This window comes from Phyllostomus discolor, chromosome 13 (assembly GCF_004126475.2).
Source record: "Phyllostomus discolor isolate MPI-MPIP mPhyDis1 chromosome 13, mPhyDis1.pri.v3, whole genome shotgun sequence".
Classification (NCBI taxonomy): Eukaryota; Metazoa; Chordata; class Mammalia; order Chiroptera; family Phyllostomidae; genus Phyllostomus; species Phyllostomus discolor.
The window spans coordinates 8028957-8158558 of NC_040915.2; the positions used below are offsets into that span (position 1 = coordinate 8028957).

General features: G+C 46.5%; 3 protein-coding genes and 1 pseudogene across 7 annotated transcripts; 2 read left to right on the top strand and 2 right to left on the bottom strand.

Annotated features, from left to right (window-relative positions):
• The first annotated feature begins 1167 nt into the window (after window positions 1-1167).
• TCF7 (transcription factor 7) lies at window positions 1168-34531 on the top strand. Of its 5 annotated transcripts, none has more exons than XM_028528536.2 (12): window positions 1168-1614; window positions 1729-1795; window positions 2307-2431; window positions 23954-24065; window positions 24831-24918; window positions 26356-26448; window positions 27676-27795; window positions 28279-28441; window positions 28552-28659; window positions 29213-29261; window positions 30419-30491; window positions 31839-32000. In XM_028528536.2, exons 1-12 carry the CDS (start codon window positions 1363-1365, stop codon window positions 31840-31842), a joined length of 1254 nt encoding a protein of 417 aa, XP_028384337.1. In that variant the 5' UTR covers window positions 1168-1362; the 3' UTR covers window positions 31843-32000. The 5 variants fall into 5 exon arrangements, with proteins under 5 accessions (XP_028384337.1, XP_028384333.1, XP_028384339.1 ...); XM_028528532.2 differs by having other exon boundaries at window positions 1170-1614; window positions 31862-34531; XM_028528538.2 differs by lacking the exon at window positions 30419-30491 and having other exon boundaries at window positions 1170-1614; window positions 31839-31864.
• A 4847-nt stretch (window positions 34532-39378) lies between these two features.
• On the bottom strand, window positions 39379-56711 carry SKP1 (S-phase kinase associated protein 1). The gene is made up of 6 exons (XM_028527916.2): window positions 56558-56711; window positions 53375-53471; window positions 47195-47268; window positions 43065-43208; window positions 41463-41603; window positions 39379-40269 (listed from the first exon to the last, which is right to left on the bottom strand). Exons 2-6 carry the CDS (start codon window positions 53469-53471, stop codon window positions 40234-40236), a joined length of 492 nt encoding a protein of 163 aa, XP_028383717.1. The 5' UTR covers window positions 56558-56711; the 3' UTR covers window positions 39379-40233.
• A 22371-nt stretch (window positions 56712-79082) lies between these two features.
• PPP2CA (protein phosphatase 2 catalytic subunit alpha) lies at window positions 79083-101347 on the bottom strand. The gene is made up of 7 exons (XM_028527337.2): window positions 100727-101347; window positions 86724-86933; window positions 83642-83815; window positions 82836-82925; window positions 82140-82301; window positions 80902-81020; window positions 79083-80203 (listed from the first exon to the last, which is right to left on the bottom strand). The coding sequence occupies exons 1-7, from the start codon at window positions 100826-100828 to the stop codon at window positions 80131-80133; spliced, it is 930 nt and encodes a 309-aa protein (XP_028383138.1). The 5' UTR covers window positions 100829-101347; the 3' UTR covers window positions 79083-80130.
• Window positions 92510-93137, top strand: LOC114509328 (annotated as a pseudogene).
• Window positions 101348-129602: the final 28255 nt, after the last annotated feature.

Here is a 129602-nt window from a genome sequence, read left to right on the forward strand (position 1 = left end):
AGGGGTCCTGAGACTCTGAGACAGAGAAGCGTCCAAGACACCCTCCCTTCCCAAATACCTTCTGCCCCAGTTGCTCTTGGGAGAGGTGGGATCGTCTACACTGAATCCAGCACAAAAACCTGCTGGGGCTGCGGTTCACTGCACTGTGATTCAAAGGGGCCTAGACGCAGTGGCTGAGCAGGGGCCAAGCTGCTGTGGAGGCCCACGCGGGCTTGACCCGGGGTGCCTTGTAGATGCGATGGGAACTGGCGGTCCCTGTACTCCTGGACTCTCAAGCCTGGATTGTGCGAGGGCCCGCTTGCCACAGACCCGCAGTCAACGGGCCCCACGGGAATGCGACTTCCCGAGTTAAGTTGCTTCGCACGACCCAAACCTCATCGGAATCCCGCGGCCCACGTAGCTAACCAAAGCCTGGCACCACCGGGCCGCAGGCTCTAGGTGTGGAAATGAGTTGGGACAGTCGTGGGAGGGAAAGGACGTGACTGAAAGATCCCTATGGTGGAGGGGGGGGCGGGGTCTGTCCTCCAAGTCCTCTAGGCTGTGTTCGCACCTCGGAGCCACCCCATGGCTGAGAGACCGTCACAAATGTGATGTATGAGCCCCACGTGCAACAAGCGCTCAATAAACGTGTGGCGGGTATATCCTTATGTTCGCGCTGTGAGTGGGCGACCTGACCGGCGTAGGTTTGGAGAATGGGGCATTGAGGAGGCCTAATACTGCCGGCTCCGGGGTGGCCTCTGAGCAGTCCCAAGCTCTAGGAAATCCCCAATTCCAAAGCCCAGCACGTTCTGGTGGCGGGGGGCTGGCGGGGGCACAGAGGCAGTTCACACCTTGGCTCCAGTTCCAGGACACCCAAAGAACCTAGGGGACTTCTAGGCGCGGGGCGGGAATCCCCAGGTGAGGAGGTAGGGTCGGAGTCTCCTTTAAAGTCCCCGCACTTTAGGAGATAGGTGATGCTTTTCAAAGTTGTCCAGAAAGTCGACCAGTCCAACGCCTCTAATTACAACAGGGAGAGCGAGCCCTTTAAGACTATACCCACTGGGCGTGTCCCCGCCGCTCCCTTGAGAGGCGGGGCGGGACGGCCTGGCTCCGCCCATCACTCTGACCCGCCCCTATCGCCCCGCCCCGCCCCCCGCACTCAGCCGGCGGCGCCTTTGATGTTCGGACCCGCCAGCTCCCCTAGCCGCTGAGTCCGGCGCCCGCGCCCAGCGCCCAGCGCCCGCAGCCCGCCCAGGCGGAGTCAGCCCGCGCTCCGCCCGCCGCGCTCCGAGCTCGGAGGTCCGGACTCCGGGCTCGCCGCCTCCCGGGCCGGCTTCGCGCCCCTCACTCCTGCGCCCCGCGCCCCAGCGGGCGGAGCGCACCATGCCGCAGCTGGACTCGGGCGGGGGCGGCGCAGGCGGTGGCGACGACCTCGGCGCGCCCGACGAGCTGCTGGCCTTCCAAGACGAGGGCGAGGAGCAGGACGACAAGAGCCGCGACAGCGCCGCGGGCCCCGAGCGCGACCTGGCCGAGCTCAAATCGTCGCTAGTCAATGAGTCCGAGGGCGCGGCGGGCGGCGCGGGGGTCCCAGGGGCTGGCGCCGGGGCCCGCGGCGAGGCTGAGGTCGGGGCCGAGGTGAGCGCCGGCCCGCACCCAGCTCCTTCCCCGGGGCCGCGGCCCTCGGGGTCCCTAGCCCCGAGTCCCCAGCTTTTCCTGCACCCCTTACGGCCCCTCTGAATCTCCCCGCAGGCTCTCGGGCGGGAACACACTTCGCAGAGACTTTTCCCTGACAAACTTACAGACTCTCTGGAGGACGGTGAGTTTCTGCACTGCCCGGCTCCCCTCTACCCGCTAAGGCCCAGTCCCCCATGGGAGGGAGAGAGCCCACGGGCTCCCTCCCCCCAGCTGCAGCTCGGGGAGGCGGTAAAACTGAGGGGGTGGGAGGAGTGGGGGCGGGTTTCCCGGGCGCCTCCGTGCTCGAGTCACTTCCGGTGCCCTGACCTTTATAGGAGTAAACAGACCCCCGCCATCTCCGCCTCCCCTCCTGCCCAGGTGACTGACTAATCCCCTGTCTTGGGGAGAAAGCATTGGCCAAGGTTCTTTGGCCGGCTGGTTGGGCGGGGGTCGAGTAGGGGTCGCCAAGAGGAGGCCTGGACTCGGTTCTTCATCAAAACTTGGCACTGCGGGCACCCCCATTCTGTTCTTTCTCAAGTCAGAAACTCGAAGGGGACCCCTTGGCAAGTCTTACTTTTCTCTAGAGAGCAGACAGCCAGCCTTCAGCCTGAGCCATCCGGCTGGCGAGTCTGACCCAGCTGTGGTTTTTCCAGGCCTGAAGGCCCCGGAGTGCGCCAGCGGCATGTACAAAGACACCGTCTACTCCGCCTTCAATCTGCTCATGCACTACCCACCCCCTTCGGGGGCCGGGCAGCACCCCCAGCCGCAACCCACGCTGGTAAGTGGCCCCAACAACCCATCCTGGTGCCTGCTACCTCTTTGCCCAGATATGTGAGGCAGGGGCAAGAAGTAACTTTTGCTTACTACAAAATAGGTACATGAGAACACTGTTCTGGTCTCTTTTCCCTGTGCCCGCCCTGTAGGATCTGAACCAGACAGAACTTTGCTGAAGTCGGGGGGGGGGGGTGACCCTGGGCACCCCACTTTCCACTAGCTGCTGGCTTTCATCTTCCCAGCATGTTCACGGCAGGTGCAGGCTCCATCCTGGTGCCAGGTGATGCTGGGGTGGAGTCTGCTGGGAAAACTTCTGAGCTGAGACCCACCCCCTGGCTCCCAAGGGCGGTGTGCATAGTGTGGTCCGAGCTGTGACCTTGGTAGTTAGCCTTCTCCCTAAAGCCCAGAGCCCCAGGCCTTGGTGCTGGGAGGAACCAGCCGGGAAGCTGCTTGGCGTGAGATCTCCCCGTTGTGGGTGTTGTGCTCATTCTGTGTGTGTGGGCATGAGTGCACCCTTAAAGGCCCCGGACACCATGTATGGAAAGTGGGTTTTTATGAAGTTGGCTCGGTCTCAAACACACCACGAAGGTTTCGAGGGTGGTTCCATAGTGTTGGTAAGGGGCCTGTTTAATGAATTTGCAAATTTGGTACCTTTAAGTATCCAGTGCTTTGAAAAGGTTTCATGATCATTACAAACCATGCTTTTCTGCCTATTGGAGCAGATGACCTCAAGTGTGAAGAGCCTAGTCTGAGTGCTTTGGAGCAGTTAAGCTGTACTAGTATTAAAAAAAAGTTCAGATTCATGTTTCACTTGCCCTCAGCTAGCCCAAGGTAGGGTGAGGTTAGAGCTTCTAGAGTACATGAAAAGTTGCTGGGGACTCCAGTGGATGGGTGTTGGGTGCAACCATAGGCCCAGTGTAGGTGGAGCCTGCCAGGGGGAGGCTCACATGGCTAGTGGTGGGATCACCCAGAGGCAGGAGGGTGACTGCCTGGCTGTTTCAGCCCCGGAATGGGGACAGTTGGTTCCGAGAGCTGTTTCATGCCGAAGGTAGTGGGAGCTGAGAAGACAGGTTGAGGCTTCACTCCAGAAACTAAAGGTGGAAAACCTTGTACACAGCTGACTCAGGACATGAGCTCCTTGCCCTTTGGACCCCCACTTCCTCACCTGTAGAAGGAGCGTGTTGGAGGAGTGTTCTCTCGGTCTGACTTTCTGTTCTGGGGTGGCTCTATCTAGATGTTTGCTTCCTTTCAAGCCTGGGGGGGAGGGGGCCTGCCCACTGACCTTGCCACCTGATGTGGCAGCCCTCCTGAGAGACCTCCACCCCACAGGAGCAGACGCTTAATAAAAATGTTTTTGGGGCCCCCCAGTAGGAGCAAACCCTTTGATTTTGGGCCACATTGACATAACCCACCACTGGCAGGTGAGTTGCTTGCTTGCTCCCTTGGTGGGGGCTGGAGTCACTGGTAGCAATGACTAGACCAAAGGTCTCAGCCCAGAACGGGTCTCGCAGGGCCTGCAGGCTCCCCTCCTACTGCTTGTGATTCCATAGAGGTGCAAGGAAAAGCGGTGTTTCCAAGCTCCTTTCATGGTCTGGAGAGTGGGGCGGGGGGTGCCTGGAGAGGGAGGTCTCGTCCTCTGTAGGGGCATGGTGATGAGACCATTTGGTGTCCTCTCCTTCACTCTGGTGGTACTAAGGGTGGTGGTGGGGTGGGGGAGCGGGTAGAGCGCAGTGCAGAGGGACAAGCACAACACCCGGGCCCAGACCATTTCTTTTCAACATAAGGACCTTTCCCAAGGCACAGCAGATGCATCTGTCTGCTTCTGTCTCTCCTATAAGGGCGAGTCCCCTGGTTCTCCGCCCCACTCAGCGCAGCCTCCCGCTGCTGGGCCTCTGGGAACACAGGGAGGGCAGGCTCTGGGGCTGACTTTTGGTGCCAGCTGTTCCAGGGGGTGGGGACAAGGACAGAGGCAAGTGCCTAAGGAGGGGTGACACTGGATGAGGAAGATACATGTGAATGTAGTGGAGCTTCTTTAAAGAAAACTTGATAGTAAGTAGCAAATACCAAATAAGAATAGTCGCTTGCGTTACTTGAGTTATGTAGACATTTAAACTACGGTTGGGTTTTAAAAAGCCAAGTTAATTGTCCCCATGTTTTGGGAGCACATTTATCATTGTGACTCAGGGTTCACTCGTCTGGAATCAGAAAAAGTTTCTCTTAAAGTGGGTCTGGAGCCTCTTGCAGGGCACAGAGGAAAAGCTGCCTTTGGAGGGTTTCTTCAAAGCGGGGCTTTCCTGAGCGCGTCTTTACTGCGCAGATGCCACGCTGCCCAGGCCTCGCCCGGCCCTCGCAGAGTGAGTCCAGGTGGCCAACAGTTGTGCTGAGGGGCTCACAACCAGTCCCTTGAGCCCCTAGACAGTGGGGAAGCCCATGCCGGGGACCCCTGCTGCCTGTGTGTGGGTGGACCGTCCATGTGGCTGCTACACTGGGCACCTGGAAACTGGCAGGCTTGCACCTTACCAGGAGCAACGGGCCAAGCGACCACCTCAAGCGCAGCTGCCACAGGGCAAAGAGAAAGGTTTCCCCAGAAAAGGTTTGTTTCTCTTCGGGGCTTGGCTTCTTGTAGATTCTGTTGGGGGAAGGGGAGTCAGGCCACAGTTCGTTTCGTCTGGTTGGGCCGGCATCTGCAGGCATCTCCTGTGCGCGTGCAGGCAACTGCTGGCCGAGGGCGGCAGCCACTCCTTCTGTCGGCTGTGTTCTCCCCGCTTGGAGACCTGGGGTGGGGGTAGTGAGTTGGTCCTGGCCAGACTTCGGACTTCGAGGGGCTCTGGGCTGAATGAGGCATCGTTCCTTAGGGGAACCCAGGCTCCTGAGTGTGGGGGCTGGCGGACTGGTGTGAACCCTCATCTGAGGAAGAACGTGGCGCCTCATTGCTCTCATGGTCCCCTTTCCACGGGCTCCACTGTGGCCTGGAAGGCTGCTGAGCCTCTCACCGTTTACTTTTAACTTTTTTTATTTTAAAAAATTGTTTTATTCTCACCTGAGGATAGGTTTCTGTTGATTTTTAGAGTGAGAGGAAGGGCGGGGGTGGGGAGAGAAGCATCGACGTGAGAGAGAAATACATCAGTTGGTTGCCTCCTGTATGCTCCCAGACCAGAGACGGAACCCACACCCTAGGCATGTGTCCTGGCTGGGACTCGAACCCGCAACCTTTCAGCTATGGGATGATGGCTATAACCAACTGAACCATCTGGCCTGGGTGAGCCTTTTGCCATTTAGATGAAAGGTCCAGAGCAGGTTAAAGCCGCAGGGACAGACAGTGAACAGTGGCCCTCAGGGCCTGGGAGAAGAGGGCTGTGGGAGTGACTCTTAAGGGGTTGCCCCTTGCAGGGATGTGTCTGTTCTGGAGTCAGTGGGGACAGTTGTACAACCTCGTGAATATACTAAAAGCCACTGATGTGGCCATTATAATGTGTAATTGTACACATTATAATGAAGAATTTTATGGTACATGAGTTACATTTCCACGCAGCAAAGAAAAAGTGAGGCTTTTGGTTCCGGTGGGGCCTTGGCGCTCTTCGCCGTGTCTGAGCTCCGCAGCTTTGCCGTGCCTGGGCGCGCCCTGAGCCGGGGCGGGCGGCAGCTCCAGGTGGAGGAGCCCCGTTGAGGCGGTGGGCTCCCGCTGGGGCTCCTGGCCGGTGGTTCGTTTCCCGACTCCAAGGTCTGAGGCTCAGGTGAGGGCTGTGCAGACAAGGCCTGGGGGTGTGGGGACAGGAGGTGAGGGTGTGAGCAAGACCCAGCAGAGGAAGGAAGTGCTGCCGACACATGGCCGCCTATCCAGGGGAGCTCTGCAGAGAGGCACCCACCCAGCCCTGCACACCCCTCAGAGAGAGCACGGGCCCTGGTTAAGCAGGGTTACTGGTGCTTGATCACCGGCTCTGGTTGGAGTGGAGCCTGTTAGAAGGGAGGCCGGTAGCAGGCTGGGCATCTAGGTGGACCAGAACCAGCATCTGCCTCCGGGAGTGCCTGGCCGAGGACCCCCTCCTGGCCGGAGGAATGTTGTCACAAAGGGCCCATCTGGGGGCATCCTGGCCAGAGCTGGCTCAGGAGGAGAGTCTGCTGAGCAGCTTCCCAAAAAGGCACAGTCATCCAACAGGTGAAGACGGGACTGGCAGGCAACTGGGCTCCCCTCCTAACACCCCAAAGTTTCTAGTTCTCTATTCAGCTGCCACCCTGAAGCCCAAGCATCGCTGTCCTGCATAAAGGGTGGAGTAACAGCCTCCCCCGGGGTCCCCCTGCCCCACCCTAGCACCTACTTTACCCCCCGTTCCAGGCTCCACATAGCGGCCAAAGGGGCCCTTTAAAAACAAATCAGATGCCATCTCTCACCTGATCAAACACTACAGTGACTTCCCGTGGCTCCTGGAGGGGAGTGCAAACCACCCCCGCAGCCGGAGTGCCTTGGGGGGCCAGCACCTCCTGACCGCCTGCCTCATCGGCACCATACTCTTCTCCCCGAATAGCAGCCACCTCAGTGTCATGATAGGACAGCCAGCAAGACTCTTTCCCACCTCAGGACCTTTGCATTTGTCCCCTCAGCTTGGAATTCTTTCCCTGCTCTTAATATAGCTGCCACCCTCTCATTCCTCATTCCGGGCTTAATTCAGAGCTCCTCGGAGAGACCCCTCTGACCATCCAGCTGGTGGCCTTGGTCACGGCCCTGGACCCTGGCTGCCCTGCCCACGCTCAGCTCCACCCTCAGGCCGAGGTGGCCGGCCCTGCCTCATGATGCACCTGCCACACTTAGACCAAAGAAAGCTCACATGTCCCAGGTGTCCCAGCTTTGGTGTCACTTGCACAGTGGGCGTGGTGAGCCCTCCTCCTGGCATTGGCATGAGGATGGGGCAGAAGTGCCAGGGAGGTGCCCAGGAAAGTGCTGGTGTGGCCTGGGGTGGCGGGAGTTGTGCATGATTAATGCTGTGTCCCCTGCTGTCCTGGCCCCTCTGTGGCAGTTGTGGCTCTGTGGCAGGCCCATGTGGACTCCTGTCTGGAGGGCTGTGTCTCTGCTCTGGGCCATAGAGACCTGGGGATCTGAACTCCGGTTCACAGGCCCCTCCTCACTGCCCTGCCTTACCCAGGGGTTCTTGGAAGTGCTACTCCTGGGGCCACTCAGTTTACCCTGAGAACCCTCTCCCACCACCCCAAAGATTTATCTAGTAGAGGCCCCCTTCCCCAGCCAGATAGAACCCCTGTACACAGGGCGATAGGGGCTTAAGCTATTGTGCAAGGAAAAAAACAAAGGAAAAGGTCCACATGGTCTTTAGCTTCTGCACCGTCCTTGGGCCTCTCCTCACATGGGCACCCACCTGCAGCCCTGCGTCTTGCCCTGACGCTTCCCTCAGGGTGGGAGTGCGCGTTGGCGGGCCCCCGACGGTGCTTGTGCACAGCGTCTTTGTTGATCTCTCGTGTTGAGTGTCCCTCATGGGCTGCCTTCTGTACCAGCGAGAACGGCACTCTGCACAGACCACTCCTTAACTGCCGTTTTGCATATTTTCCTGGAGCACAGTGTTCAAGGGGAATTATGGACCAAGAGGGCAGAGGAATCTGGCATTGGCTTCGCTGTGGCCCCAGCTGGCTTCAGGGTCCTCACAGGGTCTCAGTGCACACAGCTAACGTGGGTGTTTCTCTCTTGTCATTCATTTTGTAGGTTTGTGGTGAGCAACAGGGTTTAGACGTTACTTTGACTTGCGTTCTTTCCCGTGGTATTTGGAAAGCCTGTAGCCCCCCACCACTCGCCCCTCAGCCACTCCCAAGGGCGGACTTCCTTTTCGGGGTGCCCCTTGACGCCTTGCAGGGCCAGGAAAGCCCATCTTGCAGACCCTGCCCCACCCTGTCTTCAGGGGCCGCCACGTTAGGGCTGCCCTCTAGCTCGGTGAGGTGGGAGGGCTGTTGGAGGGCCCTGGGTTGGTGACCAGGACCCAGGTCTTCTTCCTGGAGCCCTATTCTTCCTTGGGTGCACCAAGCCAGTTTCCACGGCCAGTAGATGGGGACATTCATGACAGCTCTGCCCTCCTCCCCAGGTGCCCAGAGACTCAGGTGTGAGTGGCCTCGAAGGGAGGCCTCGGTGGTCCCCTCCCAGAGGCTGCAGGCAGCCCATGCCCTCCTGGGTCTCCTGACACCCCACCCCCGGCCCTGCCGGAAAGGAGGCTTAGCTGAGCTGTAAGAACGGGCTTCAGGGGCACTGGCTTCAAGTCATAGGGCCGCCAAGGTGAGACCGGGTCAGGGCGGGCACAGAGCCACCTGGAGGGGCGAGGGGAGCTTCCTCAGGCAGCTGCGGTCTCGAAGACGCACAGTCACACTCCCTCGTACCTTGTGACTGGCTGCTTCCTGCCGCTGTGTACAAACAGGCCTCCGTTGGAGGAAACAGGTGTTTTATCAGGTCACAGGGCCCCCGCCCCCAACTGTGCAGTGCCCGGATCCTTTGGTGACAACCTTCCTCCTGCAGGTGGGGACAGTGAGACCAGGTCAGGGGAGGGACTGGTCCAAGGCCCCTTAGGAAAGTGGAAGGGGAAGGCACTGAGTCTGGGAGACCCACCCTCAAGCACATCTGCCACGTCTTGGCTGAGTGGCCCTGGGTAAGTCACTTCACCCCTCTGGATCTTAGTTTCCTCATCTAAAGTCAAGGACAATGAGGGTTCTGCCTCCATGGGTTACTGTGGAAGGGATTGAGAGCAGGTACAAGGTCCCTAGCACACAGTAGGTGCTTCATGAGTGGAAGCCACAGTGGGAGGGCTTGTTAACACTGTGTTAATGGCCCTGAAGCCAAGACTGGACTGGAGCGAGTGATGCTGTCCCTCAGCTCAGCTCCCGCAGGCAGCACAAGGACAGCTGTTCTGCCCACCTGGCCCTTGGGCCCGCAGCTGGCCCCTGACACGGTGCCCACTGGACCTGGAATCCTGGGCCCAGACCCCTGTTGGCGTTTCCTGAGCCCCTCCCCCCATGTGTACACTTGGCCTTGGCTCGGCACCAAGAGGGCAGCTGCCTCCCCCCGCCCAGAGCTCAGTCCTGGCGAGGCAGAAAGCCTCCCTGGGGCTCAGAACCAGCTTTGAGGTTCTGCCTGCGCTGGATAAAGGGCACCGAGGAGGGACAGAGGCCAGTGGGGCAGCCAGGAAGGGTTCCAGCTGGCCAGGAACCCGCACTGGTGAGTGGGGGGATACTGTAAGGGGGAGAGACAGCTTGAGGAGAGGGGTGAGGTGAAAATCAGTACGTTCCTGGTCGTCGGAAGGATGACCCGCAGCCCAGGGCTGACAGGGCTGTGAGGTGCGGCTGGAGGAGAAGGGCCAGCACGGATGGCCTAGCCCACGGTGCCCTCGGGGCCCAGACCGTGCTGGTTCCAGAGCCTGGGAATAGCTGGTGGGCACATGTGGCACGTGGCAGCATGAAGGGCAGGGTGGTGGCCACCAGCAGATGGTGTGAGTTGCGTGGGGAGGGTGAGGCGCACAGAGCCTGCAGCTGGCACAGGGTGGGTACTGGTGGGCACAGGGGGACTGCAGGCACGAGCAGGGCCTGGGGCAGCCTGGGTGTGCTGGCACGTGCAAGGAAGTTTCCACTTTGTGTCATTGTAGCTGACTCTCAGTGTCTTCAGGGTCTCGAGCCCGGGGTTGTGGCCCCTGCTTACTTAGGGGAGCTGAACCCCAGAGGTCAGGCCCACCCGTTGGTAGTTCAGCCAGGATGTGAAGAGCACCTCTCTGGTCAGCATTGTCTCTAGCAGGACTCTGGGAAGGGCGGGGGGTCTCTGAGGAGCCAGGACGTGCCTGACTTCTTCCTTCAGGCAGTTCGTTGCCTCAGCTCACAGACCTGTGATGCTTGCTTGGCGTTGGGAACTGGGTCCCGCCTCCCTCCCTTGAAAGGTGTGGCCAGCATCCGCCTTTGTGTACATGACATCTCAGCTGCAGCTCGGTGGGTTTGTCCTGGTCAGAGGATTTGGCTCCTTCCGGCCCTGCTGGAACATGGGCTCCCCTGGGCCCAGTTCCCCAGTGGAGGAGGAGACTGTCCCTTGCTGGACAGGGGCCCTGGCCTGGGGTGTGGCCATGTTGGGTGTGAGCACGGCCCCCTGGGGAGGCTGCCTGTGGAGTTCGTCCCACCCTGGAAACTGCCTGCCTGGGCCATGTCAGCAGACATGGCTTTAAAGCCCAGAGGGGGACAGTGACACAGCCTGCATGCCGGCCGGGGCCGACGTCCACAGTCATAGCCCCCAGAGATCAGAGGGAGCAGATGCTGTACCAAATAAGCTCCCTCCTTCCCCCCTCATCTCTCTCATCAAAACAACCAACAGCCGTCTCCAAGCACAGGGGAGCTATCTGGGCCCCACTGTCTGCTTCCGAATGAATGACGGGCGTGCGGCTGTGGCTGCAGGTGAGGACGGGCAGGCCATGGCCCCAGGGAGCAGTGGGCCCTGGGGTTTGCACAGTTAGGGCTGCATGCTGGGGCTGGCATGTCCAAGGGTGGCAACTGCCCCCTTTTAGGAAGCCCCGTTTGCCTGTGGGCCAGGGGCCTGTGATGGGTAAGGAGGCCAGGGGACCAGGGCCACCTCCTGTCCTATCCTGGCTGTACGACCCCAAGCGCATCTGTTAACCTCTCTAGGTCTGTCTCCTTCTCTAAACTTGGGGCAGGGATCCCTGGCCCTGGAGGATGTCTGAGGTTCGGCGTGCTGGCTGGGGAGGCCTGCTGCTTGGGTGGGCCTCAGGTGGGGCTTGCTGGGCCTCGCAGGGGCTGTGCCAGGGCCAGCCTGGCCATCAGACAGGAAGGGATCCTGGGGAGGGAGGGACAGGTGACGGGAGCCCCGGCTCAGGGTGTTGTGACTAACTCTGACCTGGCTCTGGTGGCGGCAGGCCCAGCCTCCTGGTCTGTGGGCCGCCATCTGAAACGCATTACCGATGCTTTGTAAACTCCACATCACTCGGCCACATGAAAGCCTGGGATCTAAAAATAGCCACTCCCAGAAGACGCCCCGCATTGGTGAGGCTCAGCTGACCTCTGCACGAACACCCACCACCAGGCCGCCTCCCTTGCCAGGGAGCCCCGACTGGCAGGGCCACACCCACCCGTGCTCCCAGCGTGGGCAGCCGCTGCCCGGGGCCACTTTATCTGGGCACAGATCTCACCCGGCTGGTCAAAGCTTCAGGCCCCAAGGCCTCACCTAGGGCAGAACGTCTGGAGGAGCCAGGCGGATGCAGTGGAGGGTGTGTTGGTGGCCCTGGGAACCCTTCCCCAGCACCGTACGTGTCTGGGACGTCCACGGGGAAGCTCGTGGGAGAGCCATCGGAGCGCACCCACAGATGAGGACAGGGGCTTCTGTGGAGGGGAGCACAGAAAAGGGGCCCGGGCCCCTGTCGGATGGCAGACAGGAGGCCCCTGGCCGACGTGCTGGGGCCAGGGGGGCTGGGGCCCGCCCTGCGTCCCAAGGGGTTGCTGGAGGGCCCGCTGCAGCAGGAGGGGCGGGCCGACAGCTGTGGGTCTCTGGGCCGCTGGGCTTGACTCTTTGCCCTGCGTTCTGTGGGTTCCCTTTCCCAATGGTCTCCATGACCAACTGCAAACCGCTCTTTTCCCTAAAAATAAACACGCTTATGGGATTGGGGGAAGCTTTGTAGCTATCAGAGGAAATAATAGGGTGTTTAAGAAAATTACATTGCGTTTTAAATAACCAGCATGAAAGTCATTAAGTTTGAAGTTTCATTCAAATCAGATGGCTCTGTGGCTGGCCCAGTGGCCAGGCAGGCAGAGGGTGGGTGGGCCCTCCAGGACGCCGTGGGGCAGCCTGGGGAGGGCTTTGCCGCAGCGGCAGTGAGGTCTCTGGCGGGTGCAGCCGGGGGTCCAGGCGGCGTGGCCACTGAGTGGGTGCCAGGCTGTGGCCATCACCCCGGAGCTTGCTGGCAGGCTTTGAGTCAGCGTGCAGCCTGGGAGCCACCCAGCTGTGGTGGGCGACCCCATGGGTGGGGCTGGGGTGACCACAGTCCACAGGGTGTGGGGATAGATGAAGCTAGAATTGCTTTGGCCACAAACGTTGATGGCTTTGTCGAGTTGGGAGTTTCAGGGATGATGGTTTGGATCAAAAAGGGCCAGAGAGGACCAACAGGGCCAAGACCACATCTGTCGTCTTCACCGATGGAATCTCCATGCTGGGCATGAGGCATGGCACACAGTAGGTACTCAGTAAACAGCTGTTGAAAGAATAACAATAGCAATAATGCCAGGCCTGTGCCAGGAGCTTTTAATCCCAGTATCAAGATCTTTACAAGAAGCTAAGAAAGTGGGTACTGTTATTGCTCCCATTTTACAGATGGGGAAGCTGAGGCCCAGAGAGGTTAAGAATGTGCTAGTACCTGGCAGAGCCAGGACTCAGGCTCACGTCTGTTTTCTGTCAAAGCCCATGCTCCGCGCTGCCCTGCCCCTTTGCTCTTGAGTGTATGGAGATGGGGCATTGCAGGCTGAGAAGCCGAGTGTTTCCTCTGCTTCTGTTGGGTTCATGAGCTGGATCCCGCTGGATTCTTCTGGTCCCAAGGAAGGATCTGGCCTTCGCCACCCCTGCTGTGTGGGACCTCACAGCTCTGGGCCTGGGCCCAGGCTGGACCCTTCCCTCCCCGGATGGATGCCTGGCAAGGGCAGGACTCCCAGGGCCAGAGGGGCTGTGTCTCTTGGTTGGAGGCAGGAGGAGCCCAGGGGTTCCACAGTGATGCTCCCTGGAAGAGCGTTCACAGATGACACCGAAGAGTGGCTCAGGTTCAGTGCATGACACGAGGACAGGTCCTGGCTTAGCCTGGAGCTCGCTGTTGGGCCTCCGTGGGCCCAGGTGCCACCTCTGTGCTGTCCAGGGCTGGGCTAGAGGGTTTCCTGGACTCTGAGTCACTGAGCATTGTTGGATGAGGACGCTGAGGGTGTCCCTGAGTGCACCCCCACCCGCAGTGGGAAAGCTGCTTGGGAACTGGGGCCAACTGCCAGCCCTGCCGGGGCATTCAGAGAGCGGTTTCTTCTCTTGCCGTCCGCCTCTGCTGCCTTGTTCCTGGCCCTGGTGGCCAAAGGCCAGTCAGGAGCTCAGTAGTCTGGCCCGAGGACAATCCGGCCACAGCCCAAAGGAAATAGAGGGCCAGCAGCCCCGGCCCGCACAGAGGATGGCTTTCCTGAAAAGCCCTGGTCCAGGGACACGCTTGCCTTCGTCATTATTAGCTCAGCCCTGACATCAGCACAGTGAGGTGTGGACATGCTCCCTGAGGCCTGGGGGGACCTGCACTTTCCAAGTACTGGAGGAGGGGTTTGAACCTACCCCGTGCAGGTCCCCCAGGCCTCGAGGGGCACCTACCCCTGTAGTCACTGCCCTTAACCACCATGCTTCCTTGCCTCTTAGGCAACCTATCTCTCCACTCTGAAAAATTGGATTTTACAGATCCAGCCTCGTCCCCTTGGTGCCCCATCTCACCCCTCCCCACTCCTCACCCTGGGAATGTGGCCTTCCGCCCTCTCCCAGGTATTTTTATACTGCTCCACGCAGGTGTGTGTCTGTAAGCTGTTTGCTGTGGTTCGGGACCCCTAACTCAGCCTTGTGAGGGAGCTCCGCAGCGAGAGGCCCCTGTGGCAGCTGGCAGCCCTGGCCTCCTCCCCCACTGGCACTGCACACGGGGGGCCTGGGGGAGCACACGGAGGCCTGGGGCCTCCAGCAGGTCCTTCCACCACTTGTGTTCTTCCCTGTGGGATAAACCTCCAGACTGAGTCCAGACAGCGCCTCTCAGGCCTTGACTGGCAGGAGCTGCCAGGGGCAAGACTTGAGAGACCACTCTGCCTGCGGCCCCGAGGCAGGGCCGTCCCCCTGGGGCTGGCTCAGGGCGGGCAGTGCCTGACGCCCCGTCTTGTCCTTGCTCCTGAGGAGCTGGCTGGGGGTGAGATCTCCGCGTCCCTCCCTCCCTCCCACTCTCAAGCCACTGCTGACACCGGCCTCCATGGGTCCAGGCCCAGCTGTCCCTGCCAGGCAGCCCTCCCCCTGGACAAGTCCTGTAGAGAGCCACCCCAGCTGCCCGCGGCTGTCCCACCCTCCTCACATGTGGCAGGAGAGCACAGGCCGGACCCTGTGGGAGGGGAACCTCTGGTTTCCTTTAGTCGTTTATGACAACCAAAGTCATCTCAAGGACAGGGTTGGAGGGAGTCAGAGCCATGCTGCCAATCACTTTGTTCTAAAACAGGTCTTGGCAAGGTGTTGCTAGCAAGACTGGCGGTCCTAGCTCCCTGGTGGGCTGGAGAGCCAGCGTTGGGGAGAGGGGAATCTGGGAGCTACTGGCTCCTTGGTCCCGTGCTCGCACACCACCAGCCAGCTTGGGGGATCCATTGCCGGGTGATAAAGATCTTTGGCCAGGAGCCCCAAAAGGCTGGATTCAAACCCAGACCTGTCACTGCTGGCCGAGACCTTGGGCACGTCGTTGAACCTCTCTGGACCTCCCTTTCCTCGTCTGCAAAGGGGTGGGGAAGACTGGTGGGGTCCTGGGCAGGGGGGCAGAGCTCTGCATGCAGGTGGTAGGCCCGTCTCTACACCTGCACCTCTGCTGCTTTCCCCCTGCTTTTCCCACATAGCCTTAGGGCTTTGCTCCCAGGGGCACAAACCCTCTGAGCTCCTCCATCGCCTCCTTCCGCAGAGCCTCGCCTTCCCTACTGCGAAAGACAGGCTGAGGTCCAAGGCTGTGTCCTGGCCCAGGCTCTCCGACGGCTGGGCTCCGCATGAGCGGCCGCCTGGGGAGAGGGGGCCGCCTAGCCGCGGGGCTGCTGCAGAGTCCCCAGGTTGTGTGTCGGTAGCACCAATTAGCAGCTCTGCTGCAGCAGCTCCCGGAAGCTTGTATTTTCCTCTAAAAACATCCTGTCCTGAGGGGCGTTCACCTCAAAGAGGAGGAAGGAAAACACAAACGAATGCATAGAAACCACTGGAGGCCGTGGGCCAGGCCACTGGCTCGGCGAGGCTCAGCAGCTCCGAGGGTAACTCGGGGTGGGGCTGGGTTCAGAGCAGGCCTGTGGTTTGCCAGGGCTGCATGCAGGGACTCCCGCCCTTACCTCTGCCGTGGCAGAGCCGTTATCTGATGTCGGGGCCAGGCAGCTGGTGGACTGGCCACACGCACCTGGCAAGGCTCTGTGCAGCCACAGCAACAGCCCTGTGCTGGCAGGCAGGACCAAAGCCTCTGGTCCACGAGGGTGTGGCCCTGCCCAACCCCAGCCCTCTAGCACAGCCACGGCCCCATGTTCTGGGGTGGGTGTCTGGCACAAGGCGTCCAGCATGCTGTGGGAGGGAGCTCTCGGGCTGTCCTCTGAAGAGCACCATGTCCTGGGCATCAGGGCTCAGCACGGGTGTTGGGGGTGAAAGGGCATGAGCCCAGCTCAGGGTATATCTGCAAGGGTAGAGCCTGCAGGAGCCCACGCATTGAGGCCCACTGATATGTAAGCAAGTCCCCTCTGGAAGATTTTGGGGGGCCTGCTTCCCTCTTATGGAAGTTCACTTTTATGATCCCAGACCTTGAGGGAGCTTCCCACTGAGCAACTGGCCAGTATCCTTAGCACTTAAGCACCACTGGTGCTGAACAGTGGACGCCAGCTCCAGACACCAAGGCTGAGGGAGCTGTGGGGCTGCCTGGAGGGTCCTGGAACCGGGTGAGGAGCCTGGAGGAACTGACCAAGGCCAGAGTCGGTGTGCAGGGCCAGTGTGTGGATGGAGCCTGGCTCAGAGCTGACAGGCCTGGCTCCTGGCAACATGGGGAAGAGAAGTGAGGAGTGGAGGGGGCCTTGAGTAGGGTCGCTGTGTGGGTGGCATGGGGGAGCTGGGCCAAGGACCTGAAACCCAGCCTGCATTGTTCTCCCCTAAGCCATGCGTCCTGGTATGGGCCTGGCTACTTGTCCAGAGGAAGGGGTACTTTGTCTAATGCGCACAAATGTACCATTTGAATGAGCGGCGGCCCTGGCTTTGTCTGCTCATTCTGACTCCCAGAGGTAGGTACTACAGGAGGAAGGCAGAGTAGGAGGAGGCTCAGGGTCCTAAGTGCCAGGCAGGATGTCCCTGACTCTGAGCAGTGGCTTTAGCTCCCCCAACCTCCTGTGTGCTGCTGTGACCCGTGGCCAGCCCTGGCCAGGGTGCCCTGTCCGGTGCTGCCACATTTTCTCTAAATGCGGGCTCGGTCTGCACAGGCCCCACCTACCCACACTGTTAGAGACCCAGCTCTGAGGACCCAGCCCTCGTGGATGTAACAGAAACAGTGCAGGGTGCAGCCTCAGACCTCAGCGAGGGCAGGGAGACAGAAGGGGACACACAGCAACGTCGGGCCAGGGCTACAGGCGGCAGGCCTTCGGGGCGGGGCCGGGGGTGCGCTCCTGCTCAAACGGGCAGGGTAGGAAGGGCTTCCAGGAAGAAGTCTCATTTGTGATGACATCTGAAAGATGGATAGGAGTTGGGAGGGCTCTGCACGCAGAGGGGACAGCATGGCCCTCAGGGCTGGCGGCCCTCCGTGGCTGGTGCCCAGTGGGAGGCGGGGAGGCTGAGAGTGGCAGTCTGGCATCGTTGAGGAAGGAGAGCCCATGGAGGGGCCTCTGGCACTGACTTGCTGGGGGACTGTGTGGCTACAGGCAACTTTCTTGAGCAGGCAATGCCTGCCCAGATAGGTCGTCACATGTGACATTTATCATGCACTTTCACCTCTGTTCCTTGGTGGAGGGAACAGTGATTATCAATAGCCCACCTTTCTGTCTGGTCAGGCCCTGCCCCAGAAGTAACAGAGGCTCAAGGTGTGGATCTGCCACTCCTGGGGGCTCGTCCCCAAGAGCCTCTCCCTTGCTCCAGAGCAGGGCTGGAACCCCCCAGGGGCCAGGAGCTGGGAGACAGGTCAGCTTCTGACAGGTGAGTGCGGGTGGCGGGCAGTGGCGCTCCGGCACCGGGGGTTCCGCAGGCCTTCGTTGGACAAGGCCAGGGACTGTCTCAGGACCTGGACAGGCAGAGATGACCAACAAACCGATTCTGCTAGGCCGATGGAACCTAACCCAGGTCACAGTCCTTTCAAGGAACTGACCCTTAGACTGAGGTCAGCACGAGGAGCCAACCTGGCAAGATCGGGGGAAACTGTGGAAGGCTGTGAGAGGATGGAGGCGGGGTGGGAAAGGTGCTGAGACGGAGCTGGGCCGCTGGCCCGAGCAGCTGGGCCGTGGCCGGGCCGCTGCGAGCAGGGCATAGGGGGGCTAGGGTGCTGGGGGCCATGTCTGGTGGTCACTAGCAGGCAGGGGGTGTGGCCAGAACACCAGTAACGGGGGCCCCAGACCTGCTGGAACATTTTTAGGGTCAGGAAGCCCTGGCTCTGACCAACCAGGCTGGAGAGGGAGAGAGTGGCTTCAGGACTGGGATTCCCTCCCTGCTGCCCTTGTCCTGTCCTGGCCACAGCGACTGCAGAGCCTTTGCAGCAGGGGTGGAATCCCAGCTCTGCCTCTGACTAGCTGTGTGACCTTGACCTATAGATCCTCTCTGTGCCTGGCTTTCCTCATCTATCGAATGGGCGTGGTAGTTGTTCCCATGTCACAGGTTTGTTTTAGGAGTGTGAGTTGAACTCTGTAAGGTGCCCAGAGCTGTGCCTAGCACACTGTGCTGTCATTAACAGACGCTGTTCCCTCAGCCAGGCACATAGCAGGAGCTCAGTCAGGAAATGCATACTGACTGAATGTGTCTGCTAGTAGCAACCAACTGAGAATCCTGGTGTGTGTGTGTGTTGGGGGGAACCAGGGGGTGGGTGCCTCTCCGGGCACAGCCCCCTGCCCCAGGGAGGTCTTCTTGGGAGGGCCTGGTCAGGCCCCACATGCTCCCCCAACCCTAGACTTGAGGCCAGAGGAAGCGGCAACTTTCTTCTCTGGGAAAGTGTCGTGGGGCTCAGGCGCTTGGGGGTTTTCAGAGTCAACCGTCAGAGGCGAGGGAGTTTCTCCGCCAGCGGTGGCAAGGGCTCTCAGGGCGCAGTGAGCAGACCGCTGCGGTCTGCAGGGAAAATGCCGGTCTGCAGGGAAAATGCCGACACTGTTTATTTTTCACCTGAGCCTGCAGGAAGTTGTGGGGGGGCTCTGAGGAGGGGAAGGGGGGCAGCCCAGCCAGGCCCAAGCTCAACCTCAGGGCAGAGCAGACCTGCCTCAGGAGTCCCCCCGCCTGCCCGGCCCTGCCCTTGGGCCGCTGCCTGGCTGCAGCCTGCCCTGGAGGAGGCATGCCAGGGCACCGCAGTGAGGAGTTTCCAGCCATGGGCCAATGGGAATATCCCAAAAGGATGAGGAGCGCCTCTGGGACGGTAGATTTTGAGTGTGGCATGGGAAGAGCAGTAAGAGCCGTATAGCAGCTCCTGGCCCCTGGCCCCAGACCCTGAGTCCTGGACCCATCCTGGAGTGTGGGGTGGGGAGGAGGCAGAGGTTCTGGGGACCCTGCAGGCAAAGGCAAAGAGCAGGGGTCCTGGTCAAGGTGTACAGACTGCTGTTGAGTCTTTCATCCATTTACATGCCTCTGTGCTGTGAGCACTTAATGAGTATCTAGCTCTGCTCGACACTCTGCCTTCAGAGGTAAGAAAGGTGGGGTTGAGCCCTGGCTAGGGTGGCTCAGTGGGTTGGGACCAGCCTGCAAATGGAGGGGTTGCTGTTCAATTCCCAGTCAGAGCCTGTGCCTGGGTTGTGGGCCAGGTCCCCAGTAGGGGGCGCATGAGAGGCAACCACACATTGATGTTTTGCTCCTTTTCTTTTTCCCTCCCTTCCCCTCTCTCTAAAAATAAATAAAATTAAAAAAAAAAGAAAGATGCTCAGGGCCTGGTGGGAAGACTAGACCCAGGCCTCCTGCCTTTGGAGGCTGGGCAGTTACCGTTGGGGGAAGGAGAGGAGGGGCGCTGCCATCACTGGGCCCCCCATGCACACACAAGCCTCAGACAACCCCACCCTGTCGTCTGGGCAGCCTGGCCCTGGGAGAGCCTTGTGCTGAGGCTGTGGAGCGGGACGTTCCACTGGCGGACGGGGGTGTGGGGCACTGGGCCCTGTGCCAGCTAGTTCCCCCTGGCTACCACTGCCAGGCACGGAGGGGGCTGGAGAGTGAGGCTGAAGGGCAGCCGGCATGGATGTGGGAAAGACTGGCCAGGTCCTCAGTGCCCCACCCTGCCCTGCAGCCCTGGCCACCTCAGGGCCTCCAGCTGCCAGCAGGCTCTCTGCTCCCCCCTGCCCACCTGGCACCTCTCCTGTGCTTTGGCTGCAGACTCCTGTTTAATGAGGCTTTTCCCCAGTTCCCAGGGAAGGCTGGTAGACAGGGTGAACCCTTTGTCCACCAGGCAACGCCTCACGCCCCACCCCACTGGCCGTCACCCACATACCTGCTGGGCCGGAGGCTGTAGGCCGAGCTGAATCCTGCGGTTTCCCAGGCCTGGCCTGAGCTGTGCTGCAACCTGGAGCTTAACCAGCCTGGCCAAGGAGAGTCAGCTCTAGCCCTCCTGGGGGAGGGGAGGTCCTGCTGAGAAACCACTGAGGAGCCAACACCCGCCCCTGGCCCCACTACAGGCAGAGTGGGGCTCTGGGACTGTCTTCCTGTAGCTGGCACCGTCGACCCCAGGCTTTGCTGCTGAGGTTTCCCAGGGCCAGAGGCGCCCACCTGGCAGCCAGGCATACGGCCCCAAGGGCCACGGTGCCAGAGCTGGGCTGAGTGCCAGGGTCTTCTCCGAAGCAAGAGCTGAGACTCAACAGTCCCCTGTGGTTCAGACAGACCTATGGAGGCTGTTCCTGCCACCTGGTGGGCCAGGACTGCAGGTGTGTGGCCCCCAGGCAGTGAGGGCCCTCAGTCCCAGGTTCCTGAGGCAGTGGACCCTGAGGCTCAGTCACCCTGGCTGCCATGAAGCCTGCTCATGGCTGATGCTGTCTTAGGAACCTATCAATGAAAAGTCTCCAGAGGCTTCCAGGAAGCTTCCCACCTGCATGGGCCCTCAGCTCCTATTCCCCCAAATTCTAGGAGATAAAGCAGGATTATTGCATCTGTGACCAGTGAGGTAGCCAGGGATGGCATACTCATCCTCATTTAAAGAGAGGCAGACTGGCCCAGGGGCCCACAGTGGAAAGGTCAGTGAGCCTAGAGCTGGGCTTCCCAGCTCCTCATCATGGCCCGCTTAAAACCACCACTGGAGCCCTGGCTGGCGTAGCTCAGTGGATTGAGTGCGGGCTGGGAACCAAAGTGTCCCAGGTTCGATTCCCAGCCAGGGTACATCCCTGGGTTGCAGGCCATAACCCCCAGCAACCGCACATTGATGTTTCTCTCTCTCTCTCTCTCTCTCTCTCTCTCCCTCCTTTCCCTCCCTAAAAATAAATAAAATTTTTAAAAAATTAAAAAAAAAATCACCACTGGAGTAATGCAGAGGGAGGCTGGAGGCAGCAGAGCATGGGGAGTCCTGGGCACAGTGAGCAGGAGGAGAGGTTGAGGGAGTGGGGGCCGGGGCCTGTGGAGCTTTGGAGGCCCAGGTGAGGCCATTGGAGGCTGGAGGCAGGGGAGTGCAGGGACCTGGCTTGAGGGACTGGCTGGGGGCAGGAGGCGGCTGCAGTCATCCAGGAGAAACGTAGCTGTGGCTTCGACCGGGTGAGGGGCCAGGAGGGAGGAGGAAGTGGCTGGACCCGAGGTATATTCTGAAAGTAGAGCCACTAGGGCTTGCTGGTGGCGAAGATGTGTGTGGGGTGTGAGGAAAAAAGAAGAGTCAAGGATGACTCCAAGGTGTTTGGTCTGAGCAGCCAGGAGGAGGGAGCTGCTGTTTATTGAGGAAGATGGAGAGGACCGTTTGGCCAGAGACCAAAGGTTTTGCCTTGGCGTGCTGAGTCGGGGTAGCATTTTAGACCTCTGACTAGCATTCACGGGGAAGCCTCTGGAGGGGGGGGGGGGGCGTTCCTAGGAGAGGTGGGCACTGGAGACACGTGCGTGGAGCCATCAGGTGAAGGCCTGGGCGGGGGGGGGACACCCTGAGAGTGAGGGAGACAGAGAGCCGGGGGCCAGGTTCCAGGCAGGGCACGGGGAGGTCGAGGAGACTGAAGCAAGGCAGAGGAGGAGTAGCCTGTGAGGACAGAGGAACATGGGCGAGTGTGGTGTTCTGGAAGTCTAGCGAAGAAACCATTTCAAGGAGGAGAGAGAAATCAGCCGTGTCCACTGCTGCCGAGAGGTCAGGTCACATGAAGACTGCGAACTGACCAATGAGTTCAGCGACGTGGAAGTCATGGAGACCCTGACAAGAGTCTGGTGAAGGGATGGGGAGGAGCCTGGCTGGGTAGGAGGGAGGGCGCGCTGAGAACTGGAGGCAGGGAATGCAGACAGATCGGCCTCGGTGTGCAGTAAAGGGGAGTGGGACATGAGGTGGGAGCAGGAAGTGATGGTCAGTTGGTATGGGGGGGGTGGGGGACACAAGACTGGGCTGGCAAAGTGCTCCTCCCAGTGTCTGGCATGTGGCAGGCACTCAGCCTGTGAAGGATTTCCCAGGGTCCACATACCCCATGGCTGGCCGGCCCACTCCTTTCCAGCCACCTGCAGGCCTGAGGTGCCCACATCCCACCCTCCATTACCACACCTGCACCGGCGCCGTCACACTGGTGCCTGAGTTCCGTGCTGGAAACGAGAGAAAGCCTGCGAGTGGCACGAGGCTCCCCCAGCACATCCAGGAAGCCTGGCCTCGGAACAGCACCAAGGCCCGGGACGGCATGGTCCTGTTGTTGCCCTCCCGCACCAGGTGGTGCTGCCAGTGGGCCGCCCCGCGTGCCTGTGCCTCAGCCAGCCCCCCGCTCGGTGGCGTCAGGCTAAGTGTGTGGCCTGTGGGTGGGTGGCCCAGCAGCAGAGGGCAAGGGAAGTGTGGCGAGGGGCGCTGCCTTCGTTCCTGTGTGGGCTCTGGGTGGACAGAGGGCTTTCTGCACACCCCTTCCTCGTCACCTGACACTGAGTCGTTGAGCTCTTGGGTGTTGTCTGGCTTGATCCTCACAGCATTCTGAGCATCTCCGTTTTGTGAGGAAGCAGATGCTCAGATACTGCAGTAAGTTCTTGGAGAACACATGTGGCTGGCCCGCTACTCCCCAGGTTCACGGTGGAGAACCCTCCGAGGGGCTGCAAAGGTCAGCTCACCTGCCCAAGGAGGCCAGGCAGGCGCTAGCCAGAGGGGAGGTAGGCTCAGGGAGGGGCTGTGGTGCGGCATGCACTCCAGTTGCAGAGGGGGAGCCACCACTGCTGGGACATCAGCCCCTGTCTGTCAGAGGACAAAAGGAAGGCTGATCAGCCCTGTTGGTCAGGCTGCTCCCCCAAGCTCTGAGGGGAAGGGTGCAGTCGGTAGCCCAGCCTCAAGGTCCCCTGGGGCAGGTTGTGGGAGCCTGCGCCCATCTGGTAGCTTCACCCTTTGGCTACCTGCAGTTCATACTCTTCCTTCTCTGTAGCCTCATCCTGGACCCCCAACAGCCAATGTCAAGGGCCCTGTGCTGGGCCTCCTCACCATGAGCTTCCCTAACCTTTCTCCAGACCTGAGAACAAGAGACCATGGGCCCCAGCCATTACACAGAACAGAAAACTGAAGCCCAGAGATGTTGCGCAGTCTGGCTAAACCCAACTAGTGGGAAATTGCACCCACGGGGTGGGAAGGAGCCCAGGCAACAACCTCTCGTTACCGTCTTGCCCCAGAGAAGTCACTCATCTGTGCTCAGCCAGCGGCACCCGTGTCCCTGGACTTAGTGGGAGCCGAGCCTCAGTTGCGCACATCTCCAGGGCTGCACAGATGTGTCCTGAGGACAGGCAGAGTTGGGCCTCGGCCCTGAGCAGCACCCCATGCCTGGGTTGCATGGGGAGCCCCCTTCTCAGCCTGAGTCACCTCATGACACACCCATGTGACTGGTGTGAAAAGTAAGAGTCCTGTGGTGCTGAGGAAACAGGAAGTGTGGGGTTGGGTGGGTTGGCCCTGGAGGGAGCCTGGCCCCACCTGGCTCCTCTTCCGAGTTAGAGGGTGGAGGGGGGCTCTCTCCTGTGTCCCCAAATTCCTTCAAGTCTGAGATGGGACAGGGGCTCAGACTCAGGACCCCTAGTCTGGGGGCTGCAGGAGGAAAGCAAGCTCCTAGGGTAGGTGAGGTCCTCTGACCTTGTTCTGATGTGTATGAGGCTAGAGAGGCTCTGAGCAAGTCAGAGGGCCTCTGCGACACCGGCAGACCTCTGAAGCCCAGAGGCAGGAAGAAGCTCCTGGCCGGGGAGGTGTGCCTTCTGGGACTGAGTGCACAGAAAGACTGAGAGGCTCTTTGGGAGGTGCGGCTGCTGGGGCCAAGCCTGGGGCTGGACCACTGGACAGCCTGGTTTGAGTGGTGCCCCTCCTGTGAGCCTGTGGTTTTGACTGCCCCCATTTTACTTGACAGTTGGGCTGCCCACACACACAGCTAATCGGGGCTCTGCCCGCAAGGAGCCCAAGGCCCGTGCCTGCTTCCCTCAGGTCTCTCCCCACATTCACCCGTCCTTGTTTTTCAGCACAACAAGACCAGCCAGCCCACCCACGGTGTCCCCCAGCTCTCCCCTCTCTACGAACACTTCAGCAGCCCACACCCCACGCCTGCACCGGCCGACATCAACCAGAAGCAAGGTATAGACCTGGGATGGGGAGGGGCCCAATGAGACAGGTGATGGCCCTTTTTACAACTGGAGAACATGGGGCTCTGCAAAATCAGGAACCCCTGACCTCCTGCAGAGTTCCAGAAAGCTGGATCAGGGGGCCTGGGGATACCAGAGGGCTGGGGGAGATGGTGCCTGGTGGAAATCCGAAGGCTTCAGGTTGAGGTGGGAACCTCCCAGTGCAGTATGAGAGCAGGCATCTGTGTGAAGCTGATAACTATAAAACTTGCAGGCTTTCCCTCCCCCAGTGAGAAAATGGAAAGTGGTGGTTGTGATGGCTGATTCACCTCGGCCTCAGGCAAAGTCATTCTGAAATCAGCCACTGTCGACTGTGGGAAACCTGCTGACTCAAAGGGGGGTGAAGGGTGGTTTGGAACTCTGGCTCCATAGGCCAGGTTCCCCCAGACTAGGGGCCCCGGCAGAGAGGCTCCTGTTGCAGACTGGTGGTGGCGAGGCCTGGTGTCCATTTCTGGAATGGCTCCAACTCTGCCAAGGGCCAGCCAATGTCCTCAGGCACATCCCCCACCTCCTCTGCACTGGGCTCCCTAGCCTACAGGTGAAGCACTGCCGCCACACTGGGGCAGTCCTGAATGAAGCTGTATGTCTGGTACTCGTGCAGGGGGCGGGGGGGGGGGGGGGGGGATTGCAGAGGCCCCCACAGGAGGCTCTAGGATGCAGGAACTAGCTAAAGGGGCTTCTGAGTCAGGCTAGCTCACTTGGCCCCTCTCCACTGCAGTTCACAGGCCTCTGCAGACCTCTGACCTCTCTGGCTTCTACTCTCTGACCTCAGGCAGCATGGGACAGCTCCCCCACACTGTGAGCTGGTGAGTGTGGGCCCAATGGGAAAGGGGCACCTTCTGCTGACTGGACCCATACCTGCCCTTCTGTTTTCCTCCTCCATCCTGTGCTGAGCACCATTGCCATCTCTGTATAGGCACCAGGCTGGCCAGCAGTTCTAGCCATTCCCCTGGTAGCCTGACATACTCCCTTCAGGAAGACAGGAGACTAGGCTGTGGTTTCAGCCTGTTGCCTTGAACTCTGCTTCAGTGTCTGAGATGTGAATGAGAGAACCCTGGGCTGCTCGGGGCCATATGAGCGATGAAGAAAAGGGAGGCCTGAGCAGGGAGCTAATAGCAAGAATGGCCATAAGTGAGGCTGTTGCTTCTCGGCCACCTAGTGGGCAGGAGGATACTTCCCACTTGCCTCAATGCCTGCTGCTGACTGGTCACTTCCTTGGCTGAGCAGCTTGAGGGGCAGGGTCCCTTCCTTTCCCCTACAGTGGCTACTTGAGCCCAAGCTCCTAGCCATGAAAAGCTGGCTTGGATGGACCCTTAGTCAGCAGGCCCAACTGTGGTCCAAAGGGCCTGTCTTCAGTTGGAGCTGGTCTAGCAGGCTAACTGGCCCTTTGTCGGCACCGCTGTGTGAGACTTGCGCAGGTCTCAGCCTCTCTGGCCTGGGGCAGCCACTTCACAGCGGGACAGTCTGGCTTCCCCAGAGGGCAGGGTAGGCCAGAGGCCCAACCTCAGAGCCTGCCTATCCCTTTCCACTGGCCCTGTATCCGTGCATTTCTCTATGTCTAGATTCTCCTTGGACAAAGCTCCACTCTGAAAACCAACCAGGGCTACTCCCACAAGTACCCCCAGGTTTGAAGTGTGCCAGACAAGGATCTGGGCACCAGAGAAGCACTGCTGACGCTGGCTGATCCTAAGGCCCCCAACCCTCGCAGAACTTGGTCTGTGACACCCAGATAAGAGTCAAGCCAGTGGCAAGGCACTGTTAGCAGGGCTTTGACTAGGGACTGTAGGAACCCAGGGGGCACCTCATCTGGCTTGGGATCCCAAGGCCTTTGGGGAGAAAGGGTCATTTAGGATGGCCAGGGGCTGAAGCAGGCGAAGTGGGATGGGAGTACGAGCCTGATGGTGTCGGTAGAGGGGGCAGAGGCCCTAGGGCAGGTATCAACTCTGTACTGACAGGGACATTTCACTTCAGCAGGTAAGGCTGGAGGAGACCTGGGGGCCCACTGAACCCGCTCCTGGGAGAGAGTGGCCATTTCTACCCCTCAGGCCGCAGTACAAGCTTGTAGAGGGAAATAGGTGCAGCACAGGTTGCCCTCTGGTGGCAGATGCTTAAAACACACTGGAGTGGTCCAAGCACAAGCTGATTTGCCTCACCATCTAGGGTCAGGCTGGAGCATGGAGGGAAGTCCTTCCCCACATACAGCCAGTAGCAAGACTGCTAACAGCTGTCTCTCCCAACCACAGGCCCAGCCCTCCTCTCTACCCCCTGTCCCCTTCCTGCGGATATAGACAGCACTTCCCTGCCCCCACTGCAGCCCCTGGCGCCCCCTACCCCAGGTGAGTCCCCTACCCTGCAGCCAGGCTCCTGCTTCCTGTTGCCCAGGCTTCAGTGCCCATACAAGGCCATGCCCAGGTCACTGCTTGCCCTGTGCTAGTCGTTTGTCCATCCGTCTGTTTGTCATTCTGCAGCGTCTCGCTGCCCTGTGCCTGAGAAGGAAGCCAGTGGGACTGCAAGAGGTCTATAAGCCCAGGCCAAACTGCAACAGCACCCCAGAGCAGCCAGGGACAGTACATGCACACGGGTGCTCGTGCTCCTGCCTCCGTGCATGCGTGAGTCAGCCCGTGTGCAGGTGTGCATGCACTCACCGCTGTTCTGCATCCCTGCTGAGGGAAGGGCCGGTCCGGACTTTCCTGGACATTCCCTGAGCTCCGCCCAAGCTGAGGCAGCATTGTTACATGTGTCTCCAAGCTCTGGCCTGCTTAGGGACCCCACATCTGTTCAAGCAGAAAGGAGCAGCATGGTATCCATAGGACAGAAAATGAAGTGGGAGGTGGTACAGTGTTTGTTCCTTTACTTAGTATGTATCTTTCACTGAGGGAGTGAGCTAAGTTTGGAAGGAATTCAGCAGACTTCTCCAGCGCTATGCAGCTCACAGGGTAGGGGCATCAGCAGTTGAACACTATGTGGGTGTTGGGGGGCGGGGGGCCCAAGGAGACCCCAGCCAGACCTGCTGTGTCACAGAGCTTCTTGAAAAGGGTTAAGATCTCCTGAGTGAGGGGGACAAAGGGAACAGCAGTAGCTGGGGATGGCTGGGTCAGGAAGTGATGGGAAATGGGAAAAGATGGGGCTAAAATGTCAGCAGAGATGGTCAGCAGGGCTCTGGGCAGTGGGAGAATTTCAGCAAGAGTAGGTAAGAGCACTCAAGTACTGTTAAAAGGTTGTGTGGAGAGAGCCCTCGAGTCTTGTCAGAAGGGTGAGGAAGCCCACAAGGCAGTCACAGGCTCATGAGGCTGAGCTGGAGAATGCAGAAGGTGAGAGGGACGAGATTCAAAAGCTATTTTAGGCCTTAATTTAGTCATCACCTAAATGATGTAGAAGATTTTTGCAGTATTGTCTGTGTAACGTGTTGGGAGCAAGTACTTGTATGTGTCAGTGTTTATATGCAGACCAGTGGGGCTGGGACATCTGTTCACCTGTCCTTGTTTACTGTGCAGGGCCTCTGTGTGTCCCAAGATCTGGCCTGTGCACACCTGGCTCAGAGTTAACTCTCTTCCTGCTTCTAGGTTCACCCACCCATCCCTGATGCTAGGTTCTGGCGTACCTGGTCACCCAGCAGCCATTCCCCACCCAGCCATTGTGCCCGCCTCAGGGAAGCAGGAACTGCAGCCCTATGATCGCAGCCTGTGAGTGAAAAGGCACACAGTGGGGAGGAGGGAGGGAAGCAGGTGAGCAGACCCCAGGCTCCCATCTGTCTGTCAGCCAGGATGCATGTTTCTTCTACCAGGCTGAAGGCCTGCTGCCTGGAAGCTCCAGGGACTACCAGAGGTCTCCAGCCAAACTGTCTTGTGTCTTTTGCTACTGACCACTGTTTTTTCTGAGCTTCAGAAGGAGGGAGTAGGTGGAGTGGGAAACAAAGATTTAGTTTAAGCCAAGATGGGAGTGGCTGAGAAGTCCTTATGCATGCTTTTCTTACTTAGCTGCAATATACCTGTAAGGAACTAACTCTGCTCGTCAATTTTGGAGCAGCTTAAAAAAAAAAAAAGATTCCGTTTACAAAAGCCAAAGTATCCACACCCTTATCACGTGCACTGGATATAGTAGAGGAGGGTGGTAGCATTAGGTGGCATTGCAGGGGTTCCCAAGTGATCTGGACATGCACCCCTCAGGAAGACACAGGCAGAATCCAAGGCAGAGAAGGAAACCAAGAAGCCAACCATCAAGAAGCCACTCAACGCCTTTATGCTGTACATGAAGGAGATGAGAGCCAAGGTCATTGCAGAATGCACACTCAAGGAGAGTGCTGCCATCAACCAGATCCTGGGCCGCAGGGTGAGGCCACTGGCAGGTGGGCTGGCGGGGGTGGCCCCTGACCACCTTCACCCTGGTGCAGCCTGCTCACTCCCTGATGCACTCCCTCTGTGCCCCCTTCCCCTCTGCAGTGGCACGCACTGTCACGAGAAGAGCAGGCCAAGTATTACGAGTTGGCCCGCAAGGAGAGGCAGTTGCACATGCAGCTATATCCAGGCTGGTCAGCTCGGGACAACTACGTGAGTGGCCAACAACACACAGTAGGGATGGGTCGGGGAACCTTTCAGATTCCATGCCCCCACAGCACAGTCTCAGCAAGGAAAGCAGGACTACTGTCCCGAAGGCACAGAGGAGGGGAGGTGGTAGACTGGAGGTGTCCAAGGCCTCCCACAGCTAGCTCAGAAGAGGGTCAGGCAAGGGGAGCTGCCGATAAAGGCAGGCCGTGTCCTTTTTTCCACCCACGATCTACTCCCACTCCATGCAGGGCTATTGCCCTATATTTGATTTGGGCTCATAAGCAGAAGGGAGGAAGGGGCCTGGAAGTTACCTCTTCCATTCAAAATGGAGACCAGTGTGGGAAAGAGAGGAGACCCCCAATTGTCTCATGGTTTACCTAGCAAGAACTGCAGTCAAGAAATCCTAGGGTCCCCAGGTAGAGACTCTGTGCCTGGAATCCAGTGTGCCAGTGGCAGCCAGGCTCAGCAGCTGACTGCAGCTATCCCAGCCACTCTCTCACTGGGGTTAGTGTCCACCTCCTAAGATCTGATGATTCTCTCCCTTTGTTTCCTGCAGGGGAAGAAGAAGAGGCGGTCCAGGGAAAAGCATCAAGAATCCAACACAGGTGAGACCTTCCCTCGGCAGTAGTGAGGCTCCTCTCCAGGCCCCCATTTGACAAGCACCACTAGTCTGGTGCAGAGGGAGGGGCAGAGTGCTCAGCCACCAACCTTCAGTGCCTGGGCCCTGGGCTCTCTGGAAACATGGCCTGCACCTCACAAGTCAGATCCCTACTTGAGGAACAGCTATGCTAAGTCTCAGGGAGGACCAGTAGAAGCCAGTTCACATAGCCATGGTGTGTGGGCCCATCACGTTTGCTAGCCCTGCCATGCTCACAACTCACCTCTGCCAGGGGAAGTGAGTGAGGAACTGATTGTACGATCCACGCTAAACCCAACACTGCATCCTGGGGGTTCTGAGGTGGACAGCCTGCTGTCTGCATGGAGACTGAGCCAGAACCCATGCCTACGCCCATGGTCACACAGCCTGCTGGCTAGTGCCTAGCAATTTACCCCCGCCCACCATTTTTCATGGCAATGCTGTGTAGAGGACTGAGGGAGCCCACACTCTGCTGCAAGTGTCCTTCATGTGGGTGGATTCCTGTCCCAACTCTGATCCACATTCATGAATGACATCCATTCTCAGTTGTGCTGCTCCCCCACACTCCAAGTGGGGCAGGGCAGGCTTCAGCCCTTTTTCTGAGGTTGAAGAATGGGTTCTACTTTTCATCTGGAAAAGTGTGTAGAGTAGGTTTAAGCCACAGCATGGAGGGTATGGTGTAGACAGATAGGGCGTTGGCAAAAATGGTGCGGGAGGATAAATTGGCAGGGAATTCAGGGGTGGAGACATACCTAAAGCAGAGGAGGCTAAATCTGGATCCCCAAGAGCCTCCCTGGGTTCTTTCACAGCTCTAATGCTGCAGGGAGCCCCATAAGCCTGAGGAGCCAGCATGATAGGGTCCTCTCTCTTCCCCACCATTCTTCCCACTGCCTCTTCTGCCCCACTGGGTGCCATGCACACCTTTCCTAATACTTTGGCTCTGGGCCCTAGGGCTTCCCACTGGGGCTGGCTGTGCCTTGGAGAGGCCCTCTGCCTTTTGGGGCTGTGGGGTACCTGTGACTGGCTAACACTGATGTTACCTCTTCTCTCTGGGCCCTGCTCTGCCCTGCTGCCTGCCTGCTCGCCCTCTGCCCTGCTCTGCCCCTCTGGCATGGCTGTGAGCAGACCCTGGCTCGCCTAAGAAATGCCGTGCTCGCTTTGGCCTCAACCAGCAGACGGATTGGTGTGGTCCGTGCAGGTGGGTTTGTCCCCACCACCATCCTCCCTTTGCTTCAAGCTGCTTCCCTGACTCTGCATATGTTCTGCTGGGCCTATAGCCTTCCTTTCCCCACCCCCCAACCCCCTAAGATACCTGCAGATTGTGGAGCCCATGCCACCTAAGAATGGGAGTGAACACTGAGCACAATTCGTAGGGAAAATCACTTGGGTCTAAGTGGAAGGAGGGGAAGAGACAATGTTCGGGAAGGGAAGGGAAGCTCAAGAAGGTAGTTCTGATGCCTACAGTCCTCAGGTAATGATCGTTTGGTGCTAACCAGGCCTAGCTGGTCCTCAGTAGCCAAATAACACCATTCAGGTGGCCTCAGCCCCTGGTCTCAGGCCTGAAAGTCATATGGCCAACCAGTTTCATGACTTCGAGTTGGGATCCCTGCCTGAGCCCTTAAAGCTAAGGAAAAAAGGTGACTACAGTAGAAAATACCATGAATGACCTGGATGCCAAGTGGCAACGTAACTCATCATCTTTTACCTACTGGGACCAGAGGGCTAGAGAGGAAGGAAGAGAGAAACAGGGCTTGTAGAAACAGCTCTGTTCCACCACACAACAGAAAAAAATGCTTGTGTGTGTGAAAAGAATACCTACCAAGTGGCTAAAAGTTGCCTAATTCACGTTCACACCAGGCCTTGTAGAGCTGAGGCTGAGGCTAGCTCCAGACTTAGAGCTAGTTCACTGACTCTAAGTAATGTCTGTCCAGCCCCTCAGGCGGGCTGCCCGCGATGCTCCCTACCGAAGCGCAAAAAGGAATTGGGGAATATGTATATGTGTGTATGAGTACATGGTGGGAGGTAACCCTATCCTCATAGGAGGCCCTCATTCTACCCATCCTACACTACTCAGAGGCAGACTGTGTCCCAGAGAACTCAAGATGGTTAGAATGGATGAGGAGAATCACTGTCCGTTTCTTCTTCCCCTTCTCTGCCCCTAGCCCAGCTTTGAGCACTGGGATTGCTCAGCCCAAGAAGTGACAAGCATTGCTGCACCCTTGCCTTAATGCAGATGTGAACCCCACAAAAACACGTGAAACAGGCTCAAAGGCCCAGACCAGATATGGCTCCCCTGGAAAACAAAGACAACCCACAGGCCCCAGCTACAAAAGGTCCCTGTGCCACCATGTGGCTGTGCTGGGAACTGCACCTGTCCCAGGTCTGGCCAAGCCCAGCAGAGTAGCAGTGCTGATTCAGCTCTGAAGGCATAAACAAACACATCAGCCATGTCCTGGGGAGAGGGGACAAGAGGTCAGCTAGGCCTATGCAAGGACAGCATTTTTTGGTTGTGGTGTATGACTATGAATTCACCCTCTGTTTACAGATAACTCTCTTCACTATTCCTAGGAGGAAAAAGAAATGCATTCGGTACTTACCCGGAGAAGGCCGCTGCCCCAGCCCCGTTCCTTCCGATGACAGTACTCTAGGCTGCTCCGGGTCCCCAGCCCCCCAGGATTCACCCTCATACCTCCTGCTGCCCCACTTCCCCACAGCACTACTTGCTAGCCCTGCGGAGCCAGCGCCTGCATCACCAGGTCTCTCGGCGGCTCTCAGCCTCCCAGCCCCGTGGGCCCCCACAGGCCCCCAGCAGTGCCCTGCAGAGTACACAGGTACAGCAACAGGAATTTTGGAGACAGGCAGCCTAGCATGCACAGGACACCTGGTCTCCAGGGACCCAGTCTTTGAGAAGCAGCAACAGAGCCCCAAAGCATGTGGAAACCAGCCAGGGGCCCTGTTAACTCCTGAGGGTCCAGGTGCTGATTTCAGAGGCTGCACAACTTCTGCCTAAACCTGGGGCCATCAATTCAAACTGCTCCGAGTGGTGCATCACATCTGTGTTATCATTTGATTAAGGGCATCTCCTGTGCCTTGTGGCAGCTTGCATCTGTTCTTTTTCCATCCATCTTGCTAGCCAGATGCCCCAGCCGCTTTCCCTACCCTGCCTCCCTAGCCCACCTCCCTACTCCCTCCCCATGCCAGGCACTTCACTTCATGGACCAAGGATGAGCTGGTTTACCAAACGTGAGCCTGGCACAACCACAAAGCTCAAGATGACCATGCTTTCTCTTAAGGGCCTAGAAAAGCCATGTTTTACAGAAAACTAGCTGCCATTTGAATGCTGGACCAGAGAAATCCTGCCACATTCTCAGGAGCTTCAGTAGATGGGATGGAATAAGTTAAGTTTAGGCCTATCACCCTAGGCAGCGGAAAAACCTGATACTACCTTAATCAGGTGTGTGGGTGGTGGGGATTATCTGGCTCTCTAGTTCAAATTACTTGGAAATGATTCCTGAGAAACTCAATCACCTAAGAAGCCCCGATAGCAAAGCCCCAGACCTGTCACTAGTGACTGTAGTCAACAGTTCAAAGAAGTCATGGCCCAAAATCTGGTTTGCATCCCTCCCCATTCTGAGAGGCTTTTTCACAGATCCATTTCCAGCTTATCCACCTCAGTCTAGCCAGCTCTTGGGCAGCGGTGAGAAGCCAAACAAAACCAGGCCAGCTTCAGTTTCCCTATGGGGCACTGGGAAGGAGGACCATTGCAGCCAAAGCAAGGAGCCCAGAAAACCTCCAGTGGTAGACTGCGCTCTCACCATAGCCTAATTAACCCAATTCTGAGCCAAGCTTCAACCCTGAGCCTTAAAAACAAAAAACAAAAAAAACCCCACCTTTTTAATTTAACTTGGGTTTTTGGTGCCTCCTCACTGTACATAGCCTGAATCCAAAGAAAAAGGGCTGTCCCTGTACCCACACACACCCCTCAACAAAAGCCTTTAGTTCCTCCTTTAGCTACTGGCTTCTCTGATTCCAAAGATCATATATTCTACTGTAGTGTTGCAGGAAGTCTTAAGAAAAAAAGGCCATTGTAGTATTAAAAATATTTTTGTATTGTTAAAGCATCATCATAGAAAAACTTTTTAAACATGAGAATAAAGATACTTTTTACTGTTTTTTTTTTTTCCTCCCCTCCTCGAGGCTTGACCCTGAGAAAAGCTGTTTCAGGAACAGCACGATATCCTTTTCATCACAGCCATGAAACTTGAGGTTGATACGCTGCTATGGTACACGTTAGACTTTCAACCTGCAGAAGCCAGGGACAACTCTCACCTCCCCTTATAAAGGGCTTGGGCCCTGCTGAGCTCACGCTAGGCATAAGCTCCCACTCCAAGCCTTGCCCTTACCCACCAATCCTAACAACTGATATAGGCACAGACCAGCCTCTCCCTCCCCCCATCAGAATGGGTTGGGAACTGCTACCCACAGACCCTAAGACAATCCAACCAGAAACGGTTGCACCTAACCAACCACTAGGCTCCGTTTTGTCTGAGGGTTGAGATTAGATGAACCATTCCATAAGTACATATCCTATTATGAGGAAAGTAAGCAAGTCTTTGTATACTGGTACAAAATCCAAAAAGGTATTTAATAGAACCCTTTCCTCCCAGAGACTATTAAAGTGATTGGAGTATATTCATATTTTTACATAAAACCTCTGAATTTGATAAATCTCCAACCTACTTTCCATCGCATTAGAACCCACTGCTGAGGCCCATCATGAATGTAGAAGGTGGCACAGGGCCACCTCAACAGGCCCACTAGCCACTAGATGCACTTGAGAACTGTGTGCAACAAGCAGCCACTGGGCCGCCATCGTGCATTGTTAATTTTCACTGACTTATATTTTTTATGTTTAAAAATATTTATAAATAAAGTCATCTTGCAGAGGAGTGTCTATTTAAAGTAGGCCATTGGAAGTTGTAATCCTAGACTTTTTTTCTGGAAGGGTACTAGAGACCAGCCATTCTCTTGACATCTGTCCCATTTAAAGAATTCCGCTCTGGCTACTGGCCTAGATGTTTCAAAAAACTACATTCTAACCAAGGCTTATGCAAGACTGGGTTGCTGCATCTGATTAGGTGTCTTATTTAGAGTACACTGGGTACATGAACAATGTACTCTTTGTGTAAGTGAGGGTAGAAGAGGGGGGCTTTGGCAACATTGTTAAAATCCAGCCTTTAAAAAAATGACATCCAAGAAGAAACTCAAACCCTCCCAGGTCACACCAGTGCATTCCTATGAGGTCTTGGTGGCTTGAGAGTGCAGCCCCCAATTCAACTGAATACCACACCAGTCCCAGCTGACTGCCAAGAGCCAACCCTATTTTCTAAGATGTGACAAGATACCCTAACCTGCCTTACACATTCCCACACAACTGGCAGGTTTGCTTAAACTCTAGATCTTGAGCCCTCTCTTCCTGCAGCTGCTCCCACTGTGCTCAGGATATTGTGACGGCTCAGCCTGGCAAAGTAGCAGGGACTTACCGAGTCTTCCAATATGAAGGTGTTCTTGCGTGAGTTTCTAGAAAAACATCACATAAGGAACTTGCCACGCCTATACACCAAAGTTGAATGTTTGAGACCAAAGAGTAATTTGTAACATAAAAACAAATGGTTTTTGAGGTTGAACCTCAAAAAGCCATTGGAATGAGCATGGAATAGGTCAATGGCTTTAGCATGACCTTCTCAGGTCTCTTCAGAACTATTAGTTCACCTGAGTCCTTCTCATGCAAGAAGACTCTGGTTCTTAGGTTGGATCTACTCTCTTAATCACTTAGGGATTCTGTTTCACCATGGGACTCTACTCCAGGCTGCTGGACACCACTGGTCTTGTCCACAGTGGGCACATTGGTCTAAGAGGAGTCTTAACTTCATGTACTCAAACCACAGTTTAAAAACAACGTATGGGGATGTTCCCATAGTTTCCTAGAATAAAAACCGAGCTTAGGTCAGGGGAGATTTTGAAGTTAAGTATGGGACTTAACTATGTTACAGAATGACATGCTTATGATTTTGTAACAAAAAGGGGGGGGGGGGGGGCGTTATTTGTGCCAGACCCTGTAGATTTCTGAGATTGTAGCTCTATCCCCACCCTACCTGGAATTGAGACAAATCTCTGCAAACCATCTGAAGCCAAAAAAAAGGGAGGCTGAGGCTGTGAAATGGCACACTCAACACTGAAAGGACACATGAATTTGCCCCGTACGTGGGAGACGTTTGAGAGTGAGAGCCCTTTTATGGAATAGGCTGATCTTAGAGTGAAAGAAGAGGCTGGCATATAGCAGGTTAGGTGCTTGATAAATACTTCCTGAAAATGTTAGAAGTTCAGTGGTATCAGAAGGTCATGAGAACTAGAGAAGAGGAAGCAGATGATGTTGTGAGCAACTGTTTCTCCCACAAAATGCCCCTCAGTATTGCCAAACAGACCAGTTGTATCCAACAGTGCAAAATTCTGCAAGACAGAATTTTGAGTGAGTTAATCATACAAACGAAGTCTCATATTGGAAATCTGTCAAACAAAGGCACCTTCAATACCTTTATGCCACCAACAATGCTCATAACTACTGACAACCCAACAGGACAACTCAAGTGGAAGGACCAAGTGTCCAAATCCTGCTTAGGTGTCCAAATGGCTCAAACTTGGGTCAAGGTACATGTTCTAAACTACTTCTTACACCATCCTTTGTCTTGATATGCACATTGAATTCTTACTCATTTTTTAAGATAGTGATTTTTAACAACAGTAAACAAGGACTCTAGTTGTAAAATTTCCAACATTCAGATTACTTTAGTAATTTAAAAAAGTACTTTTAGTTCTGAGACTCAAAAATAGCAATGCCTAGCATGAATCCGATACTCTAGGAAGGGTCATAAAAACTCACCAATCTGGCCTTACTATCACTTTCCAGCCTATATTTGCCAGCAGCCTCACCAACACCCAACCTTCTGCTGCCAGTTTCAGACTGAACTGCTTTCCCCCTCACCTTGGCATCCCTTCATTCCCAATGAAATCCAGCTCCACTTTTGAAACAAGTTTTTCCTCATAGAACATTTTCTAGACCCTTCCAGCCCTGTTAACCCCCAATTTGCTCATCAATCTTGTTCTGTCCAGGAACATTTTTATTGAAGTTATTCATCCTTTCCCAGCTTTGCCTCCTTAACTATTCCAAAAGATGCCAAGAGGGCAACCATGTCTTATACTTCCTACGAAGGATAAGCCAGGAGCTACACTTTAGGTAGTTAGCCATTTCATACGCTTTCCCTTTACTTACATTATTGTCTTTTATTCTCTTCTTTCCTAGCTGGAAATCAGTTTTCACACAAATCCAGATCACTGAAGATTATCATCTTTTTAAAGCTCAGGCAAATTTGTAGAGAAAACATTTGATTCCTCCCTGCTTGAATATATACTGAGACTTAGAAAGAGAAAACTCAGATCTTCGAATGGAAGTGGTGGCAAGCAAGAGTTAAGTTTTGAAAGATGAGCGAGATTCTGATGGCTGTGGATAGGACAAAGGGCATTCAGAGCAAGAAATGTGCCGTTCTTAGTTCTCTCCTGGGGGAATGCCCCTTTCTATGTCTCCTCAAACTGCTATTAAGAACCTAGACAACCTACCTACAATTTGTTCTTAATTTACCAGTGGATCAGAAAACAAATTACAATATTGGCCAATTTTTAGGTAAATTAAGAGACCATGCTGTTTGGAATATCTGCCTGCCCTGAGTCACGTGCCCATAGTGGCTCACCATTACTCTCCTCCTCCAGCTAGTTCCAAGCTAAGCTCAGCACTACCATGACATCAGGTTTACAGGGCTGCAGTCCCAGGAGTCCACTAAGTTATAGTTCAGATTTAGTCCCAGCAGCTAGAATCAACAAATCACAGTTGTATCACTCAGGCATCTATAACTTAAAGGGATGCATTTGTGAACCTTTGAAAAAATATAAAAATTATAAAGCAATACCTACCTTGCATGTTGTTAAAGGTAGATTTATGAAGGCAAGCTAATGAAATATGGGCATTATTACAATAAATAATGTAAATATAAAAAAAATATGGGCATACTCTGGGATACTTCAGCTTTGGTTCCAGAGCACCACAATGAAGTGAGTGTTGCAATAAAGCAAGTGGTAATCTTTTTGTTGGTTGAGGTTCTTATCTTCAATTAGTAAAACACATATCTGTTAAGTGCCATAAAACGAAATACAAGGAAATGTTGTCTAGATAACCACTTCAAAAGAGGTAACTTACTTTTATAATTTAAAAATTATTAGAATCTATTTGAGGGGCCTCATCCTTAGTCCACAACAATGTCAGAGAGAAAGTAATAAGGGGTTTGGTTTATTTTTTGATCACAAGTGACGTAAGTCAATGAAAAGCTGTAAAGTGGAAGGACTGTCACAAAGGAGCCTTCGTCACCCACAGCACCACACTGCAGGTAGCTACTATTTCTGAGTTATCCAGGCCAGTGGGCACTAAGACAGAGGCAGACATGCCACAGTGTTAGTTTAGAAAAGCTGGGAAGTGAGCGGATAGGCAGGGGTGGGTGCATCTTTGAAGACAGGTTTGCCTTTTATGGGAAAGGGCCACTCACTTTGCCTGGATAAGATGAGAATGTGGGAAACTCTTGGTAGACATAGTAAAGGAACAGCATATAGCAAGGGAGACAGAAAAGAGAAGGAAAAGAGTGCACCCAACAGCCTGAAGGGTCTCTTAATACTATGCATGCCTACAGTTTAGTTGGGTATACAATGTCCACAAATGGCCTATTTACTCTTGGATAAGCTATATTAAACATGAAGAGTTTAAGATTATCAGGACCTATTTGTTTAAAAACCAGGGCCATAATCTATAGAAAGTCAGGAAGAGAACAAAACTTTGAATGACTGCATTGTCTGTCCACTCAATCTCAGCTATTCAGAAGGGACCCAGTATCCTTTACATATGGGTAGTGAGGTTCTTCAGTCCTGTGATTCTAACAGTTTGGGGGCATTCTATGGATCAAGAGCTAATAATAATAATAATAATAATAATAATAATAGGCTCTTGTTTCCTAGAACCTGTTATCTCACTTCCAAATTAAACACAGCATTTGCTAATAATCTTAGACTTTCGGTAAAGATTTGTGTTTGTCATAATATTGCTATACTTGGGTATACTTGGGGTGGTTAAGCTTTTGGTCAGAGCTGACCATTACAGCAAGAATTAGGAGATGAGACACTCCAGCCACAATGAAATTCTGCTACCTTCACCACTAAAACCAGGATAAATAAAAAACAAGCTTATTCCCTGAGAGTAAAAGGAATCAGGAATTCAGAAGTAGTCACAGGGGTTGGCAAACTTTCTGTGTAAAAGGCGAGAGAGGTTTTTGGTCAAGTCCAGTCTCTCTGTATACATTTTTTAACAATCCTTTAAAAATGTAAAATTCATTTTTAACTCACACACTGCACAAACAGGTTGTGGGCTGCATTTCACCCACACACAGGCTGTAGTCTGCTATCTCCAGTACAGCCAGCAAATGGGGATTCATGTGATACAGCAAGTGGGACTTTATTAAATAAGGTAGATTTGGGGCAAATAAAAGGTGAAGTATAGGCAAACTGCTGTCAATAATTGGAGCCAGAACAGCTCAGAGTAAATACAAAGAGAACACAACAATAGGGCTACATGTGAATAGAGATGACGCTAACTGGTAAAGGAAGAAAAAAGGAAACAGAGGAAAGGAAAAAAAATAAAAAATTTGCGAGCCATCTCAGGCCATCAAGAAAACATCTTTCTCCTGTAGGAGAGAGGGTGAAAACAACAGCAGCACAGTCTGGATGCACCATGTAAGAACTGAGACACGGGCTCCAGCCACCCCTCCAATGACATCAGAAGAGACAAAAGTCCATCAGAACACTAATTGTGAAGTCAGCAGTCTCCGGTGAGCTAGGCTGCAAGTCTTTTCCAGCTAAACCACCGTACATACATTTAACTCCTTTAATATTAAATGAAGAGACACATTTCAGTACACAAAAGCAAACTGTTGACTACCTACTATGTAACTTACATTTTATTTAAATTATGTTGCATTCATAATGGATGCTTTCTGGGGTTTTGCCACACGTTTTAATGTTAAAGGTTAAAACTGTTTTACATGCAAATACTATGAATAGTTTTCCCCATATGGGATCACTGATTATAAAAAGATGACATACCACTAGGGTTGTCTTTTCTAATTGAAAAATTAACAACTAATTATATTTCCTCCAAAACCACAAATTAAGTAGTAACTGAGTCTCTAGCCAACACATTCAAAGCTGAGAGGATTAAAAACACAAAAACAAGTCCTCAGATCCAATTAGGGGAACCCTGCCACATACAGGCTAATCTGTATCAGCGGTGCTCCTTGACTCCAGGAAGCTGGAAGACATCCTATTAACCCAAATTGTAACATTTACCTCAAGTAGCCTTTTTCCAGCCTCCAACTCATGAATAAAGATAATACATTGTTAATTCTATTTCAGAAAACTTTTGCAAGTTGTTTTATTTACAATGCCAACTTTTAAAAGGTCACTAAACTAAAGAAAACTGGACAATAAACTAGGAAGAAATTGCTTTACAAAAAGAGGAAAAGCCCAAAATGCCACTTACCATAGAGAACCCACAATTCAGTTTTATTTAGAGCAAAGAGAGAAACTTTTTGATCATACTGGAAAAAAGTCAGCCATAGGTTTGGAGTCTATACCCAAACTACACATGCAATGAGGACAGTACTCTGCTAATACAGTTGATTTGCTGCTGCATTTGTCTACTGTTTGTCTAATATTAACAATTATAAACAGAGCAGTGCAACTAGTATTTGGAACAATCCTTACAGTGTTACAGTGTCAGGCACAACGTTTCACTTCTCTTCGCACCACTGGTTCTCTTTGCGTACCTGAAGAGAAGAAGAGATGGATGTAAGAAGTACCTTAACTTTAGTCTTTCCTAATACTACTACCTAATTTCATCAATCATCTGTTAAGTGAGTCTACAAGAAACAGATGGAAAATTAGAAAAACACCAGGTTAATAATAAACTTCCCAGTCACTCTTCTTTTCCCCGCCAGGTTTTTATTCTGCCCTGTGAAAATTATCAAAAAAGCAAAGGCAGTGGGTAAATTACAGCTTCAGTCACCAGAGCCAATGGAGCAAATTCAAACAGTTCATTCACATCATTTCAGTTTGTAGCTGTGTCAACAAAGTCATTCTGATCTATTCATTCATGTCTTCCCCATTCACTAAGTTGCTATAGGTCTGCTTTTCTGAAGTCACTTATGGCTTGTATGTAAGGTCTCAGGTGCCAAAACTAGTAACTGCTAAGGAATGAGTATCAAAGAACACCTTTGGTTGAAATGTAAGTATTCTTATGTTCATAAAAACCAGTATCAGCCCTGGCTGGTGAGGCTCAGTGGACTGAGTGCCAGCCTGTGAACCACAGGGTCGCAGGTTTGATTCCCAGTCAGGGCACATGCCGGGGTCCTGGGCCAGGTCCTCAGTGGTGTGTGCACAAGAGGCAACCACACACTGATATTTCTCTCCCTCTTTCTCCCTCCCTTCCTCTAAAAGTAAATAAATAAAATCTTAAAAAAAAAAAAAAAAAAAAAAGCACAGTATGATTCCAGTATTTAGACTCATTCAAGTGTTTGGACTTATTTTAGGACACAGAAGGTACCTATTATATGTATTATATGTATTGTATATATTATATACATAATGTATTATATACACACACACACACATATACCTCAAACAAAGTCAAGACTCCTTGATATAGGCACTTCTTTTCCTGGAATGTTATGGGGTTTTTGCTCTTTTAAAAAGCATGTGATCAAGCCCTGGCTGGTGTGGCTCAGTGGATTTAGCGCCAGCCTGAGAACCAGAGGGTCACCGGTTTGATTCCCAGTCAGGGCACATGCCTGGGTTGCAGGCTGGGTCCCAGGTAGGGGGTGCATGAGAGACAACCATACATTGATGTTTCCCTCTCTTTCCCCCTTTCTTCCCCTCTAACAATAAAATCTTAAAAAATGAATGAATGAATGAATGAATGAATGAATAGCATGTGATCAAGAACAAGCTGTGGGTTACCTACCTGGGCTTCCTCTTCTTCGGTAAAGTCATTTTTGATGTTGAAGGTCTTACGAATCTCTTCAGGAGTTTTCCCCTTGATCATATTGGCAACAGTCTTGCATGTAACATCAAGCAAACCTTTGATGTCTAAATAGTTTGCAGCCTGTAAAGAGATTACTGTTTTCATTAAAATGCATTTGAAGTTTTAAACTAAATCCAGAGTTAGTGGATGACAATCCCTATGTAATTAAGCTTAAAATGCTAATTAATTTTAAGAAGTTAAATGGCAAAAAGTAAATCAGACAAGTTTTGTGAAAGATATTTGTGCGTCCCCTTCATTATATACCTCTGTAATACTGTGCTGCCTTAAGTAACCTACAAATGGCTACTATCTACGGTGTGCACATCTGAGTGTACAAGTACATGTCAAACCCTGACAAAACATTTAAAGAACTCAAACATAAGCAGTTATGGCATTACACTTTATTAATCTTCTGGAAAAATCAGCTTTTGGCTTCTTTGATTTTTCTTTACTGTTTTCCCATTTTCTATTGATTTGTGCTCTTTTAACATTCCCTTTTTCTTTGGGTTAATTTCATCTTTTCACTAGTTTCTTAAGGTAAAAGGTTAGATCACTGATTTGAGACTTTTCTTCTTTTCCAAACATAGGTGTTTAGTGCTACCAATTCTCTAATACTATAATAGCTGCATCTCACAGATTTTCAAGTATTGTGTTCAAAATACCTTCTAATTTTTCTTTTGGTTTCTTGACTCATGGGTTACTGAGAAGTATGTTAGTTTTCAAATATTTGAGATTTTCTAGATAGCTTTCTGTTACTGATTTCTAATTTAATTCCATTGTGATGAGAAGACACACACTTTGTGTGACTTAAATTCTTTTAAACTTGAGACTTGTTTTATGGCCCAGAACATATCTACCTCGATAACAGATACTTTAATAGGCACAGAATATGTATTCTGCAGTCTTTAGATGTAATACTCTGTAAATGTCAATTAAGACAAGTTGATCAACAGTGTTATTCAAGTTTTCTGTATCTTTACTGATTTCTGTACCTGTTTTAGAAATTGTTTAGAGATAGGCGTGGAAATATCTAACTACTGATCGCAGATCTGTTTGTCTACTATCCTTTGAGTTCTATTGGTTTTTAACTTTTGTTAAAGTTCTTCATTTAGGCAGATAAATGTTTAGAACTGTTATGCCCTCTAATAATGAATTGATTCCATTATCATTATGCAATGGCCCTCTTTAATCCTGGTAATATTCTATACCCTGAAATCTACTGTAATATAGTTATTCCGGTTTTCTTTTGATTAGTGTTAGCATAATATATCTTCCCGCCCTTTAAACTTAATTGTGTCTTTAAAGTGAGTTTTTGTAGACAGCATAGTTGAGTCTTCCTTCTTTTTAATTCACTGTGACAATCTCTACCCTTTAATTGTGGTGTATAGACCACTTACATTTAATGTAATTATTGATACGTGGATTCCTCTGAGTTCACAGAGTGTTATAATTCAGTAGCAAATAATTTAACAAATTTCACTCTATAAGAAGTGCTAAAGGCTCTGAGCTAGAGATATCTTATAGTATTCATTAAAAACATACCAGAATAAGTTCAAAAAGCGTTCCTTGGTCAACTTTCAGGAATTCTTGGTCCCACACAGGGATATCATCAGTTCGTTTTTCTTTGTTCTCATCATCCTCAGGAGGAGGAGGGTCATCTTTGTGGTGGGTGCACCACTGAATGACCTACAACAAAAATGAAAGTTCGTTCCTCTGTGGTATTTTGTCACAAGGTATTCGTTCCACTGCTGAGGCAGAGTTATTCCTATACTGGACTAAGAACTAGCTAGAAGTTGACTTGAATAATAAAGTTAGTAGCCAAGCTTGAAAGGCAAAAATGAAGCTTGAGAAATCTTCACAACTCTTAGGGAGGAAGACCTTAGATAACAGTAAATCCTTCAGTCAGATTACTGTAGTAATCTGACCTGTAATTAACCACATTAAAAAACTTCTGTGCAAAAAAATACACAGGACAAGGACTGGAAAATACCTACAACATGTATAACCAGCAATGGATTACCCTATAGTATATAAAGTATTAAAAATCACTACAAAGAAATAAGCTAAAGATATGCACAGGAAATCCACGAAAGAAATCTGAATAGTTAAACAAGAGAAAATACTTAGCTTCATTACATGCAAAATTAACATTAGATCCAACTAGTTTAGATTCCCCTTTGAAAAGGAATCTAGCACTACTTAGTAAAACTAAGTATGTGCATATATTACCACCAAGAAGTTCTAAATACCTAAACATATACATAAGACTATTTACTGTAATAACAAAGCAGGAAAAGCCCAAATGTTTCCTTACTAGGGGCATGAACACATTATAATTAAGTTTTCAGGAAGCTGATCAGCTATACTTATATGTATCCTGGTAAAGACCAAAATCAGCCCTGGCTGGTGTGGCTCAGTGGACTAAACATGGGCCTGTAAAGCAAAGAGTCGCTGGTTCGATTCCCAGTCAGGGCACATGCCTGGGTTGCTAGGCCAGGTCCTGTGTAAAAATAAATTTATTTCTTTTTAGAGACAGGAAAGGGAGGGAGAAAGAGAGAGAGAAACATCAATGCGTGGTTGTGTCTTACGTGGCCCCCACTGGGGACCTGGCCTAGCAACCCAGGCATGTGCCCTGACTGGGAATTGAACCTGCGATGCTTTGGCTCGCAGCCCGCACTCAATCCACTGAGCTATGCCAGCCAGGGCTAAGAGAATCTTTTTTTAAAAAAGAGTAAAATCAAAATTAAAAGTATTAAGTCAGAGAATCTAAGTGGAAGGCAAATGGGTATTTGCTACATAATTCAACTTTTCTGTATGATTAAAAATATTCCATACTTTAATACTGGTGGAAAAAATGTCAGAGCCAAGGAATTATACTACCAGGATGAAAAACTGGGAAAGAACTCTTTCTAGAAGGAAAAGCCAAGCAGGAAAGACTTGAATGAAATAATAGGTTTTTAAGAAGTATTCCAACTGTGTAAGAAAAACAGCAATTAGTATTTGTTTATATGGCCATTAAAAAACTCTTAAAAAGGATATGTAATTAATGTTGATTATTATTTATGGAGGTTTCAGATCAGAGACAAAAGAGTTTTATTGTATATTTTTCATTTTTCGATCATGTGATTATTCAATATACTTTAGGTTTACATATTAATAAGTAATAATGCAAATAGGTTAAAAAAACTTATTCTCAGAAATGGCCCTGTATCACCCAGCCCATCAGCTCTGACCTTCTCTACGCTATGTCTTTGCTTCTTCACTATGTTCTAGCAACCTCAAAAGGTGGGGCATGCTCTTGTCTTAAGGAGTCAAGGCACTTGCTCCCAGTGTTCAGAATTCTGCAACGGTCAGTCTTTGTTCGAAGATCATGTTCTCAGTAAGGCATTTCCTGACCATCTTCATTTTAAAAATAACTAACTATCCACCTACCAACCCACTTATAATCCATAGTTCTTCTACCTCACATATTTCTTTGGTTGTACATTTCCCTTAATACCTAAAAATTGTCTTGTATTTGAACGAATGCAAGCAAAATTCCTTTTAGAAGCCTTTTACATTAGTATAAAGGAGAATGTTAATTATGAAAACAATACTCAGAAACCAGAGAGATTTAACTAAATAAAAGCTTCTAACCCATACAATACTAAGAATTGACGTAAGACAAGCAAACTGGTATTAGACTACAAAATGGATGAAACTTGAAAACGTTATCCTAAGTAATGATATAAGCCAGACACAAAAGAACAAATACTGTGTGATCCCATTTTATATGAGGTATGTGGAACAGTGAAATTCAGAGATGGAAAATAAAATAGTGGTTACAAGGGGCTAGAGGGAGAGGGTAATGGGGAATTATCATTTAATGGGTAATGGGATATCATTTAATATCATTTAATTATCAGAGATGTTAATGGCTGATGATTTCACAACGATGTAAATGTACTTTATGCCACTGAATTGTTTACTTAAAAAGGTAAACTTTATGTTCTGTATTTTATTACATTTTTAAAAGATTTTATTTATTTTTAGAGAGGGGGAAGGGAGGGAGAAAAAGAGGGAGAGAAACATCAATGTGCGAGAGATAACATCAACAGGTTGCCTCTTGCACACCCCAAACTGGGGACCTGGCCTGCAACCCAGGCACGTGCCCTGACTAGGAATCAAACTGGTGACCTTTCAGTTTGCATGCCTGCACACAATCCACAGAGACACACCCACCAGGGCTTATCATATTTTTTTAAAAAGACCATTAGAAAGACAGGCAAAGGAAATCGGACAATGCAGAAAATATCAATGGCCAATAACACATAAAAAATGTTCAGGCTCAGAAAACAATAACTTCTCACCCAGTCTAGAGCAATTAAAAACACTGGTGATAGCTGACCGAGAGAGTATGTAAACATATGCAGTGCAGCTACATCTCATACCAGGGTCAAGAGAAAGCATAAGATGAAACCGCACCAGATCAATGACCTTTGAAAAATTCCTTAGAAAGGAGTCAAATGGAGTAAAGCTAAGCCTAGCCAGTTCTTCCCCCAAGTAGAAACTGGTTGCTGTTTTTTCAAGTAAGTATTCAATTTAAACAGCTTACTGTTAGGGAACTATGTGCCCTGAAACTCTAAAACCCTATTCAATGTGTCGAGCCATTTATGCTTGCACACAAAGTAAGGTGATCAACTGAGAAAAAAAGCACATCTCTTATTCTCAAGCTCCCTTTGAAGCATACCCATTCAGTGGACAAACAATACCAAAAATTTCCTTTCTACTAATCACATATTGTTATACTTAAGCAATTTAAGTGTGTTAATGAAAAGACTACACAACTCAGCCCTAGCCAGGCAGCTCAGTTGTCTGGAGCATTGTCCTAATCCACCAAGGTGCAGTGAGCTCAATCCTCGGTCAGGGCACATACATGAAGCAACTAGTGAATGCATCAATAAGTGGAACAACAAAATTGCTGTCTCTTAAAAAATCAATTCAAAAAAACAAACAAACAAAACAAAACTGATTAGACAACTCAAATATCCAAAGGGTTTGAGTAAACTACAACAAATATTTAGAATAAATCATACTACATAGGGTTTTGTTTCTTTTTTCTTTTTTAAAGATTTTATGCATTTATTACTAGAAAGGGGAAGCCCTGGCTGGTGTAGCTCAGTGGACTGAGTGTTGGCCTACGAACAAAAGGGTCACTGGTTCAATTCCCAGTCAGGGGATATGCCTGGCTTGCGGGCCAGGTCCCCAGTTAGGAGCACATGAGAGGCAACCACACACTGATGTCTCTCTCCCTCTTTCCCTCCCTAGTGTCTATAAATACCATCTTTTTTTTTTTTTTAAGATTTTATTTATTTATTTTTAGAGAGGGAAGGGAGGGAGATAGAGAGAGAAACATCAATGTGAGGTTGCTGGGGGTTCTGGCCTGCAACCCAGGAATGTACCCTGGCTGGGAATCGAACCTGCAACACTTTGGTTCCTAGCCCGCGCTCAATCCACTGAGCTACGCCAGCCAGGGCTTATAAATACCATCTTTAAAAAATAAACATTTAAAACAAGGAAGGAAGGAAGGAAAGGAAGGAAGGAAGGAGAGAGGATGCTATCTTAGTATCAATATAGAAAGGATATTGTGAAATGAAAAAATACATATACAAGTGTATAGTTTGCTAGCTTACCTTTTTTAATATTGCTGCATTAACATTTGGTAGAGGAACTGGGTCATCATCGCCTTCATCATCCATTCCCAAATCTAACAAAAGCAGAATAGAGTTGCCATTATTTCCTAACTCCATTACAACATTTATACCAAACAAGGCTATTTCTCAAACAAGTATTTTGCATGACATGTTGTCTGAAAGAGTATAAAAAGTACTTTACTAAGAATAGTTCTTTTAATAGCATTTAAAATTGGTGGTTCCTAACAAGAAGTCCACGAACCACCCAAAACTAAATAGTGAGTGAACAAATATAGGAGTATTATATCCAAAGAGTTCTAAAATAGGAGGAAAATGATTTAGTAAGTGTGGATTGAGATGACAAGGCAGCTGTCTGGAGGTGGGAGGGGGGAAAGCCAAACCCTTATCCTTACTCTTTCTCCAGATGACTGTATTTAGAAAAATAAAACCGTATCAAGTATCATAAGTAACAATCTCACACAACACATACAAAAGATCATGCAGGCACTGACAAAAACAAGGCAGGCAGTTTCATACATACTGAATAAGTTGTATAAGTTATATAAGTGGTATAAGTTGAAGCTTGAAGTTTTTAAAAATTAGGTATAAAAAGATACATGTATCGGAATAAAAAATGGGAATATACACTTACATATTTATATTTAAAATATCTCCATAAGGACACATAAGGAACTGTTAATACGTCTAGGGAAGCTGAGGAGAATGTAGGTTGAGTGATTCAGTTTCAGGATATACCTTGTTATTCCTCACGTACATATTACCTATAATTTCCAATCCATAAGCTTCTCTGTTAAAAAGGCCTAACTTTCAGATTTCCAAAATGGTTGGTAAACCCTAAAGAAATAATTTAACTTTCAAATCAAGTGGGTCCTTCAGTTTCTATAAGACTAAAAAAGCTGCCAAACAAAGTTACTGGGTTGGCCAAAAAGTTCATTTGTTTTTTTCCCGTAAGATGGCTCTAGTAGCCATCTTGAACTTCCCTCAAAATAATTTTGTTAGAATGTATTGTGACAGCTGTCATATCAGCTTGCATTAAAAAACTTACCAAAATTGGTGAATTTGTGTGTGGCCATTTTAATATTACAGATAGAAGAATACATGCATTTTCAGCATCTTATGCTTTATTATTTCAAGAAAGGTAAAAACACCACTGAACTCCCCCCCCCCCCAAAGATCTATGCAGTGTATGGAGATGGTGCTGTGACTGTGTCAGAAGTGGTTTGCAAAGTTTCATGCTAGAGATTTCTCACTGGACGATGCTACATCGTCAAGCAGACCAGTTGAAGTTGATAGCAATCAAATTGAGATATTAATTGAGAACAATGAATGTTATACCACATGGGAGATAGATGACACACTCAAAATATCCAAATCAATGAAGTTATTGGTGAAAACAAAAAATGTGTCTTTTACAGAAAAAACTAAATGGACTTTTTGGCTAACCCAATACTTACCCGTTAGCATGTGCCAAGATTAGAAGCCAAAACTTAACTACAATACTATACTGGTGTAGTTGAGCATCAGTTATGTTGACGTGGCCAGGGCTAAATCAAACATTTGAGTCCCTGATACACCCAGGTGCTGTGCTAGGTAGCTGAGACTCAGCAATGAATACAGGGTAGAATTACTGCCATTTTAGAGGAGATTAAGATGCCTCACTGAGAGGATAACATTTTAGTATAATTTTAAAGGAGGAAAGAACACCTAAGCAAAGGGAATGGCAAATGCAAAGTCCTTCTGACAGGAGTGTCTGACACGTTCTAAAAACACTAAGGAATCTGTGTTGCTAGAACAGGACTGGCAAGATGAAATAACAGGGGGGCTGATACTACAGGGCCTTCTGCATTTTGGCTACTGTATTGGGAAGCGATGAAAAAAGATCAGAGGGAGAAGTGGGAAACCAATTATGGGGCTAGCAAGGACCCAGGCACAAGATAGTGGCTTGCACAAGTTTACAGCTATGGAAAAAGTAAGAAATAATCAAATTCTATACGCATTTTGAAGGTAGAGGCAACAAATGGTAAGCAGAATATGAAAGGAGTCAGAGAAGACTAAGGTTTAAGACATGGTAAGATATTGAAGCAGCCCAAGTGTCCATCAGTAGATGAGTGGATAAAACAACCATGGGACATTTACACAACGGAATATTATTCACTCACGAAAAAGGTTTTACCCTTTGCAACAGTATGGATAAACCTGGAGAACACCATGCTAAGTGAAATAAGCCAGTCAGAGAAAGACAACTACCATATGATGTCACTTTTATATGTGGAATCTAATGAACAAACTGAACTAAAAAGGAAAATGGGGACAGACTCACAGATGGAGAATAGGATGACAACTAGTGGGGGGAGCCAGAGGGGCTGAAGGGATTGAGCAGCAAGGAGAAAGGACTCATGGACATGGACAACAGTGTGGTGACTGCTGGGTGGGTGGGTGGGGGGGTGGCAGGGGGAGTATAAGGGACTAAACAGTAAAGGAAAAAATACAATAAAGATTAAACTTTAAAAGAAAAGACATGATGAACTAGAGGGATGGAGTTGCCATTAACTGATATGGGCAAGCTTGTCAGAGAACTATGATTTTAGAGGGCAGAGAATCAAGCACTCTACCTTCATTGTAAGTTTGAGATAGCAATTAGGTATATAGGGTTAATATATGCAAGTCTAAAACTCAAAAGAGATGAAAACTGTTGGTAAGTTTGGGAATTGCTGTATAGATGGTTTAACACCATGAGACTAGATGAGATGACCAAGGAGATGAATCGGTATAGACAGAATGAAGAGGTCCAATGATTAAGTATACTCTGGGAACCTTCAGGCTTTACAGACAGGGAGAGGGAAGGCTGTGAGTTCTAAGTAAAGTATCCCAGAAGCCAAATATAGAAGAGAATGATTAACTGTAAAATGCTGTCAACAGGTCTAGATGAGAAATGAAACAAATGATGCACTTGACAACATGGAGGTAACGAGCTTATTAACAAGAAGTCTGAGTGGAGTATAGGTTCAAAAACTATCTTATTTTCCTGTGTATGTATTAGGGTTACTCATTCCTCTCTCCTTCTTCCTACTAATGCCTTTTCCTGATCCTATCTCTGCTCAGAGTAAAACTATAAAATGATAATATCCCAATTTGGATCAAGACACTTACCCTTTTTCTGAGTATAAAACATTTTTAATCAGAGGGCAGAGAAAAAAATTTTACTATGTAAAATACCTGTGTTTGGGGAATTAAGATTTAGAAGAAACATAATTCAAAAGACTTTTGTTTAGCTCCAAATGTTATTTGAAAGAAGGCTTGAGTCACGTTAAAAATAAAGGCCTTAAGGCCCTGGCTGGGTGGCTCAGTTAGTTGGAGTGTCATCTTGTACACCAAAAGGTTGCGGGTCAGGTCCCTAGTTGGGGGCCTGAAAGAAGCAACTAACTGATGCTTCTTGGGCACATCAATGTTTCTCTCTTTTGGCCTCCCTTCTCCCTCTCTAAAAATAAATTTTAAAAGCCTTAAAAAATAGTACTACTACTACTAATGGCCTTATGGTTGTAAATGAACACTTCTCTAGCATTTAAACTAAGAATTGGCAATGTTTTTTGCTTTTAGACTGAATGCACAAGTAGCAAGTTGTTCCTTTAAGTTATTTTGTCTCAAGGACTTCTGAGAGATACCTGTATCCCAACATCACACCCCGTACCCGAACAAATCAATGAATCCCCATGTACACAAGCCAAGATCTTCATTTCAGATTGTCATGTGATTAGAAGGTTTTATTTTTGTTTTCTAAGTCACACAGATGAACAACAACAAAAAACACTGTAACTAGAGATACTGCAGATGCAAAACAAGGAAAGCAGAGTTGCTGGATGTAATAGACTCTAGTCCTCAAGAGGCTAGAATTCTATATAAACCACTGGTACTTAAGACAAAGCCAAATGCAATGGAGGAACAGAACATTTAACTGTTGCTGTCATTCCACTTGATTCAGGGATCAAAGTTGATGTGAAAACCTTCAAGGAGCCCTATGTTCTTATATTGGCAAATGCTTCTTTGAAGCAGCACAAGGCAGATTAGTGTGCCAGGCACCAACTAAGACAAAATAAAGAATACTTTCATTGCCAAAGCAAGTATTCACGCAGCAATTGTGGTATCAGTTTCTACATCTTCTAGATAAAACCTTACCTGCCTTTAGGGACACTTGGATTGCTTTCATACTTTTATTAGTGACCATACCATACTTCTTCATTCAACAGGTACTTTATGGACAGTGACTGTGGGATGCATCAAGGGGTTTACAATTTAATAGAGATGATCTCTGTATGTACGTTACCAGGATACAGGAATGTAAGTGCTTATATGTTCAGCTTTTATTAGTAAACAGAAATCACATACTATGAAAACAAAAGACACACCCTCTGCAATTCAGCTTCTGCCTCTACCACACCTAGTATCTGTTAGAAGTCCTCTAATTTATTAATTGTGAGATCCTAAGTTACCAGTCTGCAGTATATGAATCCAATAATCACTCTGGTCACCTCAGAAAGCCTTCCCCTTCCCCTGGCATCCACAAATCCTATTTCACCCATTCTCCATTTCTGACTTCTATATTCCTGCCCTGACATGGCCACCTGCCAACATCACTTACTCCAATAGATAGATACTCTCATAACTCACCATACTTGTAACTCACCATACAAAGTAAGTCTATTTACCTCCAGGAGCCTACAACTCAGGGACCAAGATCCATATACTCAAGTACCTATATATTGTTACAAAGGTCTACTGAAGAAATCTCAAATACATGTAACATGTTCAAGCTCAGAGGCATTTTCTTTCCATTCCTCTAAAGCCCATTCTTTAGGTCTACCAACTCTAGTATCACAATCTCTTCCCATTCCCAAAATCCCACCTAAAAACTTTGATTTTACTTTTCTCAAACACATCCTCTTTAACTCAGAACAATCTCCCCAAACATCCTAATTCTACTACATTTGAAATATCACTTCACTGGGACTGCAACTGCAGTCTCTCCACAGGACTGAAGAAAACATCAGCCAAGACGTTCCCACAGCACCAGTTGGCACACAACTTTATATATTTACTGCACTAATTATACTGCATGCAAGTTTGATTTGTTTGGTGTCTGTCTCCCTTCCTGGTTTAAAAATCCTTAAAGGGCAACGACCATTTCTCACTTACCTTCTTTTTCACCATAATATAGATAGTATTTGACAAATAACTTCTTTTCACTTAAGTACCTATAAGCTACAGGTCTTTCCTATATAAAAACATTTGATATTTGAATAATAAATAATTTTATTATACAAATTTTTTTGCACCAAACTTATTTGTATGTCTCCACTATACTATTAATATCCACCAGCCCACTGGTAATACTAAGAAACCCATATTAATTAGCAGAAGTTTCAAATGTTTCAGAACCTTCTTTTTGTCTTACTTCTTTGTTGTGCTGCACATATACTTTGCAGAAGTTTCAGAGGAATGACAAACTAGACAAAAGGGAAAACTTGCTTAAAAAAAAACAAAACAAAACAGACAGCTACTCAGTTTACAATCTACTCAGTTTACTCCCTCTGTTGAAACAAGGTGCTCTATTTAGCTACCTTATACAAGGGATCTCTTTTCCAAAGCCTTTAATTTTTGTCATTGGAAATTGTGAAATCTAAATTTACTTGAAACAGAAATTGAACATTTCAATATTAACTTATGGTCTTATCTATTTAATAAGGAATAAAACTTCATTAGTTTTATTCTTTCTTCAATGAAGAAAGAATAACCTGTATCAGAAAAATGCAGTTAATACTTAATTTTTTTTTTTAAAAAAAGGTAAGCCCTTGCTGGTAGCTCAGTTTGTTAGAGCGTTATCCAGATATACAAAGGCTCGGGGTTCGATTTCCCACATTCGTGAGGCAACCAATGAATGCATAAACAAGTGGAGCCACAAATCGACATTTCTCGAACCCCTTCCCATTCTGCTCTACCTCTACAATAAAGAAATTTAAAAAATTTTAAAGATAACCTACACCCCTTCATACTCTTAGAGCACTCTGACAGATTGTTACTTGTATAAATTCGATGTTCACAGGTTACCTCAAACTACTTAATTTTTTCCTCTTTCCTCTGACCTAGCTTTTAAAATAAACTTACCTTCTAGCATGGTCTTGATAGTCACAGACTGTTTGGCAATTTCAACATCAACTTCAAATATCTCTCCATCAGAACTCTGCAACTTAATTGAAGGCATCTAAAAAAAAGACATTATACTGAATTTGATATTTAAGAGATATTAATTCTATGAGACATTTCATCAACTACAGTCTGTTAGAAGCCCTCTATAACAACTATTAAACTGTAAGGACCTGTAGTATATAGTCCTGTAAAACCGAGTGGTTATTCACAGACTAATACACAAATGTTTCTATAAAATTTTTTCAAAGTATATTTCCTAGGAACAGAAGCTTTTAAGGCCTGCCCTACTGAACTCACTGCTGGTCTAAATTTGAAAGTTATATTCCATACTTTTGATGCAAAATATACCTAAAATGGACTTATTTATTCATTTTGCCCGCCTTTCTACTCTTACTGAATACTGGCTACTCCTTATGACTAACTTAACTGCCACGATTAACCACCTGCAAACCTGAGGTAGGTCAGTCCAAAATAAACAAAGCTACCAAATAAGATAGTAATTTCCTCCTAGTGAGACTTAAATGAGTTCAGATCCAAAGAGCTGATCAAGACATATTTATGTTTAGATCAATGCAAGATCATATAGCAGAAAAGATCTAAGGATAAACAGATGTCCATCTAATTCTCTAAAACGAATAAGAAACTTAAATTGCACAAAGTCCTTTTTATCTTTCATTACTGACTGTCAAGGTGTCCAAGTTTGAGACCTTCTGCCAAAATCCTCATAGCAATAACCTATTTTGCTTCAAAATGTATTTATTAACTCAGATTAATCATGAGTCATTAGAAAAAAGACACTTCTTACATAGAAGTTAATTAAGCAATTAACTTCAAAAGACTTGAATTCTGAGGGGAAAAAACTTTAAAATTAAAAATTCTACCGCAGTAATTTCTTATCATCTTCACATTCTTGGAGGGAGAGTGTAGGGGAGGGCAGCAATACCCGACTAGAAAAATTCAAGACCTCTTCAAATTTCAAGTACAGATTTCAAAGGTCCGTGCTTCTGAGATATTCATAATCCTGTGATGCCACTATTAATTTGAAAGAGAAGAATCTGGCATTTAAAACACTCACCGCAGGCCCCGGCCAGGTCACTCAGTTGGTGCAGGGGCATCCAACCTGAGGCCGGTGGGCCATATGTGGCCCAGAATGGCTGTGAACGCTGCCTAACACAAAATTGTAAATTTACTTACAACATTATGAGACTTTTTCATTTTTGTTGGTGTTCATGTATTTAATGTGTGGCCCAAGACAACTCTTTCAGGGTGGTCCAGACATGCCAAAAGGCTGGACACCCCTGGTTAGAGCACTGTCAGGATAAGTTGAGGTTGCAGGTTCGATCCCCAGTATGAGCACATACAAGATCAACCAATGAATGCATACACAAGTGGAACAGCAAATGGATATTTCTCTCCCTCTTTCCCCCTTCCTCTCTAAAAATCAATTTAAAAAAGTTAAAACATTCACTGCACCTATTTTAGGCTTAAAGACTGAAGGCCCATCACATCAGTTAAAACTTTCATTCAACTTTTCCCAATTATCTCTAACCCCCAAACAAACTGTTGAGGAAAGAAAGCAGAAAGGTAAAGGTGTGTTTTAAAACCAGGCACTGAAACACCTTGCTCTCACTGATCCAAAGTCGTAATGAATCGAATTTCACTTTTCAGTTCACAATTATGTCAGTTTCTCCATGTTGCTTAGTGCTTGCTTGCCAACAACGCAAAGGAGGGTCCAGGGCAGGGTCAGTCTCTGTGACAACGCAACAACCAAAGGCATTCCAAAGGAAATATTTTACAGCTAGCCCAATTTTTAATCACAAAACATTCTATTTTTTAATGCTCCATATACTGAAATAAACATTTATAAGTCTGGCAATGATGCAGTTGATAAAGTTACTTTGAAGACGACCACTTCATATTTCTTTCAAATAACTCTCAATAAATAACAAGATCTGCTTAGTCATAGTCAAATTCGTGTATCAGGTTACTCTTAAGGGAGTTGAGGTCTCATTAAATAGCAAGGAGTCAATTGGCTAATCTGTAATTCGAAGCACTTTGTAATCCTAAACTTAATATTCAAAGAGAACTTTTAGTTTTATACAACTGGAATTCTGTGCAAAATTTTAGATAATAATGGATGACATTTTGATTTCACATGCTTCCAAGGCGATTCCTTCAATTCTTTAGGCTCTTATACTTGGAAATTAAATCCCTCTCCATGGCTGTCATAATGTGGGTTCTATCAACATCATAAAGAAAAAAACAACGGTGTTTTAAGTGAACCGAAAGTGACACCTCACCTCTATTCAGTCTGCATTGCTCTACGACACAGATACATTCTATCGTGACGCCAAGAAAAAAAAAGTCGTGACCCAAACCTTAAGTATCCATTAAAAAGTGAACCAAAGCAGGTGAAAAATCGTGTGCCTTTTTAACAGCTAGGCACGTTTAGCTTTTCAGTGTAAGTTCCTAAAAGTCACACCCTGTTACTATGGTACCTGCTTTATAACAGTTGTTTCACCAACTCCAGGCTGTAGCCAAAATAATAGAAATATTCAAAAGGAGCAGGCAGCTACCTGCAAGGATTCGGCCCCAGCTCGGCTGGAGAAAGAACCAGTGACTAGTGACGCCAGAGAAGAGAAAGGATGAGAACTCGAGTCAAGCACTCCCCGGACTATCACCGCCACGCTCCCTCCGACACCAAAACACGAACACAGGCCCACGCTCAGGACAGCCAAGGGCCGACCTCCACAAGCTGTGCCGCCACGCCCGCCCTGGGTCCCCAAGGCCCGCAGGCTCGACACCAGGAGAGGCCCCGGGCCGCAGCATGAACCATGCAGCCAAGCTCGCCCAGAGAAGAGAAGGCCCAACCCCGGGCTCGGCCCGTGGCTTCTCCCACCCGCCTCGGCGACCATGCGGCGTCTGGAACGACGCGAAACCAAAGGCGGCCTCGCCGGGTGAAGGGGCAGAGCAGGACAGCGGGGCCCGCAGAACCTTGTCTGAAACGGGTTGCACCGGGCCTGAGAGCAGGGCAGGCCCGGGTGCCTCCTGCCTCGGGCAGGCCAAAGCCGCAGCGGTTCGGCCGCCAGCTCGCAACTCGCGCAGCCACCTCCCATTCCTGCTCTATCTGCAGCTACTCACGGTGCTCGGTAGAGAGCGGGCCGGAGGCTGACGAGAGCGGGGCTACGTCCGCACACAAAACAAGGAAAGGCGGAAAACAAGGTCCCTTCGGCAGCGCGGCGCAGCGTCGGCTTTTATAGGAGCGGCGCATGCGTCAAGGACCCGGGGCCGGTGGCGTCACAGAGCCGGCGGGGCTGGCCGCCGAGTTCGCCTGACCGCAGGTGGAGGACGGGGAGCGGCCTCAAGGCGCCAGAGGGGCGGAACTGGGCGCGGAGACGGCGGGCGCGGCGGGAACGACGAGGCGGGGTTTGATTTTTCACCCTGGTCGTCGAAAGCGGGGCTCCCAGTTCTCAGAGGAAACGGGAAACTGAACGGCGGGCTATGCGACCTGCCAGGGTCTTTTAGGCAGGGGCTGCCCTAAGCCTAATTGAAGACCCCAGTCCTGAAAACCCTAGAAACTGCTAGTGTGTGTGGAGCGCGGAGGGAGGGGCTCGGAGGTCCTGCGGCTCTCCTAGGGTGGGGAAACGGGCTAGAAGAAGAAAGGCAGGTGGGCGTTGCTGTCACCACTGAGATTATGCCCAGGGCCTCAGGGCCGTCCACTGACCCTAATATGACTTAGCTCACTGTACACTGTAACCCAAGAGGCGAAATAGCAATACCCTTTTTCTCTTTTAAGTGTGAGGGAACAAGTTTCGAACGGTTCCGCGACATAGCCAGTATGTGGTCTTTACAACACAGTTTGGTTCTCTTAACCCTTATTTCCTACCATCGACTTCTTTCGAGGCCTCCAGGCCCAAAATAACCACTGTTGCAGGGAAACCCCAAATCTAGAGAAGAGGCCTCCCTCTGGCAGTAGATATCCATCCATGAAGGAAATGAGTATTGAGCCCGTGTGTGCCGGGGCACAGGGTTGAGGCTCTGCAGTGAGTCAGCCAATCAGCCAGGGTCCAGAACTCTTCCCTAAGGTGCTCCCTGAAGGGTGTGATAGGGTGTATAGGATGAAACCAACCCTAAAGGAAAAGGGTGGGTCTGAAACCCCCCGCACCCCTGCCCACCCAGCTCATGACTTTACCTGGCTCTACCCAGCTCTGCTTAGGGAACATTGCCACCCCTCCCTGGGAGACTCAGGCGCCAGTCTCACCTAACCAGCAGGCACATGATGTATTCCTGACGCCAGGGAGACAAAGGACACCTCCACACAAGGCCCTCTAAAGAAATCAGAGGCCTACAGTTCTGGGATGGGAATGGGCAGGGAGGCCGAGCAGCTTCTTGAGTTACCAGGTCTTTGTCTACGAGCAGGGGTATCCAGTATCTGCCAGGTGCCACAGCTGATGAAGGGAGATGAAAGGACCTGCGCCTCTCATGCTCTTTTTCCATCACACAGCCCTGCCCCCGGCTGCTGAGCTTCAGGTCTCTGAGGCAGGGCCGCCTGGGGCCCCTTGCCCCCCCCCCCCCCCCCACGCATGGCATACAAAGTGGCGCCTTGTAAACTTTTGTTGAGCATCCTAAGCAGGACTGGGCAGGGCCAGGTCACACAACTAGCCCAAGTACCCAGCACAGGGTCTGGCATAAAGCAGCTGTATGTTTTTACAAATTTGCCCAGTATTAGCGATGCTTGTTTTTAGGGTTGTTAAAAAATGATTTCTCCGTTTTAAATTTCCCCTTAATGTAGTGTTATAAATACCGAGAACACTGAATTTCAACAATTACCATGTATATAGTATTTACTTTCTCTCACATAAGTATGTAAATATTAAATTAACTTAAAAATTAATTCCCACAAATTCCATTGAAATAGGTGAAATAATAAATAATAGAGTGATATGAGAGTGTCATAGCAAATATGTGTTTTGCATGCAATTATTTTTTCTTTAAGATTTTATTTATTTATTTTTACAAAGGTAGAGGAAGGAAGGGAGGGGGAGAAACATTGATTGGTTGCTTCTCTCACCTGCCTCAACCAGGGAGGGACCAGGCCTGCAACCCAGGAATGTGCCCTGACCAGAATCGAACAGGCAATCTTTCGTTTTAAGGGACAATGCTCAACCAACTGAGCCACACTGGTCAGGGTTTTTGTGTACTATTATTAACTGCTTTATTTTTATAAAATAAAGAAACTTTTTCAAAGCAAAAAAAGATGTTTGTTTTTAATATACAGACCTCATTTATTCATGCATACTATTCTATGCATAGATTATTTCAGGAAAAGTACACAAGAAATTGGGGAGGAGAACTAGGTGACTGGGGGACAGGGGTTGGGTAATTTTTCACTTTATACCCTTTCTATCTTTAGGATTTCAATCGATATGAATGTATTACATATGTCAAAAAATTTTTCTTTAGAAAATGACATCAGGTCAAGAAAAATTCAGATTCCTGGATCAACTCTTGACCTAATTAATCAACTCCCCCAGGGGCAGGCTTTTCTGCCTTTTAAACAAGTCTCCAAGTGATTTTTTAAAAAAAATATTTAATTGACTGTACTGATAAAGTTGTCCCAATTTTTCCCCCTTTGCCCCCACCACCCCACACTTCCCACTTCCCTCAGGCAATCCCCCTACCTTTGTTTATGTCCATGGGTCATGCATATAAGTTCTCCAACTATGCTATTTCCTATGTTGTACTTTAAATCCCCATGGCTATTCTGCGACTACCAATTTATACTTCTTTTTTTTCAGATTAAAAAAAGATTTTATTTATTTTTAGAGAGAGGAGAAGGGAGGGAGAAAGAGAAGGAGAGAAACAGGGATGTACAAGAGATACATCAATGAGCCACTTCTCACGCATCCCCTACTAGGGATCTGGCCCACAACCCAGGCTTGTGCCCTGACTGGGAATCGATGCGGCAGCCTTTTGGTTCACAGGCTGGTGCTTAATTCACTGAGCTACACCAGCCAGGGCCCAATTTATACTTCTTAATCCCCTCACCTCTTCACCCATTCCCCCAAACTCCCCTCCCATATAGTAACCATAAAAATGCTCTCCATATCCATAATTCTGTCTCTGTTCTCATTTGCTTGGTTTGTTTTTTTAGATTCAATTGTTGACAGGTATGTGTTTATTGTCATTTTATTATTGATAGTTTTGATCTTTTTCTTAGATAAGTCCCTTTAACATTTTATATAATAATGGTTCGGTGATGATGAGCTCCAGTTTTTTTTCTTGTCTGGGAAGCTCTTTATCTGCCCTTCGATTCTAAGTGATATTTCTGCTGGGTAGAGCAATCTTGGCTGTAGGTCCCTGCTTTTCATGACTTTGAATATTTCTTGCCAACCCCTTCTAGCCTGCAAAGTTTCCTTTGAGAAATCAGCTGATAGTCTTATGGGAACTCCCCTGTAGGTAATTATCTGCTTTTCTCTCGCTGCTTTTAAGATTCTCTCTTTCTCTTTAGCTTTGTCATTTTACTTATGATGTGCCTTGGTGTGGACCTGTTGGTGTCCATCTTGTTTGGGGCTCTCTGTGCCTCTTGCATTTGCATGTCTATTTCCTTGACCAAATCAGGGAAGTTTTCTTTCATTAGTTTTTCAAATAGATTTCCAATTTTTTGCTCTCTCTCTTCTTCGGGAACCCCTATGATGCAAATGTTGGACACTTGGAATTGTCCAAGAGGCTTCTTACACTATCCTCATTTTTTAAAATTCTTTTTTCTTCTTGTTGTTCTGCTTGATTGTTTTTTGTTTTCTCATGTTCCATATCATTGATTCTCGGCTTCATCCACTCTATTGTTGACTCCCTGTAAATTGTTCATTGCCATTAGTATATCCTTCATTTTTGCCTGGCTCTTTTTATGACGTTGAAGTACTCACTGGGTTCCTTAAGCATCCTTGTAACCAGTGTTTTGAATCCTGTGTCTGATAGATTGCTCATTTCCATTTTGTTTAGTTCTTTTTCTGGAGTTTCGATCTGTTCTTTCACTTGGACCACGTTTCTTCATTTTGGCAGCCTCCTTGTGTTTGTTTCTGTGTATTAGGTAGAACCACTATGATTCTCTGTCTTGGTAGCATGGCCTATAGGTTCCAGTGGCACAGCTCCCCCATCACCCAAACTAGGTACAAGACGTGTGCCCTCTGTGTGGGCTGATTACACCCTCCTCTTGTAGCTGAGCCTTGATTGCTGTTGGCAGGTCTATGGGAGGGATTTATCAAGGCCAGTCAGCTGCAAGGACCGGCTGTGACTAACCACCAATCTCTGCCCTCTGTGGAGCATCAGCTGTGCAGGGGCAGGGTGGCGGTGTTCTGATGTTGTCTGTAGTTGTCCACTGGGTGTGCCAGCTCTGGTGTTTCCTGGGCAGTTCAGGTCAGGTCAGCTACCACCTGTGTTCCACCAGGGGCCACCCAGTGTGAGCTACCAAGCAATCTGAAATGGGTGCTACTTGTGCCGGTCTTGGAGGTTCCCTGGCATAGCCAAACTGTTATCCAAAGTTGGCTGCTGCTAAGTGCTGTGCCTGAGGTCACTTAGCCAGTGGTATGGGGCCGGGGGTGGGCCTATCAGTTGGGTGGGGCAGAGCCTCTGGTAAACACCAGGGCAAGGCAAACAGTGTGAGTCTCAGATATGGCTCCAGCCTGCTGGTTCTGTGGCTCTGTGGGGGGATGGCTTAGAAAAGACACAATGGCCTCTGCCTGCTTTTGTGTCTGGGAGAGAGCTGTCCCCTAGCTCTTGTCCTAATGCCAGACCCTTCAGTTCCTCCTTGTATGCCACTGGTGCCTTTCAAGCTTCTGCCCCAGTGGTGCTGGCATGTGTAAATTCAGCTCAGGCCCTTTAAAAGGAACTGCCAGGGAGTCCAGTAGCTTTTTTCACAGGCTCCAATCCCACTAGTTCTTAAAGCCAGAAGTTATGGGGGCTTTTCTTCTTGGCACTAGTACTCTAGGGTGGGGTTGCTTATGTGGGGCTGGGACCCCTCGCTCCTGGGTGTCCCTCCTGAATTTTTATCCACCATACATGTGGGACCTGCCCGTTCTGTGTCTCTATGTCTCCACAATCCTTCTGGATTGATGTGGTTTCTTTAGTTCTGTAGTTGTAGGACTTCCATTCAACTTGATTTCTGATGGTTTTGAGTGATTATTAGTCTGTAGTTTAGTTGTAATTTTGATGTGGTTGTTCAAGGAGGCGAGCTATGTTTACCTAAGCCTCCATCTTGACTTCCAAATAATAGTTAAGTCCAAGGTCAGCTGCAAAACCTCTGCAGTAGGGACTCAGTGATGAAGCACTGCTAGTCAGGGGCCAGCAATGTCGGTCGATGGTGACTCGTTTAGCTCCACACTTTCTGAATCAACCCTACCCTCTTTCAAACCCTCTACTCAGGAGGGAGAGACAAGGCAGCTGCTGGACTGTGGGGTACAAGACAGGGTTCCCTCATCCCCACTCATTAACTGCAATCACCAGCCTAGTTTGGTGATCTCTCCACCATCCCTCCGTTGTGTATTGGAGAAAGGAATGTTCCTCTGGTTCCACAGCTGGCTCTGAGGTAGCTGAGGTGTTGTTCTTCAGTTGCTCCACACACCACATTGTCAGGGGGCTCCTAGCACTAAGTGACCAACCTTTATATGGCACTTCCCAGATGAGCCAGAAATTAAATTATGTGAGGTGGAATGCCTTGTGAGGCCCCTGCATGTCTCAGGAATTGATCCCAGACACCTTTGAGAGGCCCCCACTCATGTAGGGACACCTGAAATCTTGAGCCAGAGGGAAGAAGTGCCTCTTTTCTTCAATGCTCAGGAAGAAGCTGAAATGCTCATAAATACCTTGCTACATACATTGATAAAAGGGGAAGTCTTTGCTTTCTCCTCCCCAAGCCTAAACCTAGGCAGGGATCATGCTGCAGGGGATGGGCTTGTGAGTGCTTTTACAATGTGCCTCTCATTGCATGGACTTTTTCTTGTGGCCGGCAGGAACCTAGTGTTCTGACATGGTCCATGTCCTACAGTATCCTCTCACAGTGCCTTCTAGTGGCAAGTGCCCTTGTGGCTCTTAACTGCTCAACCCGTGCCCGAGAAATGCAGCAAATGCTTGGGAGAGAGAAGGCAAGGCTCCTATTCATGGAAGAAGGTGCAGGGGAGAGAAATAAGAAGAAAACTGCTCAAGGGGCGTCATGACAGAAACCTTTCTTCTTACCTGTAACACGCCTGGGGGCCTTACCAAGAGATGCCCCTGTCCTTGGTGGGATGAAAGTGTTCATTTTCATCCTCTTAGGTGTGCTGTCCTTGACAATGGCTTGTAGTCTCTGGTCCAAGCAGGTCCCAAATCCTCAGGTCCCTGTCCTGGATGCCAGATGTGGGGGTGGGGGCTCTATCTTCAGGGTCCCCCTGGCTGCCACGGATGAGAATAAGTTTACCAGGACATGATCTGCTTGGGGAGAAAAGGTAGCCGATCTCTCAAAGGAGAAGGACCAGGAGCCTTTTCCTCAATGGGCTTTTATTGGGTTCAATTTGCACAGGAATACAGGTAAAGCTCATCAATCACTGTCAGGCAGTAAGGATCCAACAATAGATAACATACAAAGAATTATTAGGGCTTATTCTGAGTCAGGGTCTGTTAGCTAAAGGGCTATAAAACTTTGGGAAACAAACTCATTTCATGCTTGGACCTTTATGAGAAAACTGAGAGCATTCTTAGCAAAGCAGGTTTCATAGGACTTTATGTATTCTTTCTTAGGCCTGATCACCCTGGGGAACCCACCCTTTCCAGCACAGGGCTACGCCACCCTCTGTCATTGTTTCAGGCTTAAGTAAGGCAGGGGATGTAAGGCAATCAAGAGATTAGGAGACTTCTTGTAGACAAAATGAGGACTCAGGCTATGTCAAAGCTGAGGGGCAAAGGTCCATCACCCCCTTTTGCTATAGCCCCCCAAGTCCTTCCCTGGAGGCCCCTTCATGACCATGCCTGTCTTAAGTTGTCCCTCCTTTGAGGAATTCTACCCATCATTGGCTAACCAGTCATGCACTGGGGGCCAGGCAGTCTGAAATAAAGGGGGCAGAGGTGGTGCCGGTGCCAGGGAGATAAGCTTTGTCTCCTTAGTGGCTTATGGTCCCAAGGTTACTCGCTCAGCCTTAGCCATGGGGAATTACAGCTTCTGAAACCTGGCAGGGAAGTTCCTAACACCACATAATGAAAACTCCTTGTTCTATAGAAGAAGGAAATAAAACCAAAGAGAAGGGATTTCCCATGTCACACAGCCATGGAAGAGTAGGGCTGAGGCTCAGGCCCCAGCTATGCTTCTGCCACCCCAGCCCACTTATTGTATTACAACTGTATCCAGCATACTACCTCCAGGGAAGCTAAAGGACTTGGATTCAAGCACAGCAGCTGGGAAGACCTGGTTTTTATGGTGAATTCATTTCCAGAGATGATATCCCTTTGTAAATATAGTTTCGTTAGCTGCAAAGGGCTCACAGGAGAATCCCTACAAGGACCAGCCCTCTCAGTGCATCTAAAATGGGACTTTGTTGCCCAGAATTCAGTTCACCCCCTTTCTCAGGCACTTACCACCCATGGGACAGACTTTGGATTCTATACTGGAATATGTGTATTCCAGCCCACAGGACCACATGTCACATGGTCAGAGATCTCCTGGCTGCATTCTGCTGCTGCATCAACTTTCTGGTCTTGCTCTCCTGATAGAATGGTATGGACAGCGACTCTGCAGTGTGATCTTGGGCAAGTTATTTCTCCTCTATGAGCTTCACCTTCCCCTGCTGAGCTACTCCTTCCTCTTTTTTGCAACACTCTAAGCCTTCCACCTAAAATTAGACCATCTTATTATTCCAACGAAAGAGTCAAATTCTTGAATCCTGATTTGCAAAATAGATTCTTCAAACCCAAAGCTTTTTAGAGCAAGAAAGTTTTTTAGAACACTGAATGCACAAGAGGCTGAAGGAGCCCTGGCTGGAGTGGCTCAGCTGATTGGGCATCATCCAACAAAGCAAAAGGTCACCTGTTAAATTCCCAGTCAGAGCACATGCCTGGGTTGTGGGCCTGGTCCCTAGTTGGGACCTGTGTGAGAGGCAACTGACTAAAGTTTTACATTGATGTTTCTCTCCCTCTCTTTCTCCTTCCCTTTCCCTCTCTCTAAAAATAAATAAATAAAATTGTAAGAGAGAGAGAGAGAGAGAGAGGCTGAAGGACCCAAATCTTAAACTTTATACCAGCAACAGCAGACTTGGAAAGATTTGATGATGCCAGAGTCAGATTTTCAAAAGACTGCAGGGGGTAGGGGGATAAGGCAGAGAAGAGAGCATTGACTACCAACATGGGTCTCTGAGAAGGAACGCTGCCACTTCCTACCTCTGCCTTTCAAACCAGAGATATGGAGAGATTAGGACCCCCAGAAAGGTTTGGGGGCTCTGAGAGCTGAGAGAATCTGTGCCTTGATCTGTGAACAAGATGAAAGTCTAAAATCTTTCATCATGAGAAGGTCTGATAGTGGTCAAGTAGAAATGGCAGCTTGTTGTGCCTAGGCAAATGGGCCTGAAAGAATCTTAGGCTCATGCCTAATGTGTGAGGATCCCGAGGAGCATTAAAATATGTCCTGAGCCCTAAAACAGCATGGAAGTTGCTCAAAGACAGGGTAGGTGACCAGGAAGGGGCTTCTGGGGTTGCAATGCAAGGAGCATGAAAGCAGATGAACCTAGGTAGTCCAAGCCAGAGACCATGGCACAAATGCAGATATCTGTGGCCACCATAGGAACTGAGGATGACAGTTCACAACCTGGTAGTGTTGAGGTCTGCCTGGCTCCCTGCACAGGAGAGGAAGATGGGTAAAGACCAAGGACCAGACAACCAGCCCCTCACCCCCACTCCGTACCATGACCACATAGGCTCTGCAGAATGTAGCTGTGCTCTTGGATAGCAGAAGAGGGACAGAACCTTCAACTTGACTGAGGGTGCCCCTGAAGTGACTGAGTGATCATACACTCACCCGACTGAATTCACAAGGAGGTGACCAGATTACATTTTTGCTATCAAATGGAAATAGGTACTATAGAAAGTCATTCAGAAAATAAGACAGTTATCGTTTTGGAACACCTGAGTTTTCTTTCTTTCTTTCTTTCTTTCTTTCTTTCTTTCTTTCTTTCTTTCTTTCTTTCTACATGCAACAGTTTATTTAGGAAGTCACAAAGGTAGAATAAGTGAGCCATGGAAGAGGTGAGCCAGCTGGGCTGCAAAAGCTCAGGAAACAAGTTACAGGGGCAAAAGAAGGGCCCTTAGAGCTTGGGAGAAAGGCAGCAAAGGTACATGCCTTGAGGGAAGAAATGGGGAGAAGAGGCACAGGTGTGCTCAAGAGATAGAGTTCACCTGTGTTTTCAGACTTTAAAATTTCATACAGCCACAGCTGGCCAAGAATCATGCAGACCGGCTCCTGCCCACTTGCTGCTCACATCCTGTGTAGTCTGGGTGAGTTCTTCTCCCTAGCTTCTGTTTTTGTCTGTAGAATGGGGCACAGAGCGGTATCTACCTCACAGAATTTTTGTGAAAATTAATATTTTAGTCAACAGAATGGCTAAACTTAAGAAAGTGACAGGACTTCTAGCCAAGATGGAGGCATAGGTAGACACACTGTGCCTCCTCACACAACCAAAATTAAGGACAACAAAAATTTAGGAAAAAAAAATAACAACCAGGACAGAAAATTAAACTGTATGGAAGTCCCGACAACCATTCGTTCAGATCAGTAAGAGGGGCAGAGTTGGCGGCCAGTAGAGAGGGGTCATGGCAGGAAAAAGCAGTGGCTGGCAGACCCCAGCACACAGGGCGCAGGCGGCGGCTAGCAGACCCCAATGGCAGATGCCAGGCACGGGCGTGGGGAGACAATGAGCAGACCCAGTGAGGTGCACAAGGCAGCTGGCTGTCTGGAGTCACACATTTGTGTGTGCAGATAAACCAGGTGAAAACAGGCAGTGAGACAGACCACCCAACCTACAACCCGAGCCCCAGGAAATAAAGCCTGAAAGCACTGATTGAAAACACTTGTTGGGGTTGAGGTGCTGGGAGAAACTCCGCCTCACAGGAGAGTTCGTTGGAGAGACCCACGGGGTCCTAGAACATACACAACCCACCCACCCAGGAACCATCACCAGAAGGGCCCAGTTTGCTTGGGGGAAGTGGTGGAAGGGACTGAAATATGAGAGCGAGAGCAGAACAAGCGCCATTGTTTCCTCTCTGAACCACCCCCCACCCACATACAGTGTCACAACCCAGTGACTGGGTTGTCCTGCCCTGATTAACACCTAAGGCTCTGCCCCTCATGCGTAACAGGCATGACCAGACCAAAAACAACAACAACAACCAAAAAAAAAAACACAACACCGCTCAAACAGAAGAACAAATCAAAGCCTCAGAGCCAACACTTTTAAGTGACCAACAGATAGCCAACCTATCAGATGCACAGTTCAAAACACTGGTGATCAGGATGCTCACAGAATTGGTTGAATTTGGTCACAAATTATATGAAAAAATGAAGGCTACACTAAGTGAAATGAAGAAAAATGCACAGGGAACCAATAGTGATGGAAAGAAAACTGGGACTCAAATCAATGGAGTGGACCAGAAGAAAGAAAAAAACATACAGTCAGAAAAGAATGAAGAAATAAGAATTCAAAAAAGATGAGGGGAGGCTTAGGAACCTCCAGGACATCTTGAAACGTTCCAACATCCGAATTATAGGGGTACCAGAAGGAGAAGAGGAAGAGCAACAAGTGGAAAACTTATTTGAACAAATAGTGAAGGAGAACTTCCCCAATCTAGCAAAGGAAATAGACTTCCAGGAAGTCCAGGAAGCTCAGAGAGTCCCAAAGAAGTTGGACCCAAGGAGGAACACACCAAGGCACATCATAATTACATTACCCAAGGTAAAAATGAAGGAGAGAATCCTAGAAGCAGCAAGAGAAAAGGAGACAGTTACCTACAAAGGAGTGCCCATCAAACTGTCAGCTGATTTCTCAAAAGAGGCCTTACAGGCAAGAAGGGGCTGAAAAGAAGTATTCCAAGTCATGAAAGGCAAGGACCTACATCCAAGATTGCTTGATCCAGCCAAGCTTTCATTTAGAATGGAAGGGCAGAGAAAGTGCTTCTCAGATAAGGTCAAGTTAAAGGAGTTCATCATCACCAAGCTCTTATTATATGAAATGTTAAAGGGACTTATCTAAGAAAAAGAAGACAAAAAATATGAACAGTAAAAAGACAGCAAACTCACAATTACTAACAACCACAACTAAAACAAAAACAAACTAAGCAAACAACTAGAACAGGAACAGAACCACAGAAATGGAGATCACATGGAGGGTTAACAACAGGGGAGTAGGAGGAGGAGAGAGGGGGAAAAGGTACAGAGAATAAGTAGCATAGATGGTAGGTAGAAAATAGACAGGGGGAGGGCAAGAATAGTATGGGAAATGTAGAAGCTAAAGAACTTATGACACATGGACATGAACTGAAGCGGGGAAATGTGAGCGGGAGGGGGTATGCACGGGGGAGGGAGTGAAAGGGGGAATGGGATGACTGTAATAGCATAATCAATAAAATATATTTTAAAAAAGGAAGTGACAATATCAAGTGTTGACAAGGGTGTGGAACCATTGAAGCTCCCACAAGTTACTGGTGGAGTGCAAATTGATACACTTCAAAAAACTGACAGTATTGGCCTGGCCAGTTTGGCTCAGTTGGTAAGAACACTGTCTCATAATCAGAAGGTTGTGGGTTCGATTCCCAGTTAGGGCATACAGCTAGGTTATGGGTTTGTTTGGGAGACAACCAATTAATGTTTCTCTTTTATACTGATGTTTTTCTCTCTCCCTTCCTCTCTTCCTTCCTTCTTCTCTCTCTCTAAAGGCAATGAAAAAATGTCCTCCAGTGAGGATTTTAAAAAGACTATATATTTTTTAAAAACCTGACAGTATCTACCACAGTTAAATACATGTATACCCAGTAATTCCAACTTCAGACAAATACCCAACAGGAATAAGTCCTATGTCCACCAAAATATATGTTAAGAACATTCACTACAACTTTATTCATAAGAGAAAACAAAGTAGATGCCAGCAATGAAAGAATATATATGAAATAAAGTTGCTTCAAATTAAAGGGGTTTCTATTTATGTACTTTTAGAGAGAGGAGAAGGGAGGGAGAAAGAAAGGGAGAGAAACATCCATGTGCGAGAGATACATCGATTGGTTTCCTCTTACACGCCCCCAAATGGGGACCTGGCCCGCAACCCAGGCACGTGCCCTGGCCAGGAAACAAACAGGTGACCTTTCAGTTCACAGGCCAGCATTCAACCCACTGAGCCACACCAGCCAGGTCTAAATTAAAAAAACAAAAATAACAAATCCATCAACTATAAAGTGAAAAAATAAAGCACAGTATATTCATACAATGGAATACCAAATGGTAATGAAAAAGAAACTACTGATATAAACAATACCATGGATGAATTTCATAGACATAATGTTGAGCAAAAGAAGCTAGATTACAAGAGTATTTATTCTATGAGTCCAGTGAAATAAAGACCAAAAGCAGGCCTGACTAGGTTAGAGATGATAAAATAGTAGTACCCTTTGGTAGGGAGGCATACTTCCTCAGCTATTGATGAGGAAGTTCTCCAGGAAATTCTCCATCTTGTTCTAGGTGGTAGTTTCATGGGTGTATGCAAATATAAAAGTTCACAGAACTATAATCACACTTATGTACTGCATACAAGTCATAACTCAATTTTTAAAAAGGGAGGAGTGTTGCCCTGGCTGATGTGGCTCAGTGGGTTGAGTGCTGACCTGTGAACCAAAGGGCCGCCAGTTTGATTCCTAGTCAGGAAACATGCCTGGGTTCTGGGCCGGGTCCCCAGTAGGGGGCGTATGAGAGAAAACACACATTGATGTTTCTATCCCTCTTTCTCCCTCCCTTCCTCTGAAAACAAATAAATAAATAAATAAAATCTTAAAAAAATAAAAAGAGAGGAGTGTGAAAAGTGGGATAGTGCATATCTCATGCCTAGAGTGACACCAGTGTGGGGTCCTGAAGGAACTTGCACCCCTGTATTCTCTCCTTTACATGGCCCAACCCTTTGCAGCCAAGGCTAGAGGAGTAATGGAGAATGATGGGAGGGAAAGTAGGGGTTGTTGCAAGGTCCCTGTGCCTGGGAGTCCAACTGAGACCTTGGACACAGCTGCAGAAAGGAGCACTTATCAGCTTCTTTGCTTCTACCTCAGCCAGCCAGTGCAGCGCCACCCCTGGAGTGCTATGGGCCCACCCTTGGGAAGCTGCTACATAAGCTGTAGGCAGTAGGACATCCACACCTAAATGGTAAAGGAGAAAACTTTCTGACCTTTACCTACTACCTGTACCCATCACCATCAGAGAACTGTGGGCCCCGACTGGATTGGAGGGTTGTCAGAGTGGGCCAGCCTCCATCTAGGCTGAGGTGGATTTTGTAACTGCCTCAGGCCACACAGTGGGGAATTAGGGAGGTAGGCTTTGAACCTAGGTCTGACTCATCATGGATGAGTCAAAGCTTTCCAGCAGAGCATGGGCTATGCTCCCTTCTATCGCCTCCCTGAGAGGGAAGGTCTGTGGGGATATATGGGTGTGTGTTGTGGTCTCAGAGTGACCACACCCAGCTCAGCAAAGATAGAGACAGGGTTGAGGTTGCCTGCAGTCTGGTCCTCGACAGTCCCCAAGAACTACTGGCACTGATAGGCTCCAGCCAGCAGATGGTGCCAGAGGGTCAGATAACCATCCAAAGAGAGCATCTTCCTAGAGCCTGACCCTTCCAGGTTTGCCATTTTTAGCACGTCCCCTCACTGAGATGCCTCTAGAAGCAGCCCTCTCTCCTCTCCAGGTCCCAGACCCCTGGTCTGGCCATCAGAGACTGAGTGCCAGTGCAACTTGATCATAACTCAACAGTGTGCCCCTGGAAGAAGGCTCCAGCCCTGTGGGTCAGTGTCTCTCTGAGAAATCAAGTTCACATACTGCAAATCCTGGTGGTAGGGGCTGGTAGGCTTGGTCAGGAGCAGAGCAGTGCAGTGCATCAAGGGGTCTTTTGCAGATGAGAAAACCATGACAGGCATGATCTATCATTTCCCACTATGTCCTTCTTCCCATCTGAGTCTCTGGGCTTCCAGAGGATCCCAGCCCCATTGTGGCATCTGGAATCAGCAGTCCGGGACAACAACCACCAGAGAGGGCAGCCTGTCCGAGAGGACTGCAGCCTGGCCTGCCAGCTGGCTGCGCATGTTGCTCCGGGCCAGGCCCCGAGATGCCGAGCATTCCAGGAGCCAGACTCTGGGAGACATCAGTAGGCCGAAGGTGAGTGTGACTTCAGTATGTCCTATAAGCCAGGTGCTAGCTAGTGTGTGAATGCTGAACACTCAGTCAGGAAGGCCTGCCTGTCTGCCAAGTGGCCACTGAGTAGCACGGATTTCCTAAGGAGAATTCCTGAGAGGCCAAGCCACGGGCTCAGAGAGCTGCCAGTGTGGCCTGTGCCCATCAGTCAATAAATATTTATCCAGTACCCTCTCCACCCCTGTCCTAGGCAGTGGTAGAAAAGACAGGAAAAGGACTTCTGTCCTCAGGGAGTTTATATTCTACTGGGTTAGATGTGATAAGCACAAATTATAGAATGTTAGGTAGATAAGTAACAGAGTTGATTTAGAAAGTAAAGGTGGGAGGGCAGAGGCAAAATATATTTCAGCAGAAACCTGCTGAAGAAGGCACCAGCCGTGGACAGAGGTGGGAGAAGTGCTCACATGGAGCACATGCAAAGGCTCTAAGATAAGAATGACCTTGGTGTGCCCTAGAAACAGCAAGGCCAGTGTCATTAGAGCTTAATGAATGGGGGAGAGTGAAAAGAGATAAAGGCAGAGAAGCAGGCAGGGGCTGAACCAGGAAGAGCTTTGTAAGGAGGACACAATAAGAAAGTTGGATTTTATTTTATTTGCATTTAGCAACCTCAAAGAATGGAGGGTGGCATGATCGGATCTATAGGGTAGAAAGATCCCTTTTGTGACTGTGTGGAGAATGGATTGTAGTGGGGGGAGAAGGAAAGTAGTGAGATCTTTTGGGAGCCTTGAACTAGTGCAGGGGTGGTGGAGATGAGGAGAAAAGTATACCTATTGATTGAGGTGGGGAGCACCAGGTTTTTTAAAAAAGAATTTATTTACTTATTTTTAGACAGGGGAAGGGAGGGGGAAAGGAAAGGAGATAAACAACATGTGGTTGCCTCTCATGTGCCCCTCACTGGGGACCAGGCATGTGCCTGGGAATCAAACCAATGACCCTTTGGTTCGCCAGCCAGTGCTCAATCCACTGAGCTACACCAGCCAGGGCAGCACCAGGAATCTGAGTGGGAGATCAGAAGCTTAGTTTGAGATCCACGTGGATCCATGTTATGCACGTGGGTCATGTCGTGGAGGTGGCTGGGGACATAATTCTGGAGCTTGGGAGAAGTTAGGCTAAAGATAAAAACTTGGGACTTTTCAGTATACAAATGGGACTAGACAAGGTCACCTAGGTAGAGGAGAGACACAGAGAGACGTAAGCATCAGGTCACCCTAACATGTAGAGGTCAGAAAGAATTAGCAAAGGAAGTCAGGAAGTACCAGTCAAAAAGACAGGAGGAAAACAAGCAAGTCTGGTGTGATGGTGGAACAGTTATTTCCAGGAGATTGTTTTGGTCAATCACTTCAAATGCTAAAAACTAGAACTTAGTAGTGAGAAAAATATCTACTATACTTGGCAATGAGAAAATAACCTTACTAAAGCCAACTACTTCAGTGGAGGGGTCCAGTGAGAAGGTAATAGAAGATGGACAGAGAATGGACTATAGTTCTCCCAAGTCTTGCTAACAAGAGGGGCACAGAAAAGGGGCAGACACAGAGTTTGCAAAGTGAAAGTTTGTTTTTAGGATTAAAGGTACTATCGGCATGTTTGAATGCCACTGGGAATAATCCAGTGGAGGAGGCCATTATAGGCACAGCGGCAGGGAAGGTGGTGGAGGCGGTGGCCGGAGGAGGAAAGAGACTGTGTCGTGTCTGATCACACTCGGAAGTTATTAACGGGCGAGGCCACCAGAGGTGTCCGGTTCTGGAAGGGAGCTCCAGCAATCTGAGAAGACACCATCTCAACCGTCCTTTTGAGGCCCTGAGGAGGAGTCTCAGGAAGTGGAGGGGATTGCGGAGGCCAGCCTGGGCTTCAATGGGCTCCCCTCTGGCAGCTTCCTTCCTGCTGGCCCTGGCCTCCAGCGCCCAGCAGCGGAAGGCAGAACTCTCTGGGGGTGCTGGCAAGTTACAGTCAGTGCTTCTCTGCAAACTATACTTCAGCTTTTCCTTTTAAAATATGTCTAAAAAGTGTGATAGTATCTAATACAGATGGGTGAAAAAAGATAGCTCCTTTCCATCTTTTAGGTCTTGGTTCAATGTTACCTCCTTAGAAACCACCAGTGTCATTACTCGCCCAATCAGTGCACTATTAAGTTAAAATTGACCCAAATTTAAAAAGTTAAAAGCCACTACTTCAAAGGGAGTTATTCCCATTAGGAAGACAATGGTCATAATTCACAAACTAATTGCGTTGTGCAGCAGACCACCAGCCCTGGCTGAAGGGTACTTCTTTTTACCTTCTTGCCTCCTACCCTGCTGTGCTTTTCTTCATAGCGCATTATTCTTTTTACATTTGTCTCTGCGAGTATAAGCTCTAGCAGGGCAGACACTTGGTGGTGTGCCCCACTCTATTACATTCCCGGTGCCCAGAAACACCTGGCACACAACAGGGGCTCAGTAAACAGTTGTTGGGTGTTTAAAGGCATTTCCTCCTGTTTGCCCTTTAAGGGTTGTAATACTTTAAAAGGCTCCTAGCCAACACAGAGAGGGTGGCTAATGAAGAAACTTCGGAGCTACAATTACCCAGGAGCACACACCTGTGATCGGGACCACACTGCCATTTTGCTGCCTTTGCACACAGGACAGGTCTGTCTTATGAGGACAGCACACAGCCTTGAGCTGCGATGAAGTCAAGTAAACTCCTAAGCCCAGCCAGGCCATCCAGTCACTTGTCTGACTCCAGGTACCTGGACCAGCCACTCCCAGCACTCTGCCAAACCACTCTCAGCTGATGCCTGGCAGTGGCTTACTTACTTCCGTGGACATTACTCAAACTCCACGGCGACATGTCTTCCTGCTCATTTGCTATGCTCCCCAGACTACACTCTGGCTGAGGAAACTAAGCCCCCTGTCTAGAATCACATACCCCACCCTCTCCTATACACACAACCCCTCCTTTCCCATAGTTTTTGCCAACTTATTCTAACCTCTGATCTCCCCAGCAGACAAACATCTGTCCTTTGCCTCAACAGTTGGAAAGCCTTAACATTCCTTCATAGACAAGAACATGAATAGTGCACCAGGAATGTTGGGTGTCAGCAGATCCTGAATCATAGGCTTGAAATCAGAGTATCCTGCTGACCCAAGACACCACCAGGCCAAGCAACAGATGAACTCGGGACTCACGACTCACGTTTGTCAATTCATCCGGCTACCACGCCCCCACTCCCTCACCAGGAACTCAGATAAGAGCCAAAGCAGAGCCTCAATTCTACCACACTGGGGGCTAGCTGTAGGAAAGGCTTTTTGTGCCTACAAGATGTAGGCACAGAACCCCACACTGGTCAAGTTTTCGGAACGGTGGGGCTATGATCAAGCGATGAAGGACTAGCTCGAGATTCCACACCATGCTTGTTAAGGCCTGAACAGCTAGCTGACTAGTTTCTCAGTCTTTGATACAGATTACCAGAAGTTTACTGAAGTCTAAAAAACTGAGGCCAGTCTTCAGCTACAAGAATACTCCAAAATTAATTGGGTTTACAGGGAGAAAGGAGGAACTATTTTACTTGGATATGACATATGGGGGTGAGGGCGTGGTAAGATGACAGCACAGAGGATCTGAGCAGTGAAAACACTAATGGTGGACATGTAATCACACGTCTGGACCTACAGAATCTACAACCATGAAGAGCGTGCACAACGCAGAATGTTGGTGAATCCCAATATAAAGTGTGGACTCTGGGTGATTGCTAATGTAGGTTCATCAGCTTCAACTGATGTGCCATCCCGGTAGGGGATCTTGTAATTGGGAGGTTAGGCACACACAGGAGCAGAGGCACATGGGCTGTCTCTGTACCTTTTCAACTTCGCTGTGAACCCAACACTTCTCTTATATTTGGGGATGAGGTATCCTACTCCGTGTATCTCTTTAAAAGAAACCATTTTTTCCTCCTTTTTCATTTCTAACAGACCTGTCCATTTAAGTCCGCTCTGACAGTTCCTTTACCCTCAGGAACATTAGGCTGTGGCGGCAGGTACTGAGTTGAAAATCGTTTTCTTGATCAGCTTTCACTTTCCAATCTGGCTCATATAATTGTCCTTGAGATAGTCGTCATTCATGAGCTCTGGGAATGCGGTGACTAGGACACTTGATTTGGTCCAGGTTCCAGAGGGCCAATGGGCACACAAACCTCCTTCATTGTAATTCCCAAAGGGCTTGCCACATGACTGACTTCCTGAAGCAGGGGTCAGGCACGCACACATCACTTCCTAGTCTGTACCTAAAAGCTGTGTGGGCTCTTGCCCAGCCTTCAAAGGCCACTAAATACAAATTTCAGTAAAGGGAACTCGAATGCTTTCTGAGTTAGGGATTCTAGGGTCAGAATATCTGAATCAACTTATCTTCATCCCCTCTTCCAAACTGTTGACACAGCTCAGTAACTCATGTAAAATGCCTGGCACATGGGAAATGCTCGGTGTTAGACTTTTTCTGCCATGTCAAGGACTGAGCATCCAATACTTATTACTGTCCTGGTCACTCTGAATTCACCTAACCCTTTACACTAACAGTCCTTTCAGCACTCTTCTCTCATTCACAAATGCTAAGTGCACCAGCACCCAAACCTAGCTCAGAATGTTGGCTTTTAGGATTCCAACATCGAACTTAGGAATTTCAGAAGCCACACACCACTTGCTCTGCAATATTTTAAGATACCCAATGATGTAGGCCAACTGCCCCTTGGGCTGATGGCAGAAATGTCCAAGTACCTCCCCCCTGCCAAATGGAATTGATCTTCCAGAGGGTGGGCCACTTGCATAGGCTTCCCTTGCTAGGTGTGTTCTAGGAACCCATCTGTGTCAGTGTACCAACTGGCGTTGTTGTGAGAGGCTGCGTTCAGCTTCAGTAAAAAGTTTTTTGAAGACTCACCGTGTTTGCCCATTTCATGATAGGTGATTTACAGGCACACCTGCCCAAACCCTGCTGAGCATTCAGCAGTTTTTCACCAAAGAACAGCATGACCCTCATGCCCCACACTTCTTATTCACTCAAGCTTCCCCCCCCCGCCCCCGTTTGTTTGCCCAGACGAAAGAAGTCCTTAGAGGGAAATGTTTTGCCGATGTGGAAGAGGTGAAACAAAAAACTGACAGAATCACTAAAAGGCATCAAAATCGACAAGTTCAAAAATTATTTTGAGTAGTGGAAAAAAATGTCAGTATGTATATCGCATCAAAAGGAGAGCACTTGGAAGGCAACTGAAGTTTAAATGTGTTAAGAACACGCACACAATTTATAAATTCTGGGGGTTTTGGTCCCCCTTTGTATGATGCAGTGGTATCAAAGAGACAACTAGATCTCTCATCACTGAGACCTTTTCAGAGCTCATGAGCTATTGCAGTGATTTTCGACCATTTTCATCTCATGGCACACATTACTAAAACTGTTCAGCACATGAAGTTTTCTTCTCTTGCCAATCTGACAAAAAAATAGGTGTAATCTTGACTTACTCACACTAGACGGCTGTTGTCATCATTAAATTTGACAGTCTAAGGAAAGAGGGCAGTGCCCCTAAGCAGGTAATGTATGTTTTAAAAAATACTGTGGCACACCAGTGTTCCGTGGCACACTGGTTGAAAATCGCCGAGCTACCACTGCACCGCCACCTCAAAGAACTTGGTTCCTAGTTGAATGCCTCCCCAGCCCTTTGCAAGCAGCCCCGGTGTGGCTAACGGGCAGGAGTGGAGAGCTGGGGCTTGTTTGTTTTTATGGTGTACTTCTAGTCACAGATCATGGAAAGCGTTTAAATAAAAGCAGCTGTTTTATTCAAACCAAGGTAGATTATTTATACTTCTTTTGCATGTGGTTCTGGGAAATAAAGATGCTCAAGACCAAATACATTACATAGCTTCCCTTCAACTCCTCTGCCTCCTGTATTCAGTACACATTGCAGACCCTCATTGTTCTTGGCAAGGGACTAACTTGAAAAAAGCTGGCTGGACCCACCAGCAAGGGCGTATTCTACATCTGGTGTATTTCACCCCACTTTGTAACATGGCTTTTTCCTGAGACATGCTTGGACATATCTGACCTCGAGGTCAGGACATCCACCCATGACCAGGCTTACAAAACCTAACCATTAGCACTAACCCTTGTCCCCTAAGTACCACTGCCATGCTGAAGCAGTTCTGAATCAATACTGAAGACCAAACCAGAGACCACTGAGTTTGCTTACAGCTCAGAAAGCATGCTAAGCCTCGAGGTACAAGTACTTGTCAGCCTCTGCCATTTCCAAGACATTTATTTAGACTTTCATATTGGTCCTCCAGTGTCTGCAGACCAAGTCCTCTTTATTTCCTTTTCTAACACAATTCTGGTCTTTGATTTCCATTGGTGGGCACTGGACTTGCTGCTAAGCTGTAGCCTACCACTGCATTCAGTACTCTCCTCGAAGAACACGCTTGGTTTGTCCATTAAAACTTAACCGGACTTCCCAGTGACAACATGCTGGTTCACTGAGGCTATCTCAGGAGAAATTCCCAAGAGGTCTAAGCAGCAAAAAATGAGCTACATGAAGTGGTCCATTACATTAGGAATATTTTAGATTTTAGGCAGAAAGTATGTAACAGACTTAAACAGGTTTAGGATACAAACTCCGTTCAGTTAAACATCAGTCATGAGAATTTGTGGCTGGCCTTGAAAAAACATTCAATCACTAACTCTGTCTCCTTCTGACCTCCTGGAAAAGGAGTCCTGGTCCAAGTATGACAGGAGACACAAGCCTCGAGTTTGCTGCCTACTCTCCTCACTCTTAGGTATCACTGACTGTGGTGTGTTCAGCTTGTAAAGAAACCTGTACAGTATAAACATCCCTAACCCATTCTCCTGACTCTGAAATCCAGACGTCAGCTGATAAATGGACACTGCAGCCTACTTGCAGGGGAGCACTAGGACCTCGAGCCCACAGCGCCACCTGTCTTCTTTTGGGGCGGTCCTGCACAATTAATCAGTATATATAATAGAAAGCAGAAATAAAACGTAGTGATGGTCCTAAAACATAAGGCTTAAAATTATAACTGAAACAAATACAGAGATCAGGTATGCCTAAAATAATACCTCTACACCTTTTATAAGGCTATACAAAAGAATAAATGTATTAACTGTAAAGGGACAAAAACCTAAGATTTGGAAGGGTTAAAGCTTTAATGACAAAGTTTTAGCTCATGAGAACAGATTCTACTTCAAGACAAACAAGCTGGTTACTGTACTTTACAGCCCGTTTCCAGGAACACATTACAGCTGAAATTAAGGGACTGCTCATTATGCAGGGCAGGTTAAAGTCACTACTGAAACAAGAGCCAAGTGGCATACCTTAATTATTTACCAAAACCAACGACTGCCACCCATCACCCAAAACCCAATTAAAAGTACAACTGGTGCCCTGACTTGGTGTGACTGAATGGCCTGAGCGCTACCCTGCAAACTGAAAGGTCGCCAGTTTGATTCTAGTCAGGGCACGTGTCTGGGCTGTCGGCCAGGTTCCCACTGACAGCTGTGAGAGGCAACAAATCAATGTTTCTCGTGCATCCATGTTTGTCTCCCTTTCCTTCTCCCTCCCTTCCCCTCTCTAAAAATAAATAAAACCTTTTATAGAAAAAGTACTCTCAATTATATCAGAAGAGACAAAAAGAAAGTGGACCATTAAAATACATACTGTGTATGTGTATTTTCCAAAAGCACTTAGAAAAGAGAAAGGCAAAAACCTCCTGTGAATTCCAAATTCAACACAGTACAAAGCAAAAAACTTTTATTACTACACTCACACAAATAAGTGTCCCAAAGTTTACCCCGATAGTTTAAGATTATCCAGTACTAGTTTCCACAGGAGAACTGTTTTAACTTCCAAATCCCACTCAAAGGATAAAAGTGGAGGAAACTGCTCTTTAAGTGCTCAGGACTGCCCTTCACTTCAAATGCCATCTTTGTCCTTGGGTGAATGTACATCAGCACTAAACCGTGATCCAGCAATAGTTTCCTGTTTGATTCAGCACGGGTCACTTCAGGAGCTTAATACAAGATAATGCTTTCACCACTCTCTTATGAGACAAATTTAACTTTAGGTCATATGACATGTAGTGAAATATTTAAGAACTTATCAATCTGTCAATCATCTTAAAGAGTCCGTATAACATACACAGCAATATTATATTTATAACCAGAAACTGCACTGGCTGATAGACACATTAGTTTGTTAAACTCTACCTGAAAACATGCTATTTTATTAAAACGAAACCCCCAAAATTTAATCTCAAGTTACATGGTTTTACAGTCCAGTCTCACTGAAGTAGCACACAGATTTCCTTTCTTGCAGACAAGATGCAGGAAGAACCCACGAAGAGCACACTGGCAATGTGATAAAGTGTACTACCTGAACTACCAATTAAGTCATGAAATTCATCTGAAGAATGCCAAGGAGTTACCAGAGAGATTATGTAATGGCCTTGATTTTTATTTTTCTTTACCTAGAATTCTACAAATTCTAAAATTTATCAATTGATGTATCTTTTAAATAAACAGCACCAGTCTTGCCCATTAATACAATTAAAATTTGACTTTCTCAGTTCTTAGTTCACAAGTTTATTATGAAAAACACTGCAGTGCTCTTGTGCAGTAACATCGTCTTACAGTAGGGGGAAAAACAGTTCTGTTCAAAACAACTCACCAGGTTCTGACAATAACAAAAAAACAACATGAGGCTGAGATTTGAGAAGGAAATAAACTTGAGTGCAGACAAATCATACAATTAAATTAAACGGTATCCCTGAAAATAAACAGAACGATTTCAAAACTCACAAGTAGAGGGGAGGCCTTGGTACTTATTTTTAAAAATGTTCATTAAGCTCCAATGATTGTTGCTATCCTTATCTACATTCATGCTGAGTAAAGCTATAGCTAAATGGAAGTTAAATTGTATTCACGAGGTGTTAATGTTTACATCTTATTATCTGCAGTCTCTCAGAGAAAGCAAAAGTAACTACAAATAACGCTATGCCAGAAACTGGTTTCTTGACCAACAATGTCGCTTCAGCATGCAATGAACTGGTTCATTCTAAAGTGGTCACGGCTGTTGATGACAAGAGGCTTTGTATTTTTATATGGCACATCTTTTGGTCCGTGTGAAAACAAGTTTTTGAATGTTAACTATTCTCTGACACTTTGGAGTTACTGTTGCTCTTCCCATTTCCATTAGGTCAATATATGGTTCATGGCAATACTGTACAAGTTTAAACTTTCATTACAGGAAGTAGTCTGGGGTACGACGAGTAACATGGGGCTCACCCCTGCGAGGTGCTGGATCAAACTGCAAGCTGAAAAACAAGACGCAATGTGTTCATATTCTAAGACATCAATGTACTGACAATCAAAATCAAGGACAGCAGTCTTTCAAATTCTACACGTTTTTTTCCTATCCAATTTCAACTTGCCTCAATGTAACAGAGACCTAACTGCAGCCTCCTCATGCATTTAATAAGGGTCCTCTAGCTGAATGCCTTGTCAAAAGAGCCAAGGTAACCTGAGCCAGAGAGGATGTGCTTTTATATATTGGGCTTCCTTATAAGATCATTTGAAAGACGGGCTCTGATAAATAAATAAAACATAGGTTTAAAAGTTGTAATTCAGCCCTGGCTGGTGTGGCTCAGTGGACTGAGTGCTGGCCTATGAACCAAAGGGTCACCAGTTCGATTCCCAGTCAGGGCACGTCTGGGTTGCAGACCTGGTCCCCAGTTGGGGGGTGTGCGAGAGACAACCACACATTGATGCTTCTCTCCCTCTCTCTTTCTCCCTTCCCTCCTCTCTAAAAATAACTAAAATCTTCTAAAAGTTGTAATTCATATTAGGGTCTATATATCACAAGTTTCTGTTGATGTATTTCAAAACACATATCAGACATAAATCTGTTTCAAAGGAAACTAAAAAATCAAATTGGAATGGATTTAGCATAAGCTTTTCAACTCTTAATTCTCTCACAGTCATGGCAAACAACTACTCAGGTGTAGATACTTACAAAGAGTATTTTAAAGTATCATCAAGTTCCATGATTGCAGCTTGGTTACCACAACGGTAACAATAGTTTGGAGCACTGAAAATCGTTACTACATTCCGGTCATGGCACCAATTATACCCCTACAAGAAAAAGAAGAGACTTTTATAAAAACTCACTTGACTCCTTTATTTACGTAACTGAATGTGACTCCACTAGAGAGGGGAAAAAATCTCTTAAGACTTGAAAACTATCAACGCTGTTTCTGGATAATTTAATAATTTTCTGTACTTTCCACAACTTAACAAATAGCACCAATAACTAAAGAATAAAATGCTTCTTAAAAGTGTGGCCTTTGTAAATAGCAGTGTCTGACCAGCCTCTTTCATTGCAGTGACTCTAAACAAGCAAACACATACTCTGAGGAGACCACAGCTTAATCCTTCTATCCTCAGTCCTAAGTGAAGCGCCCCCCACCCAGTTGTTCACCAACCAGGTTCGAAGGAGAGAGACGCCCAGGATTTCCAGCTTCACTCCCTCAGACTATTGGATTGAATGAGTTCCTTTTAAACTACTGTCCACTAGTTTCTTTCCCCATCTTTAGCAAAGTCAGACTTTACTGCTAATCATCACAAAACTTTATTAGAATTAATCTAAATAGGACCCTAGTTTTACAAATATGCTAAATCAATGTTCTATGCCAAAAATTTGAGCCAATTTCCCATTTTTCTTCTTTCAAATCACCTGTATCCTACCATCCAAAGGGCTGCTTATTTTGGTTCATTTCTTCCCAAACTCTCCTCCACACATATATATTAAATATATAAAATAACAAAATTGGGACCATAAAATATTACATTCCCTGTTCTCCTGCCTCCCTGAATCCTACATTCCTGCTCTTGAATCCCAAGCATATCCTGTCTTTAGTGTCTGTCAAATTTATGGTGACAGGAGACTAGACTTTGGGTGGTGAGTACACAATGCAACACATTTAGGATATATTACAGAACTGCACACTTAAAACTTATATAACGTTACTAACCAATGTCACCCCAATGAACAATAAAAACGTGTTAGCTATGAATTTCAAAAGTTTGTGATCAAAAGCTTGAGATTTTAATTCTAGCGTGCAAGCTATACTGGCAAATATCAGAAGGAATACATGGAATGTTCTCATTAACACCATTCATTTAAACTCCCTAATAGCTTCCTTCATTAAGTTTGCTTAAAAAGCAAATCAGGTTTCAGAGAACAGAACATACCTCCATCACCAGCTGGTGCGCTCTGGACACCAACGTGAGGCCATTGGCATGATTAAATGTCTCAGAAATATCTTGCCCAAAGGTGTAACCAGCTCCTCGAGGAGATATACCCCAACCACCACGGTCATCTGGATCTGACCACAGCAAGTCACACATTGGACCCTAAAAAAAAAGTTACCTTTTAAACAGACTCTTGCAAAAATGGTTAATACATGATTTGAGTAATTCGTTAGAAGCAGCACTGTGCTAAGCCACACTTTTTAAGTGGTGTTTGCTGAAAACAGTAAAAGGTTTTACAGTTGAAGTCAAACATCTGTGTCAAATTTATACACTATTTTCAGATGTCTTTAAGAGGAATAACCTGTGTCAGTGAGCCCCAATAGCAACACACCCTAACTAATCAATCTGCTTATAATATGCAGATTACAACATTAGGCGGTGCATTCTGGTAATTAAGGCAGACTCTGAAGACACCCTATGTCCTAAGCTCAGTTCCACAACTGTTGTGATCCTGGCAGGTTCTTTAATAACAGCTTCTTCTGAAGAATGGAGTGGACAAGAGCGCTCACACCACATGGGGTCATTTTTGAGAATTACATAAGAGAAAACATACAACGAATTAAGTTACAATTAAATTTTTCCTTTCTCTTAGGAGGTTTGCTAAAAAGACTTTATTACCAAATGGAAGTCAATTACCTCATGGGGAACTTCTTGTAGACGATCGAGTGCTCTGATGTGGTCCAGTGTGTCTATGGACGGTGAGAGGCCACCGTGGAGACAGAAGATCTGAAAGAGAGTGGTTCATCATGTCACCCTCACCTAAAAGGTGGCCCACCTTACTTGTCCCCACTGGTATTGGTGTTCTGCCACAAGCAGGCTTGTCTCTGCAGCCCACTCTAAACTAATACACTCCTTTTCCTGATAAACCACCACTACTTCATGCAGTCTCCACGTCAACCAGTTAGTTGCTGCAAGAAAATGTTTCTCTGACATCACCTTCAACATAAACTATTTTCTTTCTCACAGAATGTTTCTGGAATCACCTTTAACTGCACCTCCCATATGTGTTCAGAAACAGACTGAGAGGATGAATGGGTTGTATCTTTCATTCTTGGGGTCCCGACATATAGGTCAGGATCTGATACAAAGGCACTTCACAAAGGCCCCAAAGGGACGTGAGGGTGGAAAAGTAAGTTACTGGCTCTTAAACGTTAAGAAAGCAGAATACCTGGCTGGCGTAGCTCAGTGGATTGAGCGCGGGCTGGAAACCAAAGTGTCCCAGGTTCGATTCCCAGCCAGGGTACATTCCTGGGTTGCAGGCCATAACCCCCAGCAACCTCACATTGATGTCTGTCTGTCTGTCTCTGTCTCTCTCTCTCCTCTCCCTCCCTCCCTCCCCTTTCTAAAAATAAAAAAATAAAAAAGAAATCTTAAAAAAAAAAAGAAAGAAAGCAGAATAATGAAAGTAATCAGCAATGTAAGTTTTAACAAGACCTACATACCTGTCCATCCACCAAAGCAGTGAGAGGAAGATAGTCAAAAAGATCTGTAAAATATTTCCAAACATTTGCATTTCCATATTTCCTTAAACACTCATCATAGAAACCATATACTTGTGTGATCTGTCTGCTCTCGTGATTCCCTCGAAGAATAGTGATGCGTTCACGGTAACGAACCTGAAATGACAAAATGGAAAACAACATAAAATGCTGGCACCTTCAAAACCAAATGACAACTCAGCAAACCTTCCACCAGGAAATCTAGAGTTCCAATTTTGTTATCTGGAATGGAAAGAAAAAAAATAAAATAAAAATAAAAAAATTTCAAGCCCTCACTGAACTGAAACCACACACCTAACAGACGTTTGTCCATTGAGTACCTGTCAACCTAAGACCAAATCCTGCTACCACCAACTTTATACCAAGAATACTGATCAGCTATAAAACTCCATTCATGGATTTTTCCCAGTTCAATGATTTTTTAGTAAAACTTAATAGTTATGCAACAACCATCACAATCCAGTTTTAGAACCTTTCCCTTATCCCCAAAAGACCCTTTCCTTATGCCTATTTGAAGTCGTTCCCAACTCCCACTCCCAGCAACCACTGATTTACTTTCTATTGAGACTTGCCTTTTCTAGAAATGTCATATAAATGTAATCATTCAACATGCAGTCATTTTGTGCTTGGCTTCTTTCATTTAGAGTATTTTTTGAGGTTCACCTGTGTATAGATCAGTGGTTTGTTCCTTTTTATTCTGCACAGTATTCCATTATATGGCTATACCACATTTTGTTTCTTTATCACCAGTTGAATGAACACTTGGATTGTTTGCAGTCTGGGGCTATTATGAATAATGTTGTATAAAATTTATATTAACATGTAAGTTTTTGCATGAACATATACTTTCATTTCCCTTGGGTACAATCCTTACCGAGTATAACTGCTGGGTCATATGACAGGGATATGTTTAACTTTTTGAGAAACCACTAAACTGTTTTTCAAAATGGCTGGGCCATTTTACATTCCACCAGCAATGTATGAAGGTTCTAATATCTCTGCAAATTCACTAACATTTAGTATTATCATCCTTATTGATAACAGCCATTCGACTGGCTGTGACTGTGACTCTAATTTGCATTTCCCTGATGATCAATGATTTTGTGCATCTTTTCATATGCTTACTGACCATTCAAATATATTCTTGGATGACTATCCAAATACTTTGTCCATTTTAAAATTATTTGTCATCTTAGTTGAAGGTTTTTAAAAAAATACATGACTACAAATACTTTTTTTCAGTGATGTCTTCTGAAGAAAAAATAATCTTAATTCTGATGAAGTCTAATTTATTAATTTTTAAAATTAATTTGTGTCTAAAATATGATTGTGCCTTTGGTTATCATAGCTAAAAATCTATGCCTAACCCAAAGTTACAAAGATTTTTCTAAGTTTTATTCTAGAAGTTTTGTAGCTTTAGCTCTCATATTTAGGTTTATGATAAATTCTGATCCATTTGTACGGTATGAGGTATCTAAGTTTGTTGTTTTTTTCATTTTCATTTGTTTTTTTTTTTTTGCAAACAAATGGATACCCAACCGTTCCACTACTACATGCTGAAGTTTCCTCCCCCCATAGTACAACAGTTGTCCAGGGTCGTCATAACAAGCACCAATGGTGGCTTAAACAATAGAAATGTATTTACTCAGAGTTCGAGAGGATGCTGGCAGGGTGGTTATACCTGAAGGCCTCTTTCCTTGGCTAGTAAATGCCCAACTTCTCTACAAGTCTTCTCATCACCTTTCTTCTGCATCTATGTCCTAATCTCTTCTCCAAGGACACCAGTCACATTGGATTAGGGCTGCTCCATATGAGTTTTACCTTTAATTACCTCTTTAAAGGCCCTATTTCCAAATACAGTCACATTCGGAGGTTCTGAAGTTTTCAACATAGGAAATTTGGGGGTGGTAGTGGCACAATTCAGCCCATAACAGTTTCAAATATGAATTCTTAAACGTACCACATCCACTCCTTCTTTGAGCACTGGGATTCACCCTGGACTTTAAGTATAGGTTAGCTTGTAAGACTGCTTTCCTACCATCTAAAGCCACTGCAAAAACTTTCCCTCATTTAACCGAACTCCTTTACTTTATAGATGCAGAGGATAATGACCTCCAAAAATAGTTTGTAGCACTTTTCATGACTCAGACTAGCAGTTTCACAAACACATACACTGTATTAACTGCCTAAAATTCAGTTCTTGCCAAAAGTACATCTCACTGCTTCTCAAAACTATCAGAAATCTTTGGCCATTTTACCATTCTACATATTACTTAATATAATCTTCTCCCCAAAAGGGAAAGTCAACTGTTTCTTTTAAGTGAAAGGCAGAAGCCTACCAGACTAAAAGCTATTTACCATTTTGTGTTTCACCTTCAGATCTTTGAACATTTACCAAAACTGTAACTGGTATAAAGCAACTTGTTTTCTTTATCATTTCTGTTATTCTACATTATCATGTCATGTTTAATGACTGCAAACTAGTCCACTGAGATAAATCATAATTTAGGTATTCATTTACTGTTGGATATTTAGTTCAATTCTTTTTCTGATATTAAAACAAGGCTGTACTTTATGTTCTCATAAAAATAAAGGTCTTTTCCTCTTGAATTTCTACCTCTAATAAAATTATAAAATTACTGTGTCACAGGATATAAATATTCCAACAACGATGTGTTTTATTCCTTGAAAATACTTCAAAAATATCCAGAAAGGTATTACCTCTCCACATCCCAATTTATTGACGTAAAATTTCCATTTAACTAGCCCTCTAATTTTTTCCAAATAATCAGACTTACTCTATTCCTTAAAGAATATCCTTTGTTTATTTTTTACCATTGCCTTATTTAGAATGAAGACATACCTATAATTTATAAGCCCCAAATCTGAATACCTGCATTCCTAAATTTGCAGTTTCACTCTAAAACCTAACGTTCAGGTGGAGAAAATCACAAATCCCTGGGAAAAAGAACACCCAAGACTGTTTACCCAGTTTAAAATATCCAAACATAAAAACTGAAATTACCTTAAGAGCTACGAGCAGAGTAACTGTTTCAACTGAATAGTATCCTCTGTCAACATAGTCTCCCATAAACAAGTAGTTTGTATCTGGTGACTTGCCCCCGATTCTGAACAGCTCCATGAGGTCGTGGAACTGCCCATGCACGTCTCCGCAGACAGTGACCGGACATCGCACCTCCTGCACATTGGATTCTTTTGTCAGGATTTCTTTAGCCTACAGGTGGAGAAAAAATAAACGAATACATCAGACGTTAAACAACATTAACAAGCATATGTTTATTTACACTTAATGTAGCTTATGGGGTGAGCTCAGTAGAAGACGGAATTGTAGGCAATTATGATCCCATTAAAATAGGAGAGCAAGATTCTACTCAATGGTTCTCTCTCCTGATTCTTAGAAAAAGTGTGTATCAAGATGTATATTCCCTGTTCTTCTCATCAGCATCAGAGTTTTTAGGCCTATCAGCTGCCATCCAAGTAAACACTAAAGAGATTTTATTATTAGCAGCTATATAAAATCAATGAAAATGGAGCAAAACATTCAGGTACCTAGTTCCTTAGTTCTGAATCCTGGCACTCTGAAATTCCAGGCTCTGAGAAATTGCTTAGTCTTGCTTGACTTAATCACAAATTCAAACATTATTTTTAAGGATAACATAACATATCTCTCAGTATCATTTCACTTATTCCACATACACTTACTGATCATTTACTATATGACACAAATTGTGAAGAGCACTGGGAGGTAATCAGTGATTTGCTGAACTATCTGAATGATACTATGTGCCAGGCCCTGTGCTAGCCACTGGAAGTCTAGTGAATGCAAGTCATTACCACAGTGGGGTGGTGGGAGAGGGCCCACAAACAAGTAACTACATAACAAAGCACAGACTGTGTTAAATGCCATGAAAGAACGGGAGAGAGTAACTAGTCCAGCCCACTTTAAATGAGATATCAATCACAACAAACAAGACAGCCCAAAAAGCACAGAGGAGAGCAGGAAAGGCAGACAATAAAAATGATCATTACAGAAGAAAAGACCAAGTGCTAAGACAAGCTGAAGCAAGCAGCCGCATTCTATGATCACATTCCACGATCACAATCCCTGGGACTGTTAGGAAAACTGCCTGAGGTCCAAAGAATTAGATACAGAAAGGGGATGAAAGGAGGTCCAGTACAGGCAGCGACGTGTACACTCTCCTAGGAGTTGAGGGAAAAATGAACATGGCTGAAGCATAATCCACAGGCGTAGAGAAGAAGGTGGGCTTAGGGTAACTAACTACCCTGGTTTTTACACTGAAAGTCCTGAATCCCTGGAAATGCCTCAGCTGCCCTAGTCAAACCATGACAGTTGGTCACCCAAGTAGGAAATGAAGGGGGAGAACGAAGCATGGATACAGACTGAGCAACAAGTCTAATCAAAGTGGTATTAGAACACAGGTCCAGGGACAGACAATCTGATGAGCAAAGGCAGGGCTATGGTTGTGGATCTGAGATGCGAGCAGAACTTAAAAGCCACCAGTACTCATGGACCAATCCACAGACAGGTCTTGCCCAGTCTCCTTCTGAAAGGCATCTCAAATCCATCTGCTTCATCCTTTTTGCTACTACCCTGGTCCAAGCCTGGATTACTGTGCTGGCCCCCACACCAAACACACTGTTCCATTTTCCTGCCTTAATCTATGTTCCACGCAAACAATCAAAGTAAGATTTTTAAATGTTCACCAGTTCATTTTATTCATGACTGCATACACAGCACCTTGCTGGAACAATGTCTGAGATATACAAGGCATTTCATACGTATTTGTCAAATGGATCAAGAACGTAAACCGAGGTCATCTTCAGGGAAAGCTGTGGTTATCTCCCAGAACAGCAGCAGGCCTGGAAGTGGATATCAAGTTCTTTGGAGATGAAGAAACAAGTAATAACAGTGAGGAAAGATGCCCAGATACCTAGGTAGAGGTCAGAAGCCTGAAAAACAGAGAATTTTATCCTTGAGTAACAGGAGGCAGCATCCACCCACCAGGGAGAGCTATCAGAGAAGGTACATTAATGACTTCCTCAGAAAGAGTGAGATTTCAGTTAAGCCATTAAGGCTAAAGAAAATTATCTTGAGAATGGGTTAAAGGTGTTTTACTTCACATATTCAATGAACATTTATTGAGTACCCTGTCTATGTGTGACCAAAATTATGGAATGGTGTTCCAGAATGCACATCGGAAGGCTGGTCAAGGAAAGGCAAAACACTGCAACACAGGATGAAATCACCCACAGAACTGTTGCTAATGAGTCTTTGCTCATTAAATTTCAAGTGACAACCAAGGATGACAGAGTTGGTTTTAAGGCAGCGGTAGGCAACCTTAGCCACACATTGAAATTCAATTGCTCTTTTTAACCAAAATCAATCAGCCAGCCCAGGCTACTCCTCTCCCAATTAAGTCAAATATCTGGGGGTAGAATCCAAGCGTAAATAATTTTTTTTAAAGTCTCCTTTCCCCACCCCATACCATACTGGTGCTCTCAGGTACAGCCAAGTTTAAGAGCCAAGTTTAAGAAGCATTATTTTCAAGTCTCCAAACATTCTGGGGAGCCTATTTCACCACATTCACCAACCACTGACATCTAAAATTAATTATTAATCAGACCTAACACATTTAGTGTAGAAAAAATCCACTGTGTCTCAAAAAGAGATAGTTCTTAAGAAATACATATAATCTATACCTCTAGTTTAATTCCAACCTCCCCTGACTTATTACTACAGAAAAGTATAAATTAACTAGGCAGACTCTATTACTAACTGTTTGGCACTAATACTACCTCTAGTGTTTTTAGCACCTACTACACACTAATGAAAACAGCTGTGAATGAAATGACAGGTCTACTTCAAAGAAATTTGCAAAAGTTACTGGCCACTCTCCACAGTCTCATTCCCCACCCGTGGGCCTAAAGTAACCACCAATAGCATTCTGATGCATGTCCTCTCAAAACCCTGTTTACACATTTTAATACCTATTATATGCCTAAGGAAGCTTAACTGTATATTTAAACTAGAAACAGTATCGTTCAGCAGTTTGTTTTTCTCCTTAACAATGTATCTGGGGGAAAAAACAAATATCTTGGAGTTCAGAATGCACACATACAGACCTGGCTAATTTCTCTGTGGGGGTACAGTATTCCCGGAGGAATGATAATGGGGGAAGGAGGAGAACAGGACATGACTATGATGACACACAGAGCAGTTGCAATATATGGCCCAGTAGCTGCTCCCTTGCATACATATGCAGGCACACTTCCTGAAAGAAGAGACTGTAAATGGACCTTAGTATATTTAGCAGTTTGCACTTTTTTATGGTGACACTACCAAATTGTCCTCCAAAAGGGAAAGGACATTGTATCTATAAAGTGAATGTTTTAACTGCGACACCTGGGAAAGTCAAAGCTTTCTTCCTTTCCTACCAAATTTCAGACCAGACCAATTATAATTAAATCCTGCAGTATGTATCAGATGCAGTACAGTATATATTAAAAACAAAAACTCACGTTTACAAAGAATCAGTTCTAAGTATACCTTTTGTTGTTGTTTTGTCTCAATTTTTCAGCTCCTAGATGGCCACTATACCAAAATACACTATCACAGAACACCAGAATAATAAAGGCTGCAGATGTCCTTATTAAAGATTATTATTTTTTAAAGATTTTATTTATTTCTTTTTAGAGAGGGAAGGGAGGGAGAAAGAGAGAGAGAGAAACATCAATGTGCGGTTGCTGGGGGTCGTGGCCTGCAACCCAGGCATGTGCCCTGACTGGGAATCGAACCTGCGATGCCTTGGGGTTCGCAGCCCGCACCCAATCCATTGAGCTATGCCAGCCAGGGCTAAAGATTATTTTACAATCAGGGAAACTAATCATATAAAAAGAGGTCTGACAGAAGCTGTGCTATCACAAAAAGTCAGGCCTTGTAAATCCCAGAAGCACCTTAAGGAACCCAGCAAGGGGTCACCTAGTAGGACCTCTAAAGAGTCTTCTTCAGAGCCTCCAGGCCTTCCTTCATCAGTCATTACAATAACTCTCTAGTCTAATACTCAAAAGTAAATGGTAGAACCAGACTTTCAAAGTCACAGGATTAGGGATTTTTTATTTTTAATAACTACCTTTTCACTCTGGTATTCTGACTGCTATAATTTAAAGCCCCATGTCACCTGAATTATGCACAGAAACAAAAGCAAAACACACCACCCAAACTTTTTGTTGCTTCCCCTAAAATAGTTTTTCCAGACCTTCAAATGTCTCAGCTAATTTGAAAGTAAACAAAGCTAATTTGAAAATAATGAAGATCCAGTTTTTAAAAATAGCATAATTAGCATATTAATTTTTTATTTATTGGAGCCCTACTTAAGTTCAGTCAAATGGTAAAGACTGAAATGAACGAATTCAAGGGAAAAATATTTGATATAAATCTTCCTGGAACACAGTTAAAGTGGAAATAGGCTATTCCATTAATAAGAGCTTATCCCAACTAACCACGTGAGGTTAAAATTTTATAGCATCCTAATATCCAAACAATTCGTAGTCACTTGAAGCGAAGCTACCTTTAGGGATATTAATTTATTATCAAAATCTTCTCAGCGTTCTGGGTTCAGGTTCAGAAGTCATACAACTTAATTTTTCAACCTACTATAAAACAATCAAGTATAAGGGTGAACGACCTTACAGATTTGTTTGATATTCTTAGATATAGGTCATTCCTAACTACCATAACATGAAATTACAAACAAAGCAGATTTAAATTAGACCTCACAGATCACTCAAGCCAAGATTTTTCAAGGAAACATGGGGAAAAAATGAACCAACAAGAGATTTACCAACCACTTACATACTAATTTCCTTAAGGATACACAATAGTGATATCATTTCTATTTAATCTATTATCATAGGAAAAGACATACAACACTTTTATGCAGTTCAAATATTTAAAAATACATTTATAACTACAGAAAAATCCTTTATATAAAAAGAATGAAAAACATTAAAATGTTGATACTATTTATTTCAGTGGTGAAACATGTTTACCTACACAAAGACCTCATGTCTACAAATGGTAAATGTCTTGTTTTGTGTTCTAGTTTTCATATTCACTAACCCAATTTCCTACAGCATTATAGTAATCATTTTAAACTGCTGTATATAATATCCTCCTGAACAGATGTATGCACGTATTGTTTCCTTTCGGAAAGTCTTCAATTGTGGGATTACAGAGCAAACAGTATGAACATTTTTTGGTTTCTTATGTATTACACAACTGGATTACACAGCGTTTTGTTAGGGCTGCTGCTGCCTCTGAAGCAATGAACCAGCACCTGTTAGCTTTGTCCTTAGTTCCACCACTCCAAACCCACACACCAAAGACCCTGAATCTGTCCACCCAGGGCAAAGCAAGACCTCTGGCTGGATCCTATACCCCCCCCACAACCCCGCCATTTGGGCTGACTTTGTGTCTTAAGATGTCTTATCTTAAGCAACCGCCTTACACAGTCAATGGGTAAATCTGACCACTTCTTTGCTGCATCCCTTCATGGGCTATTCCGGGACAATTTAAGAATCAAGGAGTGCCCTGACCAGTGTGGTTCAGCTGGTTGGTGCTGTCCTGTAAAGTGAAAGGTTCCTGGTTCAATTCTCAATTGTAGGCTGAGTTCCTGGTAAGGTAAGGGAGGCAACTGATCAGCGTTTCTTTCTCCCTCTCTTTCTCCCTTGTTTCCTCCCTCTCTAAAAACAAATAAATAAAATCTTTTTTAAAAGAATAAAAAAGCTAAGTATCACCACCGGCAGCAACAGCAGGAACAGAATGGAGGACAAAACAAAGTGAAACCTACCAAAAAGACATCTCCAGTTTGGGCAGTGAGTTCAGAGTGGGGCAAGTGGCCAATGCACTCACCCCTCCAGCACCTCAGTCCCAGCCATTTCCAGCAGCAGTGCTCCCATGTCTCTCCGAAGTCCAGCTTCCACTTCCCCATAGTCAGATTCCTTCTCTCCCTCCTCTTCCTGCATGTATAGCCTATATCCCGTAACCTCAACTCAGGCTTCAGTTTATAGTCAATAATATACCGGCTCGACTTCCTACTTTGGAGGTATGGACTGTGAGTGAATCTTATTTGACCCCTCTGCATCACCAGCTTCCTGGACCAGAGGTCACACACAGACTGTTGGTACCAATACAATACTCACAGCCATCTCAATCAGTCCCCCAGCTTCTCTCTCCACCCAGGGATATGGAATTTCGAGATTGGCTTTCAACTCAATCACCAACTGCTTGGACTGTAAGAACCAAACTGCTTACTGCTTCGATCATAAAGATAAGACATCTTTGTGGCAATTCCAAGTTTTGTTAAGAACCTCTTTTTTTTTTGTGGGCAATTTTTAAATACACTAGGCTGGACATTCCAGTTTTAGCCATGCATTAGTTACAAGAGATGGCATGAGCTCAGATTCATCTTCTAATCAATATTCAGGGAGGCAAACAAAGAACAATGAAGGCCTTTAGACGGGCCCACCAACCAGCAACCTGAAATGGACAAACCAGTCTACTTAGATCCTGTCATAGTTTTAGACCACTGATTTTCCTGATTTGCAAAGCAATCAAAGCATTCTAGCCACATGCAATCAAATACCACCAAAAATTAACAAACAAAACTAAATTGTAAGGGAAAGAAGGGAAGGACATAGCCTTCATAAGCAGAGGTATTCCAATGGTTTAGCCAATCCTTGGTTGAATCTTAAAAAATACTTGGTGTCTCAAGCTTACTCACATCTCATGACCAATTTTTAGTTGGCACTGGAAAAACTTTTCAGGGCTTTGTGAATTGTGCAACTGACTGTCCTAGACGCACTGCTTTATTTTTCAAATGTTCATAAGGAGTCATCAATACACAGTTTGAGACAATCGGTGTGTCTTGCATAAATGGTACACCTATAGTTTTAAACCTTTGCTAGACGTGAAAACTGTGATCTCCTGTTATTGTGTGCAACCTTGAATGCCACCTCTGCAGGGGTGGTTCTGTGATTAAATAGGTTATAACTGAAAGTAAAATCCAGGACAACTGAGTATCTTAGAAGATTACATTTAGCCAAAGGAAGGTGCTATACTGCAACTTTACGTCAAAATGTCTCTGGACAAGGGGAGCGGGAGAAGAGAGGGGAAAAAAGGACACCGATTCGCCTGTAATGTACTGCAAGTAAGCCTAGCAGTAAAGAGACATTGATCAATTGCTCTGGGCCTGGTAAATTTATAAACTGAGATCATTATTGTTTATGCTTACAGATGTTAACTGAAAAAGTTATATACTACACACATAAACTTTTTCCTGTATTCAGCAGATATGTATAACTGTATTAAAATGGTTCTAGCACATACACACAGAATCTGTATTATGCTCAACTTGTAATGCAATAATAAACGGAAAAACGTACCTACTCTCACCTATTTCAGATACAAAATGTTAGCTCCTGATTTAACCAGCACTTCTCATTCAGAGTTCAAACATGCATTCCATGCTTATTTACTAGTTATCTCTCCTCTTACACAAATGTCCACACATATTCTTTGAGTAGTCAGAGAGAGTAGTATGGTGTTCTACTAAAATTCTGTTTATTAATTCTAATGTTCACTGGAATTCTAGTTTAAGGAAACTTAGTATCTCATACTGTAATCACAGTTGAGTACACCTTCACCAATACAGCCATAAAGATGTAAGAGGCTAAAAAAAAAAAGCAATTTTTGAATTTTACTTTCCAATTTAAACATAATTGAAGATGTTTTAAAACTTTTAAAGTTTTTAATTTAAAGCAAAATAATTAAATTTGCAAGCAAGAATACATTTTTCAATATCCTAAGAGAATTTTCACTGTTTTTTTGCTGCCTTTATAAAGATAAAAAGTATGTTCCTTTGGTTTTTATAACTCAGCAAAAAACCATGGTTTATAACAAATGAACATTTATGGCTAGATTTTCATTTTGGTGTGATACATAAAGAAGGGCTTATTATTAGCCCTGAAAGCAAATGAATTTGCGTTTTCTTCAATTATCAAACCTTTCTTCCAGTACTTATCTTTCATTAATTATACAGAACAGATGCCTCTAATGTTTTATGAACACTTTGGTCTTCTATGATTAAAATCTCTATGATTATGCTTCAAATAATCATCTTTACCTCTGACCAAAATGAATGACTTTTCTTTAAAGCTGTATGTCTCTCAAGCAACAGACTGGCCTCAATCTTTACCAACCAGCCCACACATGTGCATGAATTCGACATTTCCAATCATTCCAGCACAGTTTGGAAAAAAGGTAACCCACTAAACTAAGAAATGTTGCTACATATATAGTTGTTTAAAATTCTCACCATGGCAATCCATCACAAACTAGATTAAATATTTCTGGGCCTGTTTCCTCCCACTTCTATAAAAGATGACTTGGCCTAGAAGGTCTTTAAGGTTCCTTCCAACACTAAACTTCTACTCCATCCTAAAGCACTTCTTAAGCCTTTTTATAAGGTCAGAATGAGTCAACAAAATAGATGGTAGGCATTACTGCTAGTTTACAAATGATGAGTGACAGAGAAATAAAATTCCCTCAACTGCCACCAGCACAAATGTTCTAAACCTTTCCCACCTAGAGTTTACAAATTCAACCTCTTGACTAACCTGGAACCCTGCTATTACGAACACAAAATAAACTAACAAATCCCTAAGAACAATAATGCTATTTAGACAAAGCTATGTACTGAAAACTAGTAATGCATGTGATGAAGGCTTACTAAACTTTGGTTGAATGAATTCCAAAAATAAATATACAGTGTCACAGTTTACACCATCAATTATACTGGATAACCTCTGTCAACTATACTCTTCTATATGACTCTAGCTGGTGAACAGCCTTTCCCAGGGGCACTCCAGAAAAAAGTTTCTCAACCTCCTTTCAGCCCCCAGAACAGTAGTGTAAAAATTCCCATCTGTAGTGGCAACTAGCTGGTCATGCAGAGTTTAGACACACACACACATTTCTGTCACACTGCACTGTTCTTCCATTCCAAACCACAACACCAACACACAACTAGGCAACAGTAACTTGGTGTAGTGAAAAAATTAAGCTGTTAACCCCAGATTATTATTTTACAGTTTTCAGACCCTAGCCAGACCCACTGGCAAGTCAGAACTCTCTACTTCAGCCTCTTCTGTTACTTCTGCTTCTGAAGCTAAAAGAAAAGCTGTTTAAAACAACAAAAGAAAAGCGTTCCCCTTTCTACCTCTAGTCCAATTCTGATCTCGCTTGCATAGGAGAGTACAGGTTGAGGTTTTTTCAGACAAGGACGGTAATGAGAAGTGAATAAAGAAAAAAAGTGTAAATAAGAGAACCAGATCAAAGTAGAAAGTAAAAATGGAGGAGGAGGGTTTTCCTGACACACAAAACTTTTCGTCTCTCTCCTCAGCACCCTCAAAAAAGACCCCTGCCCACTGTTACTTTGACCCAAACCCCAAGTCACCTGGTTTTCCTAGCTTATCTTCTCTAAATGAGACAAACACTCTACATAGATCACAATGAGACAGGGAAAGAAATGTCTGCTGTCACAAAAAGGGGGGAACACCAGACTGGTGATGCAAACATTATCCCACACACACGGGCAGTGCTCATCGCTCTTTCCACAGCAGCAGTTTCACGTCGGCCCCTCTGCCAGTTTTTGCAGGCACAGAACTCTCCACTCTGAGAAACAAGGGGAGAACGGGGGGGGGGGGGGGGGGGGGGGGGGGGGGGGGCGCGGCGCCTGTGTATGCAAACAGTAGGACTGTGCACCTTTCTGGTGTTTCCTCATTAAGTCACCTCAAAACTGTTACTGCTCCATGCATGGGAGATCATGAAACACACAGGCACCACCAGCTTTGACTGTGGAAGCTATGAGGATAAAAAGAAAGGCATTTCACAAGCTGTACTGAACAATATAAATGTCAGGTATGCTTTATTAGAGTATTTCAGAGCTCAGTCTATGGATCATAATTTATGCTACCTGAGAATACATAGAAAATAAACTGGGATTTTCATGTCATTAATCTTATTTGAAGGGCAAATGCAGTTAGCCACACCTAAAATTGAAGAATAATTATTGTTTACTCCTCTGGGACAAAGTGAAGCAACAGTATGTGACAGCAATAAGGAGCTTTCAAGCAATCAAAAGAAAATTAATGCTTTATTTTATGGAGTTTTTGATTCTACAATTCAATTTGGCCCCAATTCACCCACATCTTTCATTATTAACACTATGTTAGAAAGGAAAAGGGGGGCTGTGAAGCAAAGCTAACATTGGTCTTAGAATCCATAAGCCAAGGCAATCTCAATCTAGCCCCTACAGTAATAACTTTACCTTTCTGAGCCCCTGGCTTCTATTTGTAACTGAGGACAATAACTGTCTCATAAACTTGTCAGACAACTGTGCATGTGAAAGTATAGTGAACATAATATTATTCCCTATCATGCTTCCCGGCCAACTGTTTGTTCTCAATATTCAAATTGCTTTATGTAAATGAACCAAACAATGTTTTAAATCAAACATACACAGACTAGCAAAAACTTACTACCCACTTCATAAAAGAATTTATCCTTGGTCAAATATTTGCAGCCCATCCAATTAGAAAGAAGGGGTTTGTTTTACTCATACTCACTTAAGAAATGTTACAACTAAGTGAAGCCTTAATGACTGCATCTTATTTATAGTGCTGGTAGAGCAATGGAAAACAGCATACCTAAAGAACTACTTTGAAAAAAATCTGGCTATCAAACAACATTCTCCACAAGTTTGGTAAGACCTGAAAGCACAAAGCCAAAAGTCATACCTAAATTAAACCACTGCTGAAGTCATATAACAAAAGATTGTTTACTGTAGTTAATGCAAAAGCAAGTTGACACTAATATTTTCTTCCAGTCTGTAGAGGGAAACATACCAGCCCCGTTACACGATGTAGTAATGCTGCTGACTCTAGAACTGTGCCTGAGACAAAACTGTACTCACTCACCACAAATTTTTAAACAATCAACAAATTAGAATCCACCAAATGACAAGGTATACTGTGCACACACGCACGCGTGCACACACACACACACCTTAGCTTTGCAGTAAACCTTAATCACATCTTGGCGGGTACTGGGGGGGGGGGGGAGTCTGACTAGTTAATACTATAAAAACCATGTTCACCCTTGTTTATAAACACATACACACTTGGACCCTCTGCATTTTGAACACTTAACACTGTTCACTGTTGATGGATACCATGATAATAACCTCTGCATTTCTTAATTACAGTAATCTCTATTGTATTTAGCTTTAAGTATTTCATTCAGATCAGGTATTTTCAGGTGTATAGAAGGCTTAAAAATTAGCATTCCTCCTCATAATCAAAGAAATCGTCAACTATTACCAACAAATATCTCCTTAAGCTAATACCAAGCTATTTCCAACAAATATCTTTCCTTAAACAAAAAAAGAAAACCATTGTACAAATGCAAAATTTCTCTCAAGATTTTCAAAATGTAGCTTTCACCAGATGTGTTACTGGTCATACAAATATTAACAATGAAACTTTGTTTTACTAGAAAGACTTGTACATACAAAAGATCATTTCAAGTCATGTACCCTAACTCCTCCCACATACCCAAAAAGCAGCCAAGTTAATTTAATTTGGAAAAATTAATATAATACCAAAAAAGTTGAAATACAAGCTAAAACACAGTAGGAAGGTTGTATGATGATATCCCCTCAAAGGATCAATTTCTTGGAAACCTAACTCCAAATATTACTTCTATCTTTTGGACTGTTAAGAACTAAAATCTGGACACACTGGATGAGCAATGGAGATCTAAGCATAAATTGATTAATCACTATGTCTTAGTTTTACAAAAACTAGATGCACCAAACTTCAGCCACTCCACCATCGCATCCAGTATTTGTTCTACAGTCTCCAGCCCTCTACTTCATGGTCCACTTACTAATGATGTCCAACTAGATTCCGGCTCCTTGAGAATAAATATGATTATTCTGCACTGATTCCATTCCTCACATTAAGAGAAAGCAATCTTGGATATCCAATAGGTTTTCAATATGTAAACACAAAGCATTAATTTTAAATGAAATTGTATAATCTTAGATTAGAAGAGACCCTGGAACATCTGTTTGAACTCTAGTTTTATATATAAAGATTCTATTTATTTTTAGAGAATGGGTAAGGGAGGGAGACAAAGAGGGAGAGAAACATCAATGTGTGGTTGCCTCTTGTGTGCCCCCTACTGGGGACCTGGTCTGCAATCCAGGCATGTGCCCTGACTGGGAATCTAACCCCAGATCCTTTGGCTCTCAGGCTGGACCTTTGGTTTGCAGGTCAGCCCTCAATCCACTGAGCCACACCAGCCAGGGCTCTAGTTATATATTTTCTATACAAATGACTAGTCACCTAGCCAACGGCTGACTCAAAATCTTTATGTAAAGTACTGAACTCTAAAAGTCATTAAAATAACCACTTATGGTACCAGAAATTAAGACCTGATAAGGTACATTAAATAATGTTTTAAAAACTTGCTTCTAAATCTTTAAAACAAATACCACCCTCATTTGATGCAAGAGAATTAAGGGTCAAAAAGTCAGCATTAAAAGGCAGCTCTAATAGATGATGTGCCACCTCATCAACTGGGAGAGTTCTGTTCTGGCTTGGGATAAGTAAGTCTGAATTTTGACTCCCTTAAATCTCAATTTACAGTATAGTTTCTCAAAAATCCTGTTTTAGGAGCATATACACCAAACTCATGAACCTAATTTTCACATCAAACCACAAACGAATCAGCATAATTGCTCTCTAATAACTCTCTTCACTAATACAAAATGCTATCATATTCCACAATTCTGTATTAAAACAAAATGCTGCAAACTTAATTTTGAAAAGGAAAATTAAAATGGACCTTAAGTGGACTGCAAGATTCTATTTTCAGCATCTGTGAGGTAAACACTAAACACAATGTCTGGAATACAATAAGGCCTCAATCGACAGCTATTATTATTACTACTACTACTTAAAGCCACAAAAACACAAACAATGAACTTTTCCAACAGAGAGCCAGCATAAAAAACTTGCTGCTTTTATAGTTTATGTTGCTCATTCAAAAAATAAATGGCAAAATGCCTGGTACGTTTGGCTTGGATAAGGGTTTCAACACTCCCCAACTTGAGTCAGCATATAAATCATAAATTCAACTGACACTTGATTTCCAATCCCAAAACTCCTTATATAGTATGACTCACCGAATTCTCCATTTCTTGCAACTATGAAAAATAAGGCATACTCCTCCCTACAACTACCACCACGACCTTCGTAAAAATTAGGTTAGATTTTTAAATTTTTTAAGAAAACGCGACTTTAAAAAGTCTCTGGAAAAAACTGCTCGGTGAGTTTAGCACAAACCACCCAGAGAGCACGAAAGCTGTGTGACCTTTAGCTGGGTCCTGTGGTCCGGCATGCAAGCTTGCCTTTTGGGGGATCCTCTGGAGAGCTGGGGGGCTAGAACTTGGTGCTGAGTCCAAGTAAAAAGCCTCTTCCCCATCTCATAGTAGAGTCCCAGGCTCCATTCCCATGACACAGAACTCAAGTCCTCTTACCCGGATCTCAAAACCCTCCCCAACCCAGGGTCTCTGCTCCCACAGCACCCCGCCCGACGCCAAGGCCGGGAGGCTCCGAAGCCTTGGAGTTGGGGGAAAGGCGCCATTTTAGGCGGCAGTGGCAGGGACAACCAATCTCCGCGCGAGAGGCAGGGGGCGCCGGGTCGCCCGGGAATCACCGACGGGCCTCACCGCGCCGGACACCGGTCTGAGAGGCTCGGGAGACCGGAGCCCGAGGCCTCCGCCATGTTGCACCTTCCCCACGACCGCCTCTTCGGCGGGCTCAGCCCACGGCGGCTCCCGCAGCCGGAGAGTAGCTCACCTTCTCGCAAAGGCTCTTGACCTGGGGCTCGGAGAGCTGCTTGCACTCATTCAGCTGCTCGATCCACTGGTCCAGCTCCTTGGTGAACACCTTCTCGTCCATGATGACACCCGCCCGAACCGGCTGCCGCTCCGCGCTACTCCCGCGCCGCCGCCCGCACACGGGCCACACGCACAGGCCGCCGCCGGTTTCCGGAGTACTTCTGTGGTCACTGGCGGTTGCTCGGCGCTATCGCTGGCCCTCTGGCTCTCCCCTCAATGCTCGGCCACAGGCCGCTGCCCTCCTCCTCTCGCTCTACCCCCAGAGCTCGGCTCTCTGTAATGGCGGCCACCGGCGTGGTTACGTCACGCCCGGCGTCAGGAGGCGGCAGGGTGCGGAAGGGTAGAAGGGCCGCGACGCGAGCTGCGCAACTGCAGAGCCAGCCTGGCTGGCCGCCGGACTGAAGTAGAGGGCGGGAACCAGAAGCTAAGGCGCAGGCGCCAGGTAGCCGGCTGGTGACTGAGGCACCTTCGGCTTTAGGGTGCGGTCCCTCAGAAGGGTGGGGTCCGGGGGAAAGGGCGGACCGAGTACCAGCGAACGAGGTGATGGCAGCGAGGGGGGCAACAGGACTAACCCTCGAGCACTACGTCCTACGGGGTGCGGGTCTAGCGCAGGCGCAGTCCTCGCAGGAGGATCCTTCTAGCTGCCAGAAACATTTTCCAAAAGGTGGTCTCTTTGGCTCTTTACTCTGCGGCTTTAACCAGATCGGAAACGGTCCCTACGCCTCCTTGGTGCGACAGCGCTGGAATTGCTTGGGATTCCCGCATCATTGTGGCAGGAACGGGCGCTCAGGGGTTGTCTGGTTGGAGGCCACCTCCGCTGCTGGTTCGCACTTTGTAATTAGGTCACACGTAGGTGGATGAGGGTGTACCTGCTGGCACAGTGTCGCGCAGTGCATCTCACTTCCCCTGGCACACATGTCTCCGGGCTTGGGTGTCTCGGGCACCATGGCTGAGCCAAGGCCTGGGCTTTTCTCTGGACCTCCGACCTCGCCTAGCTTCCATACACTCCTCGCAGTCGCGCCCGTTTTTGCTTTCTACCCGCAGGTGTGCGCCTTTCTTTGACTTGGTTTCCTCCTGGGTATGAGAGACCCCGCCCCCCCCCCCCCCACACACACACACATACACCCCTGCCCGCCTTGTGCTACTTTCTAGAGGGCAGGGCTGGAAGAGATAGGCGCACCAGCCCTGACCGGGTGGTGGTAGAAACAGCTACCATCCGGGCTTGAAGCTTGGATACCTGAGGATCAGATCTCGGTCTGGCTATGAATCTCTTTGGAGTTAGTGATGTGTTTTCACATTCCATTGTCCCTACGTTCACAAAAATATTTTGGTTCCAGCTATATGCTAGATCCCATGCTTGGAAGAGAGGGATCATCCAAATACACAAAGCGCCCTGGTGGAACGTGTATTCATTCTCCCAACAGTGCTCTTAAAATGGTCGGGGGATAGGCAAAGAGAGATATGATGTCCGCAGGACCTGAGACCAGCTTTCCAAGGGACATTTCATCTTAAAGCACAGGGCAAGAGCTGAAACCGTTCCTCATCTTCTAGACACTCTACTTCCAGAGGGAAGTGCTCACTGCAGCTCTGAGCCTATCATCCAGGCCAAAAAGCTGAAGAAGATTCTGGAGACCCAGGTCAGCCAATGGTGAAACTGAAAATTCCCCTTCATCCAAGACAACCTGCTTGGCCAGGCCAACTGACTTAGTCTTACAGGGCTAGAAATTGCAATTCTGCTCCCTTCCTACCTCTCAGTAGTGTGCCCAAAAGAAAGTACCTTAGATCTACTCCCCCAAAGACTTATACCTAATTACTAGTCTGGGGAAAAGCTCTTTGAGCTCAGTGTCTGACCATGTTTTGCAAGTAGCATCCCCAAATAATGGAGGAGTAAGAGTTAAGACCATTTAGAATGAATGAGGGGGAAAAAAATCATCACTTGGTGCCCAAGATTATAAAGACATGTCCAGTGTGCTGTCTTATTCTTCCGGTTGCCCTGGACCTGTTTCGTAGGGCGAGAAGAAGACAGGCACTCAGAAAAGAGAAGGGACTTGCTAAAGGTAGTGATCAGGATTTAAAATTTTATGCTCCTGAGTGCGGGCTGCGAACCAAAGTGTCACAGGTTTGATTCCCAGTCAGGGTACATGCCTGGGTTGCAGGCCATGACCCCCAGCAACGGCACATTGATGTTTCTCTCTCTCTTTCTCCCTCCCTTCCCTCTCTAAAAATAAATAAATAAAATCTTTAAAAAAAATTTCATGCTCCAAACTACAAGGTCCTAGTCTCACACAACTGACCTCCAAGGACTAAAATATAGAATAAGGTCAATATAATTTCCCTTTGCCTGAGTTCTTATCCAGAAAGGTAGGGGTGATGCTAGTTTAGTAGATTAAAAAGTATTGAACACATTCTGTGTGCTAAGATGATAATGAGTGGGTTTTTCTAAGGTGCTGTGAGCTTCTTGTTGCTAGCTAGCAATTAGTGTAGGTATTATTTATTTTCTCTTGATGCAGATTACTTGGTTCACTACCATCATAAAATGGAGGGAAGATATAATTATATATTCTTAAAACATCCTGCGAAGTAATTAGATGCCACGACTTCTTAAGCAATGAATTCTAGGAAGCTCTTATTAGCATTCAAGCAGTGAAGTAAAGTGATGATTATAAACAATATATAACTAAACCAGAATGTCTTTAGAAGAAATCTAGAATCTTTGCTTGTTCTGTAGAACTCAAAATAGCTAATGGATCTGAAAATTCAGTGTTATTAATCTGGTCTTGACTAACTGGCCTGACCTCAATTCTAGAGCTGAGGAATAGTTGAAAAGAAAGTTAAAAGCAAACCAATTTTTTTTGTAATTTCTTGGCAAAAACCAGAGAGTGAATAAAGCAAATATACTTTGAGAAAGAATCTTTGCTCAGGTGACAAGTTCCATACACAGCAAGTGTAAGTGTGCCTATGACGTTTAAACATAGCTATAAATAAAAATCATCTCATGATGGAGATGGGGTAAGAGGAAGGTAACCTTGAACAAATAGCTTCATAATATTAGCCAAGTTATAAAAATTGACATTAAGCATGGAGAAAGAATGAGATGTATCTTGAGAGCCATTGCTTTGGCCTTAGGTTTATTTAGTTGTTCCTTCCAGTTCCCTGACTTTGAGATTTACTGAGACAGAAAGTAGAGTTGTGGAGGTAAGAAGTGGCTCTGGAATCAGATAAACCTGGTTTGAATTCTGGTTCTGCAGCTTGAAGTTTGGCAAGTTACCTAACTTTTCTGAGTCTCAGTTTTCTCTCCTATAAAGTGGGGATCATTGGAATAGCCAATTAACAGGGTTCTTCCAAGAATTAAAGGAAATTCTAAATATAAAACACTAAACAGTATATAATAAATACCCAGTAAATATTAGATATTATTTCTAAGTGGTCTCTGATTCTAAATATCCTCTAATGCCTGTTGGAGCCCTTCAGCTGTCTGCCATGAAATACATACTGGTCTTTAGAAACAAAGTAACAGTGACAAAAACATTGTATAGACACAAAGCCATTGGATGAAGTGCGCATGAGGGAGGAAATTCAAGGAGAGAGATGAAACAGAAAGAACATCACTGGATTTCCTTGCCATCAAGCAAGCATTCAGAAAGCTTGTTGTGTAGAAAGTTGTTTAGGAATCAATCCAAAAAGCTGGTCAGTTTCATGCTCCTGTTGGCTCAGACTCATATCTAGAAAGGGTGCCATCTTTGATAATATGCACTCTGCACCCTGAGTCTTTCTATGCCCTAGAAGCCCCCAAATAAAGACCTAAGCAGTCAACATCTTGGTGGCTCTGCCCACGAGAAACCTGCCAACTAGAGCCACGCAACAACCAGAAGATTTCTGGACTCAGGGGATGTGTTGATGCAACTCATTGGTATCTAGCCCTGTTCCTCTCCTTTGTGGTTTTCGGAAACATTAACCTTTTTTGTCTCTTCACCTGAAATTAGAATTTTATAAACGCAGCCAAAATTTTGTGGCCAGGAACTTTGCCATAGATTATAATATGGTCCCCCACACGTCCCCGCTACTACAGGTTGGCTAAAGAAAACAGAAAGAGAAATGACAATGTCTCTGAGGTCCAGATACCATTCTCAGTTACAGAGGAAATATTTTTCTCTGTTACAGAGAGAAAAACGTCTCTAAAATGGAAGGCAAAGTTTATCATTCCCAAAGACTGGGTAAACCTCAAGAATACTGTCACCAACTTTCACCTATTAAAAATCTTATCAGAGGATTATGTTTATTGACATAGAACATTATTCATATGTTATTAAGTGAAAAAGTCCCTTATAAAAGCACGTGTGATATAACCCTAATTTTATTAAATATATATTATAAATCCATGTGTATAGGAGACTTTAGAAAGGGACACAGTGAAGTTTTAACATCAGTTGCTTCTGATGAGTGGGATTGTTTTTTATTTTCCTTTTAGTTATTTGATTCATCTGTAATGAAAACATCTTGCTTTTATAATTGTGCAAAGAAAACTTCAGAATATCTGAGTCAACATGACAAGGTACCTTTCAGGGGAATTACAGACCCAAAGGACATGTACGTAATAGAACGTAGTTCTATTAAATAGTCCACTATGCCCTGGAATATTACTTAAGGGCCCCCACTTTCTTGTGAAAAGAAGTCTCACCTCCCCTCTGGCCTTCTCATATGGTTCCTCACAAAGCATTTCAATATGACCTTCTTTCCTGCCTTCCCTCTCACTAAACTGACTCCTTCCTCTGCCAGGTCAGTGCTGTACTTGTCCATCTTGTTCCTTCTTTCACCTCTTTACTCAGCCTGTCCCCACTGTCTAGATTGCCCCCTGTAGCTCTATGAACCCTGCTTGTCAGTCCAGACCAGTTCAAGCCCCACACCCTTTGAAGAGTCTTCTTTCCTGACTCCAGGTCTGCCTGGAATGGGGGTTCCTAGAGCCCGGGAACAGAACAGAGACCTGGCACTTGTCCGAGCTGAGGGGTGTGAATGGAGGATTTGTTGGTGAACCCATGTGAGGTGTTCCCTGAAAACTCCCAGAAACACTATGGAGGAAGGGGGCATTTTGCAGAGAGCCAGAGGGAAAAATCTGTTTACACTTTGTTCTTTATCTTCCAGATTATCCAGTTTACCAGTACTTATGTGTAGCTTGACTCCAGGCAAGATTTAGAAATCAGATTCCTGAAGCAGGTGGATTTGCAAGCATAGCAGCATCTGAGCAGTGCTTTGAAATGTATTTGCAAAGATACAAAGATAGGGTCATCCTGCTCTCCAGTCTGACGGAAAGAAACAAACTTTCCCCTCCCAGGAGTGTTCGTTCTCTAAGTTGTTAGAGGGGCACGGGCAGGGAGGCCCCTGGATTACCAGGTGCTTATGTGCTCATCCTTAAATTCTTACATGGTGGGTAGTCCGGGAATTGGGGTCACAAACCAAAAAAGGAACAGGAAAGACATAGCTGATGGGTAATTTAGTGTCAACAGGGTGATAATTGGCTCTTAGAGGAAGGATGCTAATCAGTGGCCTCCATCTTTGGAGGAACAAGCAAGAGGAAATGAGCTTCTGTCAGGTAGTCACAATTAAAAGGCCAGCATTTATTAATCACTTACTATGAGTCAAGTACTTTTCAAGTGCTTTACATGTGTTATATGATTTGTTCCTCACAATTTACTATTATTAGTAGTAATAATATTAGGTACTATTATTATCCTTATTTTAACAGATGATGAAACTGAGGCATAAAGAGATTAAGTCACTCGTACAAAGGTAAAATAACTGGTAAGTAGAGTTGCTGGGGTTCAAACTTACAGTCTGGCTTCAGTGACCAAACTCTTAACTACAAGAAAGCATTTAACATCAGATCACAAGTGATTTTCATGAAAGGAAGACCCTGACCATTGGAGCATCTGACACTTTCAATGCCTAGCAATCTTCAAGGATACAGCAATAACCAGGATCCTTAAAGTCTGCAGCTTAGTGAGTGGCCTGTGGTCCAGACCACCCCATCAATGCTACTCCATAGGTACACCTCTGCCATACCCTCCTCCACGGTCTTCTGCCTGTTCCATGCTCTTCTGCTCTCTTTTCCAGAAGACCCTCTTTCTTGTTCTCCTACGTCTCGATTTGTCCAGCCTCCTGGGATGACCCACAGGCATAGCTCCTCTCGTCTTTTGGCATCAGAATCAGGAAGGCTGTTGGTCCCAGGGCTCCCCCTTCCCAAGCCACCTTCTCTGGGAATGAGGTCCTTCCCAATCCATAGGCTGAGCACAGGCAGCTTAGGAAGCAAAGAGAAGAATCAAAGACCAAACTATTCATATAAGATAACATATTTCAGATAAGTTGCCCTGCTCACCCCGTGCCCAAGAACATCAGTTGCCCTGATTGTTTGCCTTGCCTTTAAGTCCACTAAACACCAACATGCAGACCACACTGTCCTCCGGGAATCGGTTGTAGTGTAAGGGAAAGAGTTGGGTCATCCCAGCTTCTGCCACCAACAACCTGTATGACCTTGAGCGTGTCTTTTCCCATCAGTTTTCCTCTCCACCAATGTACAGGCTGGACTGTATTGGTGATTTCTCAAGTCAGGATTAATGGGTGGATTCAGGGAAATCCATCGACTCCCAAATGATAATGTATAGGAATTTCCTTTTTTTTATTGATATTTTTAAAGAACTTTTTATATTTTTTAATTTTTATTTTATTTTATTATTTTTTTTTTAGAGAGAGGGAAGGGAGGGAGAAAGAGAGAGAGAGAAATATCAATGTGCGGTTGCTGGGGGCCGTGGCCTGCAACCCAGGCATGTGCCCTGACTGGGAATCGAAACTGCGATGCCTTGGTTCACAGCCCATGCTCAATCCACTGAGCTATGCCAGCCAGGGCTTTTTTATTGATATTTTTATTGAGATAATCTTAGATTCACATGCAGTGTAAGAAATAATTCAAAGAGTTTCCAGGTTCCCAGGGGCAATATCTCCCACTACTGTAGCTCAGTGTTACAACTGCGGTATTGATAGTGACAATCCTCCTACCTTAGTCTGAGTGTAGATGAGATTTTCCCAGTCTCACCTGGACTCGTGTGTGTTCAGGGTGTGTATGTGTATTTACTGCTATAAAATTGGGAATTTTCTTTTGCATGTACTTTTTCTAGGGCAAGGCTCTTAGCTTTCATCAGGTTCTCTCCAGTATCAGAGATGCAAAAGGAGGCTGAATTCTCAGCTCTGGGAATTCTACAAGACCACACCCAAATCTCAGCAGCTTTCTGTTCCGACAACCACATTTAATTAGCACTTACTACATGGCAGGCATGGGGATGCAGGCACAAGGTTATGGGAAGAGGTGCAGGGAAAGCAGGAAAAACCCAAAGGTTCATAAAACACAGTCCACTGAGCTTACATCCCCAGCAAGGGAAGGCAGATAATCCAACAGGTAAACAAATCACTTCTCAAAACCTATACAGAAGAGGAATGGCTTTGTTGCTTGGGGCAGCTTGGGATGTATTTTCACAGAAGCTGATGCTTAGGCTACATCTTGAAAGCTAATCCAGAATTCCTTAGGTAAGAAGAGAAGAAATGTTAGAATCATTCCCTCTTAAATCATATCTATTCTAGATGTTTTGGAGAAAGCATAGGAAACTGTGCCCACATTTGTTCATTCTACGATGGTAAGGTGTCAAATTCTTCAACTCCCGTGTGCTGCTGTTGAGGCCAAGGGATTTTTTTCCCCCTGAGTCTATTTTCCACTGTCTTGTCCAGTTTGGATACCAGATCCCGCCTGCCTAGCTGGAGAAAGGCGTTTTATCTCTGAGGCATTGATCTCATCAGAGCTTATATTTAAAGCATGAGTGATGAGAGGAGACCGCAGCTAAGTTCCTGGCTCTGTCCCATCCCTAGGTGCGTCCAGGAGCACCCTCCTCTCGACATCAATGCCACAGTGGTTGGTGGGAGTCAGAGCAGCCAGAGCCACGAGTAAAACATCCCTGCTCACCAATTAGTTCTCCAGTCACTGGGGTCTCCTTTCCCACGAGGGCTCATCAGAAACCCTCAGGGGTTCCCCACGGTCTCCCCCATGTCTGCCTTCCCCATAGTGGACAGTTGGCTGCCTTAAATGGACTCTGGTTCAGATCCCCGTTTCTCTTTCTCTGTGGACTGCAGCTTCCATATCAGGTTATTCCATTCCCAGTACTGTTCTCAGAGGCACCGTTCTCCTCAGTGGAGTCATCACTGCATCAGGCAGACCAAAATCCTCCTCTTGGGCCCACCCTTTGAAGAGGCCCCCAGAAGTCCCATCTACCATACCACATCTACGACTTCCATGTCTTCCTGCAAGTCATTTAATACCATCAACCTCAGCACCTTCATCTGGAAGATGGGGATCATAACAGTACCATCCACACAGGGCTTTTTTCAGCTTTAAATAAAGTAACCTATGCAAATTTCTAGAACATAACAAGTCCTCCATCTACATTAGCTATTCTTATTAACATCACTTTTATAATAAAATTATTTCTGATTGTAAAGAGAATTAATAATCACTGTAGAAAATTTGTGGACTACTGACAAGTTTAAGGAAGAAGCAATCAAAATAACCAGGGATGAATGTTTTGACGTATATATAGTCTTTCCAGCTTTGTGTGTGTGTGTGCCTATTTATACTTATGGGAAATTAAAAAATGGGTTCATATTATATATGTCTCTCCTGTAACTTGTATTCAACTAATATAAGTACTTTTTTATTTTACCATGAACTTAAATGCTGTTAGAAAATAGTATTTTTAGCCCTGGCTGGTGTGGCTCGCTCAGTGGATTGAGCATCCCAGTTCAACAGGGCACGAGCCTGGGTTGCGGGCCAGGTCCCCAGTTGGGGGCACGCAAGATGCAGCTGATCAATGTTTCTCTCCCTGTCTTTCTCACTCCCTTCCCCTCTCTATAACAAATAAATAAAATCTTTTAAAAAGCAAGCAAAAGAAAACACCATTTTAAGAAGACTACCTAGTTTCCAAGCATGTTTTTTCAAGCATATTGATGTAACCCAATTTATGTAACTAATTCCTTAGTTTGGTACTTAGATTGTTTCCTATTTTCCTATTTATAAACACCATGATAACTGTCCTTTTTCATGAATTTTTGTGTGCATCTCTGTTTAGTCCTTAAGAGAAGTGCTTTCGGGTAGCATGACAGTATCAAAGGCTATACACCTTTTGTTTCTGCTTTCTTAATTGAATTAACCATAATCCTTGGTTCATCACATCCTCTTATAATTGGTACTTGATGGCCTGATTTTTTAATTTAGGTGGTAAGTTAATTAATTTTAATAATGTAGTCAGTACATGTAAACCCACAACCCAAAACACAAGGTAGGACCTCAACAATAAGCAGTATTTAACCACGAGGCCTTCCACCCCGTCTCCCATGCTCCCCAACCAAGGGAACCACACTGAATTGTATCATCATTTTTTTTTAAACAGTCATTGAAAAAAAACTTTTTAAACTTGATTTTTAGAGTGAGGGGAAAGGAGGGAGAGAGAGAGAGGGAGAGAAACATCAATGTGGGAGAGAAACATTGATCAGTTGCCTCCCATACATGCCTGACTGGGAACCAAACCCGCAACCCAAGCATGTGCCCTAAGGATGAAATCCTCATCCTTTTGGTTTATGAGATGATGCTCCAACCAACTGAGCCACACTGGCCAGGGCTGTATCTTAATTTCTATGCTGTTCTTTTCATATAAGTTTTTGCTCTATCTTATATATTTCTAAAGAACAATTTTAAGAATTGTCCTTAGCTTTAAAAAAAGGATATCATGCTACATGTAATAGTTCAGGACTTTCTTCACTTAATATTACTTTGCTAAAATTTATCTGTATCATTACATTTCACTGTAGTTCATTTTTCTTTTTAATTAATCCTCATCTGAGGATATGTTCATTGATTATTTTTTTTGAGAGAGAAACATCTGAGAGAGAAATATCAATCGGTTGCATCCCATACACGCCCCAACGGAGGATCGAACCCAAAGCCTAGGTATGTGCCCTAATAGAACCCACAACCTTTTGGCCTAGGAGATAACACTCCAACCAACTTAGCCACCCAGCCAGGGCTCATTGTGGTTCATTCTGATGGATGTAAAATCCCGCAATGTGTAGTGGGTATACCACGGTTTATCATCCACCCTCCCCTGACGGGCAGGTGCACCATTTCTGGGATTTAGCTCCTGTTCACACTGCTGCTCTGAATGTTCCTGTAAATGTCCCGTTGTACAAGAGTCCATCTAGGAAACCAGTTCCCGCCCAGCAGCACAGGTGGGACCCCCTGAGCCCACACCCGCTGGCACACCACAGACCCCCACTGTCAGGTGGCTCTCCCATGGCTGCATCAGTCTGTCTTCCTGCAGCACAGTTTGAGAAAAGGGCGATTTCCCCAAGCCATTTGCAGCCCTAGGGGTCATTGAAAATGTTTGACCCTTTGATAGGAAAACGTGACATCTCTCTACTGTTTAATTTACTGGCAAGGTATGGACTCCTTTAAAAACTGAGAGAGAAGATATTGGGCTCAGAGAATTGTGCCCAGTCTGATGACTTCTGTGACATTTCTCCAGTGGCTCTGTTGCTTTCCCATGTCCTAAAAGAGGTGACTGGTTGGAGGGAGGGAGTGAGAAGGGCTGGGATGGGAAACAAGCCCAGCTCGGCACAGTGGCAGCTTGTCTCCTGGTCCAGGCCCCTGCCAGTGTCAGATCACTCCTCGATGAGGCCGGCTCTATCTCTCCCCCACCCCTACCCGAGAAAAGCCAGTATAATGCTGCCCTTTGTTATTTGAATTGATAAATTTAAACCTCCTTCCCTGCTCTGCAGTAAAAGAACTTTCTATTTTGGGCTCAGTGACATAGCCAAACCCAAGCAGAGAGCAGCAGGCTGCAATATGAGTTAATAGTTTTTCTTCAAGGGCGAGAACCCACAGGCAAACAGGACGACTTTCCAAAACATGTCGTCTGCATAGCAACATGCAGCCTATTCGCCTGTCTTGCTAGTGACAGATATATTTCAAGGTTCAAAACTGAATACTATCTAGCCTTCAGAGTAAGCTGCAGGATTAATTCTGAACAGTGAGGTTTCTAAATTCAAGTCGATTCCCTAGGAATTTCTGGATGCCTCCCTCTGTACCTGGTGCTGGACTAGGGATTGTCAGGGAGGAGAATTCTGTCTTCAAGGGGAATTCTAGCCTCTTGGAATACACCTCTCCCTCTCCCTCTCTTTCTCTAAAATCAATAAACATATCCTCAAGTAAGGATTTAAAAAAGAAAGAAAGAAAGAGAAAAAGAAAGAAAAAGAACATGCTTCCCTCTGCTCCTCTGTTTCTCTGCCTGAAATTCCCGAGGGTCCCAGGTCTCAAGAAGCCTCCAGGAGTATGGAAGGCATGTTCACAAGAGGGGCAGTCTATTTAAACCACTGGCACCTGTTAACAGGTAACCACAGCGTGGAAGACTGGAGCAGAGGACGGGTCAGCGACCTTCAACACGGGGCAGTCGTGTTCCATCCGTACCCCATCCCTCCCTCGTGTCTACTTCAAAACCAGCTTAAGGCAAATCACAAATATTTCCACATATAAATACTTCTGTGTGTATCTATGAGATGAAGACTCTTTTCTCAATAACCACTATATCACATCTTCAAAATGAACAATTCCTTAATATCATCTAGTACCCAGCCAGAAACCACAGGAGCTGATTTTCGTAAGTCTCTTTCTGTAATAGATTAATAGCCAAACTATATCATTTATATGTGTTGATTTATCTCTTTTGTCTTTTTTAGTTTATAACTTTAAACTTTTTAACTTATAACAACCCCCTGCCCTTTGTTATTGCTCTCCTTTTTGGTGTTGTTGAAGATAAGAGGTCTTTTAGTTACTATTTCTGTGTAACAAACTTAATGACACAAATCCACCACCAACTGGTGCTTCTGCGCTCTGTGTCAGGAATTCAGGGCAGGCTCAGCGGGGATGGCTTCTCTCTGCTCCGAGCTGTCTGGGGCCTCAGCTGCGAAGGTTCCATGTCTGGTGGTGACTTCACATCTGGGAGCTAGAAGCATCGAAAGCTTGTTTGTTCATGTGTCTGGTGTGTCTAAGCCTAGGACCCTAAAAAACTAGGACTGGTGACCAGAGCACCTACCCATGGCCTCTCCGTATGGCACGGCTTCCTCAAAGCATGGCAGGCTCAGGATAGTCAGACTTCTTATGTGGCAGCTTCGGGCTCCAAGTGCAAGTGTTCAAGCCAACAACACGTGGATGCTGTGTCACTTTTTATGACCTAACCTCAGAAATTAGTGTCAAGCTCTGACCACTGTGGCTCAGTTGGTTGGACATTGTCCTGCAAACCAAAAGGTCGCCGCTTCAATTCCTGGTCAGGGCATGTCTAGGTTTTGGGTTTGGTCCCCAGTCAGGACACACATGAGATGCAACCGCTTGATATTTCTCCCTCACATCGATGTTTTTCTTTCTGTCTGCCTGTCTTCCACTCTCTCTAAAGTAAATAAAGTCTTTTTTTTTAAGAAAGAAAGAAATGACAGTGTCATTTTTGGCCTGTTTGGTCAGTTGCAAGCAAGTCACGAGCTTGGCCTGTTTGGTCAGTTGCAAGCAAGTCACGAGCTCGCCGAGACTTAAGGAGAATGGAATCAGACTCCACCTTCACAGGGGCAGAGGCAAAGTTCCAGAAGAGCATGTGGGATGGGGGATAGTGTTGCTCCACTTAGCAAGTGGAGAATTAAGTCTGCCTCTCCTATGCCAACCAGGAAAGATACTACAAACATGGAAACCCGGGAGAGGGCAATGGGGAATTTGTCTGTTTGCAGGGCTATGACCTACAGCGCATAAACTGTGCCCCAAACAGCCAAAGGGAAATGGGGCTGAAACCCAGCTCTACCTGCCATCCCTGTGCCTAGCTAGGGGCTGCGTTGCCAGGAAGAAGAGGCACCTTTCCTATTTAATCCTTACCTGAGGATATGTTTTTTAATTGATTTTTTTTTTTTTTAGAGAGAGAGAGGCAGGGAGAGAGAGAGAAAGAGAAATATAGATATGAGAAACATTTGTCAGCTGCCTCCTGTACACACCCTGGCTGGGGATCGAACCCACAACCTGGGCGTGCACCTTGGCCGGTAATTGAACCCACAACCTTTTGATGTACTGAACAACAGTCCAGCCAAATGAGCCACCTGGCCAGTGCAAGAGGCACCTATTGTAATACACCTGACACACCATACGAGGAAGAGGTGTCACTGAACGGATAACAAAAGGTCATTCAATCACACTCCACTAACTGGGCACCTATTAAAGACAACCTACTTCAGAGAATATTGCATCTTTTTGTTTGTTTGTTTGTTTAGGCTGCACACACTGTTGGCCAAGAACTATCTCAAAAATGGTGTTAGGTTTCCTTAAATATATGTGTGTGTATATTTTATTTATGTTAAGATTTTATTTATTTATTTTTAGACTGAGGGGGAGGAAGAGAGGGAGAGAGACATCAATGTGTGGTTGCCTCTCGAGTGCCCCTACCAGGGACCTGGCCCACAACCCAGGCATGTGCCCTGACTGGGAATTGAACCAGTGACACTTTGGTTCACAGGCCAGCTCTCAATCCACTGAGCCACACCAGCTGGAGCACCTTAAATATATTTTTTAACTGGTGCAAGTTTTTATCACTAGGTACTTTTTGATTGCCTTGGTCTAGAATGTTCTAAACCTATCTCTGAGGAAGCCAAGAGGTTGTGTTCCGGTGACTGGTGACCGAGGGCCCAGTCTGAGCCATCTGCTGCCAGCCGTGCTGGATGCAAAAAATGGATGCAGGATCCGTGGGAAATCAGGCCAAACAGAACTGTTGTCATTTCTTCTTTGCGGTCCCTGTTCTTCCTTAGCATTGCTTCCATGGTTTGACCGAAGCCCCAGGGAATTAAATGCTTTCATTACCTTATGTTTGTGGCCATCGGGAAAATAAAATAATATCGATAGGCAAGATAATTCCTGAGGATTTTAAGGGCCGGGATGGCATCAGGCATCCTGGAGTCTGACCAGAGCAGGCACATGACAAGGTAGCTCACACGCGTCCAGTTGCTGCGGTAAACGAGGTTATTAAAAAGCTGATCGGGCACACTGGTGGCCAACAGTTGGGCTGAGGAAAGCCTCAAATGGCAAGGCCCAAGGCACTTAATTTTTTTTTTTTAGCTTATGTGGTCAAAGCTATAGAGTGTTAACTCAATCCCACATTTCAGTTCACGGCACCTTGTACTACCATCATTCCACACCAGGCAGCTCTTTTGTTTCTGTACACAAGCGTGTGTTTCCTCCCAGTCCCGCTTCTCACTCATGTCCCCCCCCCCCGCCCCCCACGCAACCGTCCTAGTATACATGATTCCGGTGTTCGGCTTGTACGTCTTACCGTGCAGTGTGCTGGAGTCTCATCTGCATGGATTTTCATCAACAGCATCGCGCTGTACATCTCACCGTGGCTTACCTTTTCCAGTCCGCACTATTTAAGACCTGTCCACATCGCTCTGCGCACATCCGGTCCACCACCCCTGACGGCTGCAGAGGCCCCACCACGTCTGGCCTCTCCGCTCCTAGGAACCCGTGCTCCCCGTGCCTCTAACCTCCCACTGTCCAAAATGATGCCGCCATGAGCAGCCTCACGTGTGACCCATTTTGGACGTGTGTATCGATCTCTTCAGACAGCCCCCCACCCGTGGGGTGTTTTACAAACATTCGACAAGGTGGCTCCTCCTCCCAGAGGGTGCAGCTCCCAGGAAAGCGCAGGCTTGACCAGGTGCAGCACAAGCTGCGTTCCAGCCCCCAGTTACCTGCTCAGGTGAACCCTTGCTCAGGGAACAACCTGCACAGTCGCAGGAAGTGGGCCCACTAACCAACATTCCCCTATTTCTTCCACCCACCTCCCTTTTGGTTGGTACAGGAAGGGTGTCAGTTCGCACAGAAATCTCATCACAGGATCTGTGTATATTTAATGTGGCTGATGCAGCCTTGTTGATTGAGCACTTTATACTTGGGCTGACGCAGTTGGCATGAGCACCATGGCTTGGTGACGAGGTCCACGGGAACTGGGGAGTTAGTCACAGCCATAGCACCCGCGGGTAGAGCAGAGGCCAAGAAAAGGGGCCCAGGCGCTTGCTCCCTCCCTTTGTCTGGGAGGAGGCAGAGAAACATCTTTTCCCTTAATGCTGCTATCTCAGGACATGGGGGAAGTGGCCGGCCTCACCTCCACAGGGCAGCATTTCTAAGTGGCTTGGCCGCAGATGGTGGATATCTAGCCCCGAGCCATCCTGCCTCTGCCCCTTGGTGAGCATCCTGTGACAGACACAAATAAGTGACAGTCCTCACAACACAGCAACATGGATTACCCCTCCAGGGAGAACACCTAAGACTCCACCCCTCACTACTCATAACAGGCACATGAAGACAAAAAAAAAAAAAAATGACCCAAACAAAAGAACAGATCAAAGCACCAGAAAAAATACAACTAAGCGACCAAGAGATAGCCAAGCTATCAGATGCACAGTTCAAAGCACTGGTAATCAGGATGCTCACAGAATTGGTTGAATTTGGTCACAAATTAGATGAAAAAATCAAGGCTAGGCTAAGGGAAATAAAGGAAAATGTACAGGGAACCAATAGTGATGACAAGGAAACTGGGACTCAAATCAACAGTGTGGACCAGAAGGAAGAAAGAAACATCCAACCAGAAAAGAATGAAGAAACAAGAATTCAGAAAAATGAGGAGAGGCTTAGGAACCTCCAGGACATCTTGAAATGTTCCAACATCTGAATCATAGGGGTACCAGAAGGAGAAGAGGAAGAACAACAAGTGGAAAACTTATTTGAACAAATAATAGAGGAGAACTTCCCCAACCTGGCAAAGGATTTCCAGGATGTCCAGGAAGCTCAGAGAGTCCCAAAGAAGTTGAACCCAAGGAGGAACACACCAAGGCACATCATAATTACATTACCCAAGATTAAAATGAAGGAGAGAATCCTAGAAGCCCCAAGAGAAAAGGAGACAGTTACCCACAAAGGAGTTCCCATAAGACTGTCAGCTGATTTCTCAAGAGACCTTGCAGGCAAGAAGGGGCTGGAAGGAAGTATTCCAAGTCATGAAAGGCAAGGACCTACATCCAAGATTGCTCTCTCCAGCAAAGCTTTCATTTAGAATGGAAGGGCAGAGAAAGTGCTTCTCAGATAAGGTCAAGTTAAAGGAGTTCATTATCACCAAGCCCTTATTATATGAAATGTTAAAGGGACTTATCTAAGAAAAAGAAGATAAAAAATATGTATAGTATAATGACAGCAAACTCACAATCATTAACAACAACACCTAAAACAAAAACAAAAGCAAACTAAGCAAACAACTAGAACAGGAACAGAATCACAGAAATAGTTGACACCTGGAGGGTTGGTTATCAACAGGGGCGTGAGAGGGGGAAAGAGGGGGAAAAGGTACAGAGAATAAGTAGCATAGATGGCAGGTAGAAAATAGACAGGGGGAGGGTAAGAATAGTATGGGAAATGTAGAAGCCAAAGAACTTATATGTACAACCCACGGACATGAACTAAAGGCAGGGGGAATATGAGTGGGAGGGGGTGTGCTGGGTAGAGGAGAGTGAAGGAGGGAAAATGGGACAACTGTAACAGCATAATCAATAAAATATATTTAAAAAAAGAAGTAACAGTCCTCACTCAAGTTTGACCGAACAAACTCAGTCAATAATCCAGGACAGCTCTTTCAAGCAGGTCAGGTTTAAAGTCTACCAGAAAGTCTTAGTGACCATTTGATTCATCTAAAGCATCTTTGGATAAGTGTGTGTGGAGCTAACTCAAACACCTAAGTGACAAGGAAAGCTCTTACTCTCATGCTGACATTTCCTCAGCTGTCCAATGAGGGTAGTGACAACACAAACTTCTACAAAGGGACACAAGGCTTAATTCCTGATTTTTCAGAAAAGAATCAATGGAACTTTCAGATTTCTGGGAGAAAGACAGACCCCGGAAATCAAACTATTACTGTATTAATGAATTGAACTTGTGCATTTAGAACTGTGGTACTTATAGTAGTCCTGGAGAAGTCAACCATGGAGGGGTGTGAGCCACACTGACACCATGGCCACTACTACTATAATTGTAAGCAAGCAGGGAGATGGGCTTTGGAACAACACTGAGGAATGAAAGTATGAATCAGCTGTGTGCAATTAATAAACATCAGCGTTGGGAAAATAGTGACCACTGAGTGAACCTGTGAAATAAAATCCATAATGTAAGATTGGCATTCAGAAAGTCAAAACCTGGAGATGGCTGTCTCCTGACAGGAAAGATCCAGAGGTTCCCAAATGGCCTGGCTGCTTCTTGCAGGACAAACCACCACCATCCAGTGGGGCCTGACTTTTCCTCCTCAGGCAAAGGCAGCACAGCTTCCCCCCCTTCCATCCCTCAAACCGAAACATATCACCCGGCAGTGCCTCTTCGCCCAGTGTCTCTGCTAGATCTCCATTCCTCCATCCTAAAAGTCACGAATTCACATCATTGGCTTGCTGATGTTCCCTTTAAGGAGATCTGGGGTGGCTTCTACTCCGAGTGAATCCAGAGTTAACATCACTCTTGGCCTTATCAGTCCAGGCCCCTGTTCTTTTATCATTAAGAATGGTGGAGACCAAGAGAAAGAAACGATAGTTATGTGATACAACCCAGCTAGCAATCATTTTGCAATATATAAATATATCAAATTAACACACTATACACCTTAAACCTATACAATGTTGTATATTAATTTGTCTCAGTAAAGCTGGGAAGGGGCGGGGCAGGGGTGGGGTGTGTGGGAAGGATGGAGACCAAGATTGGCTCCTATAGCTCATTGCAAAGTCTCAGACTGGATTTGGATTCTAAGACCACCCTTCCTCCCCTCCCTCCTACTTGATTCCAAGTCTAAGGTATGCCATGTTTGTTATTTATATATGTGTTCATTGGATTTAAAAGGACTGTTCTTCTGAGAGGCTCAAAGCTCACAAAATAATTCATAATGATCAAGAAGTTATTGTGTCGCCAGATGACTAATTAAGAAGAAACGGGCCCAGATTAAGGCGAGGGAGACTTCAGTTGACGCCTGATGAAGCACTTGACCAAAGAGGAAATGCAGGCTGGACTAGGCCATGGGCAAGAGGATGGGAACTCATCTCCTCCCAGAGCCCTTCAAAGACAGACAGAGCAGGATACCTTGCGTAGTCCAGACTCAAGGCCTGCTGGCCTGCCTGCCTGCCTGCAAACAGAGAAGGGCTGGGCTTCATTTTAGATCTGCTCACACTTCGGAAGAGCAGCCAGGTGCTGTAGCAAGCTGAATTTTTCACTCTTCTTAACAACTGAACAAGAACCTATTCCTAACAAGAAAAGGAGGGCTGAGAGCCTGTCTGGATTCCAAGAGCTCAAATTCCCTACTACCTCTACCCCTCCAAGCCCTCATGGACCTGGTTCATTTTCTTAACCACTTTTTTTTTTGCAGGGCAGGGGCAAGGAAGGGAGTATTAAATGGTAAAGTCCATCGAGTGGGAGAAACTTTCAAATAATCATTACGTCTTGCCTGTAGTGCCAAAGTCATATTTGCCAATTACCCATGCAGAACTGCTATGAAAGCTTTCTCCTGAAGAAGACTTCCTGAAGGTATTGACCGGTGCCAGCACTGACAGCGATGGTGGCTGTTCCCCGAGAGCCTGGCAGAGCCCTGGCCTGACACCCAGCAACTCTCAGCCCTTCCCAGCTGGGGCCCGGCCACGCATGAACAAGTTTCCCTGTGCTGCCTCAGCCAACCGCTCGTGAATCCCAGCTCCGCATACCAGCTCCTTCGGCACTGATGAACCTGCTGCACTTCCTCCTTTGTTTCCTAAACAAGGGCGTAGTTCCAGTTTCAGTGTGAGTCCAGAAAGCACTGACGTCACCACTTCCCCATAGCAGTTCACTGAGTCACCTTAGCAGGCTGTTTAAGAGGTAAGCCACCCTCCCCTAACTTCCTTTTGAAAGCCCAAATCAGAGATTAGAGTTCTTCAGTGAGTCACTCAACCTATTCCTTAATTCGTATCAGAAGACATTTTTCAAAACAAACCTCCCAGCTACATCTATATAGGACTTGGGTGGAGTGGGGGTTGGCCTGCTGTACTGAGACCTGGGTTCAAGGACGAGCCCTGCTGCATTCGGGGCCTTTGGATGACCTTTCAAATGATGCTGTGACCTTTCTCAGCAATTACACTCTCTAGAAACTCTATGTGAAAAGAGAAGGGGCACAGTTGCTACAGAAGATTCTGGCCTCCATTTCACCTGCTCAGAAGAATTAGAGCAGCATTGCAGCCACAGCGATAAGACGCAGACCCACCTGGGACAGGTCCGCAGACCCTACAGCTTAGGAATGAAGTTCGAAACAACCACTGGGTCACTGGGGAACATTGTTGCCATTCTCATCCCCATTTTCCTCCTTTCCCCCTCCTCTCTACCCTGAGACCACATTCTTTCTTTTCTTTTCTTTTTTTAAAGATTTCATTTATTTTTACAAAGAGGGGAAGGGAAGGAGAAAGAGACCAAGAGAAACATCAGTGTGTGGTTGCCTCTTATACTCCCCATGCTGGGGACCTGGCCCGCAACCCAGGCATGTGCCTGACCAGGAGTCAAACTGGCAACCCTTAATATCACAGGCTGGCACTCAATCCACTGAGCCATACCACCTGGGGAAAACCTAATGTTTATTATTTGTTTATTCTGTACTTCAGGATGGGAAATCATGGGGTGAAATCCCCCCAAAATGAAAATGAAAGAACCTGCCTCCCTATGACTGATTCCCTTTGGACAAGTGGAGATTGCACGTAATTAGCCAGTGTCATGAGGTCGTGTCACACGCTGCCTCGGAGCTGCACATGGCGCAGGAATGTGAACGAGCAGCGTGGGCGAGGGAATTACTTACAGACCAGAGCACTGTGCAGAGGCGACAGTCTGCGAGTTTTCCAATGCCAATTCTTTTGGTTTCTGTTTATTTGGAAATATCTTAGGAATTTACTGGACATGTAATAACAGTTAGTGGCATTCATAAGGGTAGAAGAGAAAGTAGATTCCTGTAAAAAGGGGGGGTTCATTCTAAGGGATGTATACATATTCTATGTATTCCTTTATAATGGTTGATTGACAAATGTTCCTTGAGGATTACACAAACATAGATTGGTTTATGCCGTTCCCAAAGAATTATGTGCAAAAAATTCTGTAAACCTAATCCTATTTTTAAAACTTTTCAGTAGTGCACACTTTGTAAAGCTAATAATTATTCCCTAATTTATGTGCTCTATGAGTCTCAATTTTAACATATTTTTGTTCTTTTTTTTTTCTTAAAATGAAACGATTCCAATTAGGCTCCCAGGAGGAAACTACACTCTTGGGGCTGTGACCGTCTTTTCAATCCCGCCCTGCTTCTGCAGTAACTGCCTACGATCTTTAAGCCTCTTCTCTCATCCCTTCCCACTTCCCACCACGTGGTCTTCCTAAGGCATATAGTAAGTGCACTCACAGGCAGTTAACGCTTCCATCACCGTCCAAAAGCCTCCGATTCTTTACCGCCGCATTCCACGTGCACTCCACGTTCTCTGAGCTCTGCCCGTCTTCCGGAAACCACCGAGTTTCCTGCTGCTCTCCACTCACCACACATGCTCCAGCCACCAACTAGTAAACGTTTTTATTTATTATTTATTTTAATTTTCAATTTATCAATGAGCGAGAAAGGAACATCAGTTCATTTCTCCACTTATTTATGCTTTCATCAGCTGGTTCTTGTGTGTGCCCTGACACGGGATGAACCGCAACCTTGGCGTGTTGGGCCGACGCTCTCACCGACTGAGCAACCCAGCCAGGACAACTGGTAAATATTTCTAGAACATAGTCCATGTTTTTTCCAAACACTGAACCACTGATTTCACTTTCTAGAATAAGAGATAGTATAGCATACCCTTCATGTCAAACTGGATTGAATCCTAGCTGTCACCTACCAGCTATGTGACTTTGATAAAAATCACTTAATCTGCCTTGGCCACAAGTGTGAGGATTCGCTTGCATTAAGCATGTCAAATGCTTAGCACAGTGCCTGGCATATAATAAACACCCAGTATTAGAGAGCTCTTATTTCAACCCATTGAGGTACTTCTATCTGTCAAGAGCCACCACCCCTGAAGCCTTTTTAGTCTCCCCAACCGAAAGTCTTATTTCTCTTCTCAGGATCCCACGGGTCGTTAATACCCCTTTCTCAGCACTGACTGCTTTCTCCCTTGGATTACTATTAATATTCAGACATGCATCTCTGCTCCACTTTACCGAATCCCTGCCATGTACTCAGTGCCACGGGGTAGAAATGATGAAGGAAGCTTGGTTCTTTGCTGTACCAGTGCTCACTGTCTTGTTAGCAAAGAGACATTGGCAACTCAGAAACAATTCAGGGATGTTTGTTGAATAAAGCTGTGCGGCTCAATCATTACCATTGTTATGACGTTGTTTCCCTGAGGGTCTCTTTTACGGAAGAGTCTCCAAGTATAAGATAGACTTGAACCCAGGGACCCTTTTTCCTACTACTAAACAGGATGTACCTCTTGAGAGCAAATACAACGACACCGTTGAACACAGCAGGGTTTAGGGGACCATCAAGGGAAAAGTAGTATCAGTGATGTTATCAGATTTAAGAGATATGATCAAACTGTGACTTCCTCTGCTCCCAAAGCTTTTGCCAACAGAAATACCGGAGGCTGGACCAAAACTACGGCTCAAGGCTAAAGCACTTCTAGCCTCCTTGCTGTGACGTGTGTTCTTGGTATATTTGCAATTCAAGGGCTGAACCAGGGGAAAGGCTGCCCGTCCATGCTGCCTCCTCTCACCCCGCACACAGAGGGTCAAGACTGTGAGGCCAGTGATGGTGACGACCCCTGGGTTTCAACTTCAGAAAGCTGGAGGTCCTAACTCTGTCTTGTACTGAATGACACCAGAAGTCAGTGCCACGTTGTCAGGGTCCACAGGACTAAGTGAGACTGCTCAGGACCCTGCCCCTCCCAAATACCAGAAGAGAACACCTACCGCAGCAGGGAAACAATGCAGCCAGACAGCATATTCCCACCATGTGAACCGGGTACACATCATAAAAATGGCTTCTCATGAAGTAATTGCTCTGGACTGCCACAGAAACAGGACTGGCTTGTTCTCCTGGGCAGAGCCACTTGCCCGCTTTCTCCTGCTGCCCTCCTCTCCCACCTGGCAGAGGACTGAGGCCCTGGGGCAGGATGGGGCTGGGCTCCTCACCCTGTCCTCAGAGTCCTAGCTATGTGGGTGACTGCGGAAGGGAAAGCTTTACTCAGCTGTGGCAGTTTTGTGTTTCTGAAACAGATTCAAAAGTCAAATGTATGGTCCAACAACAGGCTGGAATGTTCTAAGGATGGTTCATTCCCAGAAAACTAAAAACATTATAAAATCCCTAGTCACATCTCACATTTTAATCATAGTAGCTGGAAACAATGCATTCCCAGCACTTTGGAGACATTTTCTTTGTTTTTAAATATATTTTATTGATTATGCTATTACAGTTTTCCCATTTCCCCCCCTTCACTCCCCTCCACCCTGCACACCCCCTCCCACCCACATTCCCCTCTTTAGTTTGTGTCCGTGTGTCATTTATAAGTTCTTTGGCTTCTACATTTCCCATACTATTCTTACCCTCCCCCTGTCTATTTTCTACCTGCCATCTATGCTACTTATTCTCTGTACTTTTTCCCCCTCCCACTCCCCTATTGATAACCCTCCAGGTGTCAACCATTTCTGTGGTTCTTTTCCTATTCCAGTTGTTTGCTTAGTTTGCTTTTGTTTTTGTTTTAGGTGTTGTTGTTAATGATTGTGAGTTTGCTGTCATTTTACTATACATATTTTTTATCTTCTTTTTCTTAGATAAGTCCCTTTAACATTTCATACAATAAGGGCTTGGTGATAATGAACTCCTTTAACTTGACCTTATCTGAGCAGCACTTTCTCTGCCCTTCCATTCTAAATGAAAGCTTTGCTGGATAGAGCAACCTTGGATGTAGGTCCTTGCCTTTCATGACTTGGAATACTTCCTTTCAGCCCCTTCTTGTCTGCAAGATCTCTTTTGAGAAATCAGCTGACAGTCTTAAGGGCACTACTTTGTAGGTAACTGTCTCCTTTTCTCTTGGGGCTTCTAGGATTCTCTCCTTCATTTTAATCTTGGGTAATGTAATTATGATATGCCTTGGTGTGTTCCTCCTTGGGTCCAACTTCTTTGGGACTCTCTGAGCTTCCTGGACTTCCTGGAGGTCTATTTCCTTTGCCAGATTGGGGAAGTTCTCCTTTATTATTTGCTCAAATAACTTTTCCACTTGTTGTTCTTCCTCTTCTCCTTCTGGTACCCCTATGATTCAGATGTTAGAACATTTAAAGATGTCCTGGAGGTTCCTAAGCCTCTCCTCATTTTTCTGAATTCGTTTCTTCATTCTTTTCTGTTTGGCTGTTTCTTTCTTCCTTCTGGTCCACACTGTTGATTTGAGTCCCAGTTTCCTTGTCATCACTATTGGTTCCCTGTACATTTTCCTTCATTTCACTTAGTGTAGCCTTCATTTTTCACCTAATATGTGCCCAAATCCAACCAATTCTGTGAACTTCCTGATCACCAGTGTGTTTTGAACTGTGCATCTGATAGGTTGGCTATCTCTTGGTTGCTTAGTTGTATTTTTTCTGAAGCTTTGATCTGTTCTTTTGTTTGGGTCATTTTTTTTTTTTGTCTTGTCATGCCTGTTATGTATGAGGGGTGGAGCCTTAGGTGTTCACCAGGGCGGGCCAACCCAGTGGCTGGGTTGTGACGCTTTATGTGGGGGAGGGGTCTAAGAGGGAACAGTGGTACTTGCTCCACTCTCTTTCTAATTTCAGTCCCTTCCCCCACCTCCCCCAAGCAAACTGGGCCCTTCTGGTGCTAATTCCCACGTGGGTGGGTTTGTGCATGTTCTAGGACCCTGTGGGTCTCTCCAAGGAACTCTCCTGTGAGGCTGGGAGTCTCTCCAGGTACCTCAACCCCCACAGGTGTTTTCAATCAGTGTTTGAGGCTTTGTTTCCCCAAGCTGGGACCCTGGGCTGCACGGCCTGTCTCACTCCCCAGTTTCCCCTGATTTATTTGCACATGAAGGTGGGGTCACCCGGCCCGCCAGCCTTGTGCGCTGCGCCCCTCCACAGTTCACCACCTCGCTGGGTCTGCTAGCCGTTGCTTTGCCCGAGCCCTCTCTGACTGGCTGCCTGTCTCTGACCCTCCTACCTGTCTGAATGGATATTTCTTCTTTAACTCCTTGGTTGTGGGACTTACATACAATTCAATTTTCTGTCAGTTCTGGTTGCTTCTTGTTTTTAAATTGTTGTTGTCCCCATTTTGGTTGTGCAAGGAGGCACAGTGTGCCTACCTACGCCTCCATCTTCAAGACGTTTTCTTATTTTTTCTTTTCTTCATAATGGAGCGCGTCATCTGGCATGTGACTGAGAGTCCAGATGAGGCTACGGGCTTGCTGCTCTTCACTCCCCTGAGGCTCATTTTGTCTTAACAACAGCATAGCCGTGAGAGCCACACTTCTAGTCACTAGTGTCAGCAGCCTCATTTTTCCACCACAAATCATTCTTATTTTTACAAAAAAGAGTAAAATATACAAATTTTCACATAAGTGCCACTTTGCCAACAATGGGAGCAACACTTTAAAGGTGGCGCCATGGACGCAGTGGAGGGTGTGGGACGGCAGAACCCAAACTCGGGATGAGAGCCAGAACGTGAGACAGCTGGACCAGGGGAAGGTGTGGGGGCTGCGAGTGTGAAATCCCAGTGTGCTGCCAGGGCCACCTGTTCTGTTTAAACTGCCTTTGTGTCGCACCTGCTGGGTCACGGCCTACTTCCACGCACATCATCTCATTTGGTTATCACCCCACTTTTGCATCTCATCCCGCACTCTTCCTCAGTTTCGGGGAAGAACGAGGAGAATCTAACCAGGGAATACCGGTTAGATGACAGAAATCGGTATTTGCTCAGCATGAATTGTTAGTGAACAAAGAAGTATTATCTATATCTTACTCGATATAATACACATTGAGCAACTGCATAACCATCTCATGGGGTGCTAAGAAGAAGGATTTCTTACAGGACTTCTTTATACAAGGTCTGTAAAAGGGACAAAACCCAACATGATCCCACAGTTAAATGATAACCAGGGGCGTACACAGCAGGCATCTGTGGACATGGCTGTTGTTTTCCATGAGCCACCTGACGGGATCTAGATTCTCAGCCCCTGAACGGAGTGAGCCAGCTGCCTTTGCTGAGTGAGATCCCCACACGTGTTCAACAGAACTTCACTCAGTGCCTTGCCCAGAGTAGCCCATCAGCAATTTTTAAAAATCCCCTAAAACAACATGGCTGGAGTAGCTCAGTGGGTTGAGCGCGGGCTGAGAACCAAAGTGTCACAGGTTCAATTCCCAGTTAGGGCATATGCCTGGGTTGTAGGCCACGGCCCCCAGCAACTGCACATTGATGTTTTTCTCTCTCTCTTTCTCCCTCCCTTCCCTCTCTAAAAATAAATAAATAAAATCTTTAAAAAAACCCTACAACAAAAACTTCATTCAAAGAGAATGTAGAAATATGAGAAATATGGATATTTGACCACTGATTAGATAATTGATAATGTTAAGAAACTATTAAATAACTGTTATAAAGGCACATAACTATGTCTTTATAAAAAGAAGCTTTAGCTTTTAGAAATACATATTGAAATATTTAGGGAAGAATTATATGTTGTCTGGGATTTGTTCCAAAATACTACAGAGGGGAGAAATCAGGGGTAATGGGAGAGAAAACGGGGTGAGGAGCACGTGGGGGATCAGTATGTGCCTCTGTCTACTCCTGTGTATATCTGACGTTTCCCATAATTTTCTTGAAGCACTGGAAACAAATTAAGACCGGATACAAAGAATCCTGCCATATCACCATAGACAAACAAAAAAAAGGGGAACAAAAAGTTGCAGAATGCTACGGACCGAAATATACCATTTATATAAAATGCCAAGATGGCAAACAATACAATACACACCGTTAAGGGCACACACGTAAAACCAGGAAGACAGGCATGGGAACGGCAGATACAAGTTTCAGAACTGTGGTTACTGGGAGAGCAGGAAGAGGAATGAGTGGGGAGGGTCACACAAGGGGCTTCACATCTATTTTTGTAAAGTCTTACATAAGGTTGTGGACACAGTGGTGATTATTATATTATTCTCTACACATCTTTGTATTTCTGAACTCTTTCACAGTAAAAATACACATGCAAATTAAAATTTAAGAAGGTGAGAAGACAAAAGTGGACACTCATCTGTGGGGAGGTTCCGGAAGAGTCCTGCTCTTGTTGGATTGACCCCCGAGGACAATACCCATTTCTATCTCCCCCTCAGCTGGTGAGAATTGCTTTTTATGTTAAAATGCTTTTATTATGAAAAATACTCAAAAATATAGCTAGCATATTTACATAGTAATAATAAAACAAAAGCTCTTGAACTCAAGTGACTAGAGAACCCTAACATTACCAACGCCACTGAAGCGTGAAGTACACTCTCCCTGAGCATCCCCAGCAGACAGAGCTGCTTTCCTGAATTTTGTGCGTGTTACTCCTGGCCTTTCTTTATAATCTAATCATATGAGGTCTGTCCAGAAGGTATCCAGTCATATAATATGAAAAACAGAGACATTTACTGAAGAAGATACAAAATACAAGAAATGTGTACACAGGACAATGATGCCTCAGTACCCTTCAAAGAAGGCACCTTGGGACCTCACACAGTTCTCCCAATCACCTTCAGCTGCCCCATCGTATTTTCCTGAATCGTATTCATGGCCTGAAATCTCTTCCCTTTCATAGGTAATTTTAGTTTGGGGAAAAGTTAGAGTGCAAAATCTGGGCTATAGTGGGGCACAGTCACCTGGGTGATTTGATGTTTTGCCAAAAAACTCTGCATGAGACATGAAGCATGAGCAGGCGTGTTGATGTGATGAAGCTACCAATTGCCAGTTGCCCATAGCCGTGGCCTTCTGAATCACTCACATAGTTTCTGAAGAAGAATGTTCAAGTTTAATGCAAAATCTGATGCAGATTTGTTGCTGTACTCTGTCATTTGGAACATGACAGCCACACAGTACACAGGCTCACTCAATGGCATTCACTGTCCCCGCTGACTAGTTGTCATTATTCATACATGTGCATTCCAGTCCACTCTCCTTGGCTGCCAGGTTACATCGATATTGTGCAAACCATTCTCATTATATTAGCAATGGCTGGGCTTTTTCCAGACAGACCTCATATATTATGTGTTTTAAAATACAGTTTTAGATGTTTTTAATTTAGTCATGTGCAATCATACTATGATTTGCTTTTCTTTGGTGAAATACATTTCTGAGATTTATCAATGTTGATGTATGTAGTTGCAGTTCACTAATTTTTGCTATTTATTTATCCAATCTATTGCTGATGCACTTTTGGATTTTTTCCAGTTTTTGCTGTAACAAACAACACTGCTGGAAACATCCTTATACTTACCGCCTGAGGTCCATGTGCAAGACTTCCTCCCGAGAAAACACCCAGGAGAGGAACAGCTGGGCATAGGTGTACCCATCTACAACTTTGCTAGACGATGCCAGGTTTTCCACAGCACTTGTCCCAACACACACTGCCACCAGCAATGTATAAGAAATGTCACAGGTCCACATCCTCACCAACACTTGCTGTTTGTTGACAGTTTGTTTTTGCCAGCTGGGTGAGAGTGAGAACTGAAATCTGAGGCTTTAATGTCTATTTCCAGCTTATGAATGAACTGAGCTCTTGGTAGTTTATTGGCCATTCATCTTTCTTCTTTTGTGAAATGTCTGATTCTGTATTTTGCTTACTTGGGAGAGATACGTTGTCTTTTTTCTTATTATTTAAGGAATTTACTATATACTATAGATATAATAATGTAAATTATATAAGTCCCCAGCTGTGACTTGCCTTCTTGCTTTTGTTGTGATGAAGAGTAGTCTTGAATTTTTAATATAGTTAATTTGTTCATAATTTGCTGTTTTCTTTTGCTTTTTGTGTTGGTATGAGGCAAAAATCCAACTCCTTTTTTTAGAGTATTCTTTTGGCTTTTTTATTTTATTTTTAAGTTGATTTTACAGAGAGGGAGGAAGGGAGAGACAGCATAGCCATTTTCGGATCAGGCATCTATCTCTGTGAGGATGAAACCATAGCCTTTAGGGGATGGAAAGAGCCTGATACACTTGATTGCTATCAGGCAGCTGCTTGGTCTCCCCAAGGACTAACGCCATGTTGGGCAGGGGTGGTGGGGGGGTAGCACATTAGTCTCCGTTGCTGTAGTTTTCAGTGTATAAATCCTGTACCCCCTTTCACCATGGCATTTGTAATGACCTTGGAGAACTGATGTGTCCCCTGGGCCCCCCCACAGAACACTATCCTCTGGTTGGTCCTCTGGCCCTACAGTATACATTTATTCTAGCAAGCCCCTTTACTCGGCCTCTTTGTTCCTTCCTCTGCCATCTGTAAGTGCAACTTAGGCATTTCAATTTCCCTGAGTGTTGGCCATAGAATTTTTTAGGCTTCAAAGAACCTCCCCAGCAGTGATTTTGCTGCATTCTCCTAGGTCCTCATTAGGGTATTAAAACTTATGTCCTGCCCTGGCCTGGCTGGTGTGGCTC

Coding starts and splice junctions, on each gene's coding strand:
- SKP1 (XM_028527916.2), bottom strand. CDS start 53,471: ATGCCTTCAATTAAGTTGCAGAGTTCTGATGGAGAGATATTTGAAGTT. Junction 47,269..53,374: donor TATCAAGACCATGCTAGAAG/GTAAGTTTATTT, acceptor TGCTTTTGTTAG/ATTTGGGAATGGATGATGAA. Junction 43,209..47,194: donor ATGCAGCAATATTAAAAAAG/GTAAGCTAGCAA, acceptor TTTTTGTTGTAG/GTCATTCAGTGGTGCACCCA.
- PPP2CA (XM_028527337.2), bottom strand. CDS start 100,828: ATGGACGAGAAGGTGTTCACCAAGGAGCTGGACCAGTGGATCGAGCAG. Junction 86,934..100,726: donor TCAAGAGCCTTTGCGAGAAG/GTGAGCTACTCT, acceptor CTCCACCTGTAG/GCTAAAGAAATCCTGACAAA. Junction 83,816..86,723: donor CTCTGCTCGTAGCTCTTAAG/GTAATTTCAGTT, acceptor TTGTCATTTCAG/GTTCGTTACCGTGAACGCAT.
- TCF7 (XM_028528532.2), top strand. CDS start 1,363: ATGCCGCAGCTGGACTCGGGCGGGGGCGGCGCAGGCGGTGGCGACGAC. Junction 24,919..26,355: donor CTCCCCCACACTGTGAGCTG/GTGAGTGTGGGC, acceptor TCCCAACCACAG/GCCCAGCCCTCCTCTCTACC. Junction 28,660..29,212: donor GGTCAGCTCGGGACAACTAC/GTGAGTGGCCAA, acceptor TGTTTCCTGCAG/GGGAAGAAGAAGAGGCGGTC.